Below are 121,896 nucleotides of genomic sequence, written 5' to 3' on the forward strand. Positions count from 1 at the left end.
TCCACCCATTTCTAAGATATGAATTATAGTACAACTAACAATAATAATCATAACAATAATAACTGTAATGATATGAGCTATTTTTAATATTTTACACAGCAAATAGTTAGTGTCCGTGTGGCTGTATTCATTATATTTCATCCTAAACGACCCCTTATGACACTGTACTTGTCTGTCGCATTTAGAGTAAATTAAAATTATTTTGTTCATAAAACTACAAAATTTAATCAGCCACACCTGAACTCACTCTTTAATGTGCATACATTCACTGTTACCTAGTAACAGTGATTCCGTTTCAGCTTTAACACAGATACTTGGAGTTTGGAAAAGTACAACGACACATTCTGTACTTCATCAATTTGCCAAAGACATTTATTAAAATGTGCAAATGGAACAGTCAATAGTGACAAGTTGTTTATTCATTTCTCAAAAATCATTTTAAAAGATGTTCCTGAGAAGATTAGATATCATATAAAGAACTGGAATAAAGAAGAGAAAGTGACAAAATCACAGGAGCTCAAACTTAATTTAAAGATTGCAAACTAGCAAATTACAATGTTTATGTATATTTACAGTATACAGAACGAAGCAATGCAAAATACAGGTGAAGGTTTTACAATTTTCTGTGCTGTATATCAAAGAAAACCCAACACTTAGGGACAGATTCATGAAATGCAAGGCTAGATTTACCTTGCCTTAATAATAACATTGATTCTCCTTCATTAACAAGGACCAACACATGCTGTTAGCAACTGATATGAGACAGACTCTTCTACAAAAAAAATGGACAATGATGCTACAAATGGTTCTATACAGAACCTTTTAGAAAAGGGTTCTATATGGCACCAAGAAGGGTTCTTCTGTTGTTACAATGTAAAGCGTTTTACAATAGAAGAACCATTTTTGGTGCCTTTTCTAAATGGTTCTACATAGGTTTGTAACACATTGTCCATCAATCTGAAGAACACCTTCACAACGTAAAGAACCCTTTAATCATGCAAAAGTGTTCCGTTTTCTTTACTAAAGGGCCTTTGAAAAACCATCATTTTTAAGTACGTCAGTAACAGCTTCTACAAAGGTGTCTGCCATTGATAACCACATATTTTATTGTTCTTATCTAAAACGTTTCCTTTGCACCCACACTGCCAGTTTTCTGTAAAACGTTCCCCCTCCACTCACTAAAATAAACTGGTCAATATGCAGCTATCACAGTGTGTGTGTAAAACTATCAGGTAAAACAATCCCATTTGTGTATTATTAATTGACTATGAATTTAAAGAAATGTAGCACATGATGATCAGAGCTTTTCCTCTTTCCTTTCTTTTGAACAGAATACATCCTCCTATGCATTAGTTTGAAAAATGTGCCTAATGGAATATTTGGATATATTTGAGTAACTCTTTGTTAAAATTGAGAAAAATTACTTAAGAAAAGTTCAACGTTATACTTATCTGTCACTGCTGGGGACAATGCTGAGGTCTCACCATAGACTGATTCTCCTTCACGTCCTTCAGGAAATGCTTATATACAGGTTGTCACATGTATTTGCTGAGAAACGTGCTGAGTGCTGCAAAACCTTCTGAACCTTCTGAACATTTTGGAACTTTTGAGGATACAGACGTTCTCTGCAGTTCCTTTTTCTTATTAAAGAATTTAAAATAAGTTGCCTAAAAGTTTCAAAACAAAAACAAAGGACGATACATGTCTTTGTCCTGCTTCAATAAAAATACAAGTCAAAATAGATTTATAAATAAATACTTTACGATTTTATTTGTATTTCATTAAAAAAGTCCCAAATGAGATTTTTTTTACATTAAATACAGATCATGTAAACATACACATAATGGTTTAAATGTTTAACAAAAATTTAACGTAAGATTTTGCACACAACAATTTTTAAATATAAATGTATTACAAATATGAGCAGAGATGTTTATTTTATTTTGTATAAATCACAATTCTAAATAAACATTTGTGGTAAAAAAGCCAATAGTATGTTTGTAATATGTACAGTTTAGTTATAATCATACACAAGATAAGATGTAAATTATCCTATGCCAATCCATTAGAGCTTCACATAGGGCCCACCCCACTCTCTTCCTACCAGCAGCCACACAATTTCTGTTAAATCCTACACCTCCAGAAGGTGTACATTATGAACATGTAGAACCTGAACATTCTGTATGACGGCTGTTTTATAATGAAGAAATCATTGGAGAAAGACTTACTGCTCTTTTAAGAGTATAACACAGGTCTTATGTGGAAATGTAGAACTGAAAAGATAAGATACTGAGGAGGTTGAGCTCTGACACTCATCCAGTTTATCTAATGGTGAGTCGGTGATCGTCTCTGTTTACTTACACTCTCTGTTGTAATGAGCCCTGGTGAGAGTGGGTTAAAATGAGAGCTCGTCTGTTCCTGTGTCCCAGCTTTAACACTGTGGTGACTTGGTGTTGATTTGTCCACCCATTTCTAAGATATGAATTATAGTACAACTAACAATAATAATCATAACAATAATAACTGTAATGATATGAGCTATTTTTAATATTTTACACAGCAAATAGTTAGTGTCCGTGTGGCTGTATTCATTATATTTCATCCTAAACGACCCCTTATGACACTGTACTTGTCTGTCGCATTTAGAGTAAATTAAAATTATTTTGTTCATAAAACTACAAAATTTAATCAGCCACACCTGAACTCACTCTTTAATGTGCATACATTCACTGTTACCTAGTAACAGTGATTCCGTTTCAGCTTTAACACAGATACTTGGAGTTTGGAAAAGTACAACGACACATTCTGTACTTCATCAATTTGCCAAAGACATTTATTAAAATGTGCAAATGGAACAGTCAATAGTGACAAGTTGTTTATTCATTTCTCAAAAATCATTTTAAAAGATGTTCCTGAGAAGATTAGATATCATATAAAGAACTGGAATAAAGAAGAGAAAGTGACAAAATCACAGGAGCTCAAACTTAATTTAAAGATTGCAAACTAGCAAATTACAATGTTTATGTATATTTACAGTATACAGAACGAAGCAATGCAAAATACAGGTGAAGGTTTTACAATTTTCTGTGCTGTATATCAAAGAAAACCCAACACTTAGGGACAGATTCATGAAATGCAAGGCTAGATTTACCTTGCCTTAATAATAACATTGATTCTCCTTCATTAACAAGGACCAACACATGCTGTTAGCAACTGATATGAGACAGACTCTTCTACAAAAAAAATGGACAATGATGCTACAAATGGTTCTATACAGAACCTTTTAGAAAAGGGTTCTATATGGCACCAAGAAGGGTTCTTCTGTTGTTACAATGTAAAGCGTTTTACAATAGAAGAACCATTTTTGGTGCCTTTTCTAAATGGTTCTACATAGGTTTGTAACACATTGTCCATCAATCTGAAGAACACCTTCACAACGTAAAGAACCCTTTAATCATGCAAAAGTGTTCCGTTTTCTTTACTAAAGGGCCTTTGAAAAACCATCATTTTTAAGTACGTCAGTAACAGCTTCTACAAAGGTGTCTGCCATTGATAACCACATATTTTATTGTTCTTATCTAAAACGTTTCCTTTGCACCCACACTGCCAGTTTTCTGTAAAACGTTCCCCCTCCACTCACTAAAATAAACTGGTCAATATGCAGCTATCACAGTGTGTGTGTAAAACTATCAGGTAAAACAATCCCATTTGTGTATTATTAATTGACTATGAATTTAAAGAAATGTAGCACATGATGATCAGAGCTTTTCCTCTTTCCTTTCTTTTGAACAGAATACATCCTCCTATGCATTAGTTTGAAAAATGTGCCTAATGGAATATTTGGATATATTTGAGTAACTCTTTGTTAAAATTGAGAAAAATTACTTAAGAAAAGTTCAACGTTATACTTATCTGTCACTGCTGGGGACAATGCTGAGGTCTCACCATAGACTGATTCTCCTTCACGTCCTTCAGGAAATGCTTATATACAGGTTGTCACATGTATTTGCTGAGAAACGTGCTGAGTGCTGCAAAACCTTCTGAACCTTCTGAACATTTTGGAACTTTTGAGGATACAGACGTTCTCTGCAGTTCCTTTTTCTTATTAAAGAATTTAAAATAAGTTGCCTAAAAGTTTCAAAACAAAAACAAAGGACGATACATGTCTTTGTCCTGCTTCAATAAAAATACAAGTCAAAATAGATTTATAAATAAATACTTTACGATTTTATTTGTATTTCATTAAAAAAGTCCCAAATGAGATTTTTTTTACATTAAATACAGATCATGTAAACATACACATAATGGTTTAAATGTTTAACAAAAATTTAACGTAAGATTTTGCACACAACAATTTTTAAATATAAATGTATTACAAATATGAGCAGAGATGTTTATTTTATTTTGTATAAATCACAATTCTAAATAAACATTTGTGGTAAAAAAGCCAATAGTATGTTTGTAATATGTACAGTTTAGTTATAATCATACACAAGATAAGATGTAAATTATCCTATGCCAATCCATTAGAGCTTCACATAGGGCCCACCCCACTCTCTTCCTACCAGCAGCCACACAATTTCTGTTAAATCCTACACCTCCAGAAGGTGTACATTATGAACATGTAGAACCTGAACATTCTGTATGACGGCTGTTTTATAATGAAGAGTCATCATTGGAGAAAGACTTACTGCTCTTTTAAGAGTATAACACAGGTCTTATGTGGAAATGTAGAACTGAAAAGATAAGATACTGAGGAGGTTGAGCTCTGACACTCATCCAGTTTATCTAATGGTGAGTCGGTGATCGTCTCTGTTTACTTACACTCTCTGTTGTAATGAGCCCTGGTGAGAGTGGGTTAAAATGAGAGCTCGTCTGTTCCTGTGTTCCAGCTTTAACACTGTGGTGACTTGGTGTTGATTTGTCCACCCATTTCTAAGATATGAATTATAGTACAACTAACAATAATAATCATAACAATAATAACTGTAATGATATGAGCTATTTTTAATATTTTACACAGCAAATAGTTAGTGTCCGTGTGGCTGTATTCATTATATTTCATCCTAAACGACCCCTTATGACACTGTACTTGTCTGTCGCATTTAGAGTAAATTAAAATTATTTTGTTCATAAAACTACAAAATTTAATCAGCCACACCTGAACTCACTCTTTAATGTGCATACATTCACTGTTACCTAGTAACAGTGATTCCGTTTCAGCTTTAACACAGATACTTGGAGTTTGGAAAAGTACAACGACACATTCTGTACTTCATCAATTTGCCAAAGACATTTATTAAAATGTGCAAATGGAACAGTCAATAGTGACAAGTTGTTTATTCATTTCTCAAAAATCATTTTAAAAGATGTTCCTGAGAAGATTAGATATCATATAAAGAACTGGAATAAAGAAGAGAAAGTGACAAAATCACAGGAGCTCAAACTTAATTTAAAGATTGCAAACTAGCAAATTACAATGTTTATGTATATTTACAGTATACAGAACGAAGCAATGCAAAATACAGGTGAAGGTTTTACAATTTTCTGTGCTGTATATCAAAGAAAACCCAACACTTAGGGACAGATTCATGAAATGCAAGGCTAGATTTACCTTGCCTTAATAATAACATTGATTCTCCTTCATTAACAAGGACCAACACATGCTGTTAGCAACTGATATGAGACAGACTCTTCTACAAAAAAAATGGACAATGATGCTACAAATGGTTCTATACAGAACCTTTTAGAAAAGGGTTCTATATGGCACCAAGAAGGGTTCTTCTGTTGTTACAATGTAAAGCGTTTTACAATAGAAGAACCATTTTTGGTGCCTTTTCTAAATGGTTCTACATAGGTTTGTAACACATTGTCCATCAATCTGAAGAACACCTTCACAACGTAAAGAACCCTTTAATCATGCAAAAGTGTTCCGTTTTCTTTACTAAAGGGCCTTTGAAAAACCATCATTTTTAAGTACGTCAGTAACAGCTTCTACAAAGGTGTCTGCCATTGATAACCACATATTTTATTGTTCTTATCTAAAACGTTTCCTTTGCACCCACACTGCCAGTTTTCTGTAAAACGTTCCCCCTCCACTCACTAAAATAAACTGGTCAATATGCAGCTATCACAGTGTGTGTGTAAAACTATCAGGTAAAACAATCCCATTTGTGTATTTTTAATTGACTATGAATTTAAAGAAATGTAGCACATGATGATCAGAGCTTTTCCTCTTTCCTTTCTTTTGAACAGAATACATCCTCCTATGCATTAGTTTGAAAAATGTGCCTAATGGAATATTTGGATATATTTGAGTAACTCTTTGTTAAAATTGAGAAAAATGACTTAAGAAAAGTTCAACGTTATACTTATCTGTCACTGCTGGGGACAATGCTGAGGTCTCACCATAGACTGATTCTCCTTCACGTCCTTCAGGAAATGCTTATATACAGGTTGTCACATGTATTTGCTGAGAAACGTGCTGAGTGCTGCAAAACCTTCTGAACCTTCTGAACATTTTGGAACTTTTGAGGATACAGACGTTCTCTGCAGTTCCTTTTTCTTATTAAAGAATTTAAAATAAGTTGCCTAAAAGTTTCAAAACAAAAACAAAGGACGATACATGTCTTTGTCCTGCTTCAATAAAAATACAAGTCAAAATAGATTTATAAATAAATACTTTACGATTTTATTTGTATTTCATTAAAAAAGTCCCAAATGAGATTTTTTTTACATTAAATACAGATCATGTAAACATACACATAATGGTTTAAATGTTTAACAAAAATTTAACGTAAGATTTTGCACACAACAATTTTTAAATATAAATGTATTACAAATATGAGCAGAGATGTTTATTTTATTTTGTATAAATCACAATTCTAAATAAACATTTGTGGTAAAAAAGCCAATAGTATGTTTGTAATATGTACAGTTTAGTTATAATCATACACAAGATAAGTTGTAAATTATCCTATGCCAATCCATTAGAGCTTCACATAGGGCCCACCCCACTCTCTTCCTACCAGCAGCCACACAATTTCTGTTAAATCCTACACCTCCAGAAGGTGTACATTATGAACATGTAGAACCTGAACATTCTGTATGACGGCTGTTTTATAATGAAGAGTCATCATTGGAGAAAGACTTACTGCTCTTTTAAGAGTATAACACAGGTCTTATGTGGAAATGTAGAACTGAAAAGATAAGATACTGAGGAGGTTGAGCTCTGACACTCATCCAGTTTATCTAATGGTGAGTCGGTGATCGTCTCTGTTTACTTACACTCTCTGTTGTAATGAGCCCTGGTGAGAGTGGGTTAAAATGAGAGCTCGTCTGTTCCTGTGTCCCAGCTTTAACACTGTGGTGACTTGGTGTTGATTTGTCCACCCATTTCTAAGATATGAATTATAGTACAACTAACAATAATAATCATAACAATAATAACTGTAATGATATGAGCTATTTTTAATATTTTACACAGCAAATAGTTAGTGTCCGTGTGGCTGTATTCATTATATTTCATCCTAAACGACCCCTTATGACACTGTACTTGTCTGTCGCATTTAGAGTAAATTAAAATTATTTTGTTCATAAAACTACAAAATTTAATCAGCCACACCTGAACTCACTCTTTAATGTGCATACATTCACTGTTACCTAGTAACAGTGATTCCGTTTCAGCTTTAACACAGATACTTGGAGTTTGGAAAAGTACAACGACACATTCTGTACTTCATCAATTTGCCAAAGACATTTATTAAAATGTGCAAATGGAACAGTCAATAGTGACAAGTTGTTTATTCATTTCTCAAAAATCATTTTAAAAGATGTTCCTGAGAAGATTAGATATCATATAAAGAACTGGAATAAAGAAGAGAAAGTGACAAAATCACAGGAGCTCAAACTTAATTTAAAGATTGCAAACTAGCAAATTACAATGTTTATGTATATTTACAGTATACAGAACGAAGCAATGCAAAATACAGGTGAAGGTTTTACAATTTTCTGTGCTGTATATCAAAGAAAAAACAACACTTAGGGACAGATTCATGAAATGCAAGGCTAGATTTACCTTGCCTTAATAATAACATTGATTCTCCTTCATTAACAAGGACCAACACATGCTGTTAGCAACTGATATGAGACAGACTCTTCTACAAAAAAAATCCCAATTAAGATATTACAATATGGGAAGATTTTGGGGGATTTTTAAAAAGTCTTGGTCTGCGAGGCATGTCCTGATGTGCCAGAAAATAGTCCCTCATAACTACAGGACCCTCTTCTGCATAAGGATTTAAGTTAAGAATATCTATTCCTTTCTTTTTTGAAATAAAAATCCCCTCCTCGGCATAATTTGGTATACGCAGAAGTTGGCATTTTTGGCTAAGTGGACATAACATGCGTAATGAATATGGTACGTGTAGCTGGTGTGCTTGGCATTTGTGGTGTACATGGTGTGGCAGGCATTTCTCCAGTAGACGGCATGGTTGGCGTAGTCGCATATTTGGCACAGTATGCATATCTTTATTTAGTCGGTAGAAGTGTCGCAGGTATCGTAGGTGTCGCTGACATAAACGGTGTATTGGGATAGTTGTCGTACTAGGCAAATTTGGTGTTGTTGGTGTATTGGCTGTAGTTGGTGCAGTAGTTGTCTTGATAATAGTTTCATCACAGTTTCCACCAAACACTTTGAAAGTTCCTTTACCATACAGACCTGTGAGTTTTACATCTAAATCACTAACAGACATATTTAGCACTTGTCTTTTATTGGTGTTTTCTCCTAAAAAACCATGTGAAGCTTTCACTTGCAGATCGTCATCTAGGCAGCAATAAGCCGTCCATAAGTGACTGGGAACTGTAACTCTTTTTTTAATTAAACCTGTGCCTGGAACTACACCAGTCACAATGAAGCTAAAGTTTCCATTGCATTTCTTCTCCAGAGTTTTAGCCACTTTTTCCTCTATTTTCTTCCACTTACGGTTAAAATCCAGGTCTTGTGGAGCGACATTGGTGAGGGTGAAAGTTGCATTGGCACTGCTCGGTGACCGTGAATGGGAGGCTGGTGCCAGGTGCCCCCGACTGTAGATGCTGGAGTTTTTGTAGTCAGCATTGACAGCTTGATGATTATACTGAACGGAGATGTTTTGAGGTCGCATTCTCTTGTCTCCATTAGGGTCTTCAAGCTGCAAAAATTTGAGGACATTTATTTATCTTTTAAAAACAGTTGTTACTGTGGTTTCTCTGCACTATTGCTGCTCAAATGTATACTCAAAAAGTAAAAAGTGTGCTCAAAAGTGATAACATGGTTATGTAGTTAAAAATATTTAAATACCCCTTCTCCAGAAATGTCTAGGAATTTTGTAAAATGCAGTAAAAACCTTAATCTTTGATGTGTTCTTTCTCTTAACCCTCTATTTAACTCACAAAAACACAAAGAAAAGATTTCCAATATTTTCACTAACCAACTTTATTGTATTTTATGGAAACATATCAGTACCTAAATGAAAATGTAAATGCGCACAATGATGATGTAATCCTAATTTTGAACGTAAATGTTCCAATAATGAGCTCAAAATTCAATTCAGTAATTACATTTAAATATGCAATTTAGTAGACTTCTATCAATATTTCATTTACACTGAGATTTGAATTCTTATTTAAATGAAAGCACATTTCCCAATTTGAATTAACATGTCATTTGATAATGCAACAAATTAAAATTTTCCTCTCAACTTATATAATAACATTATCACCCCACTACTGGCCTTAGTCTCTCTCAGAATGCTTGTGAAAAAGCAAACTGAGCAGACTGCAGTTTAATTTCCATAGACTTGCACACATCTCGTAAGGGTGCAGCCAATGGCAGACAAGGCTTTAACTTACAACATGGAGCTGAAGAGTTCAGTTTTCAGCCTTGTCTGCTGAACGTGCCAAAAAAAAACTAAACAAGAACTAACAAAGGCAGAGACAGAAATAAAACACAATACATGTCTATAGAAATAAATACAGAAACAAGAGAACTAAGATATAGACTATGGCATTAAGCTGTGAAAAGAGAACTCTAGCAACAGAAAAAGATAGCGGGAGAAAGAAAAACAACCACAGACCTTAAACAAATCAGAAATGCAAACCAGAAACATGCAGATACAAGAATTGTAAGATAAAGAGACAGAAAGCTTTAATGGTAGACAGACACAAAGAGAACTGGGAATATAAACCATTATAGCACATAAAATAGAGTGATTAAGACATAGGGAGTGATTAAATCATGTGACAGGGATATGGCTAACAAAGCACAAGGAGAATTTAAACAAAGAAACACCTGAAAAGGAAAACAGAGCAAGAGAATGGCAGACGTTAACAAAGAAATAAAACTGAAGGGTAGGAAAGACACCTGACAAATGAAAACCTTTTCACTTAAGGACAGTGGAAATCTTTTCTTTTGATTTTCTCAGTTAAATAGCTCCAAGAAAATCACCAATTACTGTTTGAACCTTCTGTTCAAGTTTAAGTCAGGACCTTCTCTTTGAATCTTTGTACTGTGTGTAACACAATTTCAGAAAGTGGTTCAGAGTCCTCTGAGCAGCATCTCTGAACAGTAATCTGCAAGAAAGGGGAAGACACTTCGTTGCCCTGACAACAGTGAACAGATCCTGTTTATATTTTTTCCTGTTTATGTTTCCTTGCAATTTTCTGTTTTCAAATCATAAATAATAATATTAGGTCTTATCTAGTTTTCATTGTGAGAATTAGGTCATCAATTAATATTTTTTGACATAGTTGTTAAACAGAATTAAAGAGAAAAATAGAACTATTTTACTTTATATAACTACATTATTACTCATTAATTACCATTCGGCAAAGTGCTAGTAAAATTATACTATTATATGAGTGCGTATTTCAGACTATTGCCTAATCCTTGACATACACAAGCTCTGAATGTGCTGGTGTGTTTTACACAACCACATCAAATAGTACGTAGGATACCTAAATGTTTTAATATATAACATTTTCAGGTGAGCTTGTTGCATTAGTAGCACTTTTTACCAATGTAATGTTTTTAGATTTTGTTAGGACCAAGCTAAATGCATTCAGCTATTACTCTCATTTGTTTCTTTTTAAAAGGATAACTTTTAAAAAATGCCAAAAATATTAAGGACCAAGTAGACTGTAGGTACAACAATATATTTATAAAATATAAGTCATAGTGAAATAAGGAAAAGACAAACTGCCATGTCAGTATGAAAACAATGCCCATGAGAAAGTGGTTTAACTTACCTGGGGTTCAATATACCAAGTGTTTCTTTTACTTCCCTTGTAACCTCCAAACTTGTAGGCTGAGTACACTGGGATCTTGTTGTCTGTGTCATAAAGTGTTGCGAATTCATATGTGTTTTCTCGAATTTGGCAGATCTGTTTGTAGTTATCTCCTGCAAATACAGTCGGAGGAGACCGAATCTTGCTTGGATTCACAAAGAACTCAGGACACGTCTGTGTAAAATCATCTACAACTTTAGTGAAAAACCCAGAAAGAGCCAACACCAGCAGCAGCACCGGAGTGAGGAGGATCATGATGAAGATCACATGAATTGATAAGATGGGGAATGGACTATTCTGAAAGAAAGAAAAAGGAAACTGATCCATTTTCTGGGTTGTGCTCAGAAAATTATAAAATAAAGACAAAGAAGCACTTCATAAATATTAAAATTTCTACTGAGTGAACTAAAATCCAGCAGCCACACCTGCCCTTTGTGGATAAGATTGCCCACCCTGTATTACACTGTGTTTTCATTGTATACAACTGACAAAATCAACCTCTTACGGACTGCAGTAATCCACTATTTAAATCTGTTATTTTAGGAAAACAATCACAGAACACACCTACTTTGTTCTGTCATCTAAATGTAATTAACATATTTGTTTGTATTTCAGATGTTTCTTTATACAAATATTGTTCTGAGAATTTTAAGGCAGTATGAAATATCAAACATCACACACCCAGTTTGCAATAAAACCCAAAAATGCAATAAAAATCTAGAAGCTGTGATTTGTTAATTATCTTGAAGCTTTATTTAACTGATAAAAGCACAAGGAAATTATTGCCAATTTTTTCATTGACAATCAAATTCTTAGTTTAAATTTACGAAATATAATCAGACTGGTCCATGACATTTGAAATTAGTTTGTTTGTAATTTTGTTAGTTAAATAAACTTGCAAATGAGAAAAAACTAATCACAGGTTCTTGTTTTTATTAAAATCTATATAAATCTGAGAAATTTTTTTTAGGTTGTTCTCTTATTAACTCTCATCAAATCCAATAACGTAAACATTCTAACCTCACAAAATACTAATTCTTTGACATTATAAAGTTTACATTAGTTCATTCATTCATTCATTGTCTGTAACCCTTATCCAATTCAGGGTCGCGGTGGGTCCAGAGCCTACCTGGAATCATTGGGCGCAAGGCGAGAATACACCCTGGAGGGGGCTTTACATTAGTTCCCTGGGTAATTTCATGTAAATGTAATTAAAGATGCTGGTATAAGAATCTTTACAGTTCTCCACTTGCTTTTATCTGGAAGTAACAGTGGCCCAACAGTTAGAATATTTATTTATTTATTTATTTATTTAAATGTTAGGCAGCTCCATTATATCTATCACTGCGTCAAAACATATTGGCCAAATTCTGCATTTTTATAGGAAAGTGACCTACCGGTAATGGGCTGCTGCTTTTACAGTAAAAGCTGAGCTTACATTTACTTTTACCGAAAGGAAAAGTACTGCTTACATTTCGTCTTTGAACCACTGCCTCATGAAAAAGTCGTGATTAAAATGAACAAATAAGAACAAAATGAGCTTTAAAGTAAGTTACTTACCTGTCACTGCTGGAGTCAAAGCTGAGGTCTCACCATAGAGTGCTCGCCACGGACTCTCCTTCACCTCCTTCTGCACAGGCTTATATACAGGCCATCACGCGTACATATAGACATGATGAGGATAATCAGTCTTCATCAGTCATGAGTGATAAATCATTTTAGTAAATTGTGTGTCATATGAAGAACTTGCTAAATGCTGCAAATGTGGGTTTGGGACGTACCCAAACGTTGAGGAACTAGGTGAAGTCATTTCTGAATGATGAGGAACTTGTTGAGGATGCAGCTGTTCAGTACAGGTCCTTTTTTCCAATTAAACTATTTAAAATATGCATGATGTGTCGTATGAAATCCAAACAGCAGGCAGTCCAGTCAGTCATAAAGTTATGTTATGGAAGCCATGCTGTTTTAGCACATGAGACTTCCCAGAAAAATGTAACTGTGGTGGTAAACTCAAGGGTACACATTTGGTACTTTTTGTTTGGGAACATAATTGTACCCCCTTTTATTAGTTGTGGGTTTTTAAGTGTTGATTTCATACACCCCATTTAATCTCCAGGACATTGTATATATACATAATGAAAACATATGGAAAAAATATTCACCTCTCATTCTGTAGAAGTTTGATATTTTAGGGAAAACCTGTAACTTTAGTAGATAATAAAATACCTGTAGATTATCTATTTTCTGAGAGTGTATGTTTCTCTAAAATCCTTGTGACACTTTTGCATCAAATGAGAAATGTGGGCTTTTGCACCTGATAAAAGTTTGGACGGTTCCTTTCTTCTTTATAGATTTATAAATAAATACTTTACGATTTTATTTGTATTTCATTAAAAAAGTCCCAAATGAGATTTTTTTACATTAAATATAAAACATAAACATAATGGTTTAAATGTTAAACAAAAATTTAATGTAAGATTTTGCACACAATAATTTTTAAATATAAATGTATTACAAATATGAGCAGAGATGTTTATTTTATTTTGTATAAATCACAATTCTAAATAAACATTTGTGGTAAAAAAGCCAATAGTATGTTTGTAATATGTACAGTTTAGTTATAATCATACACAAGATAAGATGTAAATTATCCTATGCCAATCCATTAGAGCTTCACATAGGGCCCACCCCACTCTCTTCCTACCAGCAGCCACACAATTTCTGTTAAATCCTACACCTCCAGAAGGTGTACATTCTGAACATGTAGAACATGTAGAAACTGAACATTCTGTATGACGGCTGTTTTATAATGAAGAGTCATCATTGGAGAAAATGACTTACTGCTCTTTTAAGAGTATAACACGGGTCTTATGTGGAAATGTAGAACTGAAAAGATAAGATACTGAGGAGGTTGAGCTCTGACACTCATCCAGTTTATCTAATGGTGAGTCGGTGATCGTCTCTGTTTACTTACACTCTCTGTTGTAATGAGCCCTGGTGAGAGTGGGTTAAAATGAGAGCTCGTCTGTTCCTGTGTCCCAGCTTTAACACTGTGGTGACTTGGTGTTGATTTGTCCACCCATTTCTGAGATATGAATTATACTACAACTAACAATAATAATCATAACAATAATAACTGTAATGATATGAGCTATTTTTAATATTTTACACAGCAAATAGTTAGGGCAATAATTAAACATTTCTAATTTAAAATTTCTAAACAGCTGGAACTGTGTCAAACCTGGTCTGGAAAGAACCAAAGATCACAGTTGGAGACTAACAGAAAAAAAGGTAGGTCATTCTGTGATTACATCAGATTCCATCTCCAGACTTTTTTTTTTTATCTAACCACAAATGTAAGTGCTTGGAGCTAAACGATCCCGGGAACTTATACCGGGTGTTATATGGTCTGATGATAATATATTTTGGCAATGAGCATTCTGGCCACAAACACTGTTAAACATGGTACGGGCTGTTTTTTCTCCAATGACCCTGGGAACCTAAGGAAATATAAATCTCTCTGCCACTGCCAAGAATATAAAAATGGTCATCACTGGATCTTTGACAAGATAATGAGCCAGAGCAAAAGGCCCGAATCAACACAAAATCAAGCTTCTGTCGTATCCAGCCCAGTCCCACCCCCTGATCTAAACCCTATAGGAGAACAGGGGGGAGCTAAAGAGGAGAGTGCATTCAAGACAACTCAGGAACCTGGATGATCTGAAAAGAATCTGTAAAGAGGAGTGGTCTCAGATTCCCTTCTCTGTATTCTTATGTTATAGGATAAATGAAGGTCATACAAAATATTAAATGCTGGGCCAATAACTGTGGCACATGTTGTTTAGTAAAAAATATTTGTTTCGTTTCCCGCTCCGGGTGACTGTCTGTGAGGAGTTGGTGTGTTCTCCCTGTGTCTGCGTGGGTTTCCTCCGGGTGACTGTCTGTGAGGAGTGTGGTGTGTTCTCCCTGTGTCTGCGTGGATTTCCTCCGGGTGACTGTCTGTGAGGAGTGTGGTGTGTTCTCCCTGTGTCTGCGTGGGTTTCCTCCGGGTGACTGTCTGTGAGGAGTTTGGTGTGTTCTCCCTGTGTCTGAGTGGGTTTCCTCCGGGTGACTGTCTGTGAGGAGTGTGGTGTGTTCTCTCTGTGTCTGCGTGGGTTTCCTCCAGGTGACTGTCTGTGAGGAGTTGGTGTGTTCTCCCTGTGTCTACATGGGTTTCCTCCGGGTGACTGTCTGTGAGGAGTGCGGTGTGTTCTCCCTATGTCTAATAATATGCATGGTATATACAGTGTAAAATAATATACATGGAAATAATAATTTAAAAAAGCGCTTTAGCTATATTGTGATTCAAAAATTTTCTAGGGGCGCAAATAACATAGCATTCTGTTAAATATAATGATAAGGCATTCATGAGGATCCAACAGGTCACTTTTGGGGGGGGGGGGGGGGTGACTTACCAGAAAAATCTCAGCAGTGCCAAGATGTGGCTTCTGTGTGGCTAAATATAAATAAGTCATGTCTCCAATCAGAGTGCACCAGAAAAGAGGAACAAGAGATTGCTGGAGTTAACACTCAGATAACATCAGGTTGCAGCGGTAATGTAAAGAATCTTGACCCCGTAGTTAACTCCAAAACATTTGCAGGTTTATGACGCCAGTGCAGATCTTGAATACAGTGCAATTACAGCACGAAGGCTAGATTCAATAAGTTTACTTCAGGAGACTCACCTTTTTAAATGTGTTTCCTTCTCAAAAATTATTGCCATTAGACCCTATTTCTACAAGTTTACCAGAAATAAGAGCCTCTTTTGATGAGTAGCGCTAGCATGAATAAAATTCTACCTGATGAATCAGTGCCAGTTGTAAATGTACATGGAGTATCAACAGTATTGACAAAGGTTAAATATGGGGTACCACAAGGCTCTGTTTTAGGACCCCTAATATTCACATTATGTTACTAGTAGGAAATATTAACTGTAAGCATGGCATTTATTACCAGCATTATGCTCATGACACACAATTAAATGCAGTACATCAACTAAACCAGACAATAAACTCCAGTTTACTCAGATGGAGGTCATTGTTACTTGACAGATTGGATGTCAAATAAAGTAAGTCAAGTAAGTAAGTGTTAAACTTGATTCCTTAGTTTCACCAATTACAACGGTGAAAAACATTGGGGGCGGCGCGGTGGTGCAGCAGGTAGTGTCGCAGTCACACAGCTCCAGGGACATAGAGGTTGTGGGTTCGATTCCCGCTCCGGGTGACCGTCTGTGAGGAGTGTGGTGTGTTCTCCCCGTGTCCGCGTGGGTTTCCTCCGGGTGCTCCAGTTTCCTCCCACAGTCCAAAAACACATGTTGGTAGGTGGATTGGCGACTCAAAAGTGTCCGTAGGTATGAGTGTGTGAGTGAATGTGTGTGTGTGTCTGTGTTGCCCTGTGAAGGACTGGCGCCCCCTCCAGGGTGTATTCCTGCCTTGCGCCCAATGACTCCAGGTAGGCTCTGGACCCACCGTGACCCTGAATTGGATAAGGGCTACAGATAATGAATGAATGAAAAAACATTGGGGGGAAAAAAGTCAAAGTGGCCCTTCATATTGTTATAGCCACAGATTGAGATAATGTGAGAGTTTATGCATCACTCAGTATGTTCTCCACCTGATTTCATTCATTTTATCAGAAAAACTAGTGAACAGTGTTCTCTCTGTGTCTGCATGTATTTCCTCCAGGTGTTCTGGTTTCCTCCCACATTCCAACAACACAGATTGGTAAGTGGCCTGGCTGAGCACAAGTGTCCACAGGTGTAAGAGTGTGGGTGACTGGGAGAGTGTGTGACTTGTCCTGTCTAAACTGGCCTGTTCAAAATGACTGGTTTCTGTTCTTCGCACACTGTTCACCCCAACCCCAAGTGCACAGCAGTGAGGAGCTAGCCGCAGCTTTAATTTGCAGCTTTTTTCTGCATGTTTACGCAGTGCTCTTATTTCTCTGCACTCATTGTATTTTTTTTTCCCTCTCGGTTTAACCTTGTCTTTTATGTGCTCTCACATAAACATGGGTCCAGAAACTCAGACGTGAGGGCGGAGCTATTTTAAGTCTCCTCTTTTGACATCAGAAGTAGTGCAAAATCAGAACAGCACATTTTATCACATGATTTCTGACTTAGGAAGGCCATAGGTCTGTAGTTTTGTTACAGAGTGTTGGCTGGTGGGCTCCAGATCCCCAAATGAAAGCACATGCACTGACCAAGAGATATTTTACAATTTCTATATCATGTCACGTTAGACTGGAGATATCCAGACCTATTTGTACAGTTAAAGCTATCAGATCATCCCATGTATACAGGCCTTTATGACAATATTTGGATTATCTTTAATAAAGAGCACTTGATATGACTTACTTTGAAAAGTGTGCCCTTCAAAGAGGATCTTAGATCTTAGGGCAAGTTTTGGGACAGGGCCTAATAGCGCAGATGCTGTAGACGCATGCGTTAAAGAGATGACTTTGCACGTCTAGAGGGGGCACACTTCACTAAGCTCTGATTTTATCCCAACAGTCCAACAGTGAGAGGTAAGTATTGATTCTAATGTACGTCATGTCGCTTTTGTTGATTTTTAACCAAGAAAAACCTAAATAACTGTAGGAATGGGTTTGTTTTCATAGATGCAGGACAGGCGTTCTTGTTCGTTGCCAGTGGGCTTATGAATTTTTACCATTTGTACAGTGTGTGTCTCTGTGAGATAGTAGCCCCCAGTATTCTGTATTACTGACTGATTGATGCCCCACAGACCACAACAGGATAGTTTTACACAGTGAAAGGGCAAGTCCTCCAAGTACTAATGAAGCATTGGCTACAAGACACGTCGACTTCACCCTTCTCACTTCTACATCACACACACATACACAGATGAGCCAAAACATTAAGACTCCTCATATGCGATGCAATAACAGGGCATATATTAAACAGTAAGTGAACAGTTGGTTCTTGTAGCTGGCTCATAGACACAGGACACAAGAGATGAATGAGGATAAGATTATGTCCAGAATATGGGTAGTAAGTTTGTGGAGGTCTCGTAGCCTGTAGTGGTGAGTATCTGTTAGCAGTGCTCTAAGGAGGATCAGACAATAGTTATTAATATCCCTCCCCAATTGAAAAAAAACATGTGGATAAAGTGTGATGTTTAAATTAATAAGTGAGACCAGATTTGCTCTTTTTTTGTAATAATTAATTTATTAATATTATTAATATTTTTTCAGAATTCCCTGTACCTCATCTAGTCAATCATCCTGATGTTCATCATGGTCTTCCTCACCAAAGAGCTGCTGCTGCTGCTGGCGGCTCTGTCTGGATGTTTCACTGAAGTTGTAGATGATTTTACTCGGACGTGTCCTGAGTTCTTTGCTAACCCAAGAGAAATTCGGTCTCCTCCAACTGTATTTAAAGGAGAACACTACAAACCGATCTGCCAAGTTCTGGATAACATATATGAGTATGCAACACTTTATGACACGAAAAGCAAGATCCCTGTGTACTCAGCCTACAGGTTTGAAGGCTTAATGAATTGTCAAAGAAAATCAAGCTGGAATGGAGGTGGAGGCTTGCTGCTTAACTTTAGAAGCCGGGTTTATTGCGGTATGATGTGAAATTATAATTTAGTCATTATGTGTATAGCACATTTAGTAAAGTGGATAAAGTGCTGATAATTCAGTAGCGACCTCACTTGTGTTTATATGAACAGGAGATACATTCAAATGACTAATTTAAGGAAAAACCTAAATAAATAAGTGGAGAAACATAAGAGATACTTCCAGATAAGGAGACATTAAAGGCAATTAAGCAGCTACCATTTTACCACACTCTGAGAAATGTATGAAAATGCTGAGTAGGCACAGCTGATGTAGAATCTGGATCCAAAAATAAGGGTTCTTTACTGGGTCTGCAGTGGCATACACAAGGCGGCTCTAAGAACTGCATTTAGAACTATGAGAATCATATGTTCAGTAGGCCAGGGACTACTTTTCAGGTAACTGCAAAAGCAGGAAATACCCAGCCACAACAACACTGAGAGGGATATTATAGCTGCAGTGAATAAACCACTCATTACAAAAAGTCAGTGTGTAAAAAGGCACTGATCTACAGAGAAGAGGAATAAAGTAAGAGTCAGAGTAGTCATCCTTCACCATCTTCTCCAAAAGTGGGTGAGTACATGTGAGTTGTACCTCAAGAAATGTATGCTCCACCATTATGCGAGTGGCAAAGGCCCTGTTTTAATCTGACGGGGAATTTTCTAGCATGGATTAAAAATCTTAAATTGTTCTGAAAATGTGAGACACCCCACACATTATGATCATTTTCATAGCATTTTTTTTTTCATGGAAGTCAGCGTCCAGCCCACACTACAGGATATAGGAGTCATAAATATTGAACATGATTTATATTTACGATTCACAATCGGACTGGCCCTGACTGCAATGGGAGGATGGGATTATCCACTCTCCACACTACAGGTGAGTCTGGGAACTTTTAAGATCATTTAAGGTTACCCTAAATTCGGGAGACCTCAAAATCGGCCCAATTATCCTGTAGTGTGGGCCAGGCATAAAACAGGTTTTGTTGCGTTTTTACCTTGGTTTCAATTCTGAAACTTATTTTATTTCCTCTTTTTTTATGAGACAAGTGCATTTAAATGCAGTTGAACCTGTCAAAAATGTAAAAATGTATGTAAATGTATTTTATTATTTTACAAATGATGCAGTTGAAGGATTACATTTAAAATTGCAGGGAAATTACAGCAATATCTCTTGACTTCTAAGGGTTAAATACATATCCTCTTCCTGTCTCTCAACATATTGTCCCAGCTTGAAGACAGAACTACAAACAGAAGAATGCAACCTGAAAACAGTAAAGTCAACTATAGTCATCAAGCTGTGAACCGTAACTACATTTATTCGGACTACCACAGAGGTCACCTGGCTCCAGTCTACCACGCAGAGTCTCAGAGCTGTGCTAATGCCACCTTCACCCTCACCAACGCCGCTCCACAAAATAAATCTTTTAACCAAGGCCAGTGGAGGAAGACCGAGAAAGACGTGGCTCAAACTCTGGAGGACAAGTGCAAGGGAAATTTCAGATACATCGTCACTGGTGTAGTTCCTGGCAATCTCAAAATAAATGATACAGTTAACGTACCCAGTCACTTCTGGACGGCTTACTGCTGCCTAGACAACAATCTGCGGGTGAAAGCATCACGTGGTTTCCTAGGAGAGAACATCAATAACCCAGTGCTAGATATTTCAGTCCAGGAATTGGATGAAAGTCTCAGTAAATTCTATCAGCAGTCTTTCCATGTATTTGGTGGAAACTGTAATTAATCACATCCTCATAGGCCCTGTTTCGTACTTCTGCAGCATGTTGTGGGCTGTTCTGAAACAGATCAGCTAATACAGTCATCTTATGGAGCATTTATGCACTGAGAAACAAAATACCAAACAGTTAGCTGGCTTATCAAGCTGTTGTTTGTTAGCCACCTAGCTAACAAGGTCCTTCACGTTGTTTAGAAATATAACAGCTAGTATTCTTCTTAGATTATAAGTTTAGATAGGAAGTAAAAGGTTAGCTATCTCTCATATCAAGCTGCAATGAGTTAGCCCCTTGCTAACGGTTAACCAGCTCCAGTTAAATAAAATTTTAGTTAATATGTTCTCTCTGGATATTAACTGTGCTAGGAAGTAAAATACTAAAGCTATGGTAAATACTAAGTTTAGCATATCTGTAAACTAGCAAGCTTTGTACAGATAAATAATTATCACACTGGAATGGAAATGATTTCACAGATTAGCAAAGCCATGAAGTAAACAATCCTTCAAGATTGGTGTATGTTTCTGTGATTATTTGACCCTCTAACTTTACAACAGAGTCTACTACTCTGCTCATGTGTTACTCCACTACAATATGAATTAATGAATTAATGCTGATGTACGATAAATAAATGGTAAAAATGAACACATTGGAGCCTCTTATTTTTTTCAAGTCACAATGACAAGGGACTAAATCATCGCCACACTAGAATCTCATAGAGTAGTTACTCTACTCTAAAATGTATAAAACATTTATATTTAAAAGCAAAGTGTGACATGTGAAAATAATATGTTCAAATATTCATATTAAATATATATAAAATAATATATACATTTTGTTTTATATATAATGTGTTTTAGTTCATATTTATATAGTTAGCATTTCCTGTAACACCTTAATTAAAAAGAGAGAAAATGAAATGCAAATAAAGACAGAAAGCAGTGATATATTAATCTACTTTGACATTTATTTAAAATTGAGGCAATACAAAAAAAACAAACAAACAAAAAAAATGTACCGCAGCAGAGGCACTATATTCTTCACTCATCATATCTGTAGTGTCTGGGACAGAAAACAAAAACCTATATGAAAAATGCACCATTGTTAGCTGCGTATATTAACTAACTTAGATTATTTTTCAGTAGATCAGTAGCTACGATGATGAATACTGAAGACTGCATATTAAAGTCTAAGAGAATGGAGAATTAGAACAGGTTATTTGTCCGGCAGGAAAAGCTGGTTAAATATTTCAATGTTAAAAGCAGAACTTTACTTTGGAAATAACAGTTCCTTGTGTCTAGCAGTGAAATCTAATACTAGAAAACACAAATGCATTTATGAAAACAACTTCTGAAACAGTAACAGTAGTCCATGAGTAACAATCAGCTCATTTCATAACTGTGAAATCTCATTGCAGGCCTGAGAGAGTTTATTTTCAATTATTTAAAGAGAAAGTGGGTTCATAGAACTGCGGTTTACAACTGTGTCTTCACCAACTTCCTCAACATTTAGAAAGTTGCTAACCCAGATTTGCAGCACTCAGCAATTCCTCACCAATCACTGAATTTACTAAAACTCAACCCTGATGGAGGACAGTTGCGTGTCTGTATAAAAGCAGGTGATTAAGGAGGTGACGGAGAGGCAGGCGCCAACACTCAGACATCAGTATTGACCCCAGCTGTGAGAGGTAAGCTTGAACTTTACACTTAAATGTTGTCTTTATTCCCAACTTTATTTATTTGTTTATTTATTGGTTGGTTAATTTTAACCATGACACAATCAAATACTTTTAAAACAGATTTTTAAAAATTCCATAAGGCAGATTTTTATAGGAACAATTCTTACAAAAATTAAGTTAATTCATGTGTGTTCTTATAAATTAAAAATAAGCAAAAATGCTTTCAGTGTATTTACTTACCACTGATATATTAAACACAGTAATACTTTAGTGCACTTTATAGTGACAAGTACACTGAAAAGTCTAAGTATATTTGGCATATACTTGTAGTTAAACTTCTGATTGAGCTTAAACTTAATAACTGTATAATTAATCTTCCTTGCCCTGTATATAAAGTTTAAGTGTATTTGGTTTGTAGCTTTAAGTGGAAAGCCTCCTTAGATGTCAGCCGACTCACTGTCCAATGAAAAACATGTCCAAAACTTTACAGAAGGGGGAAAAATCCTTATCTTTCAATGGAAGTCAGTCTCCAGTTTCCACTGGAGAACAGTGAAATCAAATAAAGTGACAAGAGTATTCTAATTCTAATTGTAATATTATAAGATTTATTGCCAAGGAGCATTGTTAGAACTAAGAAATAATCTACCAAACACACATTTCCTTACTTTTTGTGTTATGTTTATATATTTTATTTATTTATTTATTTGCTTATTTTTCCTCAGAATCCTTCACACTTCATCTCCTCACTCCTCCTGATCTTCATCATGATCCTCCTCAGTCCTGTGCTTCTGCTGTTGTTGGCTCTGTCTGGATGCTTCACTGAAGTCGTAAATGGTTTTAAAAACACATGTCGCCAATTCTTTGCCAACCCAGGAAACATTTCGTCTCCTCCAACTGTGTTCACAGGACATAACTACAAACAGATCTGTCAAATTCGAGATAACGAACACGAATATGCAACACTTTACGACACAGACAACAAGATCCCAGTGTACTCAGCCTACAGGTTTGAAGGTTTAATGAATTGTACAAGAACTAATAAGTGGTATATCGAACCCCAGGTGAGTTAAATGGGTTTTTACCAGTGCGTTTTTTTCTCATTGATATAACAATCTTTTTTTTCATCTTCTCTTTTGGTATTATTACAAAAAAACTAAAAATCTACTTAGAATTTCACATGTATTAAAGTGGCAGAGTCTCCTATTTTAATACAATCAGAGCATCCTCAGAGCTCCTTCAAACCTGAAATATGAGGACATACGGTTTATAGTTTGCTGTGAACTTATCCATGGCTTTTTGATTAGCAGAGGTATTCTAAATTAAATTGAATTTAGAGTTCTGACGGGATAGTTGTGAGCAAACACAAGTATGTTGTGGTCCAGAGAGTGCTTCAGGACATGAACCTGTTAAATATAAAGTCATTTTATTACTCTACAGTGTTGTTGATGACTTACGTATAGAGATAAATGTAAATAAACTGTAAATATAGTAACAACACCTTTTTCCTGTAGATTACACATCTGTTTCTTACCTGTTGCAGCTTGAAGACATTAATAAAACCAAAAAAATGGAAACTGAAGACAGGACAGTTCAATATATACATCAAGCTGTCAATGCTGACTACAACAATCCAGGCTTCCATAAAGGGCACCTGGCTCCAGTCTTCCATGCAGAGACTCAGAGCTGCGCTGATGCTACATTCACCCTCACCAATGCTGCTCCACAAAATTCATCTTTTAACCAAGGCCAGTGGAGGAAGACAGAGAAAGATGTGGCTACTCTTCTGGTGAACAAGTGCAAGGGAAATTCCAGATACATTGTCACCGGGGTGGTTCCAGACAAAACCAGACCTCCTCTACATAACAGAGTTACTGTTCCCAGTCATTTCTGGACCGCTTACTGCTGCATAGACAACAATCACAGAGTGACTGCTTCAGGTGGTTACTTAGGAAAGAATAAAAATGTCCCGGTGGAGGCACTGCCAGTCGGAGAGTTAGACAAAAGACTCTCTGCTCTGTACGGTCAAAGATCTTTCCAAGTTTTTGGTGGAAAATGCGATAAATCAATCACCAATTTTGTTTTGATTAGGGGAGGGTCTTGGATTCTGTCTCGATAATGATTTATTTCCAACTCTGTTTGAGAAAAGAAAATGTATGACTTTACTGCGCCAGGAGTTAAGGGCTCTGGAGTAGGGCAGCAGTCAGAGAGTGGACCCTATACTTAAACATCAAAATCAAGTTATCAATATAAACTGAGCTAAATTGAGCTTTATTAATAAAAAAAAATCCCTTTTTTTTTTTTGCCTTCCTTACCCATGTGGAATCTGATTATCATGTACGGTATAATCTCCTCAGATTTGCTTTAAACATTACATTTTAAGGAATAAAAAAATGTGAATTATTGCTGTTTTGTGATCTGCAGTTCAAATAAATGCCTTGGGCACACTGATTAATAAAATACTTCTGTGTGTTTTGACTGAATTTCTGCCTGAAGAAACTGAACTATGTAACTTTTGGAGAAGGGTAGGAAACCACACCTGATCCCCTCACTGCGTAATACTTTACAGCAGAGAAAAAGTGAGAGCTAAAATCTGAGACTGGAAAAGAGAAAATCTTCTGCTAGCAGTTGCACATATCCACCCAGGACTTAGGTCCGTGGCTAACAGGTGCTAATTCACAAAATGACTCCAGCTAATGGCTAGCTGAAGGTAATATCTACTGAATATCTACTAGAAGCTGGTGATATCCACCTAGGGACTGAGGTTAGCAGCTTTTAGCACTGCAGCTATCATCTGCTAATATTGGTCAAGGCGACTTGTGCCCATTGTTGTGTTCTTACAGTGACTACATTTCTTAAACACTACTCTCTGGCTACCAATTCACATCAGTTATCTTTGCTGTTTATGTTCATTTTTGTTTGTCGTTTAGTGAAATTTGTACTATTTTTCTAAGCCCTTTGGTTCTTGAAAATTAATATATAAATGCTAAGTGTTTTTATTATTGTTATTATTTTATTGATTGATTTTTAAATAATAAATAATGAAGTGGGTTTATTACAACAATAATAGTTGTTGAGTGTGAGATAAAAAAAAAAAAGTTTGTTTGTGTGTGTGTGTTTGTGGAAGGGGGTGGTGTCTTAATTTTATGACAGTGCTGTAAAAGTGAATTATATTCTATAACTGTAGAGGGAGGTCAGGGGCAAATATACCCATTTTATACATATTTCATTTGAAGGTAAACGTATGTAAATTAAACAGTGTATTAAAATGTGTTTAAGTACTTTTTCCTGACGTTTGAACGAAAGACAGAAAGGCCAAAAAATAATGAGTATACAATGCTGTTTATTCATTCATTAATTCATTCATTGTCTGTAAGCGCTAATTCAATTCAGGGTCGTGATGGGTCAGGAGCCTACCCGGAATCACTGGGCGTAAGGCGGGAACACACCCTGGAGGGAGCGCCAGTCTTTCACAGGGTGACACACACACACTCGCACACACACACGCACACACACACATTCACTCACACTCTCACAACTACAGACACCTTTGAGTCGACAATCCATCTACCAACATGTGTTTTTGGACCGTGGGAGGAAACTGGAGCACCTCCGTGGGAGGAAACCCACGCAGACACAGGGAGAACACACCACACTCCTCACAGACAGTCACCCGGAGGAAACCCACGCAGACACAGGGAGAACACACCACACTCCTCACAGACAGTCACCCGGAGGAAACCCACGCAGACACAGGGAGAACACACCACACTCCTCACAGACAGTCACCCGGAGGAAACCCACGCAGACACAGGGAGAACAAACCACACTCCTCACAGACAGTCACCCGGAGGAAACCCACTTATACATACTCACATTTGAATAACCAGTCTACCTACTAACATGTGTTTTTTGGTTTGTGGGAGGAAACCCACACAGACAAAGTGAGAACACACCACACTCCTCAGAGACCTGGGGCAGGGTTTGAACTCACAACCCCTGGGCCTTGGAGCTGTGTGGCAGAAAAGCTACTTGTTTCGCCACTGTGCTGATCATTATTTTTTCAAATAATCGAATAATCAAATGATTTCAATTGCAACTGCATTATTTTATGTTGTGATAGTAACAGGTCATTTTGGCACATTGTAACTGAGTGATATTATTGTGTCGTTCTGAATGAACATGTAAAGGCGAAGCACATGATTATAAGCAAAAAACACTTTTTATAAAACTCAGATGTTTCCTCACCATTTGCTAGATCCATCCATTCATTATCTGTAAGCACTTATCCAATTTAGGGTTGCGGTGGGTCCAGAGCCTACCTGGAATCATTGGGCGCAAGGCTGGAATACACCCTGGAGGGGGCGCCAGTCCTTCACAGGGCAACACAGACACACGGACACTTTCGAGTCGCCAATCCACCTGCAACGTGTGTTTTTGGACTGTGGGAGGAAACCGGAGCACCCGGAGGAAACCCACGAGGACACAGGGAGAACACACCAACTCAGAACACACCAACTCCTCACAGACAGTCACCCGGAGCGGGAATCGAACCCACAACCTCCAGGTCCCTGGAGCTGTGTGACTGCGACACTACCTGCTGCACCACCGTGCCGCCACATTTGCTAGATCTCCATTCTAATACTTAGCTGGGTACATAAACTAACGTGTTTTTATGGCCCATCCATTTAAGGTCCAAATTAAAGGAGATCAAGGAGAAAGGGAAATCATGTTCTCCTTCTGTACTTAGATATATATTTCTGGGTTAAACACAGACGCAAGTCTCAGTGAGAAGTGAGTTGGTCACTAGTCAGAGGACAAATGTAATGTTACAGTTTATTGACCTGAAAACAAAGACATGGCCTTGTCTGTCTGGACACAAAGTGGTTTCACTTGTGGTTGCATTTCATGGAAAAGGAAGAACTTTTACTTCCCCAAAAACAATTGCATGTCTTAGTCTTAATATAGAAACAAGCAGTTACTTCAGATACAAACTCACTTTCCAAGAAAACTAAAAGCAGTCGTGTCTACAGGTCTCAAAACAATGTCAGAGATAATAAAACTGGCCATGGTTAACATATTTAACTCATTCATTCTAATTAATTTAACTGAAATATGTGCAAAGAACAAAAAAAACGAATGTTTTCAATCAACAGCATGATTGTATTTTGTAAATAAAAAATTTGATGCCTGCAACACACTCAGAAACGGAACGGGGCAAAATAACACTGAGATGTGTTCAGAATATTGAAGTTTTGAAATATTACACTAAGAAAAAGTAAAAATGGAGCATCAACAAAGGCTCTGTATTTGCACCAAAGATTACTCTCACTACTTTGTGACACATGTTTTGAGAGAATTTTCAAAAAGTTAAAAAAGAACGTGTCTCAGCACAAATAAATTAGGTCTTTGACCATCTCCTATATAAAAGATAAAAAAAAAAGTCCATGTTTAGCAAGGCCAGAAACTACTGCTGAATGAGAGTGACCTTTGATCCCTCAGATGGCAGTTAGAGAAACTGTTCTGAAAAATGTTGTCACTTCACACAGACTGCATCAAAAAATGCAACAAGAAAATCTATTCAACAAGGAGAAAGCCATACATCAACTTCATGCTGAAATGCTTCTGAACTCTAGGCTCAGGTTCATCTCAGATGATCTAGATACATTATAAATGTGTGCCATAGTCAGATGAGTCCACATTTAAGTTAGTTTCTGGGAAAACACTCTTCACATTTCTATATGGGTGACTTGCACATGAGGCATATTTAGGTTTTTAGAGAAACATACACTCTCAGAAAATAGATAATCTACAGGTATTTTATTATCTACTAAAGTTACAGGTTTTCCCTAAAATATCAAACTTCTACAGAATGAGAGGTGAATATTTTTTCCATATGTTTTCATTATGTATATATACAATGTCTTGGAGATTAAATGGGGTGTATGAAATCAACACTTAAAAACCCACAACTAATAAAGGGGGGTACAATTATGTTCCCAAACAAAAAATACGAAATGTGTACCCTTGAGTTTACCACCACAGTTACATTTTTCTGGGAAGTCTCATGTGCTAAAACAGCATGGCTTCCATAACATAACTTTATGACTGACTGGACTGCCTGCTGTTTGGATTTCATACGACACATCATGCATATTTTAAATAAATGAGAAAAAAGGACCTGTACTGAACAGCTGCATCCTCAACAAGTTCCTCATCATTCAGAAATGACTTCACCTAGTTCCTCAACGTTTGGGTACGTCCCAAACCCACATTTGCAGCATTTAGCAAGTTCTTCATATGACACACAATTTACTAAAATGATTTATCACTCATGACTGATGAAGACTGATTATCCTCATCATGTCTATATGTACGTGTGATGGCCTGTATATAAGCCTGTGCAGAAGGAGGTGAAGGAGAGTCCGTGGCGAGCACTCTATGGTGAGACCTCAGCTTTGACTCCAGCAGTGAGAGGTAAGTAACTTAGTTTAAAGCTCTTTTTGTTTTTATTTGTTCATTTTAATCATGACACATACAATGAAAATGCATATAACATTTTTCATGAGGCAGGGGTTCAAGAAGAAATTGAAGCAGAATTTTGCCTTTGGGTAAAAGTAAATGTACGTTCAGATTTTAGTGTAAAACAGCAGCCCTAGGTCAGTAGGTCAGTTTCCAATAAAAATGCATCATTTGACCCATATGCTTTGACAGATGTGACTTTGGTTGTACTGATACACTAAAGATTAAATCAATGAATAAACAATCAGTGAAATTTGCAAGCACTTCATTTCAGTTCAGATTTGATGCAGCATTGTTGTCAGGAACGAGAGGCGGACTGACGGAGCGGACGCATTCGCTAAAGCACAGTATATTTAATAAAGAAGAATAATAACAAAACAAAGAGACTTTAACATAACGAAAACAAACAGGGAGCCAAACAGGTTAAACGGGACACGAGGAGCAAATCAGGGCAAACGGGACAGACAGACTAAAGAACGAAACGACAAAGGAAATACAGCGACAACGTGAAAACTAACAACGGAGAGACTAACGAACACGACAGACTTGACTGGATACACGGAACAATAGAACAATGACCAACAAACAGGAAGTGTAGGAAGGGGACTTAAATACTAGACACTGACGAGACGCACCTGAGACAGATAACGAGAAGGACGGGTTAACAGATGACAGACGAGGAGGCGGGACAAAGGCGGAGACAAGAACATAAACAAAACAGAGCCATGTGCAAATAAAGCACATGGCGGGGACAACAGACTGACAGGACGAAGGCGTGACAATTGTAGGATGAGTGCAACTGAGAATATACAAAAAAGTAGAATAAAATAAAGCCTTTTAACTTTTATTTATTCTTACATTATTTTATATTTTTAAGTCACAGATAAACTGCATCCACAGTAACAATATTCTTAATTTAATTCTCAGTGCTCTTCCCAACCCATGGATGTAACAGATTTGGCCAGATTGTGGTGTTCTCCACCAAACAGGTTTAGATCCAATGATCCTGGGTTAGCAGCATGAAAAAAAAATACTGTGGAGTTTAGAGTCTCAAAGGAAACACATGGTCTCCTTTACCCCTGCAGCTCGTGATCATCATTTTATTGGGGAGATAGTTGGTAGAAATTGTAATTTTCATTAAATGTTCCTTCATGTTCATTTTATACTTTTCTGAGCACCACCCAGAAAATGGACCAATATTCTTTATTTTTTCTTTCCAGAAAATTCTGTTCCCCATCTCATCGTTCGGTTTCTGATTTTCATCATGATCCTTCTCACTCGGGTGCTGCTGCTGTTGAGTCTGTCCAGAGGTTTCACTGAAGTTGTAGATGATTTTACACAGACGTGTCCTGAGTTCTTTGTGAATCCAGGGGGAATTGTGTCTCCTCCGACTGTATTTGAAGGAGATAACTACAAACAGATTTGCCAAGTTCGTTATAACACATATGAATATGCCACATTTTATGACACAAACAGCAAGATACCTGTGTACTCCGCCTACAAGTTTGAAGGTTTTAAGAATTGTACAAGAAAAAGCAAGTGGTATACTGAACCCCAGGTGAGTTAAACCACTTCCAATGGTATCGTTTTAATACTGAGATGGCAGTGTCTTTTTTGTGTGCTTGCTTGTTTTGTTTTGTTTAATATCACAGATTTAAATTTGATAAATATATTGTTGTGCCTACGGTCTTCTTTGTTCTTCACCTATTTTGGCATTTTTTAAATTATTCTTTTAAAAGAAAACAAATGAAAATGACATCTGAAAATGTAACCTTGGCCCTAACCAGGGATGTATCTAGACCCAATTCACTAAGGCATGTGCCCCAGTAAAATGTTGCAGTACCCAGTAAAATCACAGCGGTAAAAAGTCAGTCCAGCATAGCTGAGGAGAACTACAGAACACACAGTGCAAATCCTATACAGGCACTACATTTACCATAATGCCCCAGTGTCTTTCTGAAAGCTTGAGTAGCTAATGCTTTCAGCCAGAGCCCGTTTAGCTTGTTTTTTTTGCATGAAGTAATCGACACTTGTAAATATTTAAAAGAAAGTCTTCCACACAACAGACTAGGTCATGATAGCTCAAACTATATATTTTGATCATTCCCACTGTAATAATAAATACAAATAAATAATTAAATGAATTAAATGAAATTAAATAAATAAATTATAATGTCATTCATGTTAATTGGTAATTCTTTTATCATCCATGGCAGAGTAATGCCCACTTCAGTGTCAAATCACTTTTTCTATTTAGTGTTAAACTGGATATTTACTAGATACACTGATTAGCAAGCAAATGGGTGCAGCTGTGCCTGTGACTAGTACAATAGTACAATAGTCTACAAATGCCCCTGCTAAGGTAAGGTAACAAGCAAGTATCTAGGTATCCTACGTGCTATTATTTGATATGGTTCTGTAACAAGAGCACATTCAGTGTTTGCATTTGCCAGGGACAGGACAATATATTTTGCTATGATCTAAGCATAGTTTATAGTTTAATCCTGATAGCACTTTACAGATTGGTAATAAGTGAGTAAAATATAGTTATTTATTTGAAGATGAGAACGATTTTAGTTCTTGTCTGCCACTGGCCCCGCCCTGATCGGATGATTGACAGCAATCTGCTCCGTTTGGATTTTCACAAGCATTTTGACACAGTCTGAGCACAGTAGGGGGGTGATACAAAAAAGTGGAGGGGGTTTATTGAAAAGTGGAGAGGCGTTGTTTCCCCTTTAACATTTGAATTTTGGCATCTTTCTAGCATGGTGGTGAGATTGAAAATTACACTTGGAACTACAATGGACTTAATGACAATGAAACTATTTAATAAGTATTTGGATTTTGATCTCATAAGTGGAACGTTTAAATTTAAAATTAGGATTACATTGCCATTTTGTGTATTACATATTCATTTTCATTTTGGCATTGATATGTTTCCATAAAATACAATAAAGGTAGACAGTGAAAACACTGGAGATCTTTTCTTTGTGCTCTTGTGATTTAAATAAAGGGTCAAGAGAAAGACCACATAAAAGATTAAGGTTTTTACTGCATTTTAAAAATGTCTCAATATTTCTGGAGAAGGGGTTTGTAAATATATTTAAATACATAACCATGTTATTACTTACATACTAACTATGGTTACATTTGAGCAGCAATAGTGCAGAGAAACCACAGTAACGTCTTTGTTTTTAAAGGAGATATACATGTCCTCAAATTTTTACAGCTTGAAGACCCTAATGGAGACAAGAGAATGCGACCTGAAAACCGTTCCGTCCAGTATAATCATCAAGCTGTCAATGCCGACTACACAAACTCCGGCTACAGTCGGGGGCACGTGGCACCAGTCTTCCATTCACGGTCACAGAGCTGCGCCATTGCAACTTTTACCCTCACCAATGTCGCTCCACAACACCTGGATTTTAACAAAATCGAGTGGCTGAAAACAGAGTGGAAAGTGGCTAAAACTCTGAATGTCAGTTGCAATAGAAACTATAGCCACATTGTGACTGGTGTAGTTCCTGGCACATTTTCAATAAAAAACAGAGTTAAAGTTCCCAGTCACTTCTGGACGGCCTACTGCTGTCTAGACAACAACCAGCATGTGACGGCTTCGCGTGGCTTTTTAGGAAAGAACATTAATATCCCAGTGCTGGAAATGTCAGTCAGTGAGTTAGATATAAAACTCTCAGATCTGTACGGTCAAGGAAATTTCAAAGTGTTTGGTGGAAACTGTGATGAAACTATTATCAAGACAACTACTGCACCAACTACAGCCAATACACCAACAACACCAAATTTGCCTAGTACGACAACTATCCCAATACACCGTTTATGCCAGCGACACCTACGATACCTGCGATTCTACTACAGAATAATTGAAGATATGCATACTGTGCCAAATATGCAACTACGCCGACAATGCCGTCTACTGGAGAAATGCCTGCCACACCATGTACACCAACAATGCCAAGAACACCAACTAGACATACCATACTCATTACACGTTATGTCCACTTAGCCAAAAATGCCAACTTCTGCGTATACCAAATTATGCCGAGGAGGGGTTTTTTATTTCAAAAGAGGAAAGAATAGATATTCTTAACTTAAATCCTTATGCAGAAGAGGGTCCTGTAGTTATGAGGGACTATTTTCTGGCACATCAGGACATGCCTCGCAGACCAAGACTTTTTAAAAATCCCCAAAAATCTTCCCATATTGTAATATCTTAATTGGGATTTTTTTTGTAGAAGAGTCTGTCTCATATCAGTTGCTAACAGCATGTGTTGGTCCTTGTTAATGAAGGAGAATCGATGTTATTATTAAGACAAGATTAACCTAGCCTTGCATTTCATGAATCTGTCCCTAAGTGTTGGGTTTTCTTTGATATACAGCACAGAAAATTGTAAAACCTTCGCCTGTATTTTGCATTGCTTCGTTCTGTATACTGTAAATATACATAAACATTGTAATTTGCTAGTTTGCAATCTTTAAATTAAGTTTGAGCTCCTGTGATTTTGTCACTTTCTCTTCTTTATTGCAGTTCTTTATATGATATCTAATCTTCTCAGGAACATCTTTTAAAATGATTTTTGAGAAATGAATAAACAACTTGTCACTAATGACTGTTCGATTTGCACATTTTAATAAATGTCTTTGGCAAACTGAGTGTTGTTGTACTCCAAGTATCTGTGTTAAAGCTGAAACGGAATGTGAATCACTGTTGCTAAGTAACAGTGAATATATACACATTAAAGAGTGAGTTCAGGTGTGGCTGACTCAATTTTGTAGTTTTATAAACAAAATAATCAGAACAGTATAGTGTCATGAGGGGTTGTCTATGATGAAATATAATGAATACAGCCACACGGACCCTAACTACAGATTATGGAATCATTTGGAATTTGGAGTTGCTAAATGGTGACTGGCTCCTCATTACTCTCTTCATAGATGTGTATTTGTGTGGGAAGATTTTAGGTTTAAATCCCCGTTGATATAATTTATGAAAGAAGCAGTTACCCACCTATGCCGCAGGAATTGAGCAATATCCTCACCCTAGTTCATGCTTTTTAATGTTTTCCATTCTTTCCATTGTCGTTCTCCAGCTGCCATTTCTGTGTCATGATCAGAGAGAGAAAGCCTAGCATACCGGACTGAGGCCCTTTTTTTTTTAAACCCATTTACAGACACTGGGGCTTTCTCACCCCTCGCTGCCGTTGTATGTTTAGCTGAAACTATGTGTGCTTTTAGGTCCTTTACAACTTTATTTGCTACACATGGGAATATCTTTTTTTAATTCATCCGAGAACTTAAATTTACATTTCGGCATAGCTGCTCGAGATGAGGGTAGGTACATGAGCTTTGCCTGAGGTAAACAAGGACTACTGATGTGCAGAGTGACCAATTAAATGTTTACAGAGAAGGTTATCGACCAATAACGGTAGCTCTACAGTCAGACCGTCCAATCAGAAGATTTTAGGCTACTTCACCACGCCCCCTTCTCACTCAAGCGAACCAATCGGAGTAGGGGAAGGCGGGACTAGTTTGTGAACGAAACTTCTCGAAGTTCTATGTAAGCTCTAGAAAAACAACATCCCGGACATTCCACCAGGACATTTTTTTAAGTCTAAAAAAGAGGACGTCTGGTTACCCTAGGCTTTGTAAATACGTTAAACCAGTAACGAGTGCAAACAGACTGGAGAGCAGCAAATGATGAGAAAACATCCTCAGAATTTTATACACCCTCATATTTTTATAAAATCGTGAACGTCACCTTTAATGCAATGTTGTTTGTAGTCAATTCCAATGCCTAAGCCATGCACAAAGAACCCAGACAAAGAACACTGAATCTAACTTTAATGAGTGTCTGATTTTGGCACACCTCACTCAGTTGGCACAGAGTTTGATCGAGAATTGTTTTTTGATATGGACCTGATTACAGTTGATTGTCCATTCGTTTGAAGGGAGAAGGTTTATATGTAATAATAACAATAAAAAAAAAACAATTTGCAATGCACATGTCTGCATTTACTGGAGAAAAAAAAAGATACATGTAAACAACATTTGGTGTGACTTCAGCGTCCAATGCAATGTCCACATTCAGTAAGCGCATCTCTCTCTCGCTCTCTGCGTCCTACAGTACAGTCGGCTCCTCTGCCACTCGGCTTTTGAAGAGCGTGATCTCGTCCAGGTGGCAGAGCGGCATCTCTCTGATCACACAGCCCAGGTCCTCATGCAGCAAAGGATACACCACCACACTCAGAGCTGGACGAGACGCTGACAAACTAGAGAGAGAGAGAGAGAGAGTGTGAGCAAGGGACATACAAGGAAAACTACAAACACAAAATGTTATTATAAGGTGAATAATATTCATAAAACATCACTATCTAATCTTCTGCCTTATGCACTTCATTATGCAAATGTTAGAGGACCCTTTGGCGACTGAAGACACCAACTGATCCAGTTCTGAAAATGCATGTACTGTATACAAGTTTGTAACTGTGAGTAGATGAGGAAACTGTAGGTGCTTGTGTATTCATGTATCTGTGAATGTGTTTGTGTGTGTACATTAATCTCCACAGTTACTGGCACCCCTGGTTACGACCTACACTGTGCACTACGTAGGGTGGAGGGACACGTTTGAGATTTTGATACTTTCTTGATGCAACAGGAACAGTCTGCTGTCCTCTTGAACGAAACATGATACACACAAGCTACAATGGATCAAGAGGACTAACACTAACCTGTCCAGCAGGGTCTTCTGTAGTGTTTTACAAGCCACCAGTGTCCCGCCCATGAACATGTGACACATGATGACCTCTGTGCAGCTCTGCATGAAGCTGACCACCGCGCCCGGCTGGAACGTTCCATGGCGAGACACCAGACACAGGCGGCGAAGGCCCTGACAGTGACTGAGCGCCTCAAAAAACACAGCGTTGGCGTTGAAGTACGGCTGCTCCAGTCTGTGATATTACACACCAATGTTTAAAGGGTTAGAAAGCGCCATTGTAATATATCAGCTCTGTATATCTGTGCTAGGGCTAGTGCAGGATTCGCTGTATCATTGTTCCATCACTGCAAAGTTGTTTTTTACAGTGCACATATTATGAAGGATTGCAATGGACAGATCAAATCTATGACCAAGTAACTGGTAAAATGCTACAAATCAGATGGTTTTCTGCCCTCTACTGGAGAGCTGAGGAATTGCTATGAAATGCTGATGTAATCTGAATGGACTATATATAAAGGAGCTACAATTTAAGCTGGAATTAATTTGGATTTAAATTTCATGTATATTGCTATATCTTTGTCACTTTAGTCATAAAAGTAATGAATCTTTGTTGTGTTCCAGCTGATAATGAGTGTGAGTGCACTCACCTTAATTCCCTGAGCTGCGTGCAGTGCTTTAGCGCCTCCATAAGGCCCTGTGTGTAGTTCACAGTCTTTAAGGACCCAATGTTTGCCAGTGATAACACCTGCAGGTCTTTACACCCCTGAACGAGCTGCACAAGTCCAGACCCCTTCAGGACCCCAGGCAGGTGGGCCAACGTCAGCTTGCGTAAAAACCTCAGATTCCCCAAAGCGGCCAACTGACTGTCCCCAACCTGAGGGCAAGGGAGGACACAATAACTGAAACGCTGCAAAATATCAAGACAAAGTATATACAATGGCATATTGCTACTAAATAGCAGGTATGATTTGGGAGGTGGATCATTCTCAGTGCTGAAGTGACACTGACAGTGGTGTGTTAGTGTGTGTTGTGCTGGCATGAGTGGATCAGACACAGCAGTGACTGCTCGAGTTTTTAAATACTGTGCCCACTCACTGTCCACTGCTACCTCGTCGGTCCACCAAGTAGATGTAAAGTCAGAGTCAGTAGCTGTCCGATTGCTGCACAACCTCCTGTTTAAAACCTCCAGCAGCACTGCTGTGTCTGATCCATGTCACCATGTCAGAGTCATGAAGAATGACCCACCACCCAAATTATACCTGTTCTGTGGTGGTATGGTGCATAGGTCTGTGAATGACATATATTAGCCCACCCTACCTGGCAGGCCCAGGGGCAGGCAGCGGGATCCTTGCGGATGGCAGGCTCGTTCCGCGGCATTGCTGACAAGAAACCGGCACCAATGAGCTCCAGCTCAACCAGATGGGGGCATCCCTTCAGCAGAGGTCGGACACAGGACGCAGCCGCTTCCTCTCTGTCCTCTCCCGGACCCCCTGCGACTTCCGGCTGGTAGGTGGGCACACCGATCCTGCGGCTCTTCTTCAACCCGAGGAGCAGCGACCCTGAGGATAGGTCCGCACCCATTTCAGTCACATTAACAGGTACAGGACGCCGCTGTGCCAGCGCACAAACCGGGAGCGCCAGCGATCGCAGGTGAGCGAGACGCTCCAGCGCACCACACAGGTGCCCGTCCTGCCCTGGAGGAGCGCTGTGATGGTAGTGCGTGGCCGACAGGTTGAGGTGCGTGAGACGAGGACAGGATTCAATCAATGCTTTGACGCTTTCTGCGTCCATCTCCTCCTCGCCTTTGACGCAGCTTTCTGCGGGCGAGCCTCGACCACAGCCGCGGAGGTTAAGACCACGAAGTGGTGAGAGATCACAGCCTGCAGCCAGCAGCACATGCAGAGGGTTAAACCCTGGCGCTGAACAACGGGACACGTTTAGATACGTGGGGCATCCGTGAGCAAGAACCCTCCCCAGCACTGCACCATCCAGCCACGTCCGTGGGAGCTGCAGGGCACGAACTGTGCTTCCAGTGTACGATGCCATGCTCTCTGTTAGTGCAGTTACAGCAACGGGTCGAAGAGGAGCAGGCCCAGGTACGAAAAGGACCAGCCCGGTGAGCCCCTCAGGCACTCGCATACTGAACACGGCCAAGTAGAGTCTCAGCAGGGTGCGGTTTATTTCCCCCGGTGCCAGACGTGCGGAAAACCAACGCAGGCTTTGATAATGTGGCACACTGCTCTGACCCACCATCAGCTGAGTGCAGCCTCCGGCTTCTTGCAAGCTCTCGGTAGCCTCCAGATAGAGGCGCAGGCTCCTCAATGCACTGCAGCAAGGCACCACGCCATAAGAGGGTGTAAGGAGCGTCTGCTTCAGTTCTTGCAGCCGCGCTAGAGCCGACTTGCCCTCTGAGCTTAGCTGCTGAAGGTCGAAGCCAGGGCCCACGTCCAGAGCCAGCGACTGAAGGGACTGGAGGGAGCTCAGCAGACGGGACAAACGAGCTGGAGTCACGCGGCAGCCCGACAAGTCCAGCTGGACCATGCTCCTGCAGCGGGTCACCTGGTCCAGCGTAGAGCCAGCAAGCCAGTAGCATCCGCTTGCATTCAGAGACTTGATCTCGCTGTACAGCTTGCGCAAGAGGTGTTTGACAGCTTCGTTGTTTGCCTGCAAGGAAAAAGAGAAATGTGTTCTTTTTCATTTTACATATTAGTGAGCAAATCTGACACAGACCAAGTGCTATACCTCAAAACCTGTGCTTTTTCTTGGGAGTAGTTTATTAGATGGAAGAAATATGACAATATTTTATTGTTACAGTGAAAAAAGCTTTTCTGGTGTTTTCACATATGAACCCCAGAGATTTTCCGGAGTTGTTCTGGAGGCAATTTTCTGTGTCAGAAGTGTTCTCACAGCTGGAAATATTTCGCGTACAGTACAATCCTCCGTAACATTAGCGGCTCTATTCACACATTCATGTCTATTCATGTCACTCAGACATTACCCGGACTTTGTACTAGGGAGCTGTCGGAATAAAATCAGGGACAAATGCATTGACACTAGAGGTGGGCGGATCGATCCAAATATCGATACCAACGCTGGTATTGGTATTGAGCAATACTCATGTAAAAAGATCGATACTCAAGCGTTTTCAAGCGCAGAGCAGCGCACCCACCCCCCCCCCCACACACACACACACACCCCCGCCTTTTGCTGTTGCGACGTCACGTGGAGAAGAGTAGCATTAGCGTATCGGTATCAACATCAGCGATACTGGCCCTGTATTTACTTTGGCATCGGATTGATACCAAAATTCCCGGTATCGCCCACCTCTAATTGACACATACCTCCTCAAGGGTAAAGTCTGAAAATTTTGGGGTTAAAGGGAACGTGTGAAAGGGGCTTGTTTTTGTCCATAGTTAATTGTCCATAGGCTGTGTCTTAAAATATTGTGATAAATGTGATAAAAATGCCATAACCCCCACCTATAAAATTTACAATTTTCTGAGGGCTTGCCTTTTGGCAACAGCAAACTAAAAGTTATAGTGCTAGAAACTATAATAATATATTAAAAAAATACATACAAGTGCCAGAGGTGTTACACTAGTTACTACAAAGTCTGGAGCCCCTCACCGTGTATTCTCTGTGAAGGTTGATGTGGGCAGTGAGGCTCTTATCCTGACACAGCGTCCGGAGCTTCCTGCACACTCGGCTCACGTTGAGAACCAGGTCGTGGCTCGGGACAAACCTCAGAATGTTCAGCAGGATCTCGTCTGAGAAGTCGGAGATGGTGACAGAGGGTTGAGAGGCTGTGTCTGAGCAGCACTGGGCCTGGAGAGAAGGGGGAAAAAAGAAGAAAAACCTGAGCATGTAAAGGCGTAAAGACAGAATTAAATCATTTGGGGTATTTCTCTAGTTAAATACTTGATCAGCAATCTGTGGTACAGCAGGGAAATCACCAAATACAGGCTTTCAGGAATGACTTTTGAAAGTCAAAAAGCTTTCTCCTTAGTAAGGGCTTGCTTGTTGTCATAATAAGAGTATGGGTACAGCCTGTGATTAAGAGTTCAGAAGTATGAAAGATGATAAAAAAGGCCACATTCAGCATATATTCATATCTTAAACATTAAAAATATGAGAGTGGTGGAGTCAGACCATTTTCACAGGGGTGGCCAGACCGAGACCATTACTCACACAGGGGTGGCACAGAAAACTATACCTTATTTTTTCTATGTGAATCTGCTGTGGATCTAGTAGTGTTTCTTGACACTCACACATTTACAGATACAGGCATTGAGTACAGTGCCACCATCTGTTTCTTCTGAGAACTAGTTGTTTGAGGTGCGCTGTTAAATTGCATCCCTACAGAAATGGTTCCGCAAAAAAATGTTGCCGGCAAAGTGACGGAGGTTGGGGGGCCCCTGGCTCCGCCCCTGGATGTAATACTGAATAATATGTGGGAAATATTTTAATATTATTCTATCTACATTGAATTTCATTGTGGCAGATACATTTAATTATTCATTAATTCATTGTCTGTAAGCATTTATCCAGTTCAGGGGCACGGTGGGTCCGGAGCCTACCCAGAATCACTGAGCGCAAGGCGGGAACACACCCTGGAGGGGGCGCCAGTCCTTCACAGGGTGACACACACTCATACATACATTCACACACCTACGGACTACCAACGTGTGTTTTTGGACTGTGGGAGGAAACCGGAGCACCCGGAGGAAACCCACGCAGACACAGAGAGAACACACCACACTCCTCACAGACAGTCACCCGGAGGAAATACACGCAGACACAGGGAGAACACACCACGCTCCTCACAGACAGTTACCCGGAGGAAACCCACGCAGACACAGAGAGAACACACCACACTCCTCACAGACAGTCACCCGGAGGAAACCCACGCAGACACAGAGAGAACACACCACACTCCTCACAGACAGTCACCCGGAGGAAACCCACGCAGACACAGGGAGAACACACCACACTCCTCACAGACAGTCACCCGGAGGAAACCCACGCAGACACAGAGAGAACACACCACACTCCTCACAGACAGTCACCCGGAGGAAACCCACGCAGACACAGGGAGAACACACAAAATCCCTCACAGACAGTCACCTGGAGCGGGGCTCGGCCCTGGAGCTGTGTGACAGTGACACAACCTGTGCCGCTCTGAATTAAATTAAATTCATTGTTGTGGAACAGTAAAGACCCAGAGAATATTTACTCATCAGTTCATTCATTCATCTTCCTCTTCCTCTTCAACTTGATCCAAAAAATTCATGTCCACTTAGTCTTCATATTCATAGTGAATTCAGTCACTGTAAGGTGCACATATTCTGGACCCTGGTGCTCTTGATTAAGGCAGGTGTGGAAGCATGTTGCAGCAGCTGTGGCTCACTTTTGAGCTTTTCTTTCTTTTTAGTGATTTTTTCCCTTTCTTTTTAGGTGCTGTTTTTACTGTTTGTTAATTTAACCGTGTCTTGTGATTTTCCCCACTGCAGGGCTAATAAATGATTGTCTTATCTGTAATAGTGCCACCGCCGTGGAAAAGCATCAAGTTAAAATCTCTGGAGCAGCTGCACATGAGATTAAGATCAACATCCTCAATGCCAAGCAACTGCTAGGGAGGTATCTAAAAAGCTCTCCAGCTCTGGGCTGTGGAGCAGGAGAACTGAGCTCTCTGCAGAGATGGAGCTCCATCCAAAACCTTTGGGATGAGTTAGAGTGGTGTTTGTGATCCAGAACTAAACATGCAACATCAGAACCAGACCTCCTTACGGGTTATGAGGGCAAATGCCAGCAAATCACCACAGGAATGTTCCAACTAGTGTCAAAACCTGAAGAATTGAAGCGGTTATTGCAGCACAGAGGGACAGACTACCCATCAATGTACCTCATTTCAGTCGAAACATTAGATAAATAGGTTTTCCCAAACGTAAATAAATATAGTCAATTCTAATACGTTTGTATTAGCTTCGTGTTCTGGGTTAATTCTTAACATAATTAGATGAAGGTTTTAAATGACATTAGTGGATAATAATCATTATTAACGTTCTACATTCGAATACTTCAGAATATTTACGAAAAACACTTTCAAATATTAAAAAAACGATAAACTACTGTAGGAGTGGCCGTTAGCCGGCTAAGCTAACTGCTAGCCCATTAGCTGTCTCTCTAACTGACCGCAATGTCTGAATCCTCCTGTAAATCAGTGCAGCGGACACTCACCGCCTCAATCTGGTCATCCATGGCTCAAGTCATAAGTTTACAGGCGCTGAAGGCGAAAATAAAGCCATGACTCTCACACTTAATTCACTTATGGCTTAAATTTAAAAGTACACAGCCTCTCTCCTCTCTGTACTGTAGGGACATTATTACAGACGGACCGACTTCCTGTGAGAGCCTCTCCCTCTCATTCATTCGGAAATAAAATATACTTTTATATTAGTTCTACTTTTATATAATAATTGACTTATAGCGGAATATATACACGTGTGTGTGAATGTTTGGTCTTCCCTGCTCTTATACGTGGAAGCTCGTCCCTTTTAAAAAAAATAACACATAGAGTGACTTAGCACAACCACTATCATGATGGAGTACCTCATATATTTTTGTCTTAGTTATTCGTGATTTATTTATTTATAACGTGGTATTCAAAAATTAAGAATGAGTGATTCTTGTCTTAAGATCACGACATATTTGAAAATCTCAATAATCATGACTATGTCAAAACTTAGCAACATAATTCTTACTCAATGTCTCATAAATCTATCTAGACATTTTAAAATTGTGATTTATGTTTCTTCATTATGGCTTCAAACATATTTTACTATTAAAATGATGAGTTAGTATCTTATAAGTATGATACTCTATCGTAATTTAGTTATTAATGACTAATTGTCTCATAAAAATTACTAACTCAAAGTAATGACTTGGTGTTACTTAGTATCATGACTTAGTATTTACAGATTATGATTTCTCATCTCTTAAATATGACTTAGTGTTTCCTGACTTGTGTTCTCACAATCATGACTTACTATTACAGAATGATTACTTAGTATCACACGACGTACTGTATCATTATTGTGACTAGGTATCTCATAAATATCAACACTATCATAGATAGTTAGAATCTTTATTTGTCTCTGTACAATGATATTCAGTATAGTAATTCTAAACATATATTAATCCAAAAGCCCAGCAACACACATACATGAGATATTCTGTTCAATGTTAGCATCATTATGAATTTGAAATTTGGGTGCAAGAGAATGCAAAAATGAATGCTAGTGAAAGGTACAAATATGCATAGGTCCTTAACGGTATGCTTGGGGGTGTACCAGGGAAGTGGGGAAAAAACCTGTTCCTCATCCTGCTATTCTAAGTTTTCATTGTCCTGTATCTCCATCCTGAAGGCAGAGGGACAAACAGTTTATGCCCTGGATGGGTGAGATCTTTTGTAATGCTGGTGGCTTTCTTTTGGAGGTGACCAATATACACTGAGTCGAGGTCTGGGAGCAGATTTCCTGTGATACTTTGTGCTGTTCTCACCAGCTGGTCCAGGTCCTTCCTGTCCTGTTCTGTACAGCTGGCATACCAAAGTTATACAGAGTCAGAGGCTGCTTTCAGTTATGCACAGTTTCAATTGTGTCCGACCTGTTGAAGCTTCCTCAAGAAGGAAAGTCTTTCTACACAAGGTGGGAGGTGTTCAGAGGCCAGGTGTCAGCTGTGATGTGGACGCCACTTCCTCCTCATGTATAAAATGGGGTGTGTGTACTGTCCTTCTGTTTGTCCCGTAGTCCAAAATGACCTCTTTGGTCTTGGTGGTGTTCAGAACCAGGTTGTTGTAAATGACAGATCTCCTCTCTGTAGTAGGTCTCTTTGTTGTTTAAAATAAGACCTATAACTGTGGTGTCATCAGCATATTTTACAAAGGTGTTGGAGGCATGCATGGGGTTGCAGTCCTATGTGAAGATGGAGAAGAGGTCACTGATCCATGAGCATAGTGAAGGGGACAGTGCCAGATTGCCAAGTTTAGCTACCAGTTTATGGGGAAATATTGTGTTGAAGGCAGAGCTACAATCAATGAATAGTATTCTGACATATGTGCCAGGATGCTCCGAGTGAGACAAGGCTGTGTGGAGTGCTATAGATATGTAACCCTCTGCAGTAGGATTCCCCTGTAGGCAAACTGATGTCTTTCTAAATTGAGTGGAATACTGTCCCTGATGTGTTTCAAGAAGAGCCTCTTAAAGAATTTTTTGATGACAGGGGTCAACACAACTGGTCTATAATCATTAAGACATGCAACCGCTTGACGTTTTAGGTGCAGGTATAAAATGTATTCTTTAAGACATACTATCTCATATTATGAAGTATTATCTCATTATTATGACATCCATTATGTTTCCATTTAGTTTTGGTTAAAGTCAGGTTCTTGGAGCCTTTGCTTCTTTGTTTGGATCATCTGCATTCAAATTTGAGATATGTTCTCAGAGGTGCACTACCCTATTTATATTATTATTATCATCATTATTATTTGGAAATGGGCTCCACACATATCACAGATTCATTTTGATATCCCAGAGAACAGCTTAGAGCAAATGTAAACGTGGTATTTTTCATCAAGTGTCAATGTCTATTTATTTGCTGGCTTCATCATACTGAAATGGAACCTACAATATATTGCTTAGCTTAAAAATCTGAAACAGTCTAAAAGCTTTAGCTAAAATCACATCTGCTTTCTCAACTAAGAACTCATTTTTATAATAGTTTATACATTATATTTTGTGAAAATCATTTAACATGTACAGGGGTTGGACAATGAAACTGAAACACCTGTCATTGTAGTGTGGGAGGTGTCATGGCTAAATTGGAGCAGCCTGGTGGACAATCTTCATTAACTGCACACTGCACAAGTAAGAGCATCTGCATCCAATGGTTCAAACATTGTGTCCTGAAGGCGGTGCCGTGTATCAGGACGACAATGCACCAATACACACAGCAAGACTGGTGAAAGATTGGTTTGATGAACATGAAAGTGAAGTTGAACATCTCCCATGGCCTGCACAGTCACCAGATCTAAATATTATTGAGCCACTTTGGGGTGTTGTGGAGGAGCGAGTCAGGAAACGTTTTCCTCCACCAGCATCACATAGAGACCTGGCCACTACCCTGCAAGAAGAATGGCTTCAAATCCCTCTGACCACCGGGCAGGACTTGTGTATGTCATTCCCAAGACGAATTGACGCTGTATTGGCCGCAAAAGGAGGCCCTACACCATACTAATAAACTACTGTGGTCTAAAACCAGGTGTTTCACTTTCATTGTCCAACCCCTGTATATATTTTTTTCCAGTCTTCCCCCTCCCCCTTTTGATTTTTCCATACTTATGATATACTTATGCAAATAAATAATTGAAAAATGTAAAGTTTAATGTATTTCCATTAACATGTAGAAACGTGTGTTCGCTGTAGACACTAGAAAATCGACAAACCTTTAATTCTATTGAAGCAACAAAGTTTTATGAGTATAGGCATTGAATGAGTTGAAAAATCATTCTGGCATTTGGATTTGGCTGGAGTTAGTGGAATGTGGCGTTGATCATCCTGGTGTTTATAACCATCCATGTTGAATGGTATTTTGGCAGTGTGTTAGACTGTGACCTGTTGGAACCTGACTGCAGGTTTAACACATGAAGAGATCATTAGGCTTTCTCTAAACATCAGCATCATGGGATACAGGAAAATGAATGGAAGACAATGTTTGAGACAGGACATAAGCCCTACCATAAAATCTGTGACTTGATCATTTTATTTTTGATGTTTATGATTTTTATGTATATATTTATGATATTCAAAATTGCTAGTGACACATTTGCCCATTGTGTAATGTATTCATGGGAATAACATCTACCTACATTAACAAGAACCAGTTAGTCTGACCTATTGGGAATCTAAATTAAACAACTTTGAGAACGGGTGTTGAAAACACTGGGCATGGATTTAGGAACTGTGCTGTGCCCTCTGCCCTACCACAAATATCACGTGGAGGATGGCACAGTGCCACAGCCTGCACGGTGAATAATTGTTTTGCATAGATAGGTCAAAACAGACCTTGTCCATTGTCAGACTGACCATACTCTGGCTCACTGTTACTGTGGGGGGAACAGATCATTTAATTTGCATCATTTTTGCAGTTTGGTCTACACTCCAGACTTTGCCTCTGAACATGTTGTCTGCTTCTTCACTGCACATCCAAGCATTGATCACAATTCTCACATAAATGACTTGCACTAAATGCTATTCAAACTAATATGACCTAGACATTGAATTAGTTTCTTCACTGGATCCTGCAGGGATAAGTCAAAGGCAAAAACAGTCACCACATGTTTAGACCAGGTCCTCCACATCTGATCAATACTCCAAAGCTAAATCAATGAATGTCTACAGATCATTAATATGAAACTAAGCTCAAGTTAAGCTAGGGCTGGATATGGCCAAAGTGTATCAGTTCTTTTCAATCACTAATGTGATATGAGCGATAAACTGCCAAAAAGCTTAGATTTCAGTGTTTTAAAACTACCTTTGAGTGCAATAAACTGATGGTAGCACTCTGTCAGTGACAGCGTCTATTGAAATATAGAGAAATGTTCATTAAACCTTGTGAAAATACAATGATTTCAACACTAACTTGTTGCTGGGGAAGTTATATTCAAAAGTATTGTAAGCAGCAAATTAGCAACTGTGTTTATGTAGTATTAAACTGTTACTATGATGCCAGTAGTTAAATGAACACTTGTCATTTAAGTAGCTCAACTTTACCATGCTCACTGCAGTCTTCCTCAAATTCAAGCTCTGCTAGATTAGTAATTAAACACTACTACAAACCCAAACCTGCATCTTGAGATGTTTTATATATAATATACACCATTTTTCATGTTCTAGTACGACCCACGTGGTTTAAACAAAAGCCCATAAAGAACTGAAAAGGCAGTACTCCATTTGAGTTTTAAATGTGCACATTTTATTGGGTTTACATGTCAGTGTAGAGAGACTCCTTGGCTCACATGCCTTGGACCGTCCCCCTTACCCACACACCCCAGGGAAGTTCACCTGCAAAAGATACTCAACTCTGGGTAAAACGTTTCCCTTCCATTGCATAACAAAACAGAACTGGACTGAGTTTTAAGGCTGAAGTACAAAAACAAAAAGACTTAATTTACATAAGCAACACTAACAAGGTCATGTGTTCCCACTGCAACATGGGTGAAATGGTGGATGCGGAATTGAAAACATGACGCTATTTGGAATGACAAAGAAGAAAAATGTACATTGAGTCCTCTTGGGGAAAGCTCCTCCCCCGTATGACACCACCCCCCATTCCAGTTTACTCGTCCTGAGGCAGCGCGCCGTACGGAGCAGAAGCCATGCCCATGTTGTCTTGTCTGAGAGGGGAAGGTTGGTCGTTTTAGAGATCAGCCGGCCACATGGCTGGCTGAGATGTTAGAGTCCCTTTTTAGAAGCACTTCCTGTGGACGATGGAAGGGCCGGATTCATCGTACTCCTGCTTGCTGATCCACATCTGCTGGAAGGTGGAAAGGGAGGCCAGGATGGAGCCACCGATCCATACAGAGTATTTACGCTCAGGAGGAGCAATGATCTATGGAAGAGAAAGAAGAGGTTAGTTTCACTTCAAGAACAGGTTTTAGGTCTCAAAACCTCTTGATGAGAAATGGGTTACCTTAATCTTCATTGTAGAGGGAGCAAGGGAGGTGATCTCCTTCTGCATACGGTCAGCAATGCCAGGGTACATGGTGGTACCTCCAGACAGCACTGTGTTAGCATACAGATCCTTACGGATATCGACGTCGCACTTCATGATGGAGTTGAAGGTGGTCTCATGGATACCGCAAGATTCCATACCTGAAGTGGAAAAACAAACATCCCTTTAGAAGACTGTCCAATTTCAGAGTTGTTCAGATAGACAGGAAAGCCAACTCAAACTAAGCTTACCCAAGAAGGAAGGCTGGAAGAGGGCCTCGGGGCAGCGGAAACGCTCATTGCCAATAGTGATGACCTGACCGTCAGGCAGCTCATAGCTCTTCTCCAGAGAGGAGGAGGAGGCAGCTGTGCCCATCTCCTGCTCAAAGTCAAGAGCCACATAGCAGAGCTTCTCCTTGATGTCACGCACAATTTCTCTCTCAGCTGTGGTGGTGAAGCTGTAACCACGCTCCGTCAGGATCTTCATCAGGTAGTCAGTCAGGTCACGTCCAGCCAGATCCAGACGGAGGATGGCGTGGGGGAGAGCGTAACCCTCATAGATGGGCACAGTGTGGGTGACACCATCACCGGAATCCATCACAATACCTGTGGTACGACCAGAGGCATACAGGGACAGCACGGCCTGGATGGCGACATACATGGCAGGAGTGTTGAAGGTCTCGAACATGATCTGTGGAGAAAAAGCACACGTTTAATGACAGGTGCTCAAGCACTAAGAAAGGAATTAAAAAGGTCTCAATCCTTGTGTTAAATAACAGATCTCAAGGACTGCTAGTTGATGCAAACATGCATTGACTAGAAGTCTAGACACAGCACTCGAGGTGAAAAATCTCATGCAGTGGCAAAGTTCAAACAAAGTGGGGAAAAATAATGAACCTGTGACCTCCAAATAAGGAGAAAAAGATCAGGTCAAAGGATGGAAAGCCTGAGAAGATAAAGAAATGAAGACATGAACATGGAGAGAGGGGAAGAGAAACTGCTTAAGGGATCATTAAGAGAACACTAGTTAAAATAAATAAACTCCATGTGTACCTGGGTCATCTTCTCCCTGTTGGCCTTAGGGTTGAGGGGAGCCTCTGTGAGGAGGACTGGGTGCTCCTCTGGGGCAACACGCAGCTCATTGTAGAAGGTGTGGTGCCAGATCTTCTCCATATCATCCCAGTTAGTGACAATACCGTGTTCAATGGGGTACTTCAGGGTCAGGATACCTCTCTTGCTCTGAGCCTCATCTCCTACATATGAGTCCTTCTGTCCCATGCCAACCATCACACCCTATAAAGAGATATTCACATTAGCTGCTGAACCAGAACAAGAATATTGATATTAAAACCTCAACCACTGCTTTGGTAGCAACTTACCTGATGCCTGGGTCGGCCAACAATAGAAGGGAAAACGGCACGAGGAGCATCATCTCCAGCGAAGCCAGCTTTGCACATTCCAGAGCCATTGTCAACAACCAGAGCGGCGATTTCCTCATCCATGGCTGTGTGAAATAGAAAAAGTCAAAATATTAAAAAAAAAAAAGATATCCTCCCAGCAGGGCGAAGCCCTACGCAGTGTTCAAATCGAGCCGCTATGCAGTGCTCAAGCCAAGCCCTAGTATTTCATTGGGTGGTTTCTCATCTCACCCAGTAGGTGGCGCAAAGGCACAAGCCTAAAACCTAATGATTTGAGACAAAGGAAGTGGCTGGGCAGCCTCACTATTGCCTTATAAGGCAATAAGTTCGCCCGGCTCGCCATGGCCGATTCAGCTTACAGACCCAGTGTAGCAGAGCCAGGACCACTCCCCATTTCAGCCTGATAAGAGCTTTTCCCAGTCAGCTCATCCTTACACAATTCCAGTTAGCAATATAACAAAGATGCAATCACCAGAAGCTGAAAAAGGTGGTCTCTTTTGCTCATAAACGGTCATCTTTAAATCAGACTTAACACCATGACAGTACAATTAATGTGAGGCAGAGAAATAACTTATCTGGAAAAAATAATTAAGCCACGCATGCTCAAACACGCCTTAATGCAAATTAACTTGAGTAAGAGTTAAAACAAACTGCGCCAAACCTAGACTCCGAGTAACGACTTATATTTTTAAACAGTAGATAACGCAGTTATTTATTTTAGCGTTATAATAACGCGTTATTATGCAGATGAGCTTCATAAAAGACGCCGGTATTTCAGAGATAGCCACACCCACCATTCAAACAGTACAGACTACATAGAACGCATTTACTTGGCTAGCAGGCAGGGCAGTTCAGCGAATTTAAGACCTAAACCAGGAATATACACTTAATATGAAGTACCTCGTTTAAATAAAAGGCTCTCTTCATATCGTTAGACCGGGCGCTTGCATCTAACGTTAGCAAATAACTATAGAACACTAGGAAAGTTGACGTTAGCTATCGCCCAGCCCAAAGTTAACGGTCAGACCGAGGACGCCTGACTAAGTAACAAAATCAGCAAACTAATTAACTCGTTTAATAAGGTTTCACGACGTTTAAATGCATAAAACCGACACATTAATTCATTCACGTACAGAGACAATTGCTAACATTACTAAAGGACATAAATCGAATTAAAAAACAGCGAATATCTTTTCCCACACGATGAGAATGTAAAAAAAATATATAAATAGCTTAAAACCACAAAGCTTACCTGTGAATTAAAGGTTTTGCAGGGAACTAAACGGGTGAAAGTGGCTCCTCTGTTGTGCACAGAAAACTCAAAGTAGTGAGAAGACTAGCGAGGGTTGTGCATTTTATACCCGGCGTGGTGGCCGGCTCCTTCCATATAAGGTAATGTTTCGGCATCGAGCGATCTGATTGGCTAGCCCTCACCCAGTTGGCGTGTTTCAAGCTTATTGCTTGAAATTCAAGTTCTGGGATGAAGTAGAGAGTGAGTGAGACAAGGCAAAAGGAACTGAGGGGAAGGTTAAAAAGGCACGATTTATGACACCGTTATCCAATATATTGCTCTCACAATTGTGTGTTTTTGTGATATACTTCGAGTAAACCTTATACTTCCCTCCCCCAGTGAAATAGACGTGAACAAAAGCTTAAACGTAATGTTATTGACACCAAGGAATATCCTGAGGGGAAGTGTTAGCCTAACGCTAATTAATCTAAAATAAAATGATTTTGGAGGCGTACTGTAATTTATTATCAACAGATTTTAAAGTACTCCCGTGTAAGCTTCGAGCTACAGAGGGCTAACATTAAGTAATTTGTGGTCTTTAGGATATAACTGTCCTTATAACGTTATGGTGTGGCTAGGATGCAAGGCCAAACGGTTTAAACGGACGCCCATAAAAACAGCTCATCCTTCTATCAGGCACTGAGCCTCTCAGGTTATTTAGTGCTAAGCAGTGCTTTTCAAGCTCAATACAGTGAGTGTAACAAAGGCATTCACACAGGCTCGCAGCATTGTCTCTGATATGGGTCAGTTTGGGATTTGAAATACGTGGGCGTGGCTGCTTGCACTCCTTTGCTGAAGGACAGGACTGGTCGGGGGTAATACTTTGCTAATACACAGCTAACACGAGCTGTTATCTCAATAATACTCTTATATTCTTAATAATATTAACAATACAAATCTAGATCAGGGGATACCCATCTGAACGGATGAGGAACTGATGAAAACTTTGAAAATGTTTATGAGTTATGACATATTCTCATATCTAAAGATAATGTGTTGTAGTCACAGAATATGCGGGGCGATATTTGCATGAGCTAAGAATAAACCATGATAATAAACAAGGTTGAATTTATTGGACTGTCAAGAGTTTTGCAAGGCCAGCATTATTCATTTGGGTGATGTAAAGGACAAACAAAATTATCAATACAGGATATTGATCTTATCCTGATTTCAAAAGGGGGAAATGGACTACTGTCCTGACTTGTTTATTTACATTACACAGCAAAACTCATATTAACTCCTTCATGTCCAGCAGAACACACACGATCGTGTAACATTCAACTGTCTCTCCAGTGGTTTCCCCGTCCAGCAGGAGTGTTAAATATGATGGACACCCTCAGAAAATAGATACTGCACAGGTACATTATTGTTTACTAAATTACTGTGTAAATGTACCTTTAAAGGATCACTATTTAACATGTTTAACTTTAAATTACAGCTTCTAAATCATTTTGATTCTTTACTGATCTGTAATAGGGGGAGTACTGCCTACTCATTGCTACTCCAGGCTTAGCACTGGAGAAACTGCACTATGCAATGAAGAGAGTAGAAAAGAACTACATGTTGGTCTATGGTCATCACGAATAAGTTGATAAAGCAAACGCTTGCCAGTCTAAGTCAGGACAGTGAAAAGATATATTTCTGAGGACAGATAATAATCTTAACACACTAACAGTTAGCTGTGGTAATAGCTGCACTCTGAGGTTGTGATAATATCACTTTTAGTTTGTTTTTTATAGATGCTAATTAATACAAGGCAGTCATGTGATTCTCATGCAGCAAATCAGAATCAGCGTCATTTGGCCGAGTGTGTGTGTAGATATAGAATAGATTATATCTGATACGGTTTCTAAAAGGTAAATTAGCATCGACTAACACACAGGGGCCTGACTAGGGTGCTTCATGAGAAGTGTTTAAATGAAACCTATGATAAACGGTAAAAAAAAACAACAACATCAGTTTCAAAGGCATAACAAGGTATAAGGCTTTACCTTAACATGATCGAAAAGTGGCATGCAATTCACTGGAAGTGCCCTAACAATATTTTCATATAAATATTTCAGCTTCTAAAGGCTATATTTATAAAATAAATGTCTCTAAACGTTTATTTGTATGAAAGAAAATACAATTTTTAGATTACACTTAATACCAACCTAAACAAAATAAACATTGATCAGACAAACCCTTTAAGTGTCCTTATTTTTTTATTGTCAATTTTATCAGTTCATCGGACCTTAACGATGCCCTGTGTAGTTCTACAATTCTACCATCCTTCCATCCATCTGTAACCGATTATCCATTTCAGGGTCACGGTGGGTCCAGAGCCTTCCTGGAATCATTGGGCACAAGGCGGGAATACACCCTGGAGGGGGCGCCAGTCCTTCACAGGGCAACACAGACATTCACTCACACACTCACACCTACGGACACCAACATGTGTTTTTGGACTGTGGGAGGAAACCGGAGCACCCGTAGGAAACCCATACAGACACAGGGAGAACACACCAACTCCTCACAGACAGTCACCCGGAGCGGGAATCAAACCCACAACCTCCAGGTCCCTGGTGCTGTGTGACACTACCTGCTGCACCACTGTGCCGCCCCCGTTTTACAATTATTCAGTGTCTAACTGTTGTTTTGCATAATTTGTTATCCCACGTTCCCCACTGATCATCAGTGGACCCCCAGAGAACAGGTGTGATTTGGGTGGTGGATTGTTATCAGTGCTGCAGTGACACTGATCAGTGGATCAGACACAGCAGTGCTGCTGGAGTTTTTAAATACTGTCCACTCACTGCCCACTCCGTTAGAAAGTCAGAGACCATAGCTCATCTGTCACTGCACAGTGTGTTGTTCGTCCTCTAGTGTTTCATGAGTGGACACAACAGGCTGTCGGCGGAATATTTTTGCCTCGTTGGCTATTCTCAGTGCAGCGGCGATACCAAGTGGTTTACAAACTCCAGCAGCACTGCTGTGTCTGATCCACTCGTCCCAGCACAACACCGACTAAAACATCGCCACCTAAATCATACCATTTCTGTAGGGGTCCTGACCATAGAAGAACAGGGTGAAAGGAGATAACAATCCATGCAGAGCACGCACACACCCCTGTGAAGTACTAGACTCATTCGTGTGTAGTTATTTGACGTTTGTGTGTCTATAATTATAGCTCAGACAAAATATTTAGATTTAGTATGAAGTAGAATTAATTCAGATGACAACAGATGAAGTTATTTATAGTCTTCTTGCCTCAAAAGTCTGTTATATTATAAACTGGAGATGCTTTTTTATTGAAGGTTTGGATACATTTCCTAAAGACATTCCATGCCCTCATCCAGAGCATCCTGTGTGTTGCAGTGACTCACACACTTGAAACTACTAGCACTTCAGATTCATTCCTAGTGCGGGTGGGGGGGGGGCATATCAGTAACAACATCAGAAATGATTACACTGGTCACAGAGATTACTAAAGCAGCCAAGGCTCATGGCCTTGTAATGAAATCACTCAGATGACAAAGACGGTTACTACATATGTGTATCACGGTTGGGGATGGGCTCTGTTCATTTGTTTTTAGTGCGTACGTGGGTGTGTGTTGTCTAGTATGATAACTATTCTAGAGACTTTCTCAAGGACGATGTTGTTATGACTGGCAGTTTCACCTGAATACTGTGAGGTTTCTGTAGTACCAGCACATCAGATTTCATATTCTGAAGTAAAAACGACTGATCATATTCAGTTACAGTTACGCAATGACTCAGTAAAGATGTTAATAAACAACATCAATATTCCAGATCCACGGATTCTGATTGGACGGTTGCTTCTCTTAATATTAACACACCACTGTGTTCTGAGCCATTCTTTCAAAATATGAAACACGAAATAGCACCCCGCAAGTGACAACTACGGCTTGTGATCCACCAGTATAAAAACTGCAGGATTGCAGTTGAAGCCTTATAAGGATTTCTCAGAGAGAGAGAGAGCGAGAGACAGTTGTAAAGAACAGAATGAGTCTTAGGGTCATCACACAATAAGGCCAATCTAAAACAGGATGTTGTATCTGGAAATGAAAAGGGAAGTTGCACTTCCACCCGTTCTACACCAGGTCTACAATGAATACATATCATTGTTTAAACAGTTGGGCCATATACAGTCCAATGTGTCCTCACACTCTGATAAAAACCTTGGTGTGGGGGAGGAACTATCACTTTTACACAATTTGAAAACCCCCTTCAACTGAATCGACCAATAATACAACAATGCAATAATTGCAGTAACATTTAGAATGAAATATTAATGAATATGTTTGTTTTTTTATTGCTTCTGAGTTCCAGCTGAGTCTCTGTTGAGTCCATTTTACATTTTACGACTCTAATCCTATTACATTCCATATAATAGTGTATTGACCTCCGTTTCCTGGTCCCAGGCTCATACACACGACTCGCAAAAAATCCCAAATCGCAGTAAATATTGGCGTGAATTCACCCAGAGAGTGGCATATTGAGCCAGACCACCCTTCCCACTCTACCTGGAAGTGAAGTACGTGTGGGGGGTCTTGTTCACAGAAGCAGCTTTTGTGTTTGAGGGACCTTGTCTCTTTAAAATCTGCTCAGCTGATGACCTAATATGGATATCTCTGAGTGAGCCACGTGGTGCAGGGCTCAGGAATGCCCAGGTCACATGATCCGTGTAAGCGGAAATCAGAGAGTGAGCTCCATTCTCTCTCTATCTGCCTGTTGCCCCATCTGTCCCTCCCTTAGACCCCCCCTAGGCTTGAATTGTGCATATTCCTACAGTGAGCATTTCTGGAAACACACTGAAACCGTGCATTTCAGCTCAAACTCAACCCTCCATTCCATCGTGGTCTGAGAAGTAGAGCCTCGGGCACAGACTAATCCCCCTCACAGTCTTAGACTGAGATACACTACTGAGGATCTGCCCGTGCTCCAAAATAATTCACATCTAGGACTAGGCTTCATTTATGTTCATAAAGTTATAGCTCACAAAGCAATGACACAAGAACGTTAGGGAGATAAAACAGACCTCAGTCATGCATTTCCACCTTCCTGGTATAAGCACAAAAGACTCCAAGCCCCTATAAGGCACTAAAGACTAACCCAAACCAAGGTTTGGGCAGGTACCAACGTGATTGATCATAAGCAGTAAAGGCCACAGGAGCACTGCCCAGAGCAGGCATTTACATACAGACAGGTAAATGCTCAACAGTGACTAAAAAAGGAATAGAGGCTGTCTTCTCAGTAGTTCCTGCTACGTTAGGTATGCAAATTTGTCAAAGGGTGACCAGGGAACACACACATTCTGTGAGTTGTGTAAAAAAAAAAAGAGAAGAAGATAATGAAAGAGTGCACAAGTGGGTATTTATGGAGCTCAAGCAAATAAAAGACGATTAACTTTAATCTGTATTAACTTAAACAAAAAAAGAGAAGAAAGATACAGACATTGTTTACATTGATCCAGTTTAATACTGAAATCATGCTCTGTTTAAAGCTTCAAGGACGTAGGGAGGATTACTCATAATGTGTTTGAATGGTAACCTACTGTTACTTTGTAATTGACATGCAGTGCAAAATTAAGAAATCTTTTCTATGAAGTGTTGTTTTCTAAAGACGTTATCTTGTTTAAACTTTATGAAAGTGGCCCAGACCTTTTCCACAGTAAAGGGCTGCCACAGGAAGAGCTGAGTGTTACTTCTAACCCCACCCCAAATCTCCAATAGGTCCAAGTGCCCTGCTGGCAGATGAGTCAAAGGAAGAGGGCGTGCCCTGTTACAACAGCAACAGTGTTGCATTCCTGGCTGAGGAATATGGTAAAAATGTGATATAATAATGAGATTTAAATGAACATTTAATAGAAATGTAATTATTTGTTAAAAAAAAGAAAAGAAATACATTTATGTAACAATTCATGTTTACTTATATATTAAGTGTGCAAATACGTTTTAAAGTGTGTGTGTGTGTGTGTGTGTGTGTGTGTGTGTGTGTGTGTGTGTATGTGTGTGATGAATAATTGTAATTAAAAATAACATTCTCCTGCTTTTATGATTTTATGGTAACTGTTGCATAGTGTGAAAAATGACAACTGCAAAAAAGATCAGCAAAATGAAAGTAATTACTTGAAGTAAATACTTCAAAATGAAGTAGTCTGAAAGTGACGAGCAAGTCGTTTTGCTGCATTCATTATGAGCTCCATCTGGAAAAAGCACTGCAAACATATGTGCATCTATTTGTTCTGTTCTTGAGGATAATATTGTATCCAAAAATATGTGTGAGGTTTTGTTTTGACGATTTGGACGAAAAATGGTGATTGCTCTGTTGATGCATTAATACGTCAATAAAAGACAATTGTAATTTTAATTGGCGGCACACAGTCCTGGAGGGTGTGGTGTGTTCTCTCTGTGTCTGTGTGGGTTTCCTCCGGGTGACTGTCTGTGAGGAGTGTGGTGTGTTCTCTCTGTGTCTGTGTGGGTTTCCTCCGGGTGACTGTCTGTGAGGAGTGTGGTGTGTTCTCCCTGTGTCTGCGTGGGTTTCCTCCGGGTGACTGTCTGTGAGGAATGTGGTGTGTTCTCCCTGTGTCTGTGTGGGTTTCCTCCGGGTGACTGTCTGTGAGGAGTGTGGTGTGTTCTCCCTGTGTCTGCGTGGGTTTCCTCCGGGTGACTGTCTGTGAGGAATGTGGTGTGTTCTCCCTGTGTCAGTGTGGGTTTCCTCAGGGTGACTGTTTGTGAGGAGTGTGGTGTGTTCTCCCTGTGTCTGCGTGGGTTTCCTCCGGGTGACTGTCTGTGAGGAATGTGGTGTGTTCTCCCTGTGTCTGTGTGGGTTTCCTCCGGGTGACTGTCTGTGAAGAGTGTGGTGTGTTCTCTCTGTGTCTGTGTGGGTTTCCTCCGGGTGACTGTCTGTGAGGAGTGTGGTGTGTTCTCCCTGTGTCTGCGTGGGTTTCCTCCGGGTGACTGTCTGTGAGGAATGTGGTGTGTTCTCCCTGTGTCAGTGTGGGTTTCCTCAGGGTGACTGTTTGTGAGGAGTGTGGTGTGTTCTCCCTGTGTCTGCGTGGGTTTCCTCCGGGTGACTGTCTGTGAGGAATGTGGTGTGTTCTCCCTGTGTCAGTGTGGGTTTCCTCCGGGTGACTGTTTGTGAGGAGTGTGGTGTGTTCTCCCTGTGTCTGCGTGGGTTTCCTCCGGGTGACTGTCTGTGAGGAGTGTGGTGTGTTCTCCCTGTGTCTGCGTGGGTTTCCTCCGGGTGACTGTCTGTGAGGAGTGTGGTGTGTTCTCCCTGTGTCTGTGTGGGTTTCCTCCGGGTGACTGTCTGTGAGGAGTGTGGTGTGTTCTCCCTGTGTCTGCGTGGGTTTCCACCGGGTGTTCCGGTTTCCTCCTACGGTCCAAAAACACATGTTGGTAGGTGGATTGGTGACTCCAAAGTGTCTGTATGTGTGAATGGGTGTATTGCCCTATGAAGGACTGGCGCCCCCTCCAGGGTGTATTCCTGCCTTGCGCCCAATGATTCCAGGTAGGCCCTGGACCCACCACGACCCTGAACTGGATAAGGGTTACAGATAATGAATGAATGAATGAGTGACACTATCAAGACAATACTGGAATGGATTTAGCACAAGTCTTTATGTTGGGCAAAGACCCTAAAGATAAATTTGACAACTGTAAATATTCCCATTGAAACTACGTGGACACGAGAAGAAATATGAAGATGGTGATTCGTAAACACTGTCCAACCAATCTGACAGAGCTTGAAGGCAAAAGTTATCAAACACAGACGGGCAAAACTGTTGGAGGTACCTCAAGAGTAGTAAAGGTCTACGAAGTACGGACTAAATGGCCAGCATACTTCTTTTAGATGCAGAGAAACTCACTCAGTCACTCACTTGTTAAAGTTACTTCAATCAATACTTTTTTTTCCTTAAATCATTGTGCATTTCTTCATCGTCTAGTTTGTAATCCATAACAAGATAATGTGTGAAAACAGTGGGGACAGTAAACATATTAAATTGCATGTTTCCAGTGTTTTTAATGTTCCTGTTATGTTTAACGGCACATGAAGAAATTGCAGATGATAAAAAAGTACTGAATCGTGATTTCTTCCACACAGTGAAACTTATTATGCTGTGTATTTAAAAACTGTTGAAAGTGTTTGGTTCAATCCCAATGTCTCAGAAAAAGCCCTTCAGTCAGCAAAATAAGATTCCTGCCTTGAGCAACAGAGGAAAAGTGGTGTGCACTCCAGAAATGCCCTTCTGTTAGATCCACCCAAACCATTTCCTTAATAGCATTTAACACTATCATGCTCCAAATTAGTATTGCATTTCTTAAAAAACTGTTGTCTGCTGAAAGGTTCAATCGTTTAATCTTTAGTTAACTGATGAAATAATGAAGATTATGCTCTTAGAATATTGATTTGATGGTGTTACATTGTTACACAACGTTCTTAAGGTATGAAAAGCAAGATGAGTAACATTCAGTGAAGGCAGAGCAAGTTTAAATATTAATGTAAATCAAAGTAAGCTCATCAAATCAAATCAAATGTATTTATATAGCGCCTTTTACAGTTGACGTTTTCACGAAGCAGCTTCACAGAATTAGTATCAGAACAGAACTTTTAAATCAAAGCGCAATGCGAGCAGCCGAAGGCAACAGTGGCAAGGAAAAACTCCCTCGAGGCTGGAGGAAAAACCCTTGGGAGGAACCAAGACTCACAAAGGGGATCCACCCTCCTCTGATCAAACTATAGATTGTAATTTAAATTATCATCAGTTAAGTGTCATTATGCCACAGTACAATAATGATTCATTCATTCGTTCATTCATTATCTGTAATCCTTATCCAATTCAGGGTCGCAGTGGGTCCAGAGCCTACCTGGAATCATTGAGTGCAAGGCAGGAACACACCCTGGAGGGGGCACCAGTCCTTCACAGGGCAACACACTCACACACACACACATTCACTCACACACTCACACCTACGGACACTTGAGTCGCCAATCCACCTACCAACGTGTGTTTTTGGACCGTGGGAGGAAACCGGAGCACCCAGAGAACACACCACACTCTTCACAGACATTCACCCGGAGGAAACCCACGCAGACACAGGGAGAACACACCACAGTCCTCACAGACAGTCACCCAGAGGAAACCCACGCGAACACAGGGAGATCACACCACACTCCTCACAGACAGTCACCCGGAGAAAACCCACGCAGACACAGGGAGAACACACCACACTCCTCACAGACAGTCACCCGGAGGAAACCCACGCAGACACAGGGAGAACACACCACACTCCTCACAGACAGTCACCCGGAGGAAACCCACGCAGACACAGAGAGAACACACCACACTCCTCACAGACAGTCACCCAGAGGAAACCCACGCGAACACAGGGAGATCACACCACACTCCTCACAGACAGTCACCCGGAGGAAACCCACGCGAACACAGGGAGATCACACCACATTCCTCACAGACAGTCACCCAGAGAAAACCCACGCAGACACAGGGAGAACACACCACACTCCTCACAGACAGTCACCCGGAGCAGGACACGAACCCACAACCTCCAGATCCCTGGAGCTGTGTGACTGCGACACTAACCTGCTGCACCACTGTGCCGCCCCAATAATAATAATAATGCACTCGATTGTAAACATCAGTCAGAGCATTGCTAATCTGAGTCCATTTCTACTTCAGTGTAGTCGATCATGGTGAGAGGTCAGAGGCTGGCAGCAGTAGGTGGAGGTGAGCAGCTGGTCTGGTCTGGTGTGGGCCGCAGGAGAATCCAGCAAACAATCTTCAGTGGGCCACCATTTTCTCAGAAAATTTTATTCCTGGGAATTTTAAAGCATTTCCATTGGTCCATTGAAGTATTGAAGCTATTGTACACTTTTATCTTGTGTTCTCCAAACATCGCAAACCAGGTAAAAGAGCACAACGGATTAACGTTACGCAAATAACAACAACAGTGTGCTCTGCGAAAGAGACACAACTTATCACCCAGAACATTAGAATTACCTCAATGTTTCTACACTTATTGTGAATTTTATCAGCTCCACTGACCATGAAAATGCACTTTGTAGTCCATCTGATGCTCTGCATACTTTGTTAGCCTGCTTTCACCCTGTTCTTTAAAGCCCAGGACCTTCACAGAGCAGGTGTGATTTGGGTGGGGGATAATTCTCAGCGCTGCAGTGACACTGACGTGGTGGTGGTTGTTGAGCTTTACGAGGGGATCAGACACAGCAGCACTGCTGGAGTTTGTACCCGTCTAGTCAACACCTGGCATTGAGCAGATTGAAGTTTGCTTCATGTGCAGCTGCTCCTGAACATAATGTAGTGAACATAGGTCAATAAATGTGTGCCTACAAACTTTTGGACCTGTACTGTACATTTCTGCCAGTCACTGAAGACTAAATTATTCCAGTATCAATATATATATATATATATATATATATATATATATATATATATATATATATATATATATATAAATCACCTCACTTTACGCTCACTGCCCTTGTTCCCTACATACTGAACAAGGGCTCGATTTGGGATGCACCCAGAATCTCCATGGCTACCCTGAACACCTTTCTTCCCTTAGCAACCGCTGACGTGTGAGTGTAGAGGAACTGCGGTACTTCATCTTGGGGTTTGTAGCCAGTGTGTGGTTCTGGTTGACCATGTGGTCGTTAGTGAAACCAGCTCCGTCTCACACACACGCACACACACACACACACACACACACACACATATACACACACACACACACACTTTTTTGAGGAGCTTCTTAATTCCTTCACACCACGTCTAACACACACACACACACAATGTTGTATTTGTGAATTGTGGGGACATTGCATAGACTTCCTTTCATTTTGTGGAGACTTGTTATGAACTTTTCCACAAGTACTACTCGCTTTACCTTAACCCCTGCTGCTGGTACCCAAACAATAAGACAATTCTGCACAAAGTAAGTGTATAAACAGGTTTTTTTTTTGTTTCCACAATGTTATATATTCCTGGTACACACACACACACACACACAAATCTGGCATGTATGAATTGTGGGGACATTACATAGACTTCTGTTCATATTGTGTAGACTAACCACTAATTTTCCTAATACTACTTCCTTTTTAAGCACTACTAGCTTAACCCTAACTTTAACTTGTAATGATCACACTGTGGGGACCTGGTGGTTGTCCCCACAAGAAAGGCACGTCCCATAATGTGAGTGTGTATTCAGAATTTGGTCCCCACTATGTAATATATTCCTGTGCTTGTACACACACACATCACATCTCTCTCTGCAGTCTTTCTCTCACTCTCTACACCATCCTTTATGCATTCTTTCTTTCTCGCACCCTCTCTCACGCATTAGGGCTCCATCCATCTCTCTCTTCTCTTTCTCTTCCCCTTTTTTCACTCTCTTTCTCTTCCTCAGACACACCTGTCTCATCCTAGAGCCCCCCCCCCCCTCCCCCATTCTGTTTCTCTCAGACGCACTCATGTTCTCTCTCTTCTTCCATCTCTGCCTCTCTTTCTCTCCCTCACTGGTCCCACCCTAAAGCCCCCCTCCATCTCTTTTTTCTCAGACACACTCACTCTCTCTTTCACACACACACACACACACACACACACCGGTCCCACCCTAAAGCCCCCGTCCATCTCTCTTTCCCAGACGTTCATTCTTTCTCTCCTCTCCTCTGCAGCCGCTCCTCTCTCTCTCTCTCTCTCTGTCCCTCTGTCCCCCGCAGTGATGTCTTCCCCGGGCGAGCCGCTGCTGATCCGCCTCGGGCTGATGAACGCCGAGGGCCGGTATCTTACCGCGGAGACCTTCGGCTTCGGTATCAACGCCTCCGCCTCCTCCATGAAGAAGAAGCAGGTGTGGACGCTGGAGCACGCGGGAGACTCGGCCGGTGCGCCGGCGGACGCGGAGGACACGGACTGCGGCTGCGTGTTGCTCCGCAGTCACCTGGGCCGCTACCTCGCTTGCGACGCGCATGGCGTGGTGACGGCGGAGCACGAGCGGCCCGCGCCTGAGTGCCGGTTCGTGCTGTTGGCGCGCGCCGACGGCCGCTGGTCGCTGCGCTCGGAGGCGCACGCGCGCCTCTACCTGCGCGGCTCCGGGGAGCGCGTGGAGTGCACGCAGGACCCGGCAACCGGGTGGAGCGCGCGCCTCGCCGCGCACCCGCAGGTCAGCCTGTACAGCACGTCGCGCAAGCGCTACGTGGGCGTGCGCGAGGGACGGTTGGTGGCGGACCGCGACATGCCTTGGGGCGTGCACGCGCTGCTCACGCTTGTGTACTCCGATGGACGTTACCACCTGCAGGCGCACGACGGCCGCTTCCTGAGCGCGAGCGACGGCGGGAAGCTGGTGGACGGACTGGGCACCGGCTTCGCACTCGAGTTCCGCGCGGGCTCCGTGGCTTTCCGAGACGCTAGCGGGGCATACCTCGTGCCCTCGGGACCTGCGGGAGCGCTCACGGCTGGGAAGAAAGGCAGCGCACGCGCCGGCAAGGACGAGCTGTTCGTGATGGAGCGCAGTCGCGCGCAGGTCGCGCTACTCGCCAGCAACGGGAGGAACGTGTCCACGAGGCAAGGTGAGAAGACAATACACATTAAACAAAGCTCTCAATATACTCTACAACAACACACTCAATATATTCTACAACACACTCAATATACTCTGCAACAACACACTCAATATATTCTACAACACACTCAATATACTCTACAACAACACATTCAATATACTCCACAAAATCACATTCAATATACTCTACAACAACACACTCAATATACTCCACAACAACACACTCAATATACTCTACAACAACACACTCAATATACTCCACAACAACACACTCAGTATACTCCACAACAACACACTCAATATACTCCACAACAACACACTCAACATACTCCTCAGCAACACACTCAACATACTCTACGACAACACACTCAATATACTCCACAACACACACTCAATATACTCCACAACAACACACTCAATATACTCTACGACAACACACTCAATATACTCCACAACAACACACTCAATATACTCTACAGCAACAGGCTCTATTTACTCCACAGCAACACACTCAATATACTCCACAACAACACACGCAATATACTCCACAACAACACACTGAATATACTCCACAACAAGACACTGAATATACTCTACAACTACACACTCAAAATACTCTACAACAACACACTCAATATACTCCACAACAACACACTCAGTATACTCCACAACAACACACTCAATATACTCCACAACAACACACTCAACATACACCTCAGCAACACACTCAACATACTCTACGACAACACACTCAATATACTCCACAACACACACTCAATATACTCCACAACAACACACTCAATATACTCCACAACAACACACTCAACATACTCCTCAGCAACACACTCAACATACTCTACGACAACACACTCAATATACTCCACAACACACACTCAATATACTCCACAACAACACACTCAATATACTCTACGACAACACACTCAATATACTCCACAACAACACACTCAATATACTCTACAGCAACAGGCTCTATTTACTCCACAGCAACACACTCAATATACTCCACAACAACACACGCGATATACTCCACAACAACACACTGAATATACTCCACAACAAGACACTGAATATACTCTACAACTACACACTCAATATACTCCACAGCAACACACTCAGTATACTCCACAACAACACACTCAATATACTCCACAACAACACACTCAACATACTTCTCAGCAACACACTCAACATACTCTACAACAACACATTCAATATACTCCACAAAATCACATTCAATATACTCTACAACAACACACTCAATATACTCCACAACAGCACACTCAGTATACTCCACAACAACACACTCAATATACTCCACAACAACACACTCAACATACTCCTCAGCAACACACTCAACATACTCTACGACAACACACTCAATATACTCCACAACACACACTCAATATACTCCACAACAACACACTCAATATACTCTACGACAACACACTCAATATACTCCACAACAACACACTCAATATACTCTACAGCAACAGGCTCTATTTACCCCACAGCAACAAACTCAATATACTCCACAACAACACACGCAATATACTCCACAACAACACACTGAATATACTCCACAACAAGACACTGAATATACTCTACAATTACACACTCAATATACTCCACAGCAACACACACAATATACTCCACAACAACACACTCAATATACTCCGCAACAACACACTCTATATACTCCACAACCACACACCCAATATACTCCACAACAACACACTCAATATGCTCCACAACAACACACTCAATATGCTCCACAACAACACACTCAATATACTCTACAACAACAAGCTCAATTTACTCCACAACAACACACTCAATATACTCCACAACAACACATGCAATATACTCCACAACACAATCAATATACTCTACAACAACAAGCTCAATTTACTCCACAACAACACACTCAATATACTCCGCAACAACACACTCAATATACTCCACAAACACACACCCAATATACTCCTCGGCAACACACTCAATATATTCCACAACAACACACTCAATATACTCTACAACAACAAGCTCAATTTACTCCACAGCAACACACTCAATATACTCCACAACAACACACGCAAATATACTCCACAACAACACACTGAATATACTCCGCAACAACACACTCAATATGCTCCACAACAACACACTCAATATACTCTACAACAGCACACTCAGTATACTCCACAACAACACACTCAATATACTCTACAACAACACACTGAATATACTCCACAGCAACACGCGCAAATATACTCCACAACAACACACTCAATATACTCCACAGCAACACGCTCAATATACTATACAACAAAACACTAAATATACTCCATAACAACACACTCAATATACTCCACAACAACACACTCAATATACACCACAAAAACACACTCAGTATACTCTACAACAACACACTCAATATACTACACAACAACACACTCAATATACTCCACAGCAACATAATCAATATACTCCACAACAATACACTCAATATACTCTACAACATCACACTCAATATACACCACAACAACACTCAATATACACCACAAAAACACACTCAGTATACTCTACAACAACACACTCAATATACTACACAACAACACACTCAATATGCTCTACAACAACACACACAATATACTACACAACAACACAATCAATATGCTCTACAACAACACACTCAATATACTCTACAAAAACACTCAATATACACCACAACAACACACTTAGTATACTCTACAACAACACACTCAATATACTCTACAAATACACTCTACATACTCTACAACAATACATAACACACTGTACAATTATACACTCTGTATAGTTTATAATATTTAACACACTGTACACTCATGCTATTCAATACATTCATTATAATCATTGTACTCAGTATAGTCATTTTAATAGGTATACACAATCAGTACACTCACTGTAGTTGTACAGAGGACAGGGATAATAACAGTGATATGCTGAATAATAAACTGCACTATGATGGAGACAGTGAAATAAAGCTGCACTCTGTAGGTGTTTTTCAAAATGTGTTCGGTGTGTGTGTGTTTGTGTGTGTGCTGGGAATTTTATCCTCCATGCAGTATTGATTAAAACGCCCTCCTTATGTCCCTGTCTCTCACACTCTATGTGCCTCTGCTGTCTCCTTCTCTCCTCTTTCTTTGTCTCTTGATTTTCTCCTTCTCTGTTTCTCTCCACATGGTTTGAATTTGTTCGGTTTCCTTTCTTCTCAGCACACATGTCCATTCCAACATGCTCCATGTATGTTCACATGTCTTGCAAGAGGAAGCGTGTGCTATTGACTTGGCTCACACACCCATGTCTCATTGGCCTGTGCTGTTTCAGGGGTGGATCTGTCAGCCAATCAGGACGAGGAGACGGAGCAGGAGGTGTTCCAGATGGAGATGGAGCAGGAGACAAAGCGCTGTGCATTTCGGTGCTACAGCGGCAAGTACTGGAGCCTGGCCTCCAGTGGAGCCATCCAGTGCACTGCATCTGCCAAGTAAGATTATAATGAAGAGCACAGTGTGGATGATACAGAGGAGAGAGCGTTATATAAACATACCCATAGGTAAAACCAATCGATGAATGAGTTCTCCTTAACCTATAAGGTACATTAAATATTTAGAGTTTTGAACAAGCCATTTTATATGTGTATATATCCAGGAGGACTTTGGCTGCTAATATTTATCACTAACAGAAGTGTTTTTCTATAATCTTAAGATAATGTTTGATGATGAGAGTGTGATTATGGGTTGGCTCCTCAATAGTGGGATAGATAAGTGATAGATATGCTTCTGATGTATGGATAATTTTTTTTTAAGTTGACCATATGTAAATCAATAATACACGATAGGGAGGCATACACTGAGGTTCTGTGGTTGTAGGCAGAAGGTCACAGATCAGTAAACCAGTACCAGTGTCCCACATTATAGCGTGAGTATATTGTTGATATAATACCACAGTTGCATAGCACTGTTTATTGTTAGGTTTCAACATAAAAAAGCAGAAAAAACATAATTTGTTTATCAACCTTCCGTCATGCAAAATAGTTCCATTCATTCACACATTTCTTTTAGCTCTTTCCAATGAACTCTGGCTCTTGATCTGTTCCTGTGGAGTATTTTGGTGTTATGAAGTGAACGCATTTGCATCAGTTTTGGTTGCATCACTTCACAGAGCAGCTGTCTGTTTTAACTGGACAGCAGCAGAGCCAGAGATAAGAGTTCTGTCTAAATGCAAAAAGAGGAAAACAAAAATCACACCTCACAAAGCACTGACCACAGCCAATGAAAACACCCAGGCATCTTCCTGTTTTTATTTCCTTGTGATTTTCTTTTTGTTTTCAAATCAGAACATGGATAACTCTTTACTCTTTTCAAAATTATGTGCACATACAGACAATAAACTGGTTCCACATGGGTCGAAAAAGCCTAGGCACCCTTCTGCTGTAAACACTGGTGTTGTTGCTAGGTTACATGTATGAGGTGGAGTAATACCTGAAGAGTCAGTGTGCCATTATGACGTAATACTCACACCATTAGAACATCTCTCAGCCAATAACATTTTAGATTTTTGTGATTTTTTAAAATCATATTCCAAGCAGAATTACAAAAATAATTATTAGGATTTTTTTTACAATATATTTGGATAGCTGAGGTCTTGCAACGGTCCTGCAGATACTTGTGTTCTGACATCAAAACCACTGATTGCAGGCACTGGGTTTGTTTCTCGTTCACAGTTAGATCACATGGAAATAGATGGACACCCAAATGTATTTAATCACCCAGGATTATTTGAAGTTTGCTATAGATACAAGTCACACTTCAGGTGTACAATGAACAGTTATATACAACTATAACAAATGTATGTTGCATAGCTAAAAACAGCAGCAGCAGCAGTGGCTGTTTTGTAACCTGACTTTTGACCTACTTCTGTCAGTTTCAGTAAGCCGCACACTGCAGTGGTAAACTATTAAATCTAGGCCTTCGGTTAGAACCACAGATGTAAAAACAACAAAGGGGGTCTCTACGTTTTGTGTTAAGCTAATATTACAAGCTAATTAAAGACATTGCAGCATATTCTTCAAAGCTTTAAACAAACATCTGCAAAAATCTTGTATGCTACAGTTTTACAGTGACTCTTTCTGTAAAGACCTCCGGCACAACATCAGATAAACAACTGTCTGTATTTGCAGTCAGCAATGAAACTAGGAGGTCTACAATGCACATTGGAAATCAATTATATTTTTGTTAAATTACTGCTTTGAAAGTTAATGAATTTACAAAATTGTTGTTAAAAGGTGCTAAACATAGACTGCTAAGATGTTACTTTTGTAAGAGGTCATGAAGTAAGTTCAGTTTCTTCTGCAGATCAGCCAGCTGCTTCTTTGACCTAGAGTGGAAAGACACAAAGGTGAACCTCAAAGCAAGTAACGGCAAGTACCTGACAGCCAAGAAGAACGGTCAGCTGACAGCTTCTGTGGACTCTGCAGGTGTGTGTGTGTGTGTGTGTGTGTATGTGTGTAAACTCACTTTGGAGTAAACAAACTGAATTTCATTTAGTGTAAGAACTGCAAAAGAGTATGAAATAAGCCAGGACTTTCCCTTAGCTTTCTACCTTAGGACCAAAGCTGTTTCTTTGAAGCCAAAGATACTGCTGTTTCTACACATTCAAGGACATGGAAACATTAGTCTGTCCCAGAACACAACATCTGTCCCAAAACCTAGTGAGTTTCCTAAGTAGGCACAGACTACGTAGCCATTTAATTCGGCAGCGTTCTGAGGTCTGTCCTCATTGAGATGCTCTAATTAGAGAGCGAATGTGTCACGGCTTGTTCCCATCCACTACACGTGACTGGAGTTTCCTTCCCTCAGCAGCTAGAGTCACCTCAGCCTTTCAGTGCAATGGACTCTGGTTTTCCCGTTTTATTTGAGATTTTAATTATTTTTCCTCTGAGAGAAGCACTAAAGGGCGACACAGTGGAGCAGCAGGTAGTGTCTCAGTCACACAGCTCCAGGGACCTGGAGGTTGTGGGTTCTAGTCTTGCTCTGGGTGACTGTCTGTGAGGAGTGTGGTATGTTCTCTCTGTGTCTGCGTGGGTTTCCTCCGGGTGACTGTCTGTGAGGAGTGTGGTGTGTTCTCCCTGTGTCTGCGTGAGTTTCCTCCGGGTGACTGTCTGTGAGGAGTGTGGTGTGTTCTCCCTGTGTCTGCGTGAGTTTCCTCCGGGTGACTGTCTGTGAGGAGTGTGATGTGTTCTCCCTGTGTCCACGTGGGTTTCCTCCGGGTGACTGTCTGTGAGGAGTGTGGTGTGTTCTCCCTGTGTCCGCTTGAGTTTCTTCTGGGTGCTCCCGTTTTCGCCCACGATCCAAATACAAACGTTGGTAGGTGGATTGGCGACTCAAAAGTGTCCATAGGTGTTAATTTGTAAGTGTGTGTCGCCCTGTGAAGGACTGCACCCCCCCCCCACCCGCCTTGCGCCCAATGATTCCAGGTAGGCTCTTGGCTCACAGCGACCCTGAACTGGATAAGCGATTGCAGACAATAAAAGAATGAATGAGAAGAACTAAATAAAAGGGAATTGTGTGATGCTTAACATTCTGTCAGTTTAAGGTATCTCAGTAGGCAGCATATTTAAGGTGTCTAAGAAATGGCACAGCCTACGCATTAGGAGCACACACACTATGGTGTAAAATGCTCTCTATGTAGACAGCTCACTAGGTTTTGGGACAGTATTTGGGTCAGATTGGGTTGGGTGTGTCCAGCTGCTTTTGAAGAATAACAAAGATTAAGAAGCCGTAAATTTAAGATTAACATATCACCTAGCGTTGCTTTAAATATGTATTTTAATGAACAGCACACGGGATAAAGATACCGCATTATATGCAGGAGATGAGGAGTTATATCCCCATTCAGAAAGTAATTCAAATATTTTTACTGCCTTGTAAACCAGTTTGTTTTGCTCTCCTTCGAAACAAGATCACTCTCTGTCAATAGGAGTGTTTGCCAAAGACTGTAATTAATGTAAGAATATGACCCTAATTTTCACTTTAAAAATGTTTCCTTGTGCAGGGGTGTGATTAAATTAGGTGAAATAAAATACATTAAAAAATGTTTTTGTTCATAGGTGAACAGGAGCAGTTTATTCTGAAGCTAATCAACAGGCCTCTGATTGTGCTCCTTGGGGAACACGGCTTCATCGGCTGCCGTAAACAAGGCACCGGAACTTTGGACTGCAACCGCTCGTCCTTCGACGTCTTCCAGTTAGAGTACAACAACAATGTCTACAGCCTGAGAGGTAAGACTTCTTACAGTTGACCATCCTCCAGAATTTTTACGATTGGAAATGAGCAAATGCAAAATACTATATGATTTGATCAGATAGCAATGGTTCAGTAGAAATGCTAATGTTGCTATATGAACATATGTATGGAAGCTAGGAGCTAGCTCCCAGCTAGCATAATGCTAAGCAGCCATTTGCTGGAAAAACATTATTTTATTCAATACTTTTAATGGCAATTAAAATATAATCTATTACAGGCCATGCGTCACCACAGTTAAAGGGTGTTATTTATGTATTTTTTAACAACAGCAATGCAGACATGGTGGTCTATGAACTGTTAGCAACAACATATTCAAAGTTTATTTTAATGGCAATGTCTTCAATTGTGTGTGTTGTTTTATGACTTTCACGTTTCTTATAAGTAATGTCTCAGTTAATGGGCTTTCTGCTTTTCCTTGAACATTTGTACAGAATATTTTCCAGTGACGTCACCTGTGGCTTAGCCAATGAGATTTTAGAATCTATTAGAAACCTATTTTGTGTGTTTCTGCGAGTACCACTGCCTCACACTTTTTATTTCCGTATCTCTCTGTCTCTCACTCTTTCAGACTCCACAGGGAAGTACTGGACTGTGGAGGCGGACGGTACAGTTGTGAGCAACAGTGCCACTCCAGTCTATTTCCACTTTGAGTTCTGTGATTACAACAAAGTGGCCATTAAGACCCAGGAGGGCCTTTATCTGAAGGGAGACCATGCTGGGGTGCTGAAGGCCAAAGCCCAGAGCATTGAAAACGCCTCTCTGTGGGAGTACTGAAACACTTACACCGAATAACACACCTATAACCTAACTATGAAAACCACATACATACCTTTCAATATCTCATTATGTGAACCATTTTACTGCACAAGACATTGAAACTAATGACAGACACCATAACATAAGCACACAACCACACAACCGCAATTCATAATTCATGATTATAAAGTACAGCTCTGAATTAGGAATTATTCCCATTAAATTTAGAGTCTCTGGAAATGCACCAAACATTAAGCTACGTTTTTAACTATATGCTGTTTAAGAAATATCTGTACAGATAACAGACAACTCTTATGAGGCAAGGATGGACTTTGCTGTCCATGCTCCACCCACAGATGCTTTTCTTACATAGATACTGTTGCCAGGTTGGACAAGCTTTCCTTAACCCTTAGGAGCTGCTGATCACACAGGCATGATCAAAGCAAAGAGCACTGCCACCAAGTCAATGCAAAAGTCATTTTGGTTTTATGAGAATAGACAAAGTATAAATGGAGATATAATAATTTAAATATGATTAAATAATCATGCTTCCACATGAGTAAAGGTGCGCAAACTTGGATGGGTCAGACGCTGCAATGATTATATCATTTTTCATCTTATAAGAAATTGAAAAACAAAGTTGGGAATCTACTGACTCTTTACTACAAACAGAACAAAGTGGGGATGGGGTGGATGAACCTGCTGGAAGAGAGATAGAGATAGAGAGAGATAAAGATGGGGAACAAGGGAGAGAGATGGCTGAAAAATAAAGACATGAAACTCGGGTGTATTAAGGCAAAATCAGAAGTACACAAATTTGGCCAGTATTCAGTTCAGAGAGCTATTCCCTTTTTTCCGAGCCAGTGCTGCATAAAAACACAGTACCTTTTTCCAGTGCACAAATGGACCGGACAGCTAGCAAATGGTGAGGAAACGTCCTCTGAATTTTATAAACAAAATATTGAATTAAGGTTGTGAACATCACCTGTGAATTTGCACCTTTAAGTTTAGCTTCCTAGTGGATCCCAGTCTGTTGTGCTCTTTATTTCTCTTCGTCTTTTGTTGTCTCAGGGAAACTTGAGATCATCACTTGAAGTAAAACCTTGTTTGTAACTCTACAATTGTATTAATTCAGCCATCCCTTAGAAACCAGCGGTGTAGGCTTTGATGTTAGCAAGCTAAAAACGTTAACATAGCTAAAGCCACTGAGCGATTTGATTATTTTTTTTTAGAAGATGAAATTATTTCTTACAAATGAAGGCTCTCGTTTTGGCCACGAAGGCTATTACATCCACTTGAATGCTGAGTATGTTATGACAGATGGCTAGTCAGTCATGGTTGTTGTATCGTAGCATGAGTGGATGTGTGTGATACTTCTACAGACAGGTGATATATTCTGTTTCATTGAGTTACATTAGGCTAATGAAATGTGGCAGTCTGTAAATAAAGTCGTGGCTATTGCAATTTGAGGGTGACACTGTGCTGCACACCTCCATGTTTTAGTCTCCACTTTGGGTCACTGCTGGTAGGTAGATCAGATTGTGTGAGATTGTCCACAGGGGTGAGTGTGTGATGCCCTGTGTCATGGACTATCACCCTGTCCAGGATGTATTCCTGCCTTGAGCCCAATGATTTCATGTAGGCCTCACCATTTCAGTATAGCTAACACTGATTCATCTTTCAGACCTACTTGAATAGCCTTGTTGTTTGCCCAAAGCTTGTCCAACCAAGGAACAGCAGATATGAAAGAACGTGCATGTAGGCTTGACCTCAGTTGTCTATTTGCTGTCGCTTTGATTCACAGAATCAGTGAATGAATTGAGTGTACACTGCCCAAATGTCATGAGATGGCACTATGTGATGAACTCTATTGGCCCCATGCTGGGCTCTGGTTAGGAATACAGTATATTTGCCTGTAGACTGGAGAAATACTTTAAGAAATACTTTAATTAATACTGGATTATCCTATTTGCTGCTCACTGACATGCAGACGGTCTGTCTGCAGCGAGATTAAGGCCCCCTGAGATTAAAAGTAGTGTAATTCTTGTAGATTAACATAAACTCTCTGAGCCACCCTGCAGAAGGTCTCTGAGCCATTTCATTTGTATGTATCCATGATGTATTAATACTTGATCAATTGTACTGTATGCCTGGTGCTAACTATGAAATGCTTGTGCTAGTTAATGATGTGATGTAGTTGGGTGCGTTTGTCAGTAATCATGACCTCATAACCACATTACGTGACTATGCTATCGCTATCTAACCAATATGAATATGGTCACCAGTATTTAACACGTTTAATGACTCTGTTATGTTCTGATGCGAGGAATAAGCAATAGATATATGCAAATATTCCATTTCCCATTCGGATCCTTTCACAGCAAGTATCCCCTCACAATACTGGAATAGTCAACAATCTGCTTCTGGTAAAAAGGCTTGTGGGAGTCTCCTTCCCGTTTGCCCTTCAGAAGATATAGGTCTGTGTCCTGAACCAAAAAACATTTTTGCTAGCCTAATGAGGTCATGTTTTAAATAGCAGTGCAGCAGCCCAGAGAGCTGTAGACGAATATCATTGTTCACCTGCGAGAGCTTCTCCCACACAAATGAGAGCACAAACAAATGCATGCAAATTATACACACTATTTGTTTATCGGACATTTGTGCCATCAGTGCGCTTTGGTTGCCGCCCTGTAACTTTTCTATAATTATGTTGCGGAAGTGGAGGAATAAGGGTTGACTGGACCGTTTGCTTAATGGCTGTATTTCCATTTGCACAGTTTTTGTCTAAAAGCTTTACCCCGTCTTGAATGTATCTGAGGAAAGGAAGTGACTGGAAAGTGTTTGTGCCTTTCTCTAAGTAGCACAAAAAAAAAAATGCTGTTACTCAAAAGGCCTCTCTGTTTTTCTCTATCCATGTATCATGTGTGAAGTCTAAGACAATAAAACTAAAGAGTCAAACTCTTTTAAACCACTGGTCTGTGTTTGAATGGCTTGAGCTACTCTGGTGGACGGTAGCTTACTAATATTTATTTGAATGCATTCATAGGATCAAGTAGCAGAAGTTAGCATAAACAAAATGCTAATTACATGCTAAAGTCAAAGGAGAATAAAGCTATAGTTAAACACTTGCTACAGTGGAAGATGTAACTAATATTTATTTGAATGCTTACGCTCACAGAATAAATACTCTTAAACCTACAAAATCATACTAATGTAGCAGAAAACACATTAGCATGCTATGTCTGTGCTAAAGCCAAAGACGAATAAAGCTTCATTCTGTGTTTGAACGGCTTGCGTTACAGTGGAAAATGTAGCTGGCTAATATGTATTTAAATGCTTACACCCATAGAATAATCTTAAGCCTACAAAATCATGGTAATTTTAGGACCCGAAGACACATTAGCATGCTAATTCTATGCTAAAATACCAAGTTAGCATGCTAACACATGAAGCAGAATGTGGACCAGAATGACAAGCTAAAGAGTCATTTACTAACACAATGTGTGTTAGTCATCCTAGCCCTTCATTAGTGGCCAGTCTCTTAACCACAGGGACACTATTTTTGGCTGGTGGATTTCTTTTAACCTAGCTGTGACACAGATGTGTGTGGAAACATTTCAGCAAAATGGTATTCTCTGGTATTCTCATACCAGTACCAAACCCATGCTAACACTACCTGTGAATTGTGGGGGCGTTACATAGACTTACATTCATTGTGTGGAGACTATATTAAAGGAACACTCTGTAATATTGTACTTTAAAATGTAAGCTTCAAAATCGTTGTGATGCTTAACTGACCTGCAATAGAGTAAACAGAGCCTCTGTCATTGCTATTATGTGCTCAGCACTGCAGATACTGCACTATGTAACTTTTGGAGGAGGGTAGGAAAAAACACTTCTCCCCCTCCCTCCCCATTGATTTCAGTACAGTGCTGTAAAAATGAATTACACCCGTTTTCCTTTAACCCCAGTTAAAATGTTTCTTTAACCCTAACTTTAAAATGTGACCCACGTCCCCACAATGCAAAAGTGTATATGATGTGATTCTCTCTCTCTCTCTCTCTCTCTCTCTCACACACACACACACACATCTTGTAGATTCATGTGCAGTGATCTTGGCTTTCAGCGATGTGTTGCCATGGAGACAGGAACTGCAAATTCACCAAAGCAGTGGGTGTAAAGTCAAAAGTGTTTTATATAACAAAGTCACCCCCCCACACACACACATTCTTCTCTCATCACTTGTACCTTTTGAAAACAGTCCAAGAGTATGGGATCAATAATGTAGGTCCGGATGAAACTGTAGAACTGAAGAACCAGGCAGAGCTAATGACAATTTGAGGTCATGCATTTCTCTGCAGTGAAAACACACAGGTTGGTTTTTATACTGTATCAGGACGCAGCAGATCCTTCTGTTCCTGTAAACTGTGAAGAGGGAGCCTCCATGGATCAGATTCGTTTTTTCAGACGATCCCAAATATGCTCGATCAGTTTGGAGACCAATCCAAGATCTTGAACCTTTTGTCATGTTCCTGAACTGTGTTTACAGTGTGGCTGGGAGCATTATCCACAGTCATGTGGAAAAAATGTTGCCATATGGGGGGTGTACTTGGTCTGCAACAGTTTTAGGGAGGTGGTACTTATCAAAATAACATCCTGATGAAAGCCAGAATATTGCCCCATGCATCACACTGACTCCACAGGCTTTGCCTTCTACCCAGAGTGCACCCTGATGCCAGCTCTCGCTTGGCAAGACATGCACCCCTGACTACTATCTTCCATGCGTGGTCCAGTTCTGATGTTTACGTGCCCAGAGTATGTGAGTTTGGTGTCGGACAGGGTCGGTTTGGGAACACCGAGCAAGCCGTGATGCACTGTGATTTCTGACAGCTTTCTGTCAGCGCCAGCGTTACATTTTCCAGCAATGTGTGCCACAGTATCTCTTCCGAGGGACTGAACTAGACTGACTAGCCTTCACAATGACCCTGTCTCTGCTTTAGACTGTCCTTTATTAGACCAGTTTGGCAGGTACTAACCACTGCCTACAGAGAAAACTCCACAAGATCAGCCATTTTTTGAAGTACTCTGACCCCAGTGGTCTAGCCATCACAAACTGACCTGGCCAAAGCTCACCTTATTTTTCAGCTTCCAGCACATTTACATAGTCTTAACATTAGTGTTACTGACACTATTATTTTGTTGGTTCTGACTTTATAGATTTTTTAGAAGGGTATTATTTTCTAGGGTGTTCATACGTTCCTGAAAATATATGAAAACATGTAGACACACACACACACACACAGCAGATTTGGCGGGAGATGCTAATGTCTAACAGATGTGAATATATTTCTTTGTAGGGAGTGAAGACCGATGTCAGCTGTTGATCGGTATGTAAGTGTGTGTGTGTGTGTGTGTGTGTGTGTGTATGATATTTTGCCAGGGGCTTTATTCCTTATAAAAACAGCCACAGAAGTTGCTTTAACTAATAACACAGTAGAGTCTATTCTAGAGAGTGGGGGGGGAGAGAGAGAGAAATAACTAGGCCACGATGTCATTGAGGGCCTGTGAATCTCCCTATGGGCCACAGAGTGACATCATTATCATCAGACTCCTCGCACACATTAGGCCTACAAATGACAGAAAACCCACATAATGGCACATTAAACTGTACGCGAGCGAAAAAGACAGAGGGATTGATGGATTCTATTGATCTGCACCAAATGGACACCAGAGTCCCTTGTGATAATCACAGCAGTGTGAAGATGTGATAGAGGCGTTTGAAAGTAGGTCACTGCTGGATGACAGTGGTCAGCTCTGGGGCAGCATGGAAGTGCTGCCACCTAGTGGACAAACACACACACATGAACTCAAACAACAGTAATGATTTGACCAAACTTTGTGTATACTTTATATATCATTGATATAATGCTTGAGATGTAAAAAAAGTAATTCAGAGTGGTTTGATGTTACATTGTTATTTGTAAAGAATTGTGTGACAGTGGGGTCACAATGTCTTACTCAACAGTAGCCATTTATTTTCACTGTCCAAATTCACCAGTGTTTTAGATATTATACTGATGAGGGTTAAACAGTGTTAAATCTGAAAAAAACTAAGTATTCTGTTGGAACTATTTAGCCACATGATGCCCCAAAAGTACCCCTCAGCCATACATTATCTGAAGGTTAGCAAATAGCCTGCTACACATGAAGCTACCGCTAACTCTTCTGCTAATGCATCATTAAACAGCTTCTGAACACTCTAAGAACAGAACATTAATTTTGGACAAATGTAACACCTGAGCAACTTAAATATTTCTATGAAGTCTCACAAAACAACAACAGTTAGAACCTATACTGTATCTGGCTGCTAGCATCGCCGCTATTAGGCTGTATTTCTATGGCACTTAGCTGCTAGCATTGTTGTACTTTATTGCTACCATTCTGAGGTTGGTTTTCATCTCTCTGTTCATTTTTGACTCTTTAAATGTTGTAATATGCTGCTTCTAAGGTGGAATTGTATGCTTGAGTAAGTAGCTGATTAGCTGTAGATAGTTCATTGTTCAAGTTAACACTGCCATCCCCACCCTCCAGTACAAACACTGGACATTTTTCCAGCATGCAAACAGACCCGAGAGCTAGTGAATGGTAAGGGAACTTTCTTTAAAGTTTATAAAATGATTGAAATCACATACAGCACCTTTAATCATACAATGATATGCAAATGAGTGAACACTCCTGGTCAAGTGTAGAATATGTTTTGTTAATTTCCAAAGTAAAAGAAAGTTAACACAACAGAGAACACATTTTTGCACAATGTAATGCACACTTAATCACTGAAATTCAGATATTATATATTTAAATATTACATGCACAAATATTTAAGGCACATTTAAGAATTTAGTTTTTTTTATGTTAAAGTAACACTAGGAAGGATCCGGTATTTTTGCTCCGGGGCTCACTCTCCAGTTGCAGGGTGTAATTCATTTTTACAGCATGGTCCTAAAATCAAGGCGGTAGGGAGGTGGTTTTGTACCCTCCTCCAAAAATTACATAGTGCAGTTTCTGCAGTGGTGAGCCTGAAGTAGCATCAACGGAGGCTCTATTCTCCTTATTACAGCTCAGTGGAGCATCACAATGATTTTGAACTTGTGTTGCTTTAAACATGTGTTGACCTAATTTCAAATCACTAAAATTATTTTGTGGCCCTAGGGCACAGTTTTTCTCCAACAGTCATTCTTGATTAGTCATCTGGGTCAGTAATCTAAAATACTAGAAGAAATTATTAGCCGCTGGAAAAGAAGTATAACAAATGCAAGCAAAATTTAAGCCTGGATTTTAAGGCTTAATATAGGTTTAATTAACTAATAAACCCACAATGCAATTCAGTTTAATTCAGTATAATTAAAAGACAATGTCATTAAAGGACAATAAACAGTTAGTTAAAAAACGTATTATATATTGGATTAGATAATTAAATTAACATAAATATAACCACCCACACACACACACACACACACACACACACTTGAAGCTATTGCTTTCTTGCTGAGGAAGACAATTCGTGATCATTAAATAGATAAGACATTCCTTTTGCTGCTTCAAACAGAATAATGGTATAATATACATTTTACAACATCGTAAACGTTCTTCCTAATCTCTGCAGAGACAAAAAAACTACACATTCCCAACAGATGGAGCGCCGTCTCTGTGTAAAACCAACTCCTCTTTTCTCAAAAGCCTTAACAGATGAGGGACAAGATGCTATTTTTACAATCATTTAGTAATAATGTTTATATACTCATATATTCCCCTCAGAATATTATGACCACCTCCTTGTTCTATAATTACAGACTGTAGTCCATCTGTTGCTCTGCATACTTTCTTATCACCATTTCACCCTGTCCTTCAATGGTCAGGACCCCCACAGGCCTTGACAGCACAGGTACGATTTGGGTGGTGGAACTTTCTCAGCCCTGCAGTGACACTGACTGTTAGGGTGTTGGTGTGTGTTACACTTGTGCGAGTGGATCAGCCACAGCAGTGCTCTGCAGAGTGGGCGGAGCCATGTTGACCTTGTGATTGGTGAAAATGAACCTGACCCAAGCTTTACCCATTTTAGGACCACCCGTTCTATATTGAGAGGAGTGCAATACCGGTGACATACAGCAGATTTTTAAAATAGATTTTTAAAAGAAATAATTAGAATATTTACAGTGTAGGAACTTCATTATGAACATTAAAGTTCCCAGTGGCTTTAAAGGAACACTAGGTAAGATTTGGTATTTTTGCTCCTTGGGCTTCCCCGTGTAATTACTTTTTACAGCACTGTACTGAAATCAATGGGGAAGGGCAGGGAAGTGGTTACCTACCCTCTTTAAAAAAAATACATAGTGCAGTTTCTGCAGTGCTGAGCCCAGTGAAACAACAGCAAAGGCTCTATTCTCCATATTACAGATCAGTTGTCCATTACAGTGATTTTGGAGCTGTAATTTTAAAGTAAAAATATTACACAGTGTTTCTTTAAAGCATGACCTTACTGCTGATACTGTTTTCATGTGAGGAAACACATGCAGTTATTTCAGTGCTTGGAGCACTAATGTAAGCAAAATTACCTTTTATAGACATGAGGTCAGCAGGAAAATGTATAAATATGCAAGTATTCCAGTGTTAGGCTTGTGCTTCTTTGTATATGTGAGAATTTCAATGCGAATGTCATCATTTCCAGCGACTGATCCTGCATAGCTGTACGTAGGCCAGTGTCATACACACCAGGATAATGCCCAGCAGAGCAACATGATTCTGCCAGAATCCCCACACACTGTAGTCTAGACCCTGCTCTTTCAGAAACACCTCTCCTGGGACTCTGAAAGAAGAATTAACGTTCTACTGTTACAAACCCATTTATGATTTTTGAAAATTAATAAATTACAAGCCTCACAGTGCATTAACGTGATATGTTCAACAGCACTACTACAACTACTACAAATTTTAGTCATATCAAACATTCTCTGTATAGTCTTATATACTCTGACAATTAATATAGAACTAAATGTGTCAGCAGATAAATACAGTAATATAGTACTATTCAAATTCTGGGGAAGTAAATACAGAATAAAATATGGCTTGCACCAAGTTAGGGCACATTTTCCCTAAACATTTGCAGGATGACTCTGTGATGAGTGTGAGTACGTACGAGATGGGGCCACTGTAGAAGACCTGTCCTGTCAATTCATTGATGGTCATCGCCTAGAAAAATTTAACAACACCAAACACAGTTAAAATACCCATCCAAACGTTACCACAGTTCACAGAACACACTACAGTACAGGGACTTTAAAGAAATACTAGAGATTTGGTATTTTTTGCTCCTGGGCCCCCCCTGCAGTAGCAGACAGTAATTCATTTTACAGCACTGTACTGAAATCAAGGGAGGTGGGGAGTAGGTGTGATTACCCTCCCCCAAAAGTTACATAGTGCAGTTTCTGCAGTGCTGAATCTAAAATACCAACAACAGAGGCTGTATTCTCCCTATTATAGATCAATGGAACATTACAATGATTTTGAAGGGGTAGTTTAAATTTAAAAATTGTACCTAGTGTTCCTTTAAAAGTAGCAATCGATTTATCAAGACATTCAGTAAAATACAAACATGAGTATTTACTGCTGATAAAAATATATGTTGTAAACAATGTTCACCTCTGTTTAAGAGTGTAGCATGTTACTGTAAGACTGGCTAATAATATATATATATATATATATATATATATATATATATATATATATCATCATCTTTTCCGCTTATCAATTTCAGGGTTGCGGTGTGTGTACACACACCCCAATTTGTTTATCTTTACACATGTTAATTCAGAATTTGGAAAAACATTATTTTCTCTAGATTTCATTAATCTTTTTCTCATCTATCGTCCCTTACATTCAGTCCATATTTGAAGATGCTGATCCACCGGAGCCAGGACAGCCAGCTGAGCATAGAATTCAGATTCACTAGGAAACCTCCAAACACCTGAGAGAGAGAGAGAGAGAGAGAGAGAGAGAGAGAGAGAGAGAGAGAGGGAGAGAGGGAGAGAGAGAGAGAGAGGGAGAGAGAGAGAGAGGGAGAGAGAGAGAGAGAGAGAGAGAGAGAGATGCAGAGAGAGAGAGAGAGAGAGAGAGAGAGAGAGAGAGAAGCCAGAGAAAAATCAGTCGTATGAAAGTATTTATTATATTGGGGAAAAATTAATTCGACATATTCGCGGTTCGAATTAAATCGATGAAACCACAATTTCTGTATCATACATTCCCCAGTGTTTTAAACAGTAGTTAGGTTTTTTAAACAGCAATCAACAACAAAACAAATCTGCAGAACTATGTTTCCGAATTATCATCTGAAGTCTTCTCAGAAGAGTAGAGGCTGTTACTGCAGCAAATATGGACTAACTCCCTGTTACTGCCCTTAGTTTCACTGGGTAAAATCACTGGGTAAAATCACTGGGTGAGCATGTGTTTAGAAACTTTCGGACAAGTGGTGTGTTCTGAATAAAAAGTAACAGCAATAAGAAAGAGGTTCAAGTGTCGAGTCCAAAATCCAGCTAACCATCATGAATACGAAGGGCAGGGCGATGAGGACGTTGGCCATGGCGAAGGAGCTCACGCTGGCACTGACCAGAAACGCCAGACTGACCGCTGCCAAACTGACCAGAGACATGGTCAGAGCGAAGCACAGAAATGCTGCGAAGGCCGGCTTCAGTCCTGAACACACACCAACACACACACAGTTTATGGCTGTTATGAAAGTTCACTGTAGTTCACTGATAAATGTAAAAAAAAATCACAAGTTCAAATGCAGGTCATCTTATCTCACGTTGTAATATTATATGAGCATTTTTATTTGACTTGTAGCTTCTTAAACCAAGCAAAATATATCTGATGAATATAGGTCTAGTTTCAAAACGTAACGTAATCGACAAAAAACTTAACGCTACCATAAATTTGAAACTGTTGAAGCCAAGTGTCAAGTCTACGGCAAAACACAAGAACGTCTCCACTGCACGCTCTCAGCAGAGTACAGTAAAGTACACCAGTGGTTCTAAAGTGCAGTGCAATACTTAAAGGTACATTACATTCTAGGAGGTGGGGGGGGGGGGGGGGTATCTGTAATCCTTCATTATACAACTGTGTCAAATAAAAGAACATTAAATATTTTCAGAGACGAATCAGAAGACAACATGTCTGAATACCCCAGCAAGTACTGGCTGAGGGGGCTATCTTTTACACTATGTCCGGAGTGGTCCCATCCATTCTGACCAAAGATGGTGACCAAAGTGTCTCGTGGAGCTTGTCATAAGCCTGTAACGAACTACAAATGTTTACAATTTATGTGTTCAAAACTTTTGAACCACTCTGATTTCTGAGACAATTCTGGTCTTCTTTGATATGCTACATGACCACCTTCCCATTGGAAAACTTGGCCTTGATCCAGTATGGAGGCTTTCAAGATGGCGGCCATGTTCTGGTCATAGTCTAAAAGATAGGCCCTCCTCACCCGTTACTTGCTGAGGTATTCAGATAAGTCATTTTTAGATTGAGATATGTCATTTTCACTTTAGTTTCCTTGTGACTTTTGACTCACCCCGTAGATAATTTACATGTGAAATATTTTTACATTCGTTCAGATTTTTGGACTTTTGAGGTTTCCTCTTGCCATCTGTGGATTAACAGGAAAAGGCGTGTACTCACCCATCATGTAATAGGCAATAGCGGAGAAAATAACAATTGGGACCATGCGGTTTGGTATCAAATCCACAAACACTTTGGAGAGGAAATACACAGAGGTACGGTAATATCCACCAGAGTTCTCATGCCTGCAAACACATACGCATAACACACACACACAATTATAACTATGTAAAATATTAGCAGTTTGATGTAATAACAGACTCCACAAATGAATTGCTGAAAATGTCCCACACTCACAGAAAGAGTGCCCTCTCTTTGATGAAGAGCTCCACCGCCGATAAGTTGGCGAAGACCATGTTGATGACGAGGAAGAAAAATGCTCCATTTCTAAAAGCATGTAAATGTAAATAAGCTCAGTTTTGCACTGTAACATTTTGGGATATTTCCAGTGCAGCTTTTTTGAAATTTTTTGATAAAACCTTTAGTTAGAGGTGTTAGAAGGCAGCAAACGTAATGTTTGTTAATACCACCATTAGAGGGCAGCAGTGAGTAATGTTTGTTTAATTGTGAGCTAAACCCACAGTTAATTATAAATAATAAACTGTCAGCTAAAGATGACTATTACATGCTTGTTCTGAACCGAGCTACATACATATTCTGGGAGGAAAATGGTTAAACACACGAGTGGATGGATGGACGGATGGATGGAAGGATGGATACCTGTTCTGCATGGCTTCAGGTAACGTGTGAGGCATCTGAAAGTAGATAAAGCCAACCAGCAGTGCAAAGAATATATTGACCAGTGTCTGAGCATAGGAGGTCTGAGGATTCCTCACCAAGTTCAGCACCGTCCTCCAGCACACTGTCTTCAACTGAACAAGCACATGAACACACACACACACACACACACACACACACACAGGAAAGTTAGTTTGACCTCAGCTTCATCCCCGTGTTTGGTAACTGCAGTTCAGCCCCAGGTCAACAGCAGGTAAATACTAGTACATCATTAACTCATGATTATGACTGGATACATTCTACCAGAGAGACCTCAGGGACTGTCCTTGCGTGCAGGTACAGTTTACAGCAGTAACATTTACAACACATAGCAGACGCTCTTATCCAGGACAACTTGACATTTTAATCACCAGTCTTTGGAGTTACATTTCTGGAGAGGTGCCCGTAGACACATGCGTAGCGTTGACACAGAAGTATAAACTGGGCTTAAGGGCTCTTACAGACATCCCAAGCTGCAAAAACTCTCATATATAAATAAAAGCACACACTAAAGGATATGGGTGACAACAGAAGTTTACTTTTTATACAGGACTGTGCATAATAACTTTTTATTCACTGCCCGCCCACTCTAAAAACTGACTGACAGACTCTTTGCAGATGAACAGGCCAATCAGAACTCTCCCTGTTCTGCTCTTATTGGAGTAGTTTGATGTAGGGCTGGCCTCAACTATTCGGATATTTTTTTTTTTTGGGATAAATGTGGCAATAAAGGCAACCCTCCACTCCACATGTATTCAGCCTTGCCAACATAAAAGTGTTGAACGAAGTCTAAAACAGTCTAACACACTACAGTAACCTACTTCCAACAAAGCATGGCAAAGCTACAGTTCATTTAGTCAGCTTTACACCTCAAATTAGAATCTTCAAGAAGCTCTGGTTTATTCGTGTACACCCTGGGCCCTTAGTGGCACCGTGTATGTACGAGTTAGTGAATGACTCCAGCGAGTGGAGCCATGCTGGGAGCCGCAGTACAGCCTTCATTTTAAAGCGGGGGTTGAATGCTGATTTTCTGAAAAATGCTGGCCTCATGTATTAAGTTTTCACATAATTGTTCACTAATTTTGAGATTCAGATGTTCAGTTTTTTGGATAAATCGATAAAGGCAGGCTCCAGCAGTAAACACAGTACTCTCCCCACTCCACCTGTATTCAGGCTCATCAACATACAAGTCTTTGTGCAAATGAAGCCATTTTACCCACTGCCCAGTGTTAAACACACACACCTGGTAGAAGAAGGATGTGATATAAGTGGGCGATGCTCTCTTCGCTGAGATTAAAGGTTCTGCAGGGCTGATAATCTGCTTCAGCTCCTCAGTCACATCAGCACAGTACTGAGAATCTCTGTAGAGTTCAGCCAAAGACTTTTCTGCCAGATGATATGGATAAATTAGTGTTGTTGATCAATTTTTGAAAAATGTAACAAATTAATCGCACAATTTACTGAGATTAATCGCATTGTCCCGTCTTAAACCTGAAGTTTTTAATAATGAATATTTAAGTGTAAAATAAAAGAATCAATGTAAGATCAGCACAACAACATTATATAAAGTTCAGTAGCTAAGCTGTGTTTACACTGGATAAAACCACTAATACGTCACTAGCCTCCTTGTGTAGTGTGAATTATGATTACGGGAGAAAGTTAGATTTTTGCTCAATTTGGCCACAAAAATACACAAAACCATCATTAATATCATTGTGAATTTTCATATTTAGTCTCTCTACAGTTTTACTTTGCTACAGCTTTCAGTGTTTTCAGCAGGAATCTACAAGGAAATTCAGCATTAGAAGAAACTGGGTTCTGGGAAAACTAGCAGTTTTAATTTCTACAAATAATCTTTTTTGTCTATTTCCTTACTGACCCATGGTGTCATGTTCTACAGGAGGACAGAAATTCCAGTGTTTGTTTTTCGGGTTTTGTTGGGTATCCCATGTTGAATTTCATTTAGGTTTAGAAACAGTTGACTGCAATGACTCTGAACAGAATGAGTGAGTCGATCAAAATCGACTTCGTCCACAGCTGTAGCCCTAAACATTTAGAATCTAGATTAAACACAAACATGTGATTCTTTCACTTGTATTTTACCAGTGGGCACTGAAGGAGACATCTCTCCATTTGTGATGTCCAGAAAGAAATCCGCTGGGTTGTTGAAAGGTTCACATTCGTAGCCTTATCATAAGGAAAAAACAATACAAATCTCATCTTTATTTCATCATTCGCATTACTCTGAATGTGTGTGTTTGTGTGGAAGAGAGAATGCTTTACCTAGATGATGAAAATACTGAATCGCTCTGCTGGCTGGACCTGCATAAACCATCTCTCCTTTGTGCAGAAGGGTCAGGTGGTCAAAGAGTCTGAAGATGGAGTAGCGAGGCTGATGAATGGAGAATATAATAGTCTTACCACTGCGAGACAACCTGGGAGAATGAGAGGTGGACAGACAAAGACAGGATATGCCCATGTGTATGTATGCAACCCAACAAAGTAATAAAATTGTGCTATGACAGAAATGACCTGCATGACACCCAAGGCAAGGACCTCATGACCAGTAACACGACAAATTCAGCTAACATAAGCTAGCTAATATTTTCTAGAACACATCTGTCTTGTGTAGGTTGAAGGTGAAGCTGGGTGTACAAATATATTTTAAAGTGTTTTTGTGTAACTTATAATTGTAATTAAAAATGTAATCTTGCTTTCGCTCTTTTTTTATTTTATTGTAACTGTTGTGTAATGTATTCAACAAAAATTAATTATTAACATGCTTTTACAGCTATTTTTCTGATAGAACTCATAATGAACCAATGTGACCATTAGTGACCAATAGTATATATAGTGACCAATGAATATTTTTCGCCTGCTATTTTCAAACTACTTCATTTGTGTTAAAATGGCACTTGTCATCTTATATTATTTTATATTTTTGTCTTTTTATTTTAGGCAACAGTCACCAAAAAAGGTTAAAAAAAAAGAGCAGGGGAATATTTGAATTTTGAATAATACATTATACATTAAAATGCCTTTACAACTTTATTGTATGCTTAATACAATTCATGCACCTTTTTGTTTTGTCTTGTTGTGTTACTGTTTTTACTTGATTATACCCAAGCAAGACAGGAAAGGGTAACTTAGTATGAAACATGGGAAGAGTGAAGTAATGTACCACTGAACACTAACTGAAAAATGGACAAATGACTCCAAACTACTCAATATAATATACAACATTGGCCTCTCTGTGAATTAGCTGCTGAAAATGGAGAGATGTTTTTGGGGTGTTTACTTGTGTAGAAGGCCAATGATGCTGTTGGCCGTGTTGGAGTCGAGGCCAGTTGTTGGCTCATCCAGGAAGAGAAGGGATGGAGACGTTATGAGCTCCATGCCGATGCTACAGCGCTTTCTCTCCCCACCAGACACACCTCTCAGAAACTCTGTACCTATCTAACAGATAGAGAGAGAGAGAGAGAGAGAGAGAGAGAGAGATGCAATTAATCTCTTCCAGAAAATGATCAGAGCGCAAAGGAACATCAGACATTGGTCTAGACAGCTGTTTACCTTGGTGTTAGCACAGTCCTCCAGGCCAAGATCCTGGATGATATTCATCACTTTATTTTCCTTGTCGTCAGTGGAGTATTGCAGCGGTGACAAACGCAAATTTGCAGAGAATAAAAGGTTTTCTCGGACAGTGAGGGTGCCCATAAGGATGTCGTCCTGAAAGAGCAACAGAGAGAGAGAGAGAGAGAGGGCTAATGAGAAAGACCCAGAGAGAATATCTCTCTCAAAACTTTGGGTGTCTGAAAATATTCACATCACACTACTGAATGTGGTGTACAACAAGGATTTATCTTTGGGCCACATTTATTTTCTTTATATGTGCTTAAATATGTTAGTAATACAGTTGTATTGTTTGCTGAACTTGTGGGGACATGTCCCTCCTTCCTGGAACAAGAGAGAGAATTGTTTGACAAATAATCATTGTAGACACAACTATTGTTTTTAATAATAAATAGTACTATGCCTTGGAAGAACATACGCAGATTATAGATTTTTTTTTTTAGAATTTTTGCATTCCCTCTTTCATCTCTCAGTGTTTTTGCTCTACTTCCATCAAGGTCAGCATTTTTAAAGCAATATTTGTTTTGTTTTTTAAGCTGCTCATAAATGTTGTTAGTTTGTTTAAAAAGTTAATTGGGCTTCATCTATTAGATCAGATCAAGTCACTATGCCCACGTATAGTGTGCTGTCTACAGGCCTTTCTTGGAATTAATGATTGAACATACTACTTTTCACCAAAATACTTTTAGCTAAAACAACAGTATTTTGGCATCCCCCTCTGGAATTGTTCTTGAGAAATTCTACTGTTTACTGTCACTGTGAAAGGGCTGGAATGAAGTTTACATCACTGATTCAATCCTTAATCCATTCAATACATCATTAGGAATTCCTGTATGCTGACATTTTATAATTAAACATCTAAAAACATGACCATAATTAGATGCTAAAATGTCACGACAAATATAAACAGTCCTGAATTTAGTGGATTTTAGACAATGATTTTTAAAAAGTCACTTACCTGAACAACATAGGCAGACATAAGTCGCAGTTCAGAGGTCACCACATTGTTATCAACCAAAACATGACCTGACCGCAAGCCACAGGGGTCTTTTCTTCCAGCAATAATGTCCAACAGCCTGCACACACATACAAACATAGATATATGGTATTTACTGTATTTAAAGCACAATTTATGGTTAAAGGTTGCCCCTAGTCATCTAACATTTTATTTGAAATTAATGAAAAGTATGTTCCAATTTTGCTGCGGTAACAGCTTCTAAAATTTTAGTTCACAGTTAATGTTGGAGCATAGGATTTAATTTAAGCTCCGTAAACTTTAAGGTGTACCAATAAGATTTAAAGTGTTTGTGTGTGTGTGTTTAGGGTTTTGAGCACGAAGCGCTAGAACCCTTTTATAATTTTCATTATTATTATCATTATTATTCTAGTTCTTTTTCTGCACTACAAACGATCGCACAGACAACCGTTTTCTTACCGGCCTCCTACCACGTGAGGCGTAGAGATTAAACTTTGTTCCCAATTCCTTGAGTCCTGCCGAATCAAAAAGGTCCATACAACCACTAAGCTCCGCCCACTTTTTGCTATTAGTTTTACTCAAAATGGTAATTATAACTGACTTTCTCCTGCTCTTTAGTCGTTTTATGGTCACTGGTGCATCATTTAATTGAAAATAAATAATAGTAAAAAATTAGGTTTGAAATTGGGAAGTAAGAAAAATGTATTCATCACTGCATTCACTATGAGTTCCATCAGAAAAAAGCAAAACCTTGTGAATTTGTTCTATTCTTGAGAATAATATTGTATCCAAAACACAAGTGGGTTTTAGTTTTGACGATTTCAATGGTAGCGATTATGAACATCATGTATTCACATTAATAAAATTACTATTTTAATACTCCAGTAACCCTGACTTGGATAATTGGTTACAGCCAGTGAAGCAATGAATTTTTAATACTACCCAACACTTACCATTAAACGACAAAGAGTGGGAGAAGGTTTGATATTTCAGTTGCATTCCAGTTTAGTACAGTGTAATATTGCATTTTACAGTAACTCCATGCCAGTTCTGTGTTTTAATAACGGATGTTGTACTGGCTGGTGATTTACGCAACTCCATTTCTATTTTCAGCGGGGTCATCTGTATGAATGTAGTATCCTTATCTAGTATCCTTAATCTCCAAAACTTTACACGCACTATAAATGTTATCTGTGTTAATGTTATCTGTGTTAATGTTATCTGTGTGCTTTATTTATTATTTATTATATACATTAAAGCCATTTTAGTGAATTTAGATCATTCCTAATTGATCACACACTTAGGTAATTGAATCTTAGGGGTCCATGGATGAACTTACGATGTTTTGCCACTTCCAGTTGCGCCCATGATTGCGTTGAGTCCTGTCTTCATGATGCCACTGAAACAGTCAATCACACAGCATAGTCAAAGTGGGTGCTGTAGGGCCCCTGCTCACAGAAATTTACTAAAGATAATCCCTCCACTTGTACAAGTGACCTAAAGGTATTTCCCTAATAAACACTCACAGATAAGAGACTTTTAACTGATACTGTGTGATAATAATGATCTCAGTATTAGAATGATGTAATTTTCAGGGGTATTTTCCATGTGCTCAGCTTGGGTTTTTTAAACAGGGGGAATACATTAACATTCATTAAGGTCCAGTAAGAGAAAATTTTCTCAAGCCAAGGTCCAGAACATAATGTATAGCCTGCATTAAAATCCATGCCATATCCTGTACATTATAACTGCTTTATAATTTGGATAATACTTAAACTAGAGAAAATACTCACTTTATTATTTTTTTTTTTACGTACAGTTAAATTGGTTCAGCTGTAGATGCATGTTGCACTAAAATGTTTATATTTTGATATTTGTGGTACTTTGAGGTATTTATTTTATTTTATTTTATTTACATAGATTACTCTTGTTTCTGATGTCACTTAAATAACACCAATTTAGTTGTCTTATGTCTTACTCTCTCTCTCTCTCTCTCTCTCTCTCTATATATATATATATATATATATATATATTCCATTCACTATTAACTACTGTAGCATCTTTGATTAAGGAATTATTATTTTGTAAATTATTATTGCATTTTTTAATAAAACATATTCAAAGACCCGAATGCATAAATAAATGAATAAAAATGTAAAAAACAGTCACTGACCTGACATTTTTGAGGATGTCCTGTTCAGGGGCTTTTCTGCGGCACAGTCCACGGCTCTCTCTCACTACGTAACGGATATTCTGAAAGGTTAGTGTGGGTCCTGGAAGGTTCACACTCACTTTCTCGCTCATTTTATGTTCTACCAAAGGTGGGAGATCCATCTTACACACATTCATGGTGCCGGACGGAGGGGATAAGCTGTTGGACAGACAGACGGATACGAAGGAGAATGGGACTGAATTTTCAGGTTTTTGAGGACGTCTCCAACTCTTTTTGCCACCTTTATGCAACCAGTCAGCTGGCGATCAAACCCATGACCACTATGTGAACTCCTGTCAAAGTCCTTCTAAAAGTGTGTATGAGGGCGTGATGCTACATAACCTGCTGCTTGATTGGGAGGGAAATTTGCAGAAGGTTCTGTGGAGATAAGGCCTGAACTTTGATATATGTCTGTAGCAGAAATCACATTCAAGTTGAAGTAGGTCACGTTGCACTTCAGGGGGTTTGGGGAAGATGCTATTCTTACAGTCCTCAGAAAGTCATTTCTACAAGCGCAATAAAAGACATATATCTCTAAATGCAACTGACTACATGCAGATTAATTACTGATGCCCCTCTCAGCCGTTCAAAATCTTTTCTTGGTGCTCTTCATCCAGCAAAGGAGAAAAATCCTCAAGACAAATCTGGATTCCATTCCCAGTGAGAACGACAGTGGCAGTAATTAGTCACAATTATGAGGCTAACAAATGTTTAAGTAAAACAGAGGTTTTAATTAATGTTTCATTAAATTGGGCTCAAAATCTGCAACCTTCATATTACATTATTCTCAAACACTGTGCGATTGACCCAGAGGACAATTTTACTGCTCATATGTCGCTCTGTAATGGCTCAATAAACATAATTCTCCTAAAATTTGTTATAAATAACAGAATGAGACAAAAAAAAATAAGTCAGGAGACACGAGAGAGTTAAAAGAGAGGGTACGGTTTAGTTCATCTGGCAAATCTGAGCAGTTTTGTCCTTTACTGAGATCTCCAGGAAAACTCCAGAGGAGACGTGTGACATTACTTAGGTCTTTATTTCAGGAGACATATTTGAACAACAGGACACAATGATAATACCTCCTTTGTATTTCCATTTGATCTTTATGTCAAGGAGAAACTACAGCAATATTAGAGTGATATACTGGATTTCTTTCCTCTGATGAGCTACCAACTGGTAAAAAACTATAGCAATATATGGAAATATCAGTTGATAGCAACATGCTAGCTGAATAACGCTAGCAATGAGTGATAGCAATGAAACCTTTAATTTATGTAATGTATCTACCTTCTCAAAACACTAAACTTAATAGTAAATATTACAGATTTAACAGGCTATAGTGTCTGTACACTGATCAAACGGATACATCTTTACCATTACTAATCAGATGCTTTAATGCTAGCTACTGATAATATGAACATAGTTGATTATAGTTCGTAATTATGAAGTGCTATGTTTAATTACATCACTATTTTGAAGTAGAAAGTGATCATTTTGAAGAAAATCCTTGTGAAAAGGAATTACTACATAGATTTATATATTTTTCTGCATATATTTATGCAGAAACAGGCTTCTTTAAGGCTGTAAGTTAGCATTATGGATGTTCTAGAAAACCAATATTTACAAAGAAATTTTGGAAAATGTGTTTTTATGTGTTTATTTTTTATCTGGTTTTATACTAAGGGTCACTTGGTAATTGTGCTGCAGAGATTACTGCAGGTCTTGATGGATTCAGAACAGGAGGCCCCAATACAAAAAGAAAAAACCTTCAATAATTAGTCATCTGTACCATGCTTATTTATTCATTGCAGCTACCCATGTCTCATGGATGAAAAATAACATAACACTACACACTTAGCCAAATGGGTGATCCATTAGCAAAATGGGAGTCTTCTTTGGCATACATTTTACTGGATTGTTGGTACCAACTTCTCAATACCCTTTCAAGTTTATAAAGGCTGTATAAGCTCAGTGTTTACCTCCCTCTGCTGGTGGGTAACAGACATAAATCAGATATAGTGCTTGGCCATGTTCTCTTCCTCTGTAACTTCCTCAGCAGAAAGAGAAAGCCTAGCATATTTGGGGTAGGGGGGTTTTGCCATTGATTAAACCTCTAAACACTCATCTCTGTTCATAATTATGACATACCTAAAAGCTATTTCCAAGAACAAACGTTGAATAACTTTCCTTAGCTTTGTAACGTATGAAACGTTCAGTCTGAATCCATTTTGAAACTGCTTTCGACACACTGCAGTTTCAAAGGGGAAATGCTCAACTATGGCATTGACTGTTTATTATTTTGCGCATATACAAACAACACACATTTAAAATAATTAAAGAAATTTCGATTTTTTTTTTTTTGACTGATTCCAATAAAATCATAAAGGTATGATGGTCAGCTGTCCACATACTTTATATACTCACCATACCACATGCCACTTTAATGCAGAAGTGAACACCACCCTCTACAGACAGACCATTAGATATATCACAACACTGGCTTCCAGCATTATGTGTGTTTTTGGATAGATTTTAATCTCTCATTTAAAACTGACATGATTATTCCACATTTTACATATTGCCTGAAAAGCTAGGCACAGTCTAACAAATCAATGCATATATTCTTACCATTTTAGATCAGAAACCAACAGCTTCCATAGCTGTCTCTTTTTAGATATATACAGACTTCTGAGCTGGAAAAACTCAGTAAAATATGTTAATCTAAATATAATACAAAGGTATTACACAACACAGCCCCTCTTACTCTAAAGATATTTATCTTGCAAAAACAAGTGCTCAGATTACTAGAGATTTCGTCAGAGGAGGCTGCAATATTCCCAGTCAAAGAAGTGTTTTTAGTCAGTCAGCATTTCTGGAACAGTATATAAAGAGTTATATTTACTGCCAGATTAACTTTTATCGTTTGTTTTAAAAGATGAACTGATATTGTGGTTTATTAACAATGAAATATATGTGAGCATAGAATCTGAATTTTTAATTGAATGTTGATTATTGAGTTATTCTGCTGCCTCCTTTTTTTTCCCTCCTGTGTCTGTGTTGTATTTTCAACACATGATCACTCAGATCTACTAATCAGATGTTCAACGGTCCGGCTAAAGCTCAAGTGTTATTGTACCTTCACAGTTGCTGCCCCAAGACAATGGAAAATCCTACCCTTCAACATAGGTGTGTACCATTGTATTCTTTAGCTTTCGAAGGCACTTAAATATCTGTGAGGGATTTTCCTTTTCTTGTTGTCATTCTGTTTTACAAAACTTCTCTGCTTAATTTTATTGTTTTCCTTAATATGTTGAATTTCATTTAGTTTTGTTTTACTCTTTTGCCAGTTTGCTTTTGTCCTCTGCAAATATTTGTGCTTTCTTTGTTACGCTGTAATCAATTTTATGCTCTACTATTCAGCTGCAAGTTTTTCTTTTCCTTTCCTTTCCATTTCTATCTAGATGTTTAATATCCTTCTATATTGTAAAGTACTTTGAGCAGCAGCAGTTTATTTTAAATGTGCTTTAAAAATGATATTACTTACTTACTGTGTTTTTTTAAAATACCGACTCTATGGAATATCACTGATATATTGTTTTGTTATTTTATACTTTTATGTCGTCGTTTTAAAAGCTGGCCAGGAGCTACAAAAGAAAATTAGCATTTAAGGCTAACTCTGGCTCATTTAAAATAACTGTCTGCTAATATGTCAAATATATGAATAAAATTTAAATTCAAATTAATGTATATATATATCAAACAAAATGTAAGTAAATAACTAAGCAAATAAATAAACAAAGAGTGCTGGCCACATTAGACCCCTGTAAACTATTTAAAAAGAGCACTAGCATGGGAGGTGCCAGCGTTGTTTTTCTGTGACGGAATAATGCACTTGGCGGCTATCCTCCAATCCGCGGGAAGGGTTTTCAGCCAAAACCACACCTCGTTGTGATGACAGCCAACGAAAGGTCCGTGACACGGGTTATGGGCGGGGCTCTCCGTCTCTCCAGCACGACTTTAGTTGTTTTCTGCGTCGCTTCATTATTTCGGCTCCTCCCTCTCTCAGTGTTGTTTGTGAGTGCGAGCCGGCGGAGAGAGGGCGGACGGACCGACGGACGATGGCAGTCGGAGCCTAAAGCCTCGAACAGCTGTCGGATGAGGCCGCGACGGAACAGTCGCTTCTGAAATCACACAAAAGACCGGAATATATACGCATAAATATACACGAATAAAACGCCGAGGAAGTTAAACTAGAGCCGAGGAGCGGTTTAAGCAAAGCCGAGGGCCGGTGTCCGCGATGGAGGAGAAGAAGGAGGAGAGTGAGGCGGAGATCCAGGAGCACGGCCCGGAGCATTGGTTCTCCAAATGGGAGCGGCAGTGCCTGGCCGAGGCCGAGCAGGACGAGCCGAGCGAGGAGGACGTGGAGCAGAGCCAGCAGAAACTCTGGCACCTTTTCCAGAACTCAGCCACGGCGGTGGCGCAGCTTTACAAAGGTCCGAGCCGGGACAAAGCGAGAACAAAAACAGAACCCTATACGTTCACATACACATTATATACATACACTGTGAAAAAATAACTACTTCGTGTGGTAGCAGTCAAGTAACGGGACTGGGGGCTTTTCGCCTCGAAGCTTTGCTTTGTTGTGACTAATGAGTCGAATAAAACAAGTTCAAGTGCTTGTTATCGCTTGAAATAGTTGTTTTAGGCTGAAAAGACGACTGCTTTTCACGGAGGAACGTTACGTTAATTAAAGTAAGGCGCTGGGGTAGCGCCTGCGTTAACGTTAGCTCGCCAACTGTTAACGCTAACGTTACATGTCAACGGCAAACAAAGGGCAGCGGCTAACTCGTTGCTTTTTTACTAACACGAACACAGCCTTAACAGAAAACAACCGTTGCTTTTTATTAACGAACACCTTTCACGGCCTGGAGTCTTTAAACTTATATATTTTAAGTTCTTTGCGCGTTACTCATGAAGGTCGGCTAATGAAGCTAGCGCTAGCTAAGTTAGCTCCGGCTGTCTGTTCGTACTAACACAGCGAAGGGTGACTGTGGTATTTTTGCCTCCCCGGCAGGGAAAACTTAACTCGAGAATCCACTTATTCGTGTGCGAACACACGTTAAAGACTGTAGAAGCGAACCTCACGCGATGAAGTGTTTTTACATTTAATAAGCGGCGTTATTATTTTTTTAAAAAGCAGAGCTTTCTTAGGTTGAAACAAAATGGCGAAGTCCAGGGAGGAGTTCCAGTGACTGAAAAGAAGTCGAGTTTTTTATAGGAAAACGAGGCTCTTTTCTATCCGACCCAGCCGTTTATTAGAGAAGCAGGGACACACTGTGAAATGTGTGGTTAATAAACCGATGTAAAAGACTAAAGTCGTGTCAAAGAAAGCGATGAAAAAGTGCTGAAACAAAATGGCGAAGGAAGGAAGGCAGGATTAGCCAGAGTTCTGCGGTTCGTTGTTGAGTTATTGTTGTTTATTTTATGGATTAGGTGTCTTTACACTCTCGAACGTGTTCTCATCTCCTTGGTGATTATGGCTAAGTTTTTATTTGGTCGGTAACCAGCCACTCCGGCTATGTTTTACCGTGGCTTATGTGTGGAGCTCAGACTCGCTGCGTGGAGCTGTTTAGTCTGTGCTTACATGGTGCAATCTTTCTGATAAACTAAACCTACTACTCCCAACAAAATGGCGTAACGTCGTCCTTACACAAACCACATTTTAGACCTCAAATTTTGTCGGTCTCAGTCAGGGCTCCAGAAGAACCCGCTTGAAGTGTCCCCCACACCTTTTGTTTCTTATACTTGGGGAACATTTATAGGCTGTAGCTCCATGTCCCGGCCTCAGGAGATGGTAGTGTAAGGCTTCAGTTGGTTGCCAGCGGTGTTTACTTGTCAACAATAGTACTGTATGTCCTCAATATGAGATAATATTACACCCTAAGGGGATACATAGTCCAGATATATTTGGTGTGTTCAAATGGGACCCATGTGCTTGTGAATGACAGGCATTAAAGACCCCCCCCCCACACCCCCAGTACCGAAAACCAAAAGTACTTGAACATGTCCATGTGGTGTCTTTTACGTGCTGTAAGAAATACAAACAAAACAAGTAGCCAAAGACATGGCTGAACAGCTGTGCTTTGTAACTGAAGTGTATCAAAAACGTCGCAAAGTGGATTCAGACAGGTTTCTTACATCACAAAACCTAAGGAACTGATCCCATCCATTTGTAGGCCAACAGTGGAGTGCTGGATGCAGAGCATTGGGGACTAACTGAATGTTTAAAAGTTTGTGTGTACTAATTGAAGGAAATGATGTATCTAAGGCACTTTTAAGACATTTTCTAGGTAAAATCTTATAAACACTTTTACACACAGAACGGAGTTGAATGGAGTATAGGAGGGGACGTTTTAAGCCAGTTGAAACCTAATTGTCCTCGTTTTAGCAGAGACAATTCTGGCTGTGTAAGCATTAAATGTCAGTGTCATGAATGTGGACGGGAAATGATGATGGTGATAATGACATTTCCTGTCCTTTCTTCTCCCTCCCCACAGATAGAGTTTGTCAGCAACAGGGGCTTTCTTTGTGGGTTCCTTTTCAAAATGCTGCTACAGCTGTCACCAACCTCTATAAAGGTGAGTTAAAACCCCTGGTGTTTGAGGGGTGCTGTTTGTTATGACATGACTCTGAGGTATGAAGGCCACACAATGCAGCACATGGTAAGGATAAAGGAGCCAGGGGAAAGATAGTAAGCATTGTGATTAATTTAGCAGTGGGTGACATGGCAAAAATATCGGACCAGTTTACGTTTAGGTGCATGTAATTATACTTTGACTTTTTTATTTATTTATTTTTAAAATTACGGTTTACATAGTGGACAGCATTCAATTTGGGGAATAATTGTTCTCTATTTAATACATGGGCAGTAGAACAAAGTTGACAAATTATTAGGTGTAGAAGTAAGTTTAAAGTGTTTTTGTCCAACATATATTTGTAATGTAAATATGTTTACAAAAAAGCACGGTATTTAAATAGTTAGCAACAAAACTTACACATACTTTTGGATTTAATGTTGTCCACAAGGACAGAACAAATCAATGCACACGTTTTGCAGCACTTTTTCCTGATGGAACTCATAGCGAATGCAGCGTCCATTAAAATTGTACTCCCTCTATTTTTAATCTACTAAAATTTTAGGTTATTTTTGTTGAATTAAATGACAGTTGTCATTTTTTTAAATACTGTGCAACAGTTAAAATAAAGTGACAAAAGGACATTACACAAAAATACGATTACACCTAATATTTTCTAAATTCACAATACAATTTCTATTCACAATACACATGGTAATATAGTTTTTTAGGATACGAATTATGAATTGAATACATTCTGATTTTATTTTAAAAGCCGTTTTGAGCCATTTGTCAACCCGCATTAATGAGAGTTGCAGGACATAGTTCTGAGGTGTGTTGTAGTTTCATGCAACATCTAAAAGTACGGTGTATAATAGGAATGCTATGACGACATCGGTGAAGTGCTGAGAGCTACTGGGGGAAACAAAGCCATGCTATAGTTGTGGTTAGCCTGTTGGACGATTCGCTGGATGTGAAATGTCTAGTGTAGAGATCAAGACTGGGCAGGAACTAGTGTTGCCAACTGTCCCATAAAATACGGAACCACTCGATATTTGGAGACGAAAAGATGCGTTCCGCTTTGAACCGATAAGGGTTCGTTTTGTTCCATATTTTTGAGGTCACACTGTAATGGAGACGGTTTGAGCCGGAGCGAGGGACGGATTCTCCTTGTCTCCGGAATAGGGAATGTGCTTCTTATTGGTCGCCACCTTTATTTAGCCAATCAGCAGGCAGCAGTGGAGTCACAGTTCTTTCTTTAGGGGGTTTTGTGAGCAGCAGGTTGGTGCTGAAAAACTGGGAATTTAAAGCTCTGCTTTTAGACAGAACTTATGTTAGCACCATGTCCCCTTTATTAATATGTGTTTTTATTTTTATATGAACATTTCTGGTACCAGTCATCCTTTCCAAGTATACTGTTGTGTTTGTATCTGCCTCTTTGAGCTCGTTTTCTCCATGTTGTATTGAAAATATATCATATATTGGAGCAAAAACAGCAATATTTATAGTATTGTGAAATTTGTGTGTCGTTTCACACCTTTGAGTTGAATATGCTGAAGAAACCTGCTCTCAGAGGGTTCGAAATGACACCAGGCTTTGTTGTAGGCCTTTATGAAAACCTAACTTTATTAGTGTCAACATCTTAATGACACAAAGTGCCACTTCTCAAACTAAATGTATGCCAGTGTCTTTAAACTGACATGTGATTACGTGATTTAGTCCAAAATGAGACATAATTTACATGCTAAAAGCCAGTGCTAGAGTTGATTTCATCATAGATCTTTATTTAGATACATAGTTACCATTCAACATTTTCATACTTGGTTTGTGTTTTAAAAAGCAAGGCAGCGACAAGAAATCTCATTCATTTAATAAAGTTAGTTGCAAAGATCGATTTCAGGCTGCGGCTGTGCAGGGGAAATTAATTTCACATGTGGAAATTTGCTGCAAGTTCAGTTTTGGAGCATATTGGCGCACATATGTGCCTTTACCTGTGGAGGCTTGAATTTGTATAACTGAAGTCTAGCTTCAAAATGGAGAAAATGCTCATAGTAAATAGTTGTAAGCACAACATTTTTATACAACATGTTCTGGTTCAATGGTTTTTGTTTTGTTTTTGTTTTATATTTTTTTAAAAACTTGTTAGTGATTGTTTGTGACTTGAAGCTCTAATGAGTGCTGTGCAAGGTTTTCAACAGCTGAGAATATGAGGAACTCTCACCTCTCCCTTTCATAGCCCCCTTTCCTCTGAAGCAGAAGTGAATATAGTTGTACTTACTATTTTCAATATTTCTTCATTCTCAGCACAGTATGCTAGCCAAGGCTAAGAAGCTACCTGACTTGTGTAGAAACGTTTGTGTATCTGGCTGCCCACTTTCCCACACAGCTTTCAAATAACACAGCCCAGTCAGTTTTTTTTGTGGGCTGCTTAAGTCAGAAAATCTTTGATTCAGCAAGTTCAGAGCTGCCATTAGAACCCCCTATCTGAGTATCTCCAGTCACAGCGCCCTAGTTTCTTATGTGTGAGTGCAAAAGTGGGGTGAAACGGGCACAGAAACCACAAAATTCAGAGATGCTGCTTGCTCGTTTCTCACAGCTGCGTGCTTGGTGGCGGGGCGAGCAGTTGCTCGTTCTCATTTAAACGAACAGCCACTCAAACGGGCCTTTTTATACAAAGCCGTATAGACGGCGGGGGAATGAATAGCTCTTGTGCTGCTTTGTCCTGGTGGTGTTTAGACCAAAACTTGTCACAAGTCTCATTAAGACCCAAGGGAATGATGTCTTTCCTGACTTGGCTTGCTGTGATTGAACTGTGTTTCTGTTTTCTGGGCAAAATTACGTCGGAGGAAGTTTACAGCAATTTTTCCAGCAATTGTGTTTAGATTGAATTAATATTTAACTAAGTCTTTAATATCCGTAAGACTAGGTAATATTTGGTCTTTTTGCTCCTGAGCTCTTCCTACAGTTGCAGAGAGTAATCCACATTTACAGAATTGGATTTGGGTGTGGACTGGGCGTGTTTTTTATTTTTTAAATATATCCTCCTCTGGAAATTACATTGTGCAGTTTCTGCAGTCCTTAGCCTAGAGTAGCATTGACAGAGGCACTATTCTCCCTAATACAGCTCATTGGAGCATCGCAGTGATTCTCAAGCCAATATTTTAAGGTGAAAGTAATACCTAGTGTTCTTTTAACGAAAAAGTAACATCGATATCAGGTTAGGGACAAAGTGTTATCTACCAGATGATCTCTGATATTCATTTTAAGACTGGAAAGCAATATTGTGGTTTGATGTGATCATAGTATATATGTATACAAACCCAAAGCACAGTTGCAGATGTTTTGCAATCCACAGCAGGAGAGCAGATCACATTTTTAGGCATATGTTAGTTGCAGCTGGTTCATGGTTCACAAGTTCAAGCCCTCTCATCTATATATTACCCAACACTACTGAACTATTCAGCAGAATAACTTCTAGGTTGTGAATCATTTTGTGTTATTCTTCCAAGTAAAAAAAGGCTTTGTCTTTGGCTTAATGATTAACTTTTGGCTTCATGATGTAACACTAGATTTTTTTTTTATTCCAAATCTAGTGTTACTGAGATTAATGTGGATCTTTTTGTGCCTTTGGTGTTCTTAGTTACTGTGCAGTTTAGGGCAGACCTGAGCCATGAATGAGTCCCTTAATCAGATGTCCTGGGTTTTACATTTAAAGAGAAACACAGGCTCTTTTTTTTTTTTTTGAAAGGTGAATTTATAAAAAGGTACATCTTGTATTCTTGTTTTTGTCTGTTAATCAGAGAAGGATTTCTTTACCCAAGTAGTCTGTGAAAGAAATCACTGGGTAGCATTTGGCCACATGCTCTGACATAAGAGAGTCTACAGGGTGGGGACTGGAATCAAAACCCAGCATTTTAACGGTGTTAAACTTGTTAACAACTTGGGGGAGGTGGGTTTATGTCAATGATGCAAGATTTCTAAATAAGCGGGATACCTTAGGCCCAAAATGAAGAACTGTCCCGTCACAGTTCCTTTGTACTGTTTTACAAGCATGACTTTTGATTAACTATTTAAATGTGTTAGTGAAATGAAAGCTATGTGAGGTATTTCATACCCTGAAGAAAGGTTTTATTTTCATCAAGATTTCTGAAACTTTTTCTAAGTTAAAAAACAAATGCATTTCATTTCATTGTAGACATGTGTTTTCAGTCACAGTTTTGTAATCCGTCAGCGTACTGTACAGAGAAAGGAAACGAGTGTTGCATGTTAAGGCAAAACGACTAAACAAATAATCTGCTCGTTTACCGCAGGTAACACATTTGCTGATTAATTTCAGGATTTATTGGACCCTGATAGAACTTGTGATATGAAAATAACCTGCTGTTGCTAACTTTCTTACTACATTCCTGAAATTAATTTGTCTGGCCAACTGGCAGGGTGCTTGCTTAAAAGCAAACAGTTGTAACAGAACAGGCACACTGCTAAGATTAAAAGGCATCTATAGATTTAAGAGGTTTCTTTGAGAAATGCATGATACAGATTAGTCAGTCGCAGGTCTTTGTTTTGGTCTGAGAGAGACAGGTATGGAAAGGTACGACAGCTTCAAAGCAGCAATCCATTCATTGGTTCATTCGTTAATTTTAATTAATCTGTTGGCATGTTTGCTGACTTCAGTTCAGACCTGTAGTGCATTTTATTTAATGTGCAGTGGAATGATGATTTAAGGTGGGTGAATGTGGCGTAGATACAGCTTAACTTAGCACGAATTTCGATGTCTGCTATTTACACTAATGCTAAATTGCTAAAGCTACAATGTGCTAATCTTAAAAGCTCACTCAAGTCTGGGCACTGGGAAACTCGCCTATTGGGGCCAGTGGACATTTCCAGCCGCCGGAGGCTCGGGTTCGTTTCTAGAGTCATGGTTCGTTGGTGGAGGCAAAAAATATTCAAATGCCCGGTTCGTATCTTGGAAAGTTCGTTAGTAGAGGTTCCACTGTATTATGAAATTCACATTCAGAGGTCATGGTTGTTTTAGCTATGAAGCTGTTGCTTTGTCCAGTCTTCACTTCATTAGTAAATATTAAAGGTAATGTCTACAATTTTGGAGAACTGCTGTTCTCTGTGGTGGTTTCATGTTCAGAAGCCCCAGGTCTTGTAAAGTGGAATGGTATGGTCTGAGGATAAAAATGATTGTTTGTTTGTTAGTGGTTGAAGTTTAACTTGATGATAAACTGTTTGTTCACCATTGATGTAAGTAATGAACCTGTAACAGCAAAAAATTACCCACCAATGGAGCATCTCTCTTCATGTTATTCAGTGTTCTAGTTCTCTGCTGTTTCTCTGCCATGAGCAGGGAGAGGTAGTTTGTGACACAAGGGTTTTATTGAACGTAAGAAAAAAATGTTTTTGATTACCATCGTGAATGTCGCCTTTGATTGCTAGACTTTTAACCTCGACTCTTTGGCTGTTAAGCTACGTTCACGTTGCAAATCTTTTGGCCTTAATGTGACACAGGTCTGAATTGTTGTTCTTTCTTCCCTCTTGTCTTCAGTGCTGTGTGGACATGTCAAACGTCATCTTTTTATATCAGATTTGTGGGCATGTGACATGAATGTGAATGGTCATCTCTCTTTTTATTTTTATTTTTTTGCCTGTACATGTGGCTAGTGCTGTCACCATTAGCCATCACATATGCTTCCTACATAGTGCCCTGCACAGGTGGTGATTACGCCATTCCCTGAATATAAATGGCTTTGTATTTAGACATATTGTGCTGTATTTTGGTGTAGAAGTCATTATTTAAGAACCTACATTGTGCCCTTCCACAGCCTCCAAACAAGGAACTCTCATAGCCAAATTTGATCTGAGCAAAAGATCTAAATTAATTAATGAGGCTTGTAATGTGAATGTAAATATACAAGCACATCATTCTGGTTCCTTCTTCTGTTGGAGCAGAGAGCGTGGAGGCCCACCAGAGAAGCTATGAGCTTGGCATTCAGATCGGCAATCAGAGGCGAAACAAAGACGTTCTGGCCTGGGTGAAAAAGAGGAGGCGGAACATACGTAGAGAAGACCTCATCAGCTTCCTCTGTGGCAAGGCCCCACCACCACGCAGCTCCAGGGCTCCACCTAGACTGGCAATGGTGTCGCCAAGCCGGCCCACATCCTCGGAAACGAGCTCGTCTGTGGAGACAGATCTGCAGCCTTTCAGGGAGGCCATCGCTCTGCATGGTGAGTTTGCTTTTAACAGTCTGCTATATTTTGTGTGGAGGAATTCAGGTAACACACGTGATATGAATGTCAGGACAAAGCAGGATGTAAATAAAGGGAAGTGCCTATGTATTTTGCAGCGCTGGAATTGGAGCTGAAAGATATGGGCAAAGTTTATATCACAATATATTTCGGTCAATACGACATGATTCTGATATCGATACGAATAATTAAAAAGCCACAGAAGAACTGAAAGTAGCATGATATCACCATCAAAGAAATATTAATATTTTTAAACTACCTTTAAAATTGAGTGTAATGAACTGATGGCAGCGCCCTGTAATGACCGTCAGTCAGTGACAAACACTGTAAACAATGTACAGTGGAAACTCTACTAACGAACTTTCCAAGATACGAACCGGGCATTTGATTATTTTTTTTACCTCCACCAACGAACCACGACTCTAGACACGAACCCATGCCTCCGCCGAGCCAGCGGCTGGAAATGGCCCCAATAGGCAAGTTTCCCAGCGCCCAGACTTGAGTGAGCTTTTAAGATTAGCACATTGTAGCTTTAGCAATTTAGCATTAGTGTAAATAGCAGACATCGAAATTCGTGCTAAGTTAAGCCGTATCTACGCTTCGTCTCCCCACATTCACCGCCTACTCTCCGTTATTCCACCCACCCCCCACCTCCCATTTCCCGAACTTTTCCACTTACGAACCGGGTCACGGAATGGATCAAGTTCGTAGGTAGCGGTTCCACTGTATATTGAAATATAGATTTTCAGATTTGTTGACCAATAGTTTGCAGCTGAACTGTAATGAAGGCATCTCTGGTAACTGGCTAGATGCTTATACACTTGCTTATGCCTCTGATTCATATCTATATCCTGCTGAAACTGGGCCAAACCTTAAAATTTATATTACAGCTGTGGATCACCAAATGGTGTTGCCATGGTCACAACATAAACACACTGAACACCCGTCAGTCGAGTTTTTGCTCACATATGAGGTTTGATCTAATCTCGCTTGTATTACAAAGTGTTTTGCTTACAGACACCACTTCCCTAACAGAGGAATTGTCACGTGTGACATGCGTTATGTATCTCCTCTCATTTTAGGTAGTAATGTTATGCATCAGATTTCTTCTGAAAGCCAAGTGCTGATGAATAAATAAATGGATGTGTGTGTGTTGCAGGCCTAAGCGGTGCCATGGCAAGTATCAGTATGCGCTCTGGCGCTCCGGGGTCCCCTACACACCTGAGTGCTAGCTCCGCTCCTGGGCGCCGCCGGAACGGTCTCCACGATGTGGACCTCAACACCTTCATCGCAGAGGAGATGGCGCTCCACCTGGACAATGGCAATCGGAAACGGAGCTCTGCCCAGTGCAATGATGTCATCACAGACTCTCCCACCCACAAACGCAATAGGATGATCTGAGCTCTTCTGAGAAAAATTACAAAAAAAAAAAAAAAAAAAGAAAACAAACTAGTTAAAATAAAGTAAACAAGAAAAATAAAAGTGAAAAAAAAAAAGCCACTCCTCAGTCATCCTCCCATCTTTACTCTGACCAGGAAACTATAAGCAGCCAATTTAAAAAGTGCTCGCGCCAGGCCAGTGCTTTTCTCTGATTGGTCTTACGAGCCCAGTGAGGTCACAGTGGGAGGTGGAGCTCAGCGCAGAGGCCGAAGTGCCCTTCCATACAATTGTCTACATATAACACACGCACATACGCGCACACGTTTCATTTACTCTGGTATTGTTTTTGTTTGTTTGTTTGTTTTTTTTCCTGGTTGAATGTCTTGAGTCCCTGATGTTGCATTAAGGCAGAACTGACACTTTACAGAGTGCAGGAAAAGGAATAATGACACTTTTATTTCTCTTTATTTTTATTATTTTTTTGTATGTGCGTGTTAAGGGCAGTGTGTTTAGGTTGTGTGAGTGTTGCTGTGAATGTGTGTGTGTTTGCACGTCTAACACTGAAATGTGTGTGATTGTGGATCTTACTTGTCTGTATATGTGAGTGAGAGAATCGCAAGTATTCTGACATTGTGTGTGAGAGTGTCTGTCTGTGTGTGTGTGTGTGTGTGTGTGTGTGTGTGTGTGTGGTACCTGCCTCTTCCAACAGCGCCTGTCACTGCCCCAGCTCTCAGCTACCACACTGCGGCTTAAAGAGCAACAAAGGCTTTTTTTTGTTTGTTTTAAATTTTAAAATATTATTTACTATGTTATTTTATTTGTATATTTTTTTGCCGTCTTTATTATTTTTGCTGCTCAAGAAGCAGGCACAAGTGCTTCGATAGCTGTACTTACTCTATTGAGCACGACCCTGAATCACTTATTATTTTTTTTTCTCCCCTCTGAACCTCCCTCACCCTCCCTATGCGTTCATTCTATCATCCCTATACTCTGTCTTTCCCTTTACCTCTTTCTCTCTTTCCTACCCCCCCCCCCCTCCCTCTCCCCAGCACCTTCGTCTCCAGTGTAACATTATGTAATGTAAATAACTGTAGGTGCTGACATAGACTTGTGGTACATATTGTAAAAAAGAGCTGTGCAGAGACCATTGAATTGTTAATGTACAATAATGATTCTTGCATTAAAGAAATCAAGCTTTTAACTACCTCTTCTTCTGGGCGTAATGTTAGACCAGGCACTTACTGACTCTTCCTCGCTTTGGAGACACATGTCCTGCTCAAAAATCTGCATTATTTAACACATTTCTCTGTGTTTAGTAATGGGGAGGAGGAGGGGGGGGGTGTACTGTTGACTCAAAACACACTTAAAATAGAAGCCAATGAGCAGATGATGATGCAGCTGTCCACTGACTTTTGTTTAGCGTTAACATCTGGTTGTGGGCTTTTTTTAATTATTATTTATTTATTTATTTATTTTTATTTCTTGGGTAAAGTACATGGAAATGAGTTGGAAAATATTGTCTTTGTTCGCCATCCAATTTGCTACAGTCATGGCAAATGGTAATGGAAAGTCTCTCTATTTTGTCAGTTATAATGTATTCAATACACTCTTTACTAATTCACAAATGGAGTCCACCTTAAAGATTTGCTGTCACGAGTAAAAGTCATTTTTGTCACGGTAATGGCTTTAAAACACAGTGTACTTGTGCCATCGGAGCCCACAGTGTTGACTCATTCTTTAGAGCAGAGTGCTTGTACTTTGCTTTGGACTGCAGTTTTTAAAAGTTGTGGAACAGATAGCTGTGAAGGTTGATGGTATGTTGTCTTGTGTTTCAAGAACCACTGAAATGTTAATCAGTGGTTAAGCATTTTGTAGCATTCTTTGGGCGTCAAACACCTGTTCTCTAACTGACTTCAGGATGGCTTCTGCGGTCAGAGCTTTAAATATTGACTGCATCCTGTTTCTTTACCTGTACAGGAGGTCCTCCGGTTACGTCAGTCCAGAGTTACGATGTTTCGTGGTTACGACACATCTCCCATTTACTGTACAAAGCCTTGTTTCGACTTAAGTGGTTTTGCGTCGTAAACTTCGTGTTTGGGGTGCGCGGCGGAACAATACACGGTTACGCGGCTCGGGACCGAGGAGGATAGGATAAGTGCTTACAGTATGTTATTTACGTACAGTGTGTACGTATGTTCCGACTTAACGATGCGACGTAAACGGATCAACGTCGTAAGTCGTGGACCCCCTGTATTTGATTTAGCCTATTGTTTTGATGCTGGTTTATTTGACTCAATTGAGGTGGTTGTTGTTGTTATGGATATTTTCATCATTTTCCAGACTTTACAAGCATTCTTGCTTTTACAGTTTTAGACTGAAATAGCTAATTAGCTGTTAATATATTATGTTTCCTTTTAAATGTGTCTGTATTTGTTTGAACTTTTTCATTTAAGGGCTGTAGTGGGTGAATGGAAATGAGTCTCAAACTTTACATTTAGCAGCGTTAATTAGAGTTTGGTCATTTTTAAAAGCATTATTCAAGAACTGCTTCATAGGGAGCATCCTGCTAAACTCACTGAAGCAAATTAGAGTCTTTAAGGCTGTTGAACTTTACAGCTCCGCCCGAGGAAGAAAGTGTTAATTGGCTGCTACTTCGTGTTAAATGTGTTGCTGTGGGGTCCTAAAATCCCTTAGTTATTTTGGACTGTTGTGCTCTTTTTAAGTGTATATAAGTATCTCTTGGTATTTTAAAAAAGAAATTTTAAAAACCTAAACTGAAGTTTTCTTAATCGTCCTTTTGGTCAGTTTTGATGGAGAAGATACTGACTGACGTTTTAAGGTCATCAGACTTCCTCTTTCTGGTTGGTTGGTTGTGCTAGACGTTACATCATCCATTTCAGGACAACAAATCAGATTGCAGCAGAAGGGTAAAAAAAAAAGCTCAGATAAATATGGAACGCTATACAGTACGATTATTAATAAGACTTCTCCAGTCCTTCGCTGCCCACTGATTACTTTTAGAATTGACAGGATGTTTTTTGTATTTGTTCTTCATGTACATTCCTTTTCACCACTCAAATCACTTATTTTTGATTTGCTAAGGAAACAAATCCCATACAGAGCACTATACTGTACGAGTTAATGCATGTTTACAGCATATTTGCCAAATTTAAATTAGAAAATTAAAATGACAATTACTTTATGGTTGTTGAAGGTAATATGTAATGCAATTTGGAATCCTACCCCTGATCATTCATTCATTCATTGTCTGTAACCACTCATCCAGTTCAGGTTTGTGGTGGAACCGGAGCCTACCCGGAATCACAGGGCGCAAGGCAGGAACACACCCTGGAGGGGGCGCCAGTCCTTCACAGGGCGACACACACTGACACGCTCACACCTGCGGACACTTTTGGATTGACGACTCTCAAGTAATCGACAAAGCAGAGGGGTGTTTCAGGTTAGTCACTTAAATTTAGCGTCAAGTTAATGTGTCCAGTATAGAAGGATTCCTATTGGATAATCCTCATATTTGGGCTTAAGTGGTCTGGCTGACTGTGAAGCTCTGCTTTATTGATTGATTTAAAGGTGCAGTAGGCAAATGTCTCTCATAATAATTGCCTTTAGAATACCTAACATGAGCACCATCTTGAGGACATGCTTCAGAAAACACTTTGCGCCAACCGTGCTCCAGTTAACTTTTACAGCACTATTCTGAAATCAAGTGTGTGTGGGGGGTGGTTTCCTACCTGCTTTCAAATGTTACATAGTGCAGTTGCTCTTGTGCTGAGCCTGGAGTAGCAAAGACAGAGGCTCTGTTCTCCCTATTACAGGTCAGTGGGACATCATAATGGTTTTGAAACTGTAATTGTAAGACAAAAAATGCTACACAGTGTTGCTTTAATACGCTGTGTGCTGTTCAGGATTTGGATGTCTGACCTCTGGCTGTAGGTAGGTGAAACTGCCCAGAGAACCTTAAAGCCCTAAGTGAGAGTCATCTAAAGCCAGAGACATACTTGCTGTTTGGCCATCTGTTCTTCACGTACTCGCCTATATGCTACGCTTATAATTGTAGCTTCCACTAGAGGGCAGACCAGAGAAGGACGTGGGTAATCACAGACTTGGCTTTGACAGCCATTCTTCAAACCTTTCTTCGCCTTCACTGCCCCCTACTTGTTGTGTATGTACTGCACTCTGAGGACAACCGACACACGGACCAAATTTACTCACAGAGGCTAGCCTAGCTGAAGTGTTCCTACTGAAAAATTGGCTCTGCATTATCTTTAGTGTTACATTTGTTGATCCCAAGACCCCAACTGTGTTCTTAAAGGGGACATGTCTGTGATATGTTCAAATAACCACAAGGAACAAACACCACAGCAGCCATGTCCCCCATCTAAACAGCCCAGTGCCCGTTTCTTTAAATGAGTATGAGCCACAGCTAAATGCAACACGAGAGCCCTGTTATGCTCTGTTTAACCTCGTCTTTGCGCGCTCCCATAAACGTGGCCTCAGAGCTGTGATTGGAGAAACTCAGACGAGGGGGTGGGACAACTCTAAAGTCTCTCCACTCTCCGTAGGAAGCAGTGCCAAATCAGAAAGACGCATCTGATCCCAGGTTCACAGATTTGAATGATCATATTCCACCATGCCCTGTGAAGGACTGGCGCCCCCTCCCGGGTGTATTCCCGCCTTGCGCCCAATGATTCCAGGTAGGCTCTGGACCCATGTTTAGTATGAGCAAATGAATGTGCTTCATAATACGTGTCATAATACATCAGATTTGAGGTATGGTCTGTAACGTGGAGAGCTAAAGGAGACACAGCACGGGGAACACAGGACCTTGGGAACATAGGTAAAACAAATACAGAGCGACTGTTTCAGGATTGTGACAGGTTCAGTTCCTGTTCAGCGCTTTCTTCTGTTTTTAGCCTTTGCTGTCACCATAGATTTACGAAATACGGTTTCAAACGGTACATGGTTTGATTTGAAGTGAAGTGCCTTTTTATGGTCTGAAATTAAATATCTGGCAAACATGTTTTCTCCAATGACAGAGTAACTGTACACTGTTATTTATATATATATATATATTGTGAAATAAAGCCACTGAAATTGAGATAAATAAATTATTCCTTATACTAATATTATAAAGTGCTAGAAAATAAAACCCCAGCTCCAGTCCTGGAGCTCCCCTTTGGCTAGTTTGTTTTTTACCCTGCTTTAAGACTCCAGATTGAGCTCAGGAAGGGACTGACAAACAGCTGATATATGAGGAATGTGTTAAATGTAGGTAAACACAAATCTGGGAGATTAAACATAATAATCCAATTTAAACTTCTTTGAAGGGAATAACTTTGAAACAAGTGATGATAGGAACCAGACCTCACAAGTCATTTGAGGATCATTTATGTTTACGGGTGTAATATAAATACAGACTGTACTATTGAATTTGCTTAATTTATAAATAGGAAACTATTTAATCTTTATATATTGTAAACTGTTAATGAACTTTACAAGTATCAGTCAAGTATGTACGGTTTTATTCAGACAAACAAGATTTAGATACGTTCATTCATTGTCTGTAACCCTTATCCAGTTTAGGGTCGCGGTGGATCTGGAGCCTACCCTGAGAACACACCCTGGAGGGGGTGCCAATCCTTCACAGGGCAACACACACTCACACGTTCATTCACACCTACGGACACTTTTGAGTCTCCAATCCACCTACCAACGTGTGTTTTTGGACCGTGGGAGGAAACCTGAGCACCCGGAGGAAACCCACGCAGACACAGGGAGAACACACCACACTCCTTACAGACAGTCACCCGGAGGAAACCCACGCAGACACAGGGAGAACACACCACACTCCTCACAGACAGTCACCCGGAGGAAACCCACGCAGACACAGGGAGAACACACCACACTCCTCACAGACAGTCACCCGGAGGAAACCCACGCAGACACAGGGAGAACACACCACACTCCTCACAGACAGTCACCCGGAGGAAACCCACGCAGACACAGGGAGAACACACCACACTCCTCACAGACAGTCACCCGGAGGAAACCCACGCAGACACAGGGAGAACACACCACACTCCTCACAGACAGTCACCCGGAGGAAACCCACGCAGACACAGGGAGAACACACCACACTCCTCACAGAAGATTTAGATACATTAATGCTTATTAGCAATGTAGATTGTCTACCTGAGGCTTACTTGAAATACAACTCAGATTACATAAAGCCTCACTCATGAACAGCATTAGACCGTAGGTTAGCACTTTATCTCAAAAATAAAAGAGGCTTTTATCACTTTGTATAAGCTGTATGATTTCAAACTTATTTCAATTATTCATAGTGCACTGCTGCATTGATATTTAGCCTCTGAAATATCAAATAGTAGGGCATTTGATTAATAAATATTTTTAATCTCACATGACAGCTATGTACTGTAGCTCACACTAGATTTGTTCCCAGGACAGGAGAGTGTTTGGCACTGTAACAGCTGATTAAAGCATTAGGCAAATAGCACCAGGCAACCCACTAATGTTGGAAGTTTGTCAGTCCCTGAAGTGTGTATAAGCTCATTTGCCAACAGGCTAAGAGGCTGCTTTTGTCCAAAAATCCAAGACTACAGCCAGTTCTGGACAGAAGCTTAGATACTAGGATGTATCTCACAGCACTAAGATAATGTTCATATGCCCCTGGTCATATGAAGATGTTTTGTTTCTAGCTGAAAGTAATTGCATACAATCTACAGAAAACACACTTTTCTCATAGATAGGGTGGCACAGCAGGTAGTGTCGCAGTCACACAGCTACAGGGACCTGGAGGTTGTGGGTTCGGGCCCCTCTCCGGGTGACTGTCTGTGAGGAGTGTGGTGTGTTCTCCCTGTGTCCGCGTGGGTTTCCTCCAGGTGACTGTCTGTGAGGCGTGTGGTGTGTTCTCCCTGTGTCTGCGTGGGTTTCCTCCGGGTGACTGTCTGTGAGGAGTGTGGTGTGTTCTCCCTGTGTCTGCATGGGTTTCCTCCGGGTGACTCTCTGTGAGGAGTGTGGTGTGTTCTCCCTGTGTCTGCGTGGGTTTCCTCCGGGTGACTGTCTGTGAGGAGTGTGGTGTGTTATCCCTGTGTCTGTGTGGGTTTCCTCCGGGTGACTGTCTGTGAAGAGTGTGGTGTGTTCTCCGTGTCTGTGTGGGTTTCCTCCGGGTGACTGTCTGTGAGGAGTGTGGTGTGTTCTCCCTGTGTCTGCGTGGGTTTCCTCCGGGTGACTCTCTGTGAGGAGTGTGGTGTGTTCTCCCTGTGTCTGCGTGGGTTTCCTCCGGGTGACTGTCTGTGAGGAGTGTGGTGTGTTATCCCTGTGTCTGTGTGGGTTTCCTCCGGGTGACTGTCTGTGAGGAGTGTGGTGTGTTCTCCCTGTGTCCGCGTGGGTTTCCTCCGGGTGACTGTCTGTGAGGAGTGTGGTGTGTTCTCCCTGTGTCTGCGTTGGTTTCCTCCGGGTGACTGTCTGTGAGGAGTGTGGTGTGTTCTCCCTGTGTCTGCGTGGGTTTCCTCCGGGTGACTGTCTGTGAGGAGTGTGGTGTGTTCTCTCTGTGTCTGCGTGGGTTTCCTCCGGGTGACTGTCTGTGAGGAGTGTGGTGTGTTCTCCCTGTGTCTGCGTGGGTTTCCTCCGGGTGACTGTCTGTGAAGAGTGTGGTGTGTTCTCCCTGTGTCTGCGTGGGTTTCCTCCGGGTGACTGTCTGTGAGCAGTGTGGTGTGTTCTCCCTGTGTCTGCGTGGGTTTCCTCCGGGTGACTGTCTGTGAAGAGTGTGGTGTGTTCTCCCTGTGTCTGCGTGGGTTTCCTCCGGGTGACTGTCTGTGAGGAGTGTGGTGTGTTATCCCTGTGTCTGCGTGGGTTTCCTCCGGGTGACTGTCTGTGAGGAGTGTGGTGTGTTCTCCCTGTGTCCGCGTGGGTTTCCTCCGGGTGACTGTCTGTGAGGAGTGTGGTGTGTTCTCCCTGTGTCTGCGTTGGTTTCCTCCGGGTGACTGTCTGTGAGGAGTGTGGTGTGTTCTCCCTGTGTCTGCGTGGGTTTCCTCCGGGTGACTGTCTGTGAGGAGTGTGGTGTGTTCTCCCTGTGTCTGCGTGGGTTTCCTCCGGGTGACTGTCTGTGAAGAGTGTGGTGTGTTCTCCCTGTGTCTGCGTGGGTTTCCTCCGGGTGACTGTCTGTGAGGAGTGTGGTGTGTTCTCCCTGTGTCTGTGTGGGTTAGCATCTGTCTTTGTTTTCTTGCCGTAGAGTTTATTTAAACAAAATCCCGACTGTTCACGACTCTAGTGTCCACTGAAGGCTGCAGGCCTACGTTTAAAAACCCAACACAGCAAATAATAACCAGTTTTTACATTTGTCTCGAAGCCTTCACCGACATTAGGCTCAGGAGTGGCGTAAATGAGCGCACACTGATTACATTTCTTTAAGACTGCCCTCGCTTAGGCTGGTTATTAAGGGTTGAGAATGTGTTGATATTCAGTAATTCTCATACTGAGAGCAAGCAGCTCATTCATCTTCAAATTAAATTTCGGTGCTTAAGGAAATGTCAGCTCACTCCAGACCTGGTGAGTTTATTTATGCTTTCAATTAAAATTTCAATCACAGCGTCGCCGGGGTTAAAACAGGTGGCCGACCGTTTCACTCAGAACTTTCTCTGTTTGTATCTCTCTCATCTGCTCCTTTACTTTCTGTAGGTCTCTCATCCTCTGTGTAGCACTCAGTCTCTTTCTCTTGTGACTTTTCCTCTTTCTTTATTTGTATACTACCACATTTTCAGTGTCTTTTCCCTTCTCTCCACCTCTATTTTTAAATATCACACTCATTCTCACTCTCTGTAGAACTCATCTCTGTTTCTCTTCCTGCATTTCTTTTTATTTTCACCTGTATTTGGCTTTCTATCTATATGTAAGTTTCTTCCATTCTAGACTCTCACTTGTCTGGCATCTGTTTCTCTTTCCCTGTTTCTCCCTTTTCTCTTTCACTTTCTTTTCCTTAAATCAACTTCGTCCTCAGTGTGAGTCTTTCTTTTCGCCCTTTTCTCTTTCTGACCCCCACTCATTTCAAGAGTGTTTTTCTATTTGGTTCTCTTTATTAACTTTCTTTACTGTACTGCTTTCTTCCTTTCTTTTTCCATTTCATCGCATTCTCCTGTGTCTGTTGTTCACTCTCTCTCTCTCTCTCACTCTCTCTCTCTCTGATTGCTTCTTTCTTAACTGTGTTCTTTCTTTAATGTTGTTTCATTCTTTTTTTTTCAATTCCATGCTCCCCTGTTTGTGTCATTCTCTATCACGTTCTGTATGTGTATTTTTGGTATACTCTATTCTCTCTCTCTCTCTCTCTCTCATGCTCCATTGATAAATTTGAAGATTCACATGAATTGAGATCATAGGGATCTTGGGCCTCTTTTCCAAAACCATCCCTCTCTCACTTCTTGTCCTCTCTCTCTCTCTCTCTCTCTCTCTCTCTCTCTCTCTCTCTCATTCACTCCCACCCAAAGTCTCTGTAAGCTCATCGCCATAGCAACCCCTTACATATCTTTGCAGTCATATTTATCCATCCTGGGGATAAACAGCACCATGATGCAACACAGCGTGAACCCGAGCCTGAGACAGAAACCGTACAGACCTGTGTTCCTTAAAAGTGTGGCTGTGTATATTCAACGTTATTAATGTGTAACATATTCATCGAGCGGAAATGTTTTGTATGTTATTAAAAAAAATACAAACTAACAAACAATAGACTAGACTACCATTGTCACAATGTGATGAGGTCATGTGATCACAGAGATATCAGTCTACAGAAAGAACGCTGAAATTGTCCACAGGTGTGTGTGAGAGTGACTGGGTGAGTGTGTGAAATTGTTCACAGGTGTGTGTGTGTGTGCGTGTGTGTGTGTGTGTGTGTGTGTGTGTGTGTGTGTGAGAGAGAGAGACTTAACTGCACAGTTTTTAGAATAGGACACTTTGAAACCTGGGCTGGAGGGGTTTAAAGTCTCTCAGGTCTGTGCAGTAGTGCCACTGTGTTCTCTGGAGTGACAGACCTCGTTAATGTTTAAGTATAATATGTTGTAATGTAAATATAATAACGGCTTAAAGCAAATACCTAATATATTTACCTTAAAATCACAGCTTCCAAATCACTGTGATTCTTCACTGAGCTGTAATAGAGAGAATAGAGCCTCTGTCATTGCTGCTCCATGCTAGGCACTGCAGAAACTGCACTATGTAACCTTTGGAGGAGGGTAAAACCCTCCGACCTCCCCAGTGATTTCAGTACATGAAAAAAATGTTACCTAGTTTGCCTTTAATAGGGTGACCAGACGTCCTCTTTTACCCGGACATGTCCTCTGTTTTAGACTTAAAAAATGTCCGGGCGGAATTTCACAAACGTCCGGGATTTTTTTTCTAGAGCTTACATAGAACTTCGAGAAGTTTCGTTCAAAAACTAGTCCCGCCCTCCCCTACTCCGATTGGTTCGCTTGAGAAGGGGGCGTGGTGAAGTAGCCTAAACTCTTCTGATTGGACGGTCTGACTGTAGAGCTACCGTTATTGGTCGATAACCTTCTCTATAAACATTTAATTGGTCAGTCTGCACGTCAGTAGTCATCCAACCCCTCCCCCACTCCACGTGTCCTCTGTTTCACCATCTCACATTTGGTCACCCCACCTTTAATACTAAGTTAATATTGAGATTGTGGGTATTATTAATTTATATGTGCGAAATAAACCATTTTAACAAAATGTGTTCAGAATCACAGAGTGTTAATTAGCTAATGCTAAACTTGGACCTCGCGTTAATGCCTGGATGTCTTAAAAATCAGGGCTACCTTTTAAGGGAATATCTATGATTGAAATAATAATAAAAAACACCTTTATATAAAAGGTCTAAGGTGTTTTACGGAGCCCCAGTGTCCATAAACGAGTAAAAAAAAAGTTTCTGTGAGAAATGCTAGGCTTCTTCTTTCTCTGCTCATGGCATCAAAATGGAGATATTATTGACTTATTTGTGCCGTTTTATTATTTAGACAGGAACCCACTCAGAATTTGTGAATGCTAGTTGGCTACATGAAAAGACACCTAGCAAAAGAGCTAAACCCCTAAACAACTCGACATTTTAAGGAATTTCTGTGTTAATTCAAACAGTGAATAAAAAACTTAAGCCACGTAGCTACAAACTACAGTCCCCTCAAACCCATAGGTCCACCTTCTGGAAGTAAACAAACCAGAAAGAACTTCAGTTACCCACAAACACCAACGTTCCCTTTAAGCCGCACTAGTTTCCGTGTGCTTTCAGGCAACTGCTCAGAGTCACCGCTAGGTGGCAGCAGCGACCAAGGCAAGAGAAGAGCCCCGGCGAGGAAAAACCTCATCACCGGAGGAATTAAAACATCTTCGCATAAAAAGCCTTGCGTACGTGGAGGTAGGCCATCATTCCGGAGAAGGAGAACAGAGGAAACCAGAGGTCGAGCTTGTTTGGAGATGCAAAGAGGGTCAGAAAGGAAGAGTAGGAACAGATAGAGTGAAAAAGAGGGCAGAGGGAGGGAGAAGTGATGACGAAAGACAAAATCTTTGCAAGGAAGATGAGCCATAGCAGGCTCAGTGAGAAAAATCACAAACAGCAAAGGCTAGATTGAGTGGGAAGAGAGAGAGAGAGAGAGAGACAGACACGAAGGGCAGGGAAGGGAAGGGAAAGGAAGGTAAAGGTAAGAAAAAGAAGGCCGGGGGTTTGGGAATTATATAAGGCTTTCTATAGGTTTATGTAAATATCCAAAGAGAAGACTTCTCTCTCTCTCTCTCTCTCTCTCTCTCTCTCTCTCTCTCTCTCTCTCTCTCTCTCTATCTCTCTCTCTCTCTCTCTCTCTGGCTAGCCATATCTTCTACTCCTTTTTTGTGTGTTGGACTCTGGAGTTTGCTGTAACCCATCCACAGGTTGGCCTTCCTCATCCCACTCATCGCTCACCCACTTTGGCAGACTTCCATTTACAGACACCACACACACACACACACAGAGTTCAGATGATGGGAAAAGATTTTCTTCACTCTGGGTTGTTTGTGAGTTGTATGTAATTTCGCAGCTACAGCCTTGGGGCCAGACCGTGTGTGTGTGTGTATATTGGAGTGTGTATGTGCGCACGTCAAGTTCGATTCCGATTTCTTGATCATTTGAGAGGATATGCATACTTAAAGAGTACAGTGTCCGAGTGCTGCGTACTCACTCCCATTAAAAGCCTGCAGTACTCTCAGCTCTGGCAGAAAACGAAGACCATTTTTACGCCACTGCACATTATGTATGTAAAGTGATTCTGATGTGATGTAGGGCTGTAGGCTAACTATTGCCATAAGTGATATGGAATATATAATTGGGATTAATCCAATGATCTAGCAATTAATTATCTGTGTTAGTGAGGGATATAATTAATTCATGGCACAACTCACAGTTATTTTTACGTTCACTGAATCACTAGTACGACTCAATACCAAGAGAAAAGAGGGACAAACAAAAGCTTTTAGCAACTTATAAACAACTTTGTATTAACTCTCTATATGTGATCATGGTTAATCACATTGTACTTTAAGACTGAAGCTTTTGAAAATTAATATTTAAATGTAAACTATAAGAATTAGAGTTGATTTTTAAAATGTAAATATTTGTAATCAGGCAGCACGGTGATGCAGCAGGTAGGTTGTGGGTTCGATTCCCGCTCCAGGTGACTGTCTGTGAGGAGTGTGGTGTGTTCTCCCTGTGTCTGTGTGGGTTTCCTCCGGGTGACTGTCTGTGAGGAGTGTGGTGTGTTCTCTCTGTGTCTGCGTGGGTTTCCTCCGGGTGACTGTCTGTGAGGAGTGTGGTGTGTTCTCCCTGTGTCTGCGTGGGTTTCCTCCGGGTAACTGTCTGTGAGGAGTGTGGTGTGTTCTCCCTGTGTCTGCGTGGGTTTCCTCCGGGTGACTGTCTGTGAGGAGTGTGGTGTGTTCTCTCTGTGTCTGCGTGGGTTTCCTCCGGGTGACTGTCTGTGAGGAGTGTGGTGTGTTCTCCCTGTGTCTGCGTGGGTTTCCTCCGGGTGACTGTCTGTGAGGAGTGTGGTGTGTTCTCCCTGTGTCTGCGTGGGTTTCCTCCGGGTGACTGTCTGTGAGGAGTGTGGTGTGTTCTCCCTGTGTCTGCGTGGGTTTCCTCCAGGTGACTGTCTGTGAGGAGTGTGGTGTATTCTCCCTGTGTCTGCGTGGGTTTCCTCCGGGTGACTGTCTGTGAGGAGTGTGGTGTATTCTCCCTGTGTCTGCGTGGGTTTCCTCCGGGTGACTGTCTGTGAGGAGTGTGGTGTATTCTCCCTGTGTTTCCTCCGGGTGCTCCGGTTTCCTCCCACAGTCCAAAACCACACGTTGGTAGGTGGATTGGCGACTCAGGTGTCCGTAGGTGTGAGTGAATGAGTGTGTGTGTGTTGCCCTGTGAAGGACTGGCGCCCCCTCCAGGGTGTGTTCGCGCCTTGTGCCCAATGATTCCAGGTAGGCTCTGGACCCACAGCGACCCTGAACTGGATAAGGGTTACAGATAATGAATGAATATTTGTAATCACAGAAATAAAGTTAAAATGTTAATACTTGTGTTTTTGGGAGGGAAGTAAATGTGTAATACGCATGACAAACCTGAGTGTGGAATTTTTTTATTTATTATAATATCTCAGTGTTATTTTGATTATTTGTGAATTAAAACAAATTAATTAGCGGAGTTTCAGGGAGACCTTCAGTATCAGACAAAGAAGCTTTAAACACGGCGTTCATGATTTTAATCAAAATACTGTTTTTATAAAATTCAGAAGATGTTGCTGTATCCCGATCCATTGGTGTGTAACTTTGACTAATTTTTGCTGTTTGAGATGGAGACGGCCAACTGCACGAAGGTAAACACAGACCGAAAGTGCTACAAATCTCAATAACTTGAGTTAAAAAAAGAGGTAGAGGATTAAACAGGAGCTCTGTGTGTGTGTGTGTGTGTCTGTGTGCACGCATGTGTGAGAGTAAAAGAGAGACAGAGAGTAAGACAGTGTTTGAGCATAAATAAAAATGTAATCTAACCTGAATTGAACAATAGTGATGCTGTGTTTACATCGCTACATAAAACTGCTAATGTATATGTTTTTATCTATAGTCCTACCTCTACTCACCAGTGTACAGTCTGACATGTTATGGCAGTTATGCCTCTTTTTCGCTAGGAGCTGCATTTTGTTTTTATGGCAGTCCACAAAACCTCCCTCAGTTTCAATGAGGCTACACTATGTCATGCACTCAGACTTCATAAGATAAGGTTTATTTAAAGAGGCAGTGCTGCTGCATTTTATTCAAAGTGGATTCTCCTCCTTTCTTATTTTATTTCACTTCAGAGTATTCATTCATTCATTCATTCATTATCTGTAACCCTTATCCAGTTCAGGGTCGCGGTGGGTCCAGAGCCTACCTGGAATCATTGGGCACAAGGTGGGAATACACCCTGGAGGGGGCGCCAGTCCTTCACAGGGCAACACACACACACATTCACTCACACACTCACGGACACTTTTGAGTCGCCAATCCACCTGCAACGTGTGTTTTTGGACTGTGGGAGAAAACCGGAGCACCTGGAGGAAACCCACGCAGACACAGGGAGAACACACCACACTCCTCACAGACAGTCACCCGGAGGAAACCCACACAGACACAGGGAGAACACACCACACTCCTCACAGACAGTCACCTGGAGCGGGAATCGAACCCACAACCTCCAGGCCCCTGGAGCTGTGTGACTGCAACAACTACCTGCTGCACCACCGTGCCGCCCCGCTTCAGAGTATTTTTACATTTAATTTAATTAATTTATTAATTTATTTTCACTAAATTATTGCCTACTTTGGTGCAATATTTGGTGGGTGTTACTAGGGGTAAAAAAAAATCAGAAGTTGTCCTCTTCCTGTGACTACATTAATATATAGTGTATATTCACCATTTCAGTAGATTTGTCATTTTTCTGTTTTCCTGATGTCTTTTTTTTTTGTGGGAAAAAACCCCCAAAAACACTAATACATCACTAGACTCTGTGAAAACAGTGAGGTATGAGGGGAAGTTATGGTCAGATTTGATAAAATGACTCATTACCACTGAAATATTTAATGATTTCAGAACATATTTATATCCCTTGTGACACTGGACAAGGCATTGGTGTCGTGTTCATGTTTCATTATTAAACACTACCCCTTTGTGGCATGAATTTACTCCCCTGGAAAACAACAAGGCAAAAAAAACATTTAAAACCACTAGGTAAGGTTTGGTATTTTTGCTCTTGGGCTCCCTCTAGAGTTGCAAAGTGTAATTCACATTTACAGCACTCTAAAGCATCACAGTGATTTTGAAGCTGTAATTTTACAATTAAAATACTGCCTAGTTTTGTCCGTATTGTAATGACAGACAGATGAATAAATATCGACCTCAGTACTGGAGCGTATTACCAACCAACTGGATGTACAGGTAGGTTTCTAATTTAAAGAGAGTACGTACGTTGTTGCTGACCAGTTTACCCATCTTTCTTCTGGCTGTAAATGTAGTTTATATGGAGGTTTATACTCCACCGACATCAACATCACACTGTTTATGAAAGCACCTAGGCCTCCTGAGTGGTGCAGACACCTCATGTCACTTCTCACCTCCAAGGTCCCTGCTGTACTTTGCTTTTTTGATTTTTAACGAGGTGAATGTAGGGACACAACTATGAAGAGAAAACCTTGCAGAGAGCCATCTATAAAATCTTCAGCTACAGCAAAGAACTCATTTGTTTTTATCCGACTCACAACGGCAGCCTTGGTCTAAGAGTTTAAAAACGCTCCTTGAATCAGTGGCCGACGAAAGAATCCAGCGAGAGCTGGACACTTCAACGAGGAAGGAACGAGCGCTACGGATCGTTCTGGACTAATAACGGTCCCAAACAACAACAGCATGGCAATACAGGATGAGTAAACATCACTATATATTACCACTGCCGTTGCTGTGGTTTCCAAAGTCCACTGTTCACATTAGAGACAGGGTTTTGCAACTTCACCAGCTACGTTTTGGGAGGAAGCTTTTGTAGTGAAAACCACCCAGGGACCAACATGTGAGTACAGCCAAGTAAAATAGGGACCATGAAGTGGAAAAGCACCTTATCGTCAGACGATTGCCATTTTCAACCCTAATGATACTCTCTCTCTCTCTCTCTCTCTCTCTCTCTCTCTCTCTTTCTCTCCCCCTCTTTCTCTCTCTTTCTTTTTCTCCCTCTCTCTCTTTCTCTCCCCCCCTCTCTCTTTTTTTCTCTCTTTCTCTTTCTCTCTCTCTCTCTCCCTCTTTTTCTCTCTTTCTCTCTCTGTCTTTCTTTCTCTCTCTCCTCTCTTTCTCTCTTTCTTTTTCTCGCTCTCTTTCTCTGTCTCTCTCTCTCCCTCTTTCTCTCTCTGTCTTTCTTTCTTTCTCTCTCTCTCTCTCTCCCCTCTCTCTTTCTGTTTCTTTCTTTCTCTCTCTCTCTCTCTCTCTCTGTCTTTCTCTCTCCCTCCCTCTCTCTCTCTCTCACTCTCTCTCTTTCTCTCTCACTGTCTCTCTCTCTCTCCCTCTCTCTCCCTCTCTCTGTCTCTCTCTCTCTCTCCCTGTCTCTCTCTCTCTCTCTCTCTCTCTCCCCCCCCCCTCTCTCTCTCTCTCTCTCTCTCTCTCTCTCTCTCTCTCTCTCTGAGTGAGAGAATGGCCAGGCTTACAGTGCGAGTTCTCATGACTGCTACCCAGCAAAGCGAGTTATCGAGTGCCCTGTCAATTTGGTAAGACAAGTGAATAAAATTCTCTGTCCAAATGTCGGACAGTGTTTAATGGCCTCACAGACCTCCACTGTTATTTTAATTAAATACAGAAGTTCCTCCGCTGTCACCATTTTTGATTTTTACTCCGAACTGCCCTCTACTGGACGTGTTGCTCTAGGACGACGCCAACGGAGCTGACGCAAGGAAATATATGGGCACTGACGGTTATATCACTGGAAGCACACACATACATTTCCGTACGCAGAGGGAGTATAAATGAGCCTTAAGTCGATCTGATATGGCAGATTTGGGCACTTAGTGCTCTCCTCCAAACACATTGAGCTGTAATTTGGAAAGAAGCACTGGAGTATCACGTGTCTCTTCACTCGCCGTCCCATTTTCTGTGATTGGGGAGTGTTAGATAGCGAGGGGAACTGACAGCAACAATATTTAACAGCTAAACCACGCAGCTTAAAATGAACACTTGTTTCCCTACCCTCCACCAAAAGTTACATAGTGCTGTTTCTGCAAGTGCTGAGCCTGGAGTAGCAATGACAGAGGCTCTATTCTCCCTACTACCGGTCCTTGGAGCATCACAATGATTTTAAAGCTGCAATTTTAAAGCAGAAACTACTACATAGAGTTCCTTTAAAAACCACTTCTGGTATTGTCAGATCATTTATAAGTTTGATAACTATTCGAGACTTAATTCCATAGTGCAGCTTGAGATGGGTGTGTGATGACAGGCGTATG

The 121,896-nt window shown here is 40.3% G+C and overlaps 6 protein-coding genes across 6 annotated transcripts; 3 read left to right on the forward strand and 3 right to left on the reverse strand.

The window, feature by feature from the left end:
- The first annotated feature begins 22,252 nt into the window (after nucleotides 1-22,252).
- On the forward strand, nucleotides 22,253-24,775 carry LOC136687773 (endonuclease domain-containing 1 protein-like). The gene is made up of 3 exons (XM_066662323.1): nucleotides 22,253-22,358; nucleotides 23,072-23,410; nucleotides 23,890-24,775. The coding sequence occupies exons 2-3, from the start codon at nucleotides 23,114-23,116 to the stop codon at nucleotides 24,463-24,465; spliced, it is 873 nt and encodes a 290-aa protein (XP_066518420.1). The 5' UTR covers nucleotides 22,253-22,358; nucleotides 23,072-23,113; the 3' UTR covers nucleotides 24,466-24,775.
- A 9,858-nt stretch (nucleotides 24,776-34,633) lies between these two features.
- fbxl18 (F-box and leucine-rich repeat protein 18) lies at nucleotides 34,634-42,036 on the reverse strand. Its single transcript, XM_066660070.1, has 6 exons — nucleotides 41,839-42,036; nucleotides 39,229-39,426; nucleotides 36,919-38,265; nucleotides 36,249-36,475; nucleotides 35,615-35,833; nucleotides 34,634-35,155 (listed from the first exon to the last, which is right to left on the reverse strand). Exons 1-6 carry the CDS (start codon nucleotides 41,857-41,859, stop codon nucleotides 35,005-35,007), a joined length of 2,163 nt encoding a protein of 720 aa, XP_066516167.1. The 5' UTR covers nucleotides 41,860-42,036; the 3' UTR covers nucleotides 34,634-35,004.
- A 4,580-nt stretch (nucleotides 42,037-46,616) lies between these two features.
- Nucleotides 46,617-50,197, reverse strand: actb1 (actin, beta 1). The gene is made up of 6 exons (XM_066661685.1): nucleotides 50,043-50,197; nucleotides 48,752-48,876; nucleotides 48,426-48,665; nucleotides 47,625-48,063; nucleotides 47,353-47,534; nucleotides 46,617-47,271 (listed from the first exon to the last, which is right to left on the reverse strand). Exons 2-6 carry the CDS (start codon nucleotides 48,872-48,874, stop codon nucleotides 47,128-47,130), a joined length of 1,128 nt encoding a protein of 375 aa, XP_066517782.1. The 5' UTR covers nucleotides 48,875-48,876; nucleotides 50,043-50,197; the 3' UTR covers nucleotides 46,617-47,127.
- An 11,539-nt stretch (nucleotides 50,198-61,736) lies between these two features.
- On the forward strand, nucleotides 61,737-73,756 carry fscn1b (fascin actin-bundling protein 1b). Its single transcript, XM_066659276.1, has 5 exons — nucleotides 61,737-62,693; nucleotides 66,077-66,233; nucleotides 68,104-68,225; nucleotides 69,858-70,028; nucleotides 70,622-73,756. Exons 1-5 carry the CDS (start codon nucleotides 61,850-61,852, stop codon nucleotides 70,825-70,827), a joined length of 1,500 nt encoding a protein of 499 aa, XP_066515373.1. The 5' UTR covers nucleotides 61,737-61,849; the 3' UTR covers nucleotides 70,828-73,756.
- Nucleotides 73,757-79,360: 5,604 nt separating this feature from the next.
- abcg2b (ATP-binding cassette, sub-family G (WHITE), member 2b) lies at nucleotides 79,361-90,199 on the reverse strand. The gene is made up of 15 exons (XM_066660535.1): nucleotides 90,039-90,199; nucleotides 89,205-89,264; nucleotides 87,848-87,965; nucleotides 86,830-86,985; nucleotides 86,558-86,715; nucleotides 85,543-85,694; nucleotides 85,363-85,446; nucleotides 84,503-84,645; nucleotides 83,203-83,354; nucleotides 82,780-82,869; nucleotides 82,543-82,667; nucleotides 81,401-81,555; nucleotides 80,741-80,830; nucleotides 80,003-80,055; nucleotides 79,361-79,672 (listed from the first exon to the last, which is right to left on the reverse strand). The coding sequence occupies exons 1-15, from the start codon at nucleotides 90,197-90,199 to the stop codon at nucleotides 79,525-79,527; spliced, it is 1,845 nt and encodes a 614-aa protein (XP_066516632.1). The 3' UTR covers nucleotides 79,361-79,524.
- A 3,908-nt stretch (nucleotides 90,200-94,107) lies between these two features.
- On the forward strand, nucleotides 94,108-105,487 carry hapstr1b (HUWE1 associated protein modifying stress responses b). The gene is made up of 4 exons (XM_066648756.1): nucleotides 94,108-94,573; nucleotides 96,638-96,718; nucleotides 102,671-102,946; nucleotides 104,127-105,487. Exons 1-4 carry the CDS (start codon nucleotides 94,378-94,380, stop codon nucleotides 104,366-104,368), a joined length of 795 nt encoding a protein of 264 aa, XP_066504853.1. The 5' UTR covers nucleotides 94,108-94,377; the 3' UTR covers nucleotides 104,369-105,487.
- The last annotated feature ends 16,409 nt before the right edge of the window (nucleotides 105,488-121,896 follow it).

The sequence above is a fragment of the Hoplias malabaricus genome, chromosome 2 (assembly GCF_029633855.1).
Source record: "Hoplias malabaricus isolate fHopMal1 chromosome 2, fHopMal1.hap1, whole genome shotgun sequence".
In the NCBI taxonomy this organism is placed as follows: domain Eukaryota; kingdom Metazoa; phylum Chordata; class Actinopteri; order Characiformes; family Erythrinidae; genus Hoplias; species Hoplias malabaricus.

Bases quoted from the DNA above. Each gene is read 5' to 3' on its own strand.
- LOC136687773 (XM_066662323.1), top strand. From the start codon at position 23,114: ATGATCCTCCTCAGTCCTGTGCTTCTGCTGTTGTTGGCTCTGTCTGGA. The intron at 23,411-23,889 runs GTGAGTTAAATG...TACCTGTTGCAG, and splicing joins AGTGGTATATCGAACCCCAG to CTTGAAGACATTAATAAAAC.
- fbxl18 (XM_066660070.1), bottom strand. From the start codon at position 41,859: ATGGATGACCAGATTGAGGCG. The intron at 36,476-36,918 runs GTAGGGTGGGCT...CCTTGCCCTCAG, and splicing joins CCTGCCCCTGGGCCTGCCAG to GTTGGGGACAGTCAGTTGGC. The intron at 35,834-36,248 runs GTGAGTGCACTC...GTAATATCACAG, and splicing joins ACGCAGCTCAGGGAATTAAG to ACTGGAGCAGCCGTACTTCA.
- actb1 (XM_066661685.1), bottom strand. From the start codon at position 48,874: ATGGATGAGGAAATCGCCGCTCTGGTTGTTGACAATGGCTCTGGAATG. The intron at 48,064-48,425 runs GTACACATGGAG...TTTTCTCCACAG, and splicing joins ACAGGGAGAAGATGACCCAG to ATCATGTTCGAGACCTTCAA. The intron at 47,272-47,352 runs GTAACCCATTTC...TCTCTTCCATAG, and splicing joins CCTCTACAATGAAGATTAAG to ATCATTGCTCCTCCTGAGCG.
- fscn1b (XM_066659276.1), top strand. From the start codon at position 61,850: ATGTCTTCCCCGGGCGAGCCGCTGCTGATCCGCCTCGGGCTGATGAAC. The intron at 62,694-66,076 runs GTGAGAAGACAA...GTGCTGTTTCAG, and splicing joins GAACGTGTCCACGAGGCAAG to GGGTGGATCTGTCAGCCAAT. The intron at 70,029-70,621 runs GTAAGACTTCTT...TCACTCTTTCAG, and splicing joins CAATGTCTACAGCCTGAGAG to ACTCCACAGGGAAGTACTGG.
- abcg2b (XM_066660535.1), bottom strand. From the start codon at position 90,199: ATGGATCTCCCACCTTTGGTAGAACATAAAATGAGCGAGAAAGTGAGT. The intron at 89,265-90,038 runs GTCAGTGACTGT...TGACTGTTTCAG, and splicing joins GACATCCTCAAAAATGTCAG to TGGCATCATGAAGACAGGAC. The intron at 87,966-89,204 runs GTAAGTTCATCC...ATGTGTGTGCAG, and splicing joins ACTGGAAGTGGCAAAACATC to GCTGTTGGACATTATTGCTG.
- hapstr1b (XM_066648756.1), top strand. From the start codon at position 94,378: ATGGAGGAGAAGAAGGAGGAGAGTGAGGCGGAGATCCAGGAGCACGGC. The intron at 94,574-96,637 runs GTCCGAGCCGGG...CCCTCCCCACAG, and splicing joins GGTGGCGCAGCTTTACAAAG to ATAGAGTTTGTCAGCAACAG. The intron at 102,947-104,126 runs GTGAGTTTGCTT...TGTGTGTTGCAG, and splicing joins GGAGGCCATCGCTCTGCATG to GCCTAAGCGGTGCCATGGCA.